The 144,179-nt window shown below is 42.6% G+C and overlaps 1 protein-coding gene across 3 annotated transcripts; it reads left to right on the forward strand.

The window, feature by feature from the left end:
- Positions 1–26,358: 26,358 nt before the first annotated feature.
- Positions 26,359–107,000, forward strand: arhgap5 (Rho GTPase activating protein 5). Of its 3 annotated transcripts, XM_078233692.1 has the most exons (8): positions 26,370–26,799; positions 26,999–27,067; positions 28,166–32,066; positions 32,878–33,013; positions 71,897–71,974; positions 82,944–83,075; positions 93,514–93,619; positions 104,937–107,000. In XM_078233692.1, exons 3-8 carry the CDS (start codon positions 28,341–28,343, stop codon positions 105,253–105,255), a joined length of 4,497 nt encoding a protein of 1,498 aa, XP_078089818.1. In that variant the 5' UTR covers positions 26,370–26,799; positions 26,999–27,067; positions 28,166–28,340; the 3' UTR covers positions 105,256–107,000. The 3 variants fall into 3 exon arrangements, with proteins under 3 accessions (XP_078089817.1, XP_078089820.1, XP_078089818.1); XM_078233691.1 differs by lacking the exon at positions 26,999–27,067 and having other exon boundaries at positions 26,359–26,799; XM_078233694.1 differs by lacking the exon at positions 26,999–27,067 and having other exon boundaries at positions 26,359–26,799; positions 32,884–33,013.
- Positions 107,001–144,179: the final 37,179 nt, after the last annotated feature.

Raw genomic sequence — 144,179 nt, forward strand, 5'->3', positions numbered from 1 at the left:
AATTCAATATTTTGACATATATATTTTAAAATCATATTCATTTGTTTAATACTGTTATTGCATTCACATATGAACAAACCATCCATATTAATTTGTTATAAAGAATCATTTAACCCCTTCTCATTATCCTATCACTAAAAAGATTACATCTGTCTGTGAATCTCACTCGCTGATTTAAGATTCCCTTCTATATCCCGTAACCTCATGTATTTACTCTGCTAGTCCCCCTAACACTATCAACCTAACCTGCACATCTTTGGAGTGTGGGAGGAAACCGAAACTCATGCAGACACGGGGAAATTCCAAATTCCACATAGACAGTGACCCAAGGCTGGAATTGAACCTAGGTCCCTGGCGCTGTGAGGCAGCAGTGCTAACCACTGTGCCATCGAGTTGATGGCACAAATTTAAAAATGGGGGTAATATGTCTCTGAGCCATGGTTGAGGAGCAGGATTGGCAGCTCTATTTTCCAGGATATGGGATCTTCAGGCGAGACAGGGAAGGAGGTTAAAGAGGAGGGGTTGTTGCAATTTTGATCAGGGAGGGATGATATCTTAAACGGCTCTTCCAATAAACCCATATGGGTAGAACTTAGAATAGAACATAAACAACTTAAAAACAAAAAAATCACACTGTTGGGAGTGTTCTTTTGGCCCCGTAACAGTCCGAGGAAAATAGAAGAGCAGAAATGTAGGCAAATTTCAGAGAAGAGTAAAAGTAATAGGATTGTGATAGTGGGGGAATTTCAGCTACCCCAGCGTTAACTGGGGTAGTAATAGTGTGAAAGGTTTAGAGGGGGCAGAATTCTTAAAATGTGTTCAGGAGAAATTTATAAGCCAGTACGCAGAAGGTCCTACAAGAGAGGGGGCAGTCCTGGACTTAATTTTAGATAACGAAGATGGGCAAGTGGTTGAAATATCAGTGGGGGAGCATTTTGCAGACAGTGATCAAAATTCCACTAGCTTCAAGGTTGTTATGGAAAAGGACAAGGATGGGCCAGAAATAAAAGCTCTAATCTGGAGGAAGGCTGATTTTAATAAGAACTGATATAGTTTGGCCAGTGAACAGAGAGCGACATTTATAGGTAAATCTGTGATGGAATATTCAAGATGGCGCATTCAAGAAGGAAATACGGAGAGTACAGGATCAACATGTTCTAATAAAAAAAAGGGATGGAACCAATAAATCCAGTGAACCCAGAATACCAAGGAATATACAGCATTGGATAAAGAGAAAAATGGAGGCTTATGGCAGACATTGGGAGATCAAAATAGCAGAATCCCTAGAGGAGTCTAGAATGTGCATGAGAAAACCTAAAAAGATATTAGGAGAGCAAAAAGGGAACATGAAATGACACTAGCAGGTAGAATAAAGGAAAATGCTGAGTTGTTTTATAAGTACATTAAGGATAAAAGATAACTAGGAAAAGAGTAGGATCCATTAAGGACCTAAGTGGAGCCATGGCACATGGGTGGGGTTCTAAATGAATATTTTGTGTTGGTGTTCACTGGTGAAAGAAACAATGTGGGAATAGAAATCAGGTAGGAGGTCCGTGATACAATTAAAGAAATTAACAGAGATGGAGAGGGGTAGTCTGGTAGGCTTAAAGTAGATAAATCTCCAGGGCCGGACGAAAAGTATTCCAGGCTGTTGAGTGAGGCATGGGAGGAAATAGCAGGGGCACTGGCAATAATTTTCAATTCCTCTCTGGCCATAAGAGAGGTGCCAGAGGACTGGAGGACAATCTATGTGGTCCTAATATTCATGAAAGGAGAAAGGGATAAACCAGGAAACTACATGACAGTCAGTCTAACCTCAGTGGTGGGGAAACTATTGGAAGCAATTCTGAGAAACAGAATTAACGTGCATTTGGAGAGGCAAGGATTAATCAAGAACAGTCAGCATGGTTTTGTGAAAGTGAGGTCATGTCTGACCAACTTGTTTGAATTTTTTGAAGAGGTGACCAGGTGTGTAAGGTGAGGGCAATGCATCTGATGTAGTCGTTTTGGACTTCAGCAAGGCTTTTGACAAAGTTCCACATAGGAGACTGATGGTGAAAGTAAGAGCCCATCAGATCCAAGGAAATTTGAGAAATTTAATCCAGAATTGACGGAGTGGCAGTAAGCAGAGGATGATAGTTGAGGGGTGTTTTTCGGACTGGAAGACTGTGTCCAGTGGGGTCCCACAGGGATCAGTGTTGGGGCCCTTGCTCTTTGTGGTTTACATCAATGATTTAGACTTGAATGTAGGAGGAGTAATCAGTAGATTCCTGGATATGAAAATTGGATGGTAAATAATAGGAGGATATCCTTAGATTATAGGCAGATATAAACAGGCTGGTCAGAAGGTCAGTGACAAATGAAATTCAATCCGGATAAGTGAAGTGATGCACTTGGGCAGGACAAAGCAAGGGAATACACGATGAATGGTATGACCCTGGAAAACACTAAGGATCAGAGGGACCTTGGTGTGCAAGCAATTAGGACTTTGGTTTTTGGTGGTTTTTAACTGAAGTTGAGTCGATACCTCCTCGTTGCTGCCCCTGGAAAAGTACTATAGGTTTCCAGAAGTCAGTGCCATCCCGATTTAATCAGGTTGGTGTAGTTTCCTGGAAACCTGTGGTACGGCAAAATCCGACTGTGGTTAAAATCATTACTGGACAGGTGGTTTATGTAAACCAATTTCTCTCCTCAGGTATCTAGTTAAACAACATCCCCGTTTTAGTTGATTTGTCCCGACTGGCTAATAATGTAAAATACAGTGTATTGTGCCACATTCATGTATTGTGCCACATTTGCAAGGACTGAAGGGCAAAACATGATGGCCCTCAGACTTCTAAAGCAGCCTCTATTCAGACTTTAGAGGGTGACACTTTTAATCCATTGAGGAAAGCTAGAGTGGTTGATGGGATTCTGGATTTGCCCCGATTAAATCAAAATTTAGTTGGTGATGGAGCCGCAGGTACAACTTTTGAGACCGGAACGAAACTGAAAGGGATAACAGGGATTTTTCTATTGGTTCCAATTATTTTAATTTTAACAACAATTTACAGGATTAACAATTTTTAACAGTTGCATTGATTTAGATTCGGCTCCTTTAAATGATTTGTTAGAAATAGAGGGTAACGTGGAAACTGAGATGACGTCCAAACCGTTGAATGTGGGATTCCAATAATAAGAGTAACAATCAAGTAAACTATGATAGGGGAAGCAGGTTATTTCTAAAAATTGTTTATCAAACCAACCTATATAACTGTTACTTTTGTGACACAGTTTATAACTCAATCACGCAGTTTAGGAAACATAATAGATTAATCCATAAACAAGATAGGTTAGTAGCTATTTGTTCTAAATGTAATAAAGAAGGTGAATTCCACTCTATTGCATGCCAATATCCTAAGTGTAATGGCGAGGAAACAACAGGAGTACTGGAAATTGAAAAGCTAAATTTTAAATGTTTAACGTGTGATAAATCCTTCAAAACCATAGAAACCATAGAAAACAGTTAGGAGTTTAAGTCAACACAATTCTAAAATCCATCCAGTGGTAAGAAGTAAGCAGAGTTAATAATAGGAAAAATGTTAGTAAAGTAATCATTAATAAAATTAATTCAGTCTGGACCAGGAGCTAAAATATAAAAATTACAGAAATATTAACAACAGGATTGCAAAAGAATTAAATACCAAAACTAATAAACAGATTTCCGATAAAAGACATACTGCAGGCTATCTTAGGTGGAAACAAGAAAAGGAAAAAGAGAAATCTAATTCCTGTGGGGAAACTACTGCTGAAGACACTGACGCCAGTGATAGAGACGTTAGTTTCGAACATAAGAACATAAGAACTAGGAGCAGGAGTAGGCCATCTGGCCCCTCGAGCCTGCTCCGCCATTTAATAAGATCATGGCTGATCTTTTTGTGGACTCAGCTCTACTTACCCGCCCGCTCACCATAACCCTTAATTCCTTTACTGTTCAAAAATTTATCTATCCTTGCCTTAAAAACATTCAATGAGGTAGCCTCAACTGCTTCACTGGGCAGGGAATTCCACAGATTCACAACCCTTTGTGTGAAGAAGTTCCTCCTCAACTCAGTCCTAAATCTGCTTCCCCTTATTTTGAGGCTATGCCCCTAACTGATGTAATTAGGTGTAACAATTACAATTGATGTAATTGTTTAGATGTAACAATTACTCAGGATGAAGATGTTGTAGCAGATGATGTTGGTGTCTCGAGCAATTATAGAAGTGAGGGAGTTAAAGAAGGTATTAACGACCTAGCTAACCTTAATGATTATTCAGATAGGATTTTAAAATTAATCAAGAATGATAAAAGAGGATTAAGAAAAACAGAGATCAAAGAGTTGTCATCTGGTTGAAAAATTAATACAACAGGAACTTAAGGATAGAGCGAAACAGAATTCAAGGATCGATAAGAGAATAAATAAGTTGTGTATTAAGGGTAGGAAAAATAACAAGGCTTTGATTAGTCGAGCCAAACAAAAAAGACATTATGAAAAAGTTTAACAGATGTATAAATTTAAAAGAAAGCAATTGGTTAGACAACTAATTGGTGGCCCTCAAAGCAATACGTGTCCCATTAAAATTATAAAGTTAGAGAATTACTTCTTGGGAAAATTGGACAAAAATAATATTAGGGTGGACATCAGCAAATTTGAGCGTTCTAAAACAAAAATGGAATTTAAGAATCTTTTAGATCCGATTACAGAAGAAGAAGTTTTGACTACATTGAAAAAGTTCAAAAAAGATGTATCCTGGTCCAGATGAGGTTAGAATAGCTAAAGTAATTAAAAGTATGAGCAAAAGATCGGGGCTCTTTATTAAAATATTTAATGCCTGGTTAGCTTCAGGCATCATTCCCAATAAAATTAAAGCTGCTAGAACGGTACTGATCCCAAAATCTGATGAAGACGAAAAGCAAGCAAATTTTGATAACTGGAGGCCTATCATTCTGAGAATTTTTACTAAAATTATTAGCAGGAGACCTGAAAAATCAATAAAATTAAATACTAGTCAGCGAGGTTTTAAGCAAGAAAGTCTGGTTGCTCTGAAGATGTTGCTATTCTAAACAATTTGTATAAAGGAGTAAAATTAAATAAATCTAATTTAAGTGTTGTATTCATTGATTTGGCCAAAGCTTTTGATTCTGTGGAATATCCACTGATTTTGAAAAGTCTAAAAAGAATAGGGATTCCCAAACAAATGGTGCATCTAATTGAAAATCTCTATACCAAAGCCTTTACTTATATTCAGGTTGGGAAATGTAAAACTAGTCCAATTCCAATTAAAAGAGGGGTTAAACAAGGAGACCCATTATCTCATATTCTTTTTAATATAGTAATGGATATTTAATTAGTATTTTAGATGCAAGTGGGATCGGTTATCCCATTATTAAGGGAGATAATAAAATAATAATGATCTCTTTGGCGTTCGCTGAAGATGTCGCAATAGTAAGCAATTCTTGTAAAGGTATGCTAAAGAATTAAAAAATTCTTGAGCGGTTTTGTGTAGAAACTGGATTGACAATTAATATAAAGAAGACAGAAGGTTTCTAATTAGAAACCAAAAATAAAAGTTTTCTTCGAAACATTATTAAACCTTGAAGGATTAACGACTCCAATCTGAACTTAATAGAGCCGGGTCAAATGGAAAAATGTTTAGGTGCTAGGTTTGAAAGATATGTTACGGGATGACCTATTGAAAACATAGATTGTTAATCTGAAGGGCAGTCTGCTCAAACCAACACAGAAATTTTACATTTTAAAGACAAATTTTATTCCCTGGTTTTAATATAGAGTCAGAGTTTTACAGCATGGAAACAGACCCTTCGGCCCAACTTGTCCATGCCATCTTTTTTTTTAAACCACTAAGCTAGTCCCAACTGTCCGCTTTTGCCCATATCCCTCAATACCCATCTTGCCCATGTAACTGTCTAAATGCTATTTAAAAGACAAAATTGTACCCGCCTCTACTACTATCTCTGGCAGCTCATTCCATACACTCACCACCCTCTGTGTGAAAAAATGCCCCTCTGGACCTTTTAGTAACTCTTCCCCCCCGCCCCCCTCACCTTAAACCTTTGCCCTCTAGTCTTAGACTCCCCTACCTTTGGGAAAAGATGTTGACTATCTAACTGATCTATCTATGCCCCTCATTATTTTATAGACCTCTATAAGATCACCCCCTAAACCTCCTACGCTCCAGGGAAAAAAGTCCAGTCTATCCAACATATCCTTATAACTCAAACCATCAAGTCCCAGTCGCAACCTAGTAAATCTTTTCTGCGCCCTTTCTAGTTTAATAATATCCTTTCTATAATAGGGTGACCAGAACTGCACACAGCATTCCAAGTGTGACCTTACTGTCTTGTACAACTTCAACAAGATGTCCCAACTCCTGTATTCAATGTTCTGACCAATGAAACCAAGCATGCCGAATGCCTTCTTCACCATTCTGTCCACCTGTGACTCCACTTTCAAGGAGCTATGAACTTGTACCCATACATCTCTTTGTTCTATAACTCTCCCCACCGCCCTACCATGAACTGAGTAAGTCCTGCCCTGATTCGATCTACCAAAATGTATCACCTCACATTTATCTAAATTGAACTCCATCTGCCATTCATCAGCCCACTGGCCCAATTGATCAAGATCCCGTTGCAATCCGAGATAACCTTCTTCACTGTCCACTGTGCCACCATTCTTAGTGTCATCTGCAAACTTACTAACCATGCCTCCTAAATTCTCATCCAAATCATTAATATAAATGACAAATAACAGTGGACCCAGCACCGAACCCTGAGGCACACTGCTGGTCACAGGCCTCCAGTTTGAAAAACAATCCTCTCCAACCACCTTCTGTCGTCAAGCCAATTTTGTATCCATTTGGCTACCTCACCCTCGATCCTGTGAGATTTAACCTTATGCAACAACCTACCATGCGGTGCCTTGTCAAAGGCCTTGCTAAAATCCATATAAACAATGTTGACTGCACTGCCCTCATCTATCTTCTTGGTTACCCCTACAAAAAACTCAAATTCGAGAGACATAGAACATAGAACATTACAGCGCAGTACAGGCCCTTCGGCCCTCGATGTTGCACCGACCAGTGGTACCAATCTAAAGCCCCTCTAATCTACACTATTCCAATATCATCCATAAGTGATTTTCCACTCACAAAGCCATGCTGACTGTCCCTAATCAGTCCTTGCCTCTCCAAATGCCTGTAGATCCTGTCCCTCAGAATACCTTCTACAAATTACCCACTACAGACGTTGGCTCACCGGCCTGTAGTTCCCAGGCTTTTCCCTGCAGCCCTTCTTATCATTTCATTTTAAACAAAACTTCACAGAATAGATTCATTGCGTTGGATAATATTATTAGAAAGGTGGCGAAAGAAATTTTACATCTGCCTAATCATATTGCTGATGGCATTTTTTACGAAGATTAGAGATGGTAGCTTAGCCTTACTGAAATTAGAAACGATAATTCAAATTGCAATTGTTAAGAAATTATTTAATTTTAAAACCAGTAAAGATTCATTGATTTTGGCACCATTTCAATTCAATGGCATAGATTTAGACACATGATGCAACCAGTTGAGGAATCTTCGGGTTGTCAAGGGAGTGGAGGATTTGAAACCACAGAACGCTATTTTTCAACATGCAAGCAATGAATAAAGTCCAATTTTGGACTGGTGAAAATTTGAAGCCCATAAATGGTGCAACCTTAATAATCAAGGTATTGGTACTTCCAACTTCCTCGACGATCCTGTTTCTAATCACTGGTTGAATTTTAATTTTTTTAAGGAGTCGAATTTTATTAATGCTCTTTTAATTAGAAGCAATGCATACCCCACGAGAAATTTTTTAGCATTCGGAAAATCTGGAGGTAACAAGTTATGCAGGAGACGCAACTCCATTAATTAAATAATCGGACATATTTCAGGATATTGTCCATTTGTTAAAAATGCTCGAATTTTTTGACATAATAAGATCTTGCATCAACTGGAGGTGTATGCACAAAAACATTATTTTCAGGTTTTTCTAGAACCCAAAACAAGAATGGCAGATAGACAGCTATATAAACCTGACATGGTGATATGCAATGGGAACGACGTTGCCATGGTAGATGTCACAATAAGAATTTAAGACAATAATAATTCTTTGGAAGAAGCATGGGAGGAAAAAGTTAAGAAATATCAACGTCTTACTGAGGAGATCAAACATCTGACAGGTCGATCTATGTGAAATTTTTCAGGTTTATTGTAGGAGCCAGGGATAAATGTTTTGCACAAAATGATCTGTTGATGAAATTCCTCAAAATTCAGAAATTCAAATCGTTTGCAGAACAAGTCACCAAACTGACATTGCTACAGACTATAAAAATTTGACAGATTTTTATGGACAACTGAAGTTGCTTCACTATTAACCACTTTTAATTCACCCTTTTATCTAATGCATGTTTTAATATATTTTTTATATCTTTTTCTTTCGTTTTACTCAATGAAGTCTATTGTTTAATTTTATATTACTTGCAACAACTTTGTCAAATGATGAGGGATTTATACCTTTTGTCAAGAGACAGGTCTCTTCAGCTCTGCGATACCCCGCTTGGTTTTATTCTGTGGCAGCAATGGTCCTAATTTATTTATTTACTCCAATTTTATCCATTTTAATCTTTTGTCATCTTCATTCCTCCCCCCCCCCCCCCCAAGTTCACTAGGTAGTTCTATATTATACGTGGACATGCCACGATTAAAACATGGAATGTGCACCATAGTTTGTGATGCTTTTTATAGCAGGACAGGTGGATAAAGTGGTTAAGGAGGCAGATATACTTGCCTTTATTAGCTGAGGCAGAGTATTAAAGAGTAGGAAGTTTTATGCTGGGATTTTATAAAACGTTGGTGATAGCACTTGGAAAGGATGCAGACGAGATTTACCGGGATGCTTCCTGGGTTGAAGATGTATAAAATTATGAGAGACATAGATAGACAGGAATAAACTTTTCTCTTTGGTGGAGGGATCAAAGACTAGGGGGCATAGATTTAAGGTAAGGGGCAGTGGGTTTAGAAGGGGTGTGAGGACAAAAACCTTTCACTCAAACGATGGTGGGAGTCTGAAATTCACTGCCCAAAACAGTGGAGGCAGAAAGCCTCATAACATTTAAGAAGGATTTAGATGTGCACTTGCGCACCAAGGCATAAAGGCTCTGGGCCAAGTGATGGAAAACGGGATTAGGATAGTTGGATGATGTATCTTTGGCACAGATACAATGGGCTGAAGAGCCTTTTTCTGTGCTGCATACCTCCAAGACAATATCGAGGTTTGGGTTGATAAGTAGCTAATAACATTTGTGTCACATAAGTGCCAGGTAATGACCATCCCCAACAACAGAGAATCTATCCACCAACGCTGAGTCAAAAATCTGGATGTCCCTCCCTAACAGCAGAGTGGGTGTACCTACATTTCAAGAAGGCAGTTCACCACCTCCTTTTGAAGGACAGTTAAGGATGGGCTATGAACGCTGGACTACCAGCGGGCCCCACATCCTATGAGTAAATATTAAAAAATTTACTTCTGGCAACTTCATTGTCCTTTTCTTTTAATCTTATACAATCCTCAACTACTTTTGCTGGCCACTGGTGATTAACTTTTCTTTTTCATTTTTTGTGCCTTGACATTCAATGACATTAACCTCATTAATTCCCCACTGCGAACAATCTGGAGGTTATCACTGACCAGAAACTGAACTAGCCATACAAGTACTGTGGCTACAAGAGCAGGCCAAAGGCTAAGAATCCTGCAGGGAGTAACTCAGCTCCTGATTCCCCAAGTCTGTCCACCATCTAAAAGGCACAAGTCAGGAGTGTGATGGAATACTCTCCACTTGCCTGGATGAGTGCAGCTCCAACAACACTCGAGAAGCTCAACATCATCCGAGATAAAACAGCCCGCTTGATTGGCATTCACAATCATTCACTCTCTCCACCACCAATGCACAGTAGCAGCAGTGTGTACCATTTATAAGATGGACTGCGGAACTCACCAAGGCTCCTTCGACTGCACTTTCCAAATCCATGACCAGTATCATCTAGAAGAACAAGAGCAGCAGACAGATGGGATCACAACCACTTGAAATTATGTTGCTGTTCCTTCACTGTCAATGGGTCAAAATCCTGGAATTCCCTCCCTGCAGCACATGGGTGTACCCACACCAATTGGACTGCAGCATTTCAAGACAGCTTACCACCACCTTCTCAAGGTCAGTCAGGGATGCTTACATCCCATGAATGAATTTTTAAATATATATTTTTGACAACTTTATATGACTTTTCTTTTAATCTTACACAATCCCTAACTTCCTTCCTTCGCCACGGTTGATTGACTTTTCTCTTGAAGGAATGTATAGTTACTGTAATAATTCTTTAAAGACTATCTGTTGCCTATGCACTATCACACCTTTTCATGTATATTCCCAATCCACCTCAGGCAATTTGTCCTCATACCTTCATAATTTCCTTTGTTCAAATTTAACACCCTGGCTTCAGATGAACTATCTCACTTGCAAATGAAATGTAAAATTACATCGTATTATGGTCACTCATTCTGGAAGGTTCTTTTACAACAAGATTATGAATTAGCCTTTTCTCATTGCACAATACTAGATCTAAAATAGCCTGTTATCCAGTCGGTTCCTCAGCATACTGCTCCAGAAAACCATCCCTAAAACACTCCAGAAACACTTCCTCCACAGCATTACTGCCCATTAGGTTTAAGATATCATTACTGTATTACTCATGCTACTTGCTTCTCTGATCTGATTAGTATCATGCCCCCACACTACCACACCTATAAACTCCTACTAAAGCTGTCTCTTGCTGTTCCTTAGCTCTACCAAAATAGATTCCATATTTTGTTCTTCCAATCTGCAATCCTCCCGTACTGATCCCATCCCTTATCGTTACAATATCACCATGTTTTCCTTTTTGTCTAACCTTCTTAATTTTGAATATCCTTGAACATTCATTTACCGGTCTTGGTCACCTTGTAGCCACGTTTCTGTATGGCAATTAAATCATACCCACTTACCTCTATTTATGCCTTTAAATCATCTACCTAGTTAAAGTGTCATGGGATCCGGGGTATGCTGGCTAGACGAATACAGAACTGGCTTGGTCATAGAAGACAGAGAGAAGTGGCGGAAGGATGCTTTTCAGAATGGAGATCAGTAACTAATGGTGTTCCACAGGGATCAGTGCTGGGACGTTTGTTGTTAGTAATATATATATAAATGATCTGGGGGAAAATGTAGCTGGTCTGATTAGTAAGTTTGTTGATGACCAACTTACTTGCAGAAGGATCTTATTGAATGGCGGGGCAGTCTCGAGGGGCTAGATGGCCAACTCCTGCTCCTATTTCTTATGTTCTTATGATGACACAAAAAATGGCGGAGTTGCAGATAATGGCAAGGATTGTCAAAGGATACAGCAGGATATATTGCAGACTTGGTACCAATGTGGATCACGATCTCTGGCTGCTCACCCTCCTCCAGAAGAATGTCCTGCAGTTGTCCCCTGACATTCTTGATCTTGGTACTAGGGAGGCAACACATCACCTTGGAGTCATATTTACTGAGGCAGAAAGACACGTCTGATCCTCTTTCACGATTGATGTATCATTCTTCTTCCTTCCCCCTCTTGTACAGCGGAACCACCTAAATTGGCACAGACTTGTCTCTGGCTGCAGTCCCCTAAGGAATCATTACCCTCACCAGTATCCAAGCAGGATAGACCCAGGGGCTTCTTGCACTACCTGCCTAATTCTCTTAAAGACTGTCTGATGGATTCCCCTTCCCTCTTTACCTGCATGCTCCTAACCTGCGGTGTGGCCACCTACCTAAATATGTTACCCATGTAGCTCTCAGCCTTGCAGATGGACCACAGTGACTCCAGGTGCCACTCGAGTTCCAAAACCCAGAGCTCAAGCTTCTGCAATCATTGACACTCCCGCAGATGTATTCATCGAGGACACATCCATGACTTTCCACATACTTCAGGATGTTCATTCCACTGGGCCAAGATGACCTGCCATACTGTAACTTTGGAAACTATTTACTACGATTAGAATAAGTAGAATAATTTACCCATTACTCACCAATTAGCTTTTTCCCTGTACCATAGTGAGAACCAGTTATTGAACGATGAAAAAGGTAGACAAAGAAAGCAACACCTCCTTCCCTTCTCACAAGACTCCTTCACTCACCAAACCCCCACTTGACACTCTGCACTCAAAGCAGCACTCATTGCAGAGAAAACAGCATGGAGGAAAGCCTTTTTTTCATACTTTCTGAAAAGCAACTGATTCCAGTTTCTGAAAACCAGTTTAAGCTAGCTACTCGGTTCTGGAATTGTCATTTTGTTTTACTTAACTAATAAGATGGCAACCACGAGTCAGGTGATGTAATGTCCTAACTATGTTACAAGTTGTGAGTTTTAATAAAAATAAAAGAATGTGATTTGCATATGTGGATCCAAAGGAACAACAACAGGTTATTCCAGGAGATGTTCTCTGAGTACAAACTGAAAGTAAAACATTAGCCTGTAGGAACACCCGGATGACATCACCATCATATCATGTGATGAGCTCTTAAAAGCAACCTTTTAGATATTTAACATCCTTCCCCCTTTGCAAATTACGATCTTATACATAGGATCAATAATGCTCTAGACAGATTACTATGTATTATTAATCATTATACACAATCAGTAAGAAAATTGATTGAGAAAGCATTTATTCTTCTTTGACTGTATGCTTTTTCTGGAATTTGGCTGTCTTTGATCCTAGAAGTATGGTTTGGAATTTCAATAGACAGTTCTTCTCTTGGAACTAATTCTGTACCATTCTCACTTGGTATAGTAGCAGAGACACAATCATCATGCAACTCAGATTCAACTAAGTCTTAAGTAGTAGTGTCCACAACACTAGGGACTAAAGAAGTTGGTACTTCTGGAGGTGATTCAGGGAAAGAATTTTGAAATTACAACAATTGGTCAGCATGGGGACACCAAACTAGTTCATCTTTGGTTTGAACCATGTAAGAAATTGCACCTGTTTTTTGATAAAACTATGGCTGGTACCCATTTCTCACTCATGGAATAATTATGTGCTACCACTTGATCTCCTTGTAGAAATGAGGGTTGCTTTGCCCTCACTTCTCATCCAGCAACTGGAGATTGTTGTTGATGTTCTAGTATCTCTGAAGTTTCTGGAGGCAATAACAAATCAAACGTAGTTCTCAACTTTTTCTTTAAGAATAGCAATTCAATTTAATATTGGGTATTCATGAGTCATGCTTCTGTAAGATGCCAAAAAGCTTTTTTCATGACGTGAACTTTGCTCTCTTGAAGCTTTTGAAGCATGTTTCAAGGATTGCATGAATCTTTTAGCTAATCCATTAGCTGATGGATGATAATTTTAAATGGTGAATACCATTTACTCTGTGATGATCCTCAAACTCTCATGAATCTTTTTGCTTTGCTAAATCTTGCCAAATTTTCATCAAGTTTTTAAATAGTTTGTTCAGATGTAGTAGATCTCACAATAACAACTTCTGTCCACTTTGAGTGTGTATCAGTTATGACTAAGAACATATAACCTTTAAACGGACCAGCAAAATTTACATGCAATCATTGCCAAGGCAATTGACGCCACTCCCAAGGTTATAAACTATGTGCTAATTCCTTCATCTAGACTATACCAGGATGTCCTTCATGTAATTGTTCAAGAATTCTTCCACACTTCCGACTGGGAGGAATGATCACTCGGTTCCCTACAATGGACATCCACCTTGGACAATCAACTCAAGCTTTCTTGATGCATCCAGTCTCAAATCAGGATACAGATTATGCATTCCAGCTATCATTCCTTTCAATACCATATCCATCACCTTCTCGACAAGGGATCATCTTTGATATGGCTTTGAACTTGAGGAGCTGTCACAGGCAAATGATCCATAAGCAAAAAATAAAGCATATTAGCAAAAATAGTTGGTGGCATCTGCTCAATAGGTAAAGCTAAGCGTGATAATACATCAGCATTTACATAGAACATAGAAAAAATACAGCACAAACAGACCCTTCGGCCCACAAGTTGCGCTGGTCATGTCCCTACCTACCTAGGCTTACATATAAGCTTACCTATAACCCTCAATCCTATTAAGTCCCATGTACTCGTCCAGAAGTCTCTTAAAAGACCCTATTGAGTTTGCCTCCACCACCACTGATGGCAGCCGATTCCACTCACCCACCACCCTCTGAGTGAAAAACTTACCCCTGACATCTCCTCTGTACCTACTCCCCAGCACCTTAAACCTGTGTCCTCTCGTAGCAGCCATTTCAGCCCTGGGAAAAAGCCTCCGAGAATCCACCCGATCTATACCTCTCAACATCTTGTACACCTCTATCAGGTCACCTCTCATCCTTCGTCTCTCCAAGGAGAAAAGACCAAGCTCCCTCAGCCTATCCTCATAAGGCATGCCAACCAATCCAGGCAACATCCTTGTAAATCTTCTCTGCACCCTTTCAATCATTTCCACATCCCTCCTGTAATGAGGTGACCAGAACTGAGCACAAGTACTTCAAGTGGGGTCTAACGAGGGTCTTATAAAGCTGCATCATTATCTCCCGACTCCTAAAATCAATCCCTCGATTGATAAAGGCCAGCACACCATACGCCTTCTTCACCACCTCCTCTACCTGCGAGGCCGATTTAAGAGTCCTATGGACCCAGACCCCAAGGTCCTTCTGATCTTCTACACTGCTAAGAGTCTTACCCTTGATATTATACTCCTTCATCCCATTTGACCTGCCAAAATGGACCACTACACATTTATCTGGGTTACATGGCACTTTGGCTGACAATGCTTTATATCGTATGAGTGTGCAGATAGGATTCGTGACCATATTTGCAATCGGCTAGCAGTTTACGATGGCATGCCTTCATATGGCCCAAAAATGGTAGTTAAGGGTTGACGATTAGTCAATAACTTGAAATAACAACCATATAAATAATGATGAAACTTTTGTTTGCCAAACATTATCTTCAATGCTTCTATTTCTAGCTGAGCATAGTTAGATTCAGCATCAGTCAAAATACATGAAACACATATGTGAAACTACTGCCCTAACTGCACAATGTGGAGTTACCGGTGTTGGACTGTGGTAGGCACAGTAAGTAGTCTCACAACATCAGGTTAAAGTCCAACAGGTTTATTTGGTAGCATGGGTTTTCGGAGCGCTGCTCCTTCATCCGGTAAGTGAAGGAACAGCGCTCACCTGATGAAGGAGCAGTGCTCCGAAAGCTTGTGCTACCAAATAAACCTGTTGGACCTTAACTTGGTGTTGTGAGACTACTTACTGTGCCTAACTGCATAAGGTGAAGCATTGTAAGCAAGCAGTAATGGTGGTTTTGGATTAAAATGAATCAATACTCAGACTTCTGCAAAGCATCATTGACTGCCTGTGTGGAGTTTGCACATTCTCCTCGTGTCTGCGTGGGTTTCCTCCCGGTGCTTCGGTTTCCTCCCACAGTCCAAAGATGTGCAGGTTAGGTTGATTGGCCATGCTAAAATTGCCCCTTAGAGTCCTCAGATGCGTAGCTTAGAGTGATTAGCGGGTAAATATGTAGGGATATGGGGGTAGGGTCTGGGTGGGATTGTGGTCGGTGCAGACTCGATTGGGCAGATGGCCTCTTTCTGTACTGTAGGGTTTCTATGGACATCCCTGTATTCTTTCTCACACTCTGTTGTTCAGTCCCATGACTGTTTACACATTCATAGAATTCATAGAAACCCTACAGTGCAGAAGGAGGCCATTCGGCCCATCGAGTCTGCACCGACCACAATCCCACCCAGGCCCTACCCCCACATATTTACCCGCTAATCCCTCTAACGTACGCATCCCAGGACTCTAAGGGGCAATTTTTAACCTGGCCAATCAACCTAACCCGCACATCTTTGGACTGTGGGAGGAAACCGGAGCACCCGGAGGAAACCCACGCAGACACGAGGAGAATGTGCAAACTCCACACAGACAGTGACCGAGCCGGGAATCGAACCCGGGACCCTGGAGATGTGAAGCAGCAGTGCTAACCACTGTGCTACCGTGCCGCCCATGGTAAATGATGCAATGGCTTCAACAATGTAGCTAAGTTAGGAACAAATTTGCCATAATAATTTACTAACCCTAGAAAGGACCTCAATTATGTCATATTTGTCAGATGTTGCCTCTCCCCAACCTTCTAATATTCCAAATGTGAAGGCCTACAATGTTTTTCTATCTTAGGATTTTTTCTTGATATTATCAATGAAACAAAATCTTGACTTACCACCAATTTCCTTTCTGTGTAACGGCTATGTTAGGGGTTGTGGGTTAGAACAAAAGAAAAAATGCGGTTGGCACACGTGGGTTCAAAGTATCAACAACAGATTTATTCAAAGAGATGTTCTCTGAACAGAAAGTAAAATAGAAGCCTGTGGTAACACCCTAATAACATCACCCTAATGACATTACCGTCAAATCGTGAGATCAGCTTTTAAAGCAACTTACAACCCTTTTAAATATATAATAGATGACCTTTACAACTTTGACATGACTATCTCAAACACCTGGAAAAGTTCCTAATTCAATCACCCTGGATGGGGGTGGGGGGACCCCTGGCTAGAGAGCAACCGTCTCTATAATTCACACCTCCCACTATTCAATGTTTACTCAAGATTAGTGGACCATCAGGCTTTACATCTCAAAATTTGCCATTTAACAAAAGGGAACTGCAGAAAGCAAGTTAACCAGAGGTGGGTATGAAGTGTCATCATCTATCTAGGGCGGCACGGTAGCACAGTGGTTAGCACTGCTGCTTCACAGCTCCAGGGACCTGGGTTCGATTCCTGGCTTGGGTCACTGTCTGTGTGGAATTTGCACATTCTCCTCGTGCCTGCGTGGGTTTCCTCCGGGTGCTCCGGTTTCCTCCCACAGTCCAAAGATGTGCGGGTCAGGTTGATTGGCCATGCTAAAATTGCCCTTAAGTGTCCTGAGATGTGTAGGTTAGAGGGATTCGTGGGTAAATATGTAGGGATATGGGGGTAGGGCCTGGGTGGGATTGTGGTCGGTGCGGACTCGATGGGCCTCTTTCTGTACTGTAGGGTTTCTATCTCCATTGTATAGCAATGGCTCTGAGTATTAAGGCATCCTGGGTGGGTGATAACAGATGATCATGTGACCAATACTGGCTTCTGATGTCAAAATCCTTTATCTTCTAAAGACACAGAGACATGGGAGATCTGCAAAGAACACCAAAGCAGAATATAAGCTGCAAACCAAGGCACTAACACAGATGCTTTTTTAAAAAATAGAGGCTGCTACATTTTTAAAAAGCCTCCCAGCCTGATTCTTAAATCTAAGTCAATTTTTGAAGAACTTTGACCTCCCAATGCAAAAGCCACAAATGTCCAACTTTGTGATCTGCTGGACATTTAAGGGAACACTGCAAAATCCTGGGATCCAACTTCAGCAATCTGAACCTGTTGTGGGAAAAATGCCACTTTGTGAGTCAGGCTTGAAGGTTTCAACAATACAGTTTTATTTTAACGAAGCTTCGTGGAGAAAAGGCACTGGCACTCCGCAGTGCTTCGAGACAGCTACCTTCTCTCAATGAGACAATAGGAGCGGTCCATCTTTATACCGTTTACACAATAGATGGACCGGACATCTAACCATTCGGCCCATCAAGTCTGCACCGACCACAATCCCACCCAGGCCCTATCCTCACATATTTACCCGCTAATCCCTCTAACCTACGGATCCCGGGACACTAAGGGGCAATTTAGCATGGCCAATTAACCTAACCCGCACATCTTTGGATTAACCTGATAACCTGGTTATCATTTAGACATTTAATTCCAGATTTTTTATTGAATTCAGATTTCACCAGGTCAACCCACGACTGGGCTGGATGGGGTACCTGGATGAGCACTCAGATCCTGCGCGGATCAGCTGGTGGGGGTATTCGCAGACATCTTCAACCTCTCTTTACAACAATCTGAGGTCCTCATTTGCTTCAAGAAGATGACTATCATCCCAGTACCAAAGAAAAGCCAAGCAGTGTGCCTTAATGACTATCGACCAGTAGCTCTGACATCCATCATTATGAAGTGCTTCGAAAGGCTAATCATGGAACAAATCAATTCCAGCCTCCTGGACTGCCTGGATCCACCACAGTTTGCCTACTGCCGCAACAAATCCACAGCAGATCTCCCTGGCCCTGCACTCAACACTGAACACCTAGATAACAAAGACACCTATGTCACCTGGCACCTGTATTTATTTACTATAGCTCAGCCTTCAACACCATTATTCCTGTGAAACTCATCTCCAAACTCCGTGGCCTGGGCCTCAGCTCCTCCCTCTGTGACTGGATCCTGAACTTCTTAACCCACAGACCACAATCAGGAAGGACAGGCAACAACACCTCCTCCATGATCATCCTCAACACCGGTGTCCCACAAGGCTATGTTCTCAGCCCCCTACTTTACTCCTTATACACCTATGACTGTGTGGCCAAATTCCCGTCCAACTCAATTTTCAAGTTTGCCACCGTAGTGGGTCGGATCTCAAACAATGACGGGACAGAGTACAGGAATGAGAGAGAGAAAATCTGATGAACTGGTGTGTCAACAAAATGAAGGAGATTGTCATTGACTTCAGGAAATGTAAAAGAGAACATGCCCCTGTCCACATCAACGGGGACGAAGTAGAAAGGGTCAGGAGCTTCAAGGTTTTAGGTGTTCATAGAACATAGAACAGTACAGCACAGAACAGGCCCTTCAGCCCACGATGTTGTGCCGAGCTTTATCAGGCCACCAACAACCTGTTCTGGTCCCCCCATGCCGACACTATAGTTAAGAAAGCCCACCAACGCCTCTACTTTCTTAGAAGACTCAGAAAATTTGGCATGTCAGCTACAACTCTCACCAACTTTTACAGATGCACCATAGAAAGCATTCTTTCTGGTTGTATCACAGCTTGGTATGGCTCCTGCTCTTCCCAAGACTGCAAGAAACTATAAAAGGTCGTGAATGTAGCCCAATCCATCACACAATCCAGCCTCCCATCCATTGACTGTCTACACGTCTCGCTGCCTCAGCAAAGCAGCCAGCATAATTAAGGACCCCACGTACCCCAGACATTCTCTCTTCCACCTTCTTCCGTCAGGAAAAAGATACAAAAGTTTGAGATCACGTACCAACCGACTCAAGAACAGCTTCTTTCTTGCTGCCATCAGACTTTTGAATGGACCTTGCATTAAGTTGATCTTTCTCTACACCATAGCTATGACTGAAACACTACATTCTGCACTCCCTCGTTTCCTTCTCTATGAACGGTATGGTTTGTCTGTATAGCGCGCAGGAAACAATACTTTTCACTGTATGTTAATACATGTGACAATAATAAATCAAATCAAACCATCTGCCATGGCAGGATTTGAACCTGGGTCCCAGATCTTGCTCTGGGTCTCTGGATAACTAGCCCAGTGACAATACCACTGTGCTGTTGCCTCACATATTGTGAAAAGTTGTAGCTCAGAATGAAAAACGATTCAGCCAAGGTTCCTTTCAATCCATGGTCAAATACAAAAAACTGTGGGAACAAATGTATGTTGATTTCTTTGAAGTAGAAAGAAAAGAGTTCCTTGGTTTGGTTGATGGCTATATTGTCACAACAACAGGAATTGTGACTGAGAAAGATCTACCTCCATCATCTAACCAAAAAAAAAATGAACTGCTTAAAGAGAACTTGTTTTTTTCTTAAAAAATATAAAAGACAGTGGTCAAAGATGGCTACCACTAGTCACCTGATGTCTCCCTGTAAGGTGACAACTATATGGATTGCACTGCAGATCTGCCCTGCCACATTGCATGTAATTTCACACTTAGGGGCTGTCAAAGCCCACTTCAAAGAGGAACTCATGAAAACTCTTAAGAATGTAAACCGCTGGATGTTAATCAACTGTAATTCTGTCAAGGTAATAGGAACTGCTAACCAGCCAGATACTCAACAAACATTCAAAGCCCCTATGGAGGACAAAATAGCCCCATCTCCTGTTGGTTTCTACTATCTTGATATATGTCAAAATTTCTGAGATGAAAGATCAAAAATATGTTTACTTGTTTGACAACATTGACTGCAAGGCATGCTAATCAAATTCCTCCTTGGAATATAAAGACAATAGGTTTAAGAACTGGTTTAGTCAAGCCAGAGAGAGAGAAAGCCATCTGGAAGAACTGCTGAAGGGCACAGTCAGGAATCTCTCTCTCTCTGAAGCCAAGATTGATTCTAGCAAGGTGAGTTACCTGAACTTTAATTCAACTTCAGGATTTCAAAGGAAAACAGTTAACTTAAAATAGCTGCAACATACAACAGTCTACAAGGACAAGCAAAAGACTTTTAAATTCTAATTAATAGCCACTTCAGGGCCTCATTGAATCCCCGCCAAGATTTTCCTGTGGCCTGGTTTCTCAAACCATATGCCTATCCACTTGCTGAGCCCAGCCCCTATGATACAATGGACTTACCTGCAAGTCCAGGCTCTTCTTCATTACTGTGGGATAGCAATCAGGATTATGGGTGGTCTCACCACCGCTTTATCTGGGAGACGGGGGGATTTGTTTTCAGAGAATGCAGCACTCCATAACTTCCAGCCCTTAGAATTCAGTGCTGGTCAGAAGATCACAAAAAACTACCAAGGTGATAATGAGAAGTCCGTGACTGGTGTTGTAAAGTGACTAAAGTGTATACATATTTCCAGAAAAGACTGGAAAGAGAATCAGTGTCATATCTTTGTTTCAACAAGGAAATCGGCAAAAGGAGAGCACAGTAACTTCCTATAGTTCAAATTCTTGCGACAGTCTAAAAAAATAGACCAAGTCACAAACAAACTGAAAGTTTGTTGGTATCATCGAATCCACCAGTATAGCTAAGTAAGCCAAAGTGTTTGATTACTTCAAATCAATGTGACAGTCCCAATAATTAAGTGGAGTCAGTAGTTTAAATTTAGATTCGACACAGTCAGAGATATTGAAAGCGCAGACTAAAAGCCAGAAATAGGAGATACCCAGACAGAAAAAGAAGCCAGATCGGTTAACTGGAAATCTGTAAGAAGGAAGAAGTAGGAAATTGCTTTTTTTATTACATCTTGTCAAAGGATAATTTTCTTTCGTTAAACAGGACTGGTATTAAGGAAAACTGCATGTGGCAGTTTTCAGATCAAGCATTAGACATCTCAGTGTATGTAGTTGGGGTGTTATGCCCTTTTAAGAGAGCAAATCAGGGGACTTCAAGGTAGCTTTCGAATTAGCTGCCGCAATGGGGTTGGTCGCCAATGAAGCAACGCAGTTGCGTGCCTGAGTGCATAAAGTAGCTGAACCTCAGCAGAGTGCGGTGCCAACTGCAGAATGCCACTGATGTGGCAAGTCTGGCCACAACGTGTTGGACTCGTGAAGCCCAATGCCCCAGATGTAAGTGGGTGGGTCACACTGCCCAAAATTGCCAGGCACAACCCAAAGAGAAGGGGAGTTGAAAAGAGACAAACCAGCGTACAAAGCACAGGTACATGCTGCCGGCCAGGAAGGAGATAGGGAGTCAGCCGAATCTGTGGAGGAAGCAGAAGAGTCAAAAGCAACTGAACTTCAGTTAAACATCCTAACAGTCCAGGGAGAAGCCAATCGGTTCTGGATCCTTCCCAAGATAGAGGGAAAGACAATTAAGATTGAGGTGGATATGGGTGCAGCGGCGTCATTAATTCGTGTGTCAGTGTATAAGGAATAATTAAGGTCACTGCCATTGAAGCCTGCCATTTCGGTCCTTGTTGCCCCTTCACCCATGGGAATGGCTGTGGATCCACGTCAATTTCACAGGTCCAGTTGAAGGACAGAAGTTATTGGTAATAGTAAATGCCTACTCCAAGTGGCCCAAGGTGGCAGTCATGAAGTCGGTGTCGGTGGAACCGATGATAGGCCGACTAGATGAAACATTTGCCAGAGTCAGGAACCCCGAGCAAGTCATGAGCGACAATTGGCTACAATTTGTGGCGAAGGAGTTCGGTAGATTCCTTGCCCACTATGGAGTCAGACAGGTGAGGTCAGCTCCATACCACCTGCCAACAAGATGGAGAGATTCACCCAAACCTTGAAGCAAGCATTGAAAGCTTCACAAAGGGGAGTGTTTGTTCGGACGATGAGTAAACTGGTTCCTCAGTGTGCACCATAATATGCCACACATGACGACCCAGTGTTCACTGACGTCATTAATGTTTGACTGTCAGCTGAGGGCCACGTTTGACCTGCTGCAACCAGAAGAGACCATAGAGGTGGTGGCAAGAAATCAGGAAGCTTTAAGGTACTGATGGATAAAGAAAAGTGAGTCCTCAAGTTAAGGTGCTAAATTGGGGGAAGGCTAATTACAACAATATTAGGCAGGAATTGAAGAATGCAGATTGGGGGCAGATGTTTGAGGGCAAATCAACATCTGGCATGTGGGAGGCTTTCAAGTGTAAGTTGATAGGGATTCAGGACTGGCACATTCCTGTAAGGATGAAGGATAAGTATGGCAAGTTTTGGGAACCTTGGATAACGAGAGATATTGTGAGTCTAATCAAAGAGAAAAAGGAAGCATTTGTCAAAGCTAGGAGGCTGGGAACACACGAAGCAAGTGTGGAACACAAGGAAAGTAGAAAGAAACTTTAGCAAGGAGTAAGAAGGGCTAAAAGGGGTCATGAAAAAGCATTGGCCAGCAGGATTAAGGAAAATCCCAAGGCTTTTTATACATATCTAAAGAGCAAGAGGGGAGCAAGAGGATAGCCAGGGAGAGGGTTGGCCCACTCAAGGACAAGGGAGGGAATCTGTGCGTGGAGCAGGAGGAAATGGGTGAGGTATTAAATGGGTATTTTGCATCAGTATTCACCAAAGAGAAGGGCTTGGTGGATGATGAGTCTGGGAAAGAATGTGTAGATAGTTTGAGTCATGTTGAGATCAAAAAGGAGATATTGGGGTTCTTGAGAAACATTAAGGGTGACAAGTCCCCAGGGCCTGATGGGATATACCCCAGAATACTGAGAGAGGCAAGGGAGGAAATTGCTGGGGCCTTGAGAGCAATCTTTGTATCCTCATTGGCTACAGGGGAGGTCCCAGACGATTGGAGAATAGCCAATGTTGTTCCTTTGTTTAAGAAGGGTAGCAAGGATAATCCAGGTAATTACAGGCCAGTGAGCCTTACATCAGTGGTAGGGAAATTATTGGAGAGGATTCTTCGTGACAGGCTTTATTCCCACTTGGAAATAAGTGGACGTATTAGTGAGAGGCAACATGGTTTTGTGAAGGGGAGGTCGTGTCTCACGAACTTGATCGAGTTTTTCGAGGAAGTGACGAAGATGATTGATGAGGGTAGGGCAGTGGATGCTGTCTACATGGACTTCAGTAAGGCTTTTGACAAGGTCCCTCATGGCAGACTGGTGCAGAAGGTGAAGTCGCATGGGATCAGAGGTGAGCTAGCAAGGTGGATACAAAGCTGACTCGGTCAAAGAAGCCAGAGGGTAGCAGTGGAAGGGTGTGTTTCTGAATGGAGGGCTGTGACAAGTGGTGTTCCTCAGGGATCAGTGCTGGGACCTTTGCTGTTTGTAATATATATAAATGATTTGGAGGAAAATGTAACTGGATTGATTAGTAAGTTTGCGGACAACACAAAGGTTGGTGGATTTGTGGATAGTGATGAGGACCATCAGAGGATACAGCAGGATATCGAACGGTTGGAGACTTGGGCGGAGAGATGGCAGATGGATTTAACCCAGACAAATGTGAGGTAATGCATTTTGGAAGGTCTAATATAGATAGGAAATATACAGTAACTGGCAGAACCCTTAGGAGTATTGATAGGCAAAGGGATCTGGGTGTACAGGTACACAGGTCACTGAAAGTGGCAACGCAGGTGGAGAAGGCATATGGCATGCTTGCCGTCATTGGCCGGGGCATTGAGTTTAAAAATTGGCAAGTCATGTTGCAGCTTTATAGAACCTTAGTTTGGCCGCACTTGGAATATAGTGTTCAATTCTGGTCGCCACACTATCAGAAGGATGTGGAGGTTTTGGAGAGGATACAGAAAAGATTTACCAGGATGTTGCCTGGTATGGAGGGCATTAGTTATGAGGAGAGATTGGAGAAACGTGGTTTGTTCTCACTGGAACGACGGTGGTTGAGCGGAGGCCTGATAGAAGTCTACAAGATTATGAGAAGCATGGACAGAGTGGATAGTCAGAAACTTTTTCCCAGGGTGGAAAAGTCAATTACGAGGGGGCATAGGTTTAAGGTGCGAGGGGCAAGGTTTAAATGAGATGTACGAGGCAGACCTTTTTACACAGAGAGTAGTGGGTGCCTGGAACTCACTGCCCGGGGAGGTAGTGGAAGTGGATACAGTAGTGACTTTTAAGGGGCATCTTGACAAGTACATGAATAGAATGGGAATAGAGGGATATGGCCCCCGGAAGGGTAGGGGGTTTTAGTTAAGTCAGGCAGCAAAGAACAAAGAACAAAGAACAATACAGCACAGGAACAGGCCCTTCGGCCCTCCAAGCCCGCGCCGCTCCCCGGTCCAGGATTGAATCCTGAATCCAGGATCCCCGCCCAATTTTCCAGCCTATCTACATACCAATATCCTATCCACCGAGCTGTCCCTCACAGCATAGTCGGTGCAGGCTTGGAGGGCTGAAGGGCCTGTTCCTGTGCTGTAATTTTCTTTGTTCTTTGACAGATGGTCAGAAGGCGGGAAATTCCAAGGCAAGAATATTTCATGTGGGAGAGACTATATTGGACAGGAATTACATGCCTGGAGAAAAATGGATCCCAGTGACGGTGGTGGCTCAAACAGGACCATTATATGTTGCAGACCAGGAAAGAGCTGGCCTGGAGGAGGTACACGGACTAGCTGGTTGCCGCACCTTATCAAAGGAGGGAAGTTCTCCAAGATTCCGAATTGTTTCGGATGGTGCCAGGGGAACTGACCAAGCCAAGGCATATTACTGTCCACAAAGCAGGGGTAATCTTACCCAGGGAGGAGACGGTGACAATGCCCATGGAAAAAGGAAACCAACCTGAGGAGGAAGCAACCGTTGTACCGTTCAGGAAATTTGGGAGGTGATACCTGTGAAGGTTTCTGAGACAATGATTGCTTAGTAACTGCCGTCCCCCAGAGAGACTGACCAAGTCAATATAGACACTGATTAGATGTTTTCTATGTTTTCCTGTATATAGTTCTGACTCTGTATATATGTTGGGTTCAATACCCACATAATATTTAAAATATGTATATATGTTATTAATGGGAGTTTTGAAATAAGAGGGGAGGAGTGTTATGTACGTAGTTGGGGTGGTATGCCCTTTTAAGTGGGACCCAGGGGACTAAGCTCCCAGGGTAGAGCTTGGGGAAAGTCAGTTTAAGACTGACTGCACCTGTTAAGGTGTTCACTAAACCATTCCTTATTTGAATTGTACCGACGTATCTTCCAAGTTATTAACTGGACCCATCTGGAACACTCAGAACCCACCAAACCAGAGTAAAATGTCTTTGATTCTGAAGACTGCCTAAGAAGAATGTCTCAGCTGTAAAGCCAATGTTCATATGAACAAAGTAACTTTCAAAAGGCAAGTCGTGCAAGTGAAGTTCCAAGCCACAATAACATTTAGCTGAGAAACATGGAAAACAAATACGTTTTGGCGTTAAATATCGATATAATCAGTGTTCGCAAAAAGCCAACGTTCCGAAATAAAATCAGAGCACGTATGGAAACATGCAGCTGGTCAGGTATTATCGATGGCGAGACTGCAGGGTTAATGTTTGAGGTCTTGTGACCCTCCGTCATCAGCATTCTGCTATGGATTTGTTGAAGCTAACCTTCAATTGCTGCCACGTAGCACTTTGCACTGAAAAGGAGCGCAGCTCCCACCCTATGTCCTCTTTCGCCCTGACGCTAGCTTGGACAATGACAGCATCCTGTTTGTAGCTGGATTTTATTTTTCCTTGTAGTTCCCATGTGGTTTCTTCTTCTCGGAGCTCCTCCTCCTCCTCCTCTCCCCGGAGATTAAACATTCTTGGCATTTTTCGGCACTGGTAAGGCGGTTGGCCGATCTCCCCTCAGGCAGCGAGGTGCGCGGCGGACATTCCAGCTCGCGCTGCCCCACCCCTTCATCCCGGTGACGCCAGCGGGTGCGAGGCGCACGCGGGTATGTGCGTGATGACGCGGCGACGCTGATCCAGCTCGCCGTTGGAAGGGACGCCGCCGCCGGGCCCGGGCTCCAATGTCGTGTCGTTGTTTGCGGGGGTGGCCGAGAGTAGCGGGCGGGAGGGCGAGTTTGCTTTCGGGTTTCCACATAGCAGCAAAAGTTGTGTCTTTGGTTTCCGCCATTTCGGTCCATCGGGAGCTTTGATTCAGCCGCTTAGTGAAGAGGAGGAGGGGGGGGAAGGAGAAGAAAAAACTTGGTTCGCTGAGCTGCCGCAGACTTGTGTGTTTATTTTCACAGAAATTGTTGAAAAATTACAAAAAAAAGAGGAGGATAAGTGGCGGCTCCGGCCGCCAGGATCTGTGTCTGCCAGAGGGAAGCGCTGCCTTGTTAATCCCGGCGGCGTGACGAGGCGGGGGAGTGAACCGGGCCGCCGAGAAGCTGGCAGCGACCATGTTGGGTAAGGGGAAATTCCGGATACAATGGAGGGATCGACACCCCTTGGCGGTGGCGGGGGGAGTGGAGGTTAACATGGAGCACTTGGTAACCGGCCTCCATCACAACTCCGCCAGTGCGATTGATTTAGACCATTCGTTTTGTTTTTCTCACTCCATAGATTTAATTTTCCCCCATTTCTCCTTGTATTTTGGCGGGGACAGGAAAGGTCTGATCCTTCGTTGACCTGTTCGGATTAATATGTTTTGAAACAGTTTAAAGAATCTTTAAAGGTAATATAATAGCAAAATGATCATGTAACTGAATTGGCAGTCGAGCTTATTTGATTCACAAAAATGTATAAAAATTCTGGATTTCTGCTAATTGTGGGGAAGGGTGTTAGGCCTGTAAGAAGATGACATTGGAATGCCCAGTAAATTCAGATTTTTGCTTTGCTTAAAATGGTTGGAACAAGGAAACTGAAAATTATCAATTGTAATTCATACACCATCGTTTTATTTCATCTCATTCTGTGGTACATATCCGTCATCCTAAATCCTGTGAGATGCTGCAGGGATGGTGTTTTATAAACCTGCCGTAATGCACTGTACGAAGTCTGTGGAATTTTACATTTTGTTTGCAGTGAAATTGCCGCAGCTACCTGTGCATTTTATAACCTGAGGTTTGTTTTTGTAGCTTTTTCTGGTAGCTTGTTTCATAATCTGAATCTTTCAAATTAAGAAAAATTAAGCATATTGCATACTCCAGTAAATTTGATCTGTGCAATCTAAACGGAAAATTCTTAATTACAGCCCTGAAAAAAATCACTAAAATCAAGAATAGGTAGGTCAAATACTTGTCGATTATATTTATATGCCCTTAAATCGATAACCATTATAGTATAGGTCAAGCCAGAAGAACTTGTAACATTCAAAAAAAACATACCTGTCACAATGTTTTTAGTGAGTTTTAAAATTTCACCAATGAGTGATCATTGAGAACTGCAGAGGGTGATATTGCTTTTTGTAGAATATAAATTCCTGTGGAAAACTTCATCATACTTCTAATTAAGTGTTTGACTTAGTGTTTTTTGCTTTGACTGCTTTGTTCCTAATAGTGGAATACTTGCATCACTGACACAATCTGATTGCATGAAGCAATGCAAAAATAATTTCAGGCACAGTCATCAACTGGTAGTTTTGTTCAGCTATGAGGCTGTTTGAGAAGCTATCATAGATTACCTCCTCTTCATATCATTGATAAGATGTGTGCTTTTTATTTATCCTGCACAAGTTGAATGGAAATAAGTAATGACTAGTTTGTTGTTTGAGGCAGTTTTTTCTGAAGTGATTGATGCATCTTTCAGCTAACTATCTGTTTGTTTTAAACAGAAATTAAATTTTGAGAAGCTGTGGATAGCAATAAAATTAAGGAGAAAAGTGCATTTTCAGTGAAATGGAACTCCAGTTGACTGATCCTGAACAGATGCACTCTGCGTGGCCTCACTACAGAATAAGAAGCACTTTCCGATGCTGTCTTCAAATGTAATGAGATGAGTGGAGAAATATGATGGCAAAAAACAAAGAACTGCGCCCCCCAACATACAGTATTAGTGTTGTGGGATTATCAGGGACAGAGAAGGAGAAAGGTACAAGTGGTGTTGGAAAATCTTGTTTGTGCAATCGATATGTGCACCCAAAAGCTGATGATTACTATCCAGAGCATACCTCAGTACTCAGCACGATTGACTTTGGAGGCCGTGTTGTCAACAATGACCATTTTCTGTTCTGGGGTGACGTAAACCACACAAGTGAGGAAGGAACGGAATATAAAGTACAAGTCATTGAACAGACTGAGTTTATTGATGACCAAACCTTTCTGCCTCATCGAAGCACAAACTTACAGTTATATATAAAACGTGCAGCTGCATCAAAACTGCAATCAGCTGAGAAGTTGATGTACATTTGTACTGATCAACTAGGTTTAGAGCAAGACTTTGAGCAGAAGCAGATGCCAGATGGAAAACTGACTATTGATGGCTTCCTCTTATGTATTGATGTAAGTAAAGGGTGCAATAGGAAATTTGATGATCAGTTTAAGTTTGTAAATACCCTTGTTGCTCAGTTGGCTAAAACAAAAAAACCTGTTGTTATAGCAGCAACAAAATGTGATGAATGTGTTGATCATTACCTGCGGGAGGTGCAGGCTTTTGCAACAAATAAAAAGAATATGCCTGTGGTGGAAACTTCTGCACGTTTTCATGTGAATGTAGACTTGTGTTTTGCTACTTTAATCCAGTTGTTGGATAAAACACGGAGTAAACCGAAGATTATTCCTTACCTGGATGCTTATAAGCAGCAAAGACAACTTGTTGCTTCATCAACAGACAAGTTTGAAAAGTTGATTGTCCAGGCAGTAAAGGATTATCATTCTGAGTGGAAAACTGTGAGTAATAAATTGAAAAACCACCTTGATTATGAAGAGTACATAACTTTGGAGGGAACAAAGAAAGCAAAAAATACTTTTTCAAAGCACATAGAGCAACTCAAACAGGAACATATTAAAAAGCGACGGGAAGAATATATCGCTTTGTTACCAAAAGCCCTTAATACACTACTTCCTGAACTTGAAGAAATTGAACACTTGAACTGGTCAGAAGCTCAAAGTGTTTTGGAACAAAGGCCTGACTTTCCCCTCTGGTTTGTTGTGCTAGAAAAAACACCCTGGGATGAAACTGACCACATAGATAATATGAATGATAAAAGACTTCCCTTCGATTTGCTTAATACATCAGAAGGCGAAAAGGTTTATCACAATCATGTGCAACATTTAATTTCTGAGAGGAGAAGGCTTGAAATGAAAGACAAGTTTAAGAAACACCTTGAAAAGGTACAATTCATAACACCTGGTAAGCCCTGGGAGGAGGTTTTATGCTTTGTCATGGACAATGAAGCTTGCAAGTTTATAACTGATGCTGATCGTAGAGATGTTTATAGTAAACATCAGCAAGAAATAGTTGAAAAAGCAAAAGAGGAATTTCAAGAAATGCTTTTTGAACACTCTGAACTTTTTTATGATTTGGACCTTAATGCAACACCCAAAATGAGTGAAATCAATACTGTTCTGAGTGAAGAGCCAAGATACAGAGCTTTACAAAAACTTGCACCAGATCGGGAATCTCTTTTGTTAAAACACATAGGATTCGTGTATCATCCAACTAAAGAAACTTGTCTAAGTAGCCATAATTGCATGGATATTAAAGTAGAGCAGTTGCTTTCTACCAACCTTATAGAGTTTGATAACAACCGGCCAAACATGTATCAGGATAGTGCCAATATTGATAAACTTAACTTGGTTCTCTTGGGTCGGGATGGGCTTGCACAAGAACTAGCCAATGAGATTCGAGCTCAGTGTACTGACGATGAGTATACTTTGGACGGTAAGATTTATGAACTGGATCTCCAACCACTCGATCCAAACACTTTTGTAATGTCCGGTTTAACTTCGACCTATCAACCTCACGGATACTTCTGTGTTTATAACTCTACAGAGTCATTTAGTTGTATGGCAGATTGCATAGATCTAATAAGAAATGAAAGTACTCCAAACAGGAAAGGCAGGTTTATAGCTAATCTTCCGTTTACATTAATATTAGCAAACCAGAGAGACATTGGTTGCAAGAACTTGCCTATTTTAAGACTGCAAGGGCAGCAACTTGCCAATAAGTTGCAATGTCCATTTGTTGATGTACCTTCTGGAACCTATACTCGCAAATTTCATGAATTCCAAATAAAACAAGCTCTGAGAGGACTTCTTGAAGCATTGAAACACAATTTGAATGTTGTTAGTCCCTTGCCCAGTATTAAAGATCTATCAGAAGCTGACTTGCGAATTGTAATGTGTGCCATGTGTGGGGATCCATTCAATGTTGACCTAATTCTTTCACCATTTCTGGAATCCCAGTTTTGTAGTGCTGCTCAACCTGGTCACAATAATTCACTCCTGCTTGAAAAGATTATTGGTGAAAAGCGCAAACGAATCCAGATTACAATACTTTCATACCACTCATCCATTTGTGTGAGGAAGGATGAGTTAGTCCATGGGTATATCCTAGTTTATTCGGCAAAACGAAAAGCATCCATGGCAATGCTCCGTGCATTTTTGGCAGAAGTACAAGATGTCATTCCGGTTCAGCTTGTGGCAGTTACTGATAGTCAGGCTGACTTTTTTGAAAATGAAGCGATTAAAGAGCTGATGACTGAGGGTGAGCATATAGCAACTGAAATATCTGCCAAGTTCACTGCTATATATTCTTTATCGCAATATCATCGGCAAACAGAAGTTTTCACACCATTCTTCAGCGAAGTCCTGGAGAAGAAAAGTAGTATTGAAAATTCATACCTGTACGATAACAACAGAGAATCCACAAATGTAAGTGAAGACTTTTCCTTATCTCCACGGGCAAGTTCTCCAACTTACAATTATTACCCAGATTCAGAAGATGACAATGAAGCACCCCCACCATACAGCCCTATTGGGGATGAGGTACAATTGCTTCCATCATCCAGTGATCGTTCCAAACATCGACCAGATTTTGAAGGAACTGAATATCCTGTTCACAGCAGTCCAGTTGTTAATCATGATAACCATAAAGTGCCTCCACCCATTAAACCTAAACCTGCTATTTCGAGGCATGATGTGAGAAAACTTGATCCAAATCTTGTGAAAACTATTGAACAAGTTATTGGTAAAAATCCAAAGAGACACAATCGCGGACCTTTTGGCTATCTGGATGATCTAGATCCATCTGACAATTACTCTGTCCCAAGAGATGCTGTATTAAAGCCCAAAGTGGAAGACGAAATATACTCGACACCGCAGGATTCAAAGACTAAGATCATACGCAAGCCAAATTTAGTTGGAGGAACTAATTCTCAAGGTGAGGAAGAAAATGGCTTAATTGATAGATCATCAAAGCCACCAATAATTCGGAAGCCTTCGAAGTACAAATACAAATCCAAGACTCTTTTTAGAAAGGCCAGATTGTACTATAGAAGGAGAGAACGTTTTGATGTTAGTGATGATGAAACTGTGCCGCCTTCCTCACGCAAGCCAAAGAAGGGAAAGACTCATCGTGGGAGTGAGGAAGACCCTCTGCTATCCCCAGAAAATTGTGGGAAAGCAGGAATTGATAACCCTGCTATTGCATCTGATCCAGAAGTTGATGACATGAGGAGGCAGAGAAAAGATAAGAAGCCAGCAAAACCAAAGTCTCACAAGCCAAACAAAAAGGCAAGTTTTATAAATGAAATTTGTACTGCCTGCATATAGTTGTCTGTTTCAAATAATGGCCTGATATAATTTAAAATTGTTCAGATACTTTAACATTTCTTTTGAATGATTGTCAACACAATGACCCATTATATACTGCTTAGATTGTTTTAAAGAAAAGTTTAATTTTCAAATAAATCTGGACTGTAACTTCCTGAGATTGTGCAATGGATTGCTTTGTCAGTAGACAAGTATTAATTTTTATGATACAGCATGTCCCTTTCCACACCCTACTCCCCACCCAACTGTAAATGTAAGCACAGGAAGTGACGTTATGTTGGGTCAAGTACCAATTTCTAAAATACCTCTTTTTCAATTTGAGTTTGTCATTCTGTATTTAGATAAAATAAACAATTTATCATGTTTCTAATTTGGAATATCAATCCATATTTAAGGGCTGTATTTTAGAAAAATGAATGGGCTGTACGTATATAAGTTTTTGGATCATCAAGATTATTTCTATGAGCAAAGAACACCTGATGTCAGTTCAACCTGACTTCTATTCCAGAATGTACAATATTCTCCAGTTTGGCAAAAGGGAAGGAGAATTAAATTTGTGGAATTTCACTGTCATTTAAGGAATGCCACTTCTACAGAATGTGTCAAGTATGAAAGACTTGTGAAATTATATTTTAGTCATCCAATCAAGTTCTAATCTGCATGAGCACTTTGGCTGGAAAGTTAATTTAATTAACGTTTTAGTCTTTTATATTTATACACCAAACTAATTAGATTGATAACTTTGGCTTTTTATAATTACTACCCGTCAAAGGGACAGAAACCTACATTACCGTCAAGAAGAAATTGGGACAGCAATTACTTTGGGGTGCCCCTTGAAGACGTGGTTACTCCTGATCATCCTGTACCATATTTTATTGAAAGATGTGTCGAATACATTGAATCTACAGGTAGGACCCATGCATTGTACTGGAAATTAATTCTAATAGCACCTGCAAAATATTTAATAAAACCATTGTTGGAGCATAGAAAGAAGCTATTCTGGCCACGGTGCCTGTGTTGAATCATTGAGAACACTCCCCAATTAATCATACTGCACTGCTTTTTCCAGTATAGCCCCTGCAAACTTTGCTTATTTGACTATATATTTTCTTTTTGAAAGTTGCTATTGATTTCCACTAAAGTATTAGTTAATTCCAGATCATAACTTGCTGCATTTAAATAAAAACTCATCTGCCTTCTGGTTATTTTGCCTAATAGTCTTAAATTTATGTCCTCACATTATTGGCTCACTCACGAGTGGAAAGTTCTTCTTCTTTCACTCATTATAACCTCCCCATAATTTTGGGTCCCCTCCCCATAACTTCTGCGCTAAGGATAACAATCCAGTTTCTCTAGCCTCTCCACATAATTTAATCTGGATACCATTGTAACAAGTCTCTATATGCTTCTCTCTAGACTGAAAGAATAACCAAATACCATTATTCTTGGCTTTCTGTCTCAACTTTGTATCTGTGCTACCATTGTGCACTTAATTTCATGGGCTTCAATTTTGCTAAGACATTTACTATGTGGAACTTCATCAAAAACCTTTTCAAAAGTCCATATACGCATCATTTCCAGTAAAAGGTGCTCTTGTGACTTCAGGAAACTTTGGTTTTAATTGTTTATTTTAGGGGTACTCAAGTGTGATGCAATATAAGAAGATGGGTCGGGATTCTCCCAAAAAAATTCTAAGTGTCAAATTCACGTAAAAACTGGAGTAAATCCTGCTGGTTTTTCAGTGGGACTTTCTAAATGAATCTCCCACACTCTGTGCACTGCGGAGTGCACTAGCGGGAATCTCCTTAAAAATCAGTGGGTAGCGCCTATTCCCGCTGGAGAGACTGGCAGCGTAGTGCTGAGCGGGCCACTGTATGTCAAGAGTGGAGATCCGCCCATACGCAGTAACCCCACATTGCCAGCCTTCCGATCATTGGCCAGTTCAATCGCTGGCCAGCCCAATTACTGGAATCCCTCCTGTCACCACTGAGGGCAAAATGGCAGCGGGACCCCTGCCTCCTTGGTGCTATCTGATGCCCAGTGTGCAGTGGCAAGGCGCCCCCTTGGGCATTGCCACTTTGACCCTTGGGCAGTGCCAGGGGGCCAGTCTGGTGCTGGCAATGCCTAGGGAGAATTGCTTTACCCCTGACCGGGGGGGGGGGGGGGGGGGGGGTGGATGGACGGACTCCAGCGGACCACAGAGCTGACGGCGCTGGAAATCTAGTGACCGGAGACTTGCGGAGGCGCCTAGTGGGGAGCCTGGTAAACGGCCTCCGCTTAAGTCTCCCTGCCCATTGTGCTGGTTGAGAGAATCACCCCCATATTGTGGAAACAAATTGCTCCTGGTGTATTTTCCAATTTGGAAAATGTCAGTAAAATAAGTGGTTTTCAGGACATTTTGGCATAGTGAGAATCTGCTTAAGGATGGAAGGAAACTTTTATGTTGTTGAGATGTGATGGTGGAGCTCAATATGAATCTGCTTATTGTCATGGTACCAAGCCTGCAATATCATTTTTCAGTTAATTATGAAAAATTATAATCTCGTTATGCCAATGCAATTCTACTTAAAATCAAGTTAATTTACTGTAGAGCACAGCAGGTTTCAACTGAATTGATCACTGGTTAAATAATTGTGGCCATTCTAATTTGCTTTGTGCAAAAAGAATGCAAATTAGTTAAATCATGTATAAATAAATATTGTCTGTCTTAGAGATTTATTTTGAAGATTCTTGGAAATCACTAGCAAATTGTCTCAGCTCTTAACAGGTTCAATTTTCCTCAGAGTCAATCCCAGTGGCCCAGGAATCTAAAGCCTTCACTTCTGCATCTCCTTTCCAGCCACATGCTGTATCCTCTTATTTCTGTACTTAGTTGCGCATGGTACTGGGAGTAATCCGGAGATTACAACCGTTGAGTTCTGTTGGCTAAATTTCAAACGGCTCCCTCAATTCTGACTACAGGGCCACATCTCCCTTTCTGCCTCTGTTTACCAGTGTGGACCATGACTGTCGGCACACACACGCATTGTTGTGCAACTGTCCAACAACACCCTTGACTCTGGTTTTACAGAGGCATCACACCACACGTTGGTAGGTGTAAAAATGCTAGTTCCTATTCAAATTATTGAAGCTCCAATCATTATTGCTCTTAAAGTCTTCTTTGCTTCTTTATGTCTGTTTAGCTGAGCCGTGATGCGATAAACGTGGCTCCAGCAGTATTCCGAGATGAACCATCACTCAAGATGAATAGAACTGAATATTGGTTGGAGAATCAATGCACTTGGGGGGACTCCTGCACTACCTGCCTGCTTCTCCACCCATTCCCTCATTTGTGTATTCTTAAACTGTGGGATGGCCACATCTATCAACATGCTGTCCATGATGTTCTGAACCTCATGGTTGCACCACAGTGACATCAGTTGCTGCTTAAGCTCGAAACCCAGAGCTCAAGTTGCTACAACTGACGTCCTGCAGAAATAGTTATCCAGGTCAAAGGAAGTGTCCTGGAACTTTCGTGTAGCATAGGATGTGCACTCTTGAGCAGTCCTGCCATGACTATTAGATACTAAACCTTCATAGAAATCATAGAAACCCTACAGTACAGAAAGAGGCCATTCGGCCCATCAAGCCTGCGCCGACCACAATCCCACCCAGGCCCTACCCCCATATCCCTACATATTTTACCCGCCAATCCCTCTAATCTACACATCCCAGGACACTAAGGGGCAATTTTAGCATGGCCAATCAACCTAACCCGCACATCTTTGGACTGTGGGAGGAAACCGGAGTACCCGAGGAAACCCACGCAGACACGAGGAGAATGTGCAAACTCCACACAGACAGTGACCCAAGCCGGGAATCGAACCCAGGTCCCTGTAGTTGTGAAGCAACAGTGCTAACCCCTGTGCTACCGTGCCGCCCCCTCCCTACTATTAAATTTACTACTGCTAATGAACTCGCTGCTGCTCGTAAATCTTACAATTGTGAATCAAGTCACACTATAATAGTAATCCGATTTAAATTCTAAATTTCCCCGCTCCAAATTTGAAACAAAGACCTGAGTTTCAATCGAAAAAATAAGTACTTAAATGAGATAAATACTCACCTAGTTTCCTGTGGTGTCACACTTAGGAGACCTCTGCTGGTCTCGCAGTGACTCTGTTCCTTTCTCTCACTGTTCTGTTTATTCCCGCTGTGGTCTCGCCTCTTGTCTCTCCTGTTATCCTGCTACTCCTGTTACCTTGCTGTCCTCTCCCGCTGGTTTCACTAAAATTTGGGTCCACTCCAGCAAAAATGGAAAGGACTAACTGTTCAAAACTAAGAGGTGGAGGAGTAGCATTGTTCATCAAGGACAGTTTAACGGCTGCTGAAAGGCAGTTCGAGGGGGATCTGCCTACTGAGGTAATATGGGCTGAAGTTAGAAATAGGACAGGAGCGGTTACATTGTTGGGGGTTTTCTATAGGCCCCCAAATAGTAATAGAGATGTGGAGGAAGAAATTGCAAAGCAGATTATGGATAGGTGTGGAGGTCGTGGGGTAGTTGTCATGGGTGACTTTAACTTTCCAAATATTGATTGGAACCTTTATAGGTTGAATAGTTCGGATGGGGTAGTTTTTGTACAGTGTGTGCAGGAGGGTTTCCTGACACTATGTGGATAGGCCGACAAGAGGTGGGGCCACATTGGACTTGATACTGGGTAATGAACCGGGCCAAGTGTTAGATTTGGTTGTGGGAGAGCACTTTGGAGATAGTGACCACAATTCGGTGTCTTTCATTATTGCAATGGAGAGGGATAGGGCCATACAGCAGGGCAAGGTTTATAATTGGGGGAGGGGTAATTATGATGCGATTAGGCAAGAATTAGGGAGCATAAGATGGGAACAGAAACTGTCAGGGAAAGACACAAATGAAAAGTGGAGCTTGTTCAAGGAACAAATACTGCGTGTCCTTGATAGGCATGTCCCCGTCAGGCAGGGAGGAAATGGCCGAGTGAGGGAACCGTGGTTCACAAAAGAGGTTGAATGTCTTGTCGAGGAAAAAGGAAGCGTATGTAAGGATGAAAAAACAAGGTTCAGTTGGGACGCTTGAGGGTTACAACGTAGCAAGGAATGAGCTTAAAAAAAGGGCTTAGGAGAGCGGCATGAGAAGTCCTTGGCGGGCGGATCAAGGAAAACCCCAAGGCTTTTTACTCTTATGTGAGAAATAAAAGAATGACCAGGGTGAGGTTAGGGCTGGTCAAGGGTAGTCGTGGGAACTTGTGCATGGAGTCAGAAGAGATAAGAGAGGCAATGAATGAGTACTTTTCTTCAGTGCTCACCAAGGAGAGGGACCATGTTTTTGAGGATGAGAGTGGGATATAGGCTGGAGGAGGTAGATGTTCGGAGGGAAGGTATATTAGCAATTTTGAAAAACCTGAGGGTTGAGAAGTCCTCTGGGCCAGATGGGATATATCCTAGGATTCTTTGGGAGGTAAGGGATGAGATTGCAGAGCCTTTGGCTTTGATCTCTGGGTCCTCACTGTCCACGGGGATAGTGCCAGAGGACTGGAGAGTGGCGAGTGTTGTTCCTCTGTTCAAGAAAGGAAATAGAATTGACTCTGGTAATTATAGGCCGGTTAGTCTTTCTTCGGTGGTTGGTAAGTTACTGGAAAAGGTCCTGAGGGATAGGATTCATGACCATTTGGAAAGATGCAGCTTAATCCGTGATAGTCAGCACGGATTCGTGAAGGGGTAAGTCTTGCCTCACAAATTTGATTGAATTCTTTGAGGAGGTAACTAAGTGTGTTGATGAAGGTAGAGCAGTTGATGTCGTATGCATGGATTTTAGGAAGGCGTTTGATAAGGTTCCCCATGGTAGGCTCATGAAGAAAGTAAGGAGGTGTGGGATAGAGGGAAATTTGGCCGATTGGATAAATAACTGGCTATTTCATAGAAGACAGAGGGTGGTGGTGGATGGAAAATTTTCAGACTGGAGACAGTTACCAGCGGTGTACCACAGGGATCAGTGCTGGGTCCTCTGTTATTTGTGATTTTTATCAATGACTTGGAGGAGGGGGCTGAAGGGTGGGTCAGTAAATTTGCTGATGACACCAAGATTGGTGGAGTAGTGGATGAGGTGGAGGGCTGTTGTAGGCTGCAAAGAGACATTGATAGGATGCAGAGCTGGGCCGAAAAATGGTACATGGAGTTTAACCCTGATAAGTGCGAGGTGATTCATTTTGGTAGGACAAATTTGAATGCGGATTACAGGGTCAACGGCAGGGTTCTGAGAAATGTGGAGGAACAGAGAGATCTTGGGGTTCATATCCACAGATCTCTAAAGGTTGCCACTCAAGTGGATAGAGCTGTGAAGAAGGCCTATAGTGTGTTAGCGTTTATTAACAGGGGGTTTGAGTTTAAGAGCCGTGGGGTTGTGCTGCAAGTGTACAGGACCTTGGTGAGACCACATTTGGAATATTGTGTGCCGTTCTGGTCACCTCACTATAAGAAGGATGTGGAAGCATTGGAGAGAGTGCAGAGGAGATTCACCGGGATGCTGCCTGGTTTGGAGGGTAGGTCTCATGAGGAAAGGTTGAGGGAGCTAGGGCTGTTCTCTCTGGAGCGGAAGAGGTTGAGGGGGGACTTAATAGAGGTTTATAAAATGATGAAGGGGATAGATAGAGTGAACGTTCAAAGGCTATTTCCTCAGGTGGATGGAGCTATTACAAGGGGGCATAACTATAGGGTTCGTGGTGGGAGATATAGGAAGGATGTCCAAGGTAGGTTCTTTACTCAGAAAGTGGTTGGGGTGTGGAATGGACTGCCTGCTGTGATAGTGGAGTCGGACACTTTAGGAACATTTAAGCAGTTATTGGATAGGCACATGGAGCACACCAGAATGATAGGGAGTGGGATAGCTTGATCTTGGTTTCGGACAAAGCTCGGCACAACATCGAGGGCCGAAGGGCCTGTACTGTGCTGTACTGTTCTATATATGTTCTATCCTATATAAAACTGTAGTGTTAAATATCAAAATAAATATTGTATTTATTTTGATCTAGCGTTACAAATTGCTGTATTTACAAAAGTATGATGGTGTCTGCTCTTATTTGGGGTAGTTATGCCAGGTATTAATTCAGTTCCATCATTTACAGTAATTTGTAACTCTGCACCACAATTATCAATTCAAAGACTTGTATTTGCTGTGAAAATATATTGCTGCCTGAATGCATTTCAATAATGTCAATATAAAATATATCTGAAGGACCAAAAAAAATGAGTATCAGCTGAGAGCTGGGTGGCATACTTTGATGCCGGAGACATCTATAATGTGTAAGGCAGGCAAATGGATTCACCCTGCTATTATTTCTTGCATTATTACATGAAATGTCATGTTGCAACTAAATCCTAAAGCATCGAAGTGAAGACAAAGATTTATGGCTGGCACAATATTTGATTCAAATCATTACACCTCTGAAAATAGAGGAGTATTGTGGGTAAAGGTGATTATCAGACAACTGAGTATGTGAATCCCTTCATATGAACTGTTGCTAAATTGTCAGACTGTTATCCATCACCTTCTATTAGATAAACAGGAGTTTCTCTCAGCTGAACATTGGGGAAACCAAAGTCATTGCCTTAAGTTCCCACTGCAAATTACATTTCTTTGCTGCTGCATCTATCCCTCTGCCTGGCAACTATCTTGAGCCTCTTTGGAGCTTTGGTGTCACACTTGACACTGAGATGAGCATCTGACCACCAGTCATCACTAAGATGGACTATTTCTGCCTCCATAACATTGCCTGATTTCACCCCTGCCTCCGCTCATCTGGAAAAACCCTCATTCATGCCTTTATCATCTCTGGACTAGAATGTTTTAATATATTCCTGGCCAGCCTGTCACGTTCTCATTATCTGCAAACTTAAGTTTATCCAAAATACTTATGGTTGCATTCTTATTCGCATCAAACCCCATTCACTAATCCTATCAAGCAACAATTCAATTTTAAATTCTATTTCTTGTTTTCACGTATCTCCATTGGCTGGACTCTCCCTACAGGCTGAAGGTCGATGGTGTTCTCCAGCTCCATGACTCTGATATCTGCACTCATCTAATTCTGACCCCTTGAACATCCCCAATTTTAATTGTGTCTATGCCTTAAAACTGCTCTGAGTCAGGAGGTGAGTTACTCACTGCAGGGTTCCTAGCCTTTGACTTGCACTTGCAGCCACAGTGTTTATTTGGTTTGTCTCGGTCAATTTCTCATCAATGGTAACACCCAGGATGTTGTTGGTGGGGACTTCAGTGATGATGATGCCATTGGATGTCATGGGGCGATGGTTAGATTCTCTCTTGTTGGAGGCGGTCATTGCTGTCACGTGTGGCGCGAATGTTACTTGCCACTTGTCAGCCCGAGCCTTGGTATTGCCCAAGTCTTGTTGCATTTGGACGTGGATTGTATCATATCTGAAGAATTGTAAATGGTGCTGAGTACTGCAACCATCAGCGAACTTCCCCACTTCTGACTTTATGGTGCAAGTAAGGTAATTGATGAAGCTGCTGACGATGATTGGGCCTAGCCTATTGCCTTGAGGAACTCCTACAGTAGTGCCCTGGAGCTAAGATGATTGACCTCGAACAGCCACAATCATCTTCCTTTATGCCAGGTATGACTCCAACCAGTGGAGAGTTTTCTCCAATTTTGCTCGGGCTCCTTGAAGCCACATTTGTCAAATGTGGCCTTGATGACGAACAATCATTCTCACCTTGCCTCTGGAGTTCAGCTCTTTTGTCCATGTTTGAACCAAGCCTAGATTGAGGTCAGGAACTGAGTGGCACTGGTGGAAAGCAAACTGAGGGTCAATGAGGAGTTTTTGCTAGTAACTGCCGCTTGATAGTGCTGTGGGTTGCACTTTTTCCATCCCTTTGCTGATGATTAAGAATAGATTTGGATTTATCCTGCTTTTTGTGGAGGGGGCATATCTGGGCTGTTTCCATATTGCAAAGTAGATGCCAGTGTTGTTGCTGTACTGGAATGGTTTGGTTAGTGACGCGGCTAGTTCTGGAGCACATGTCCTTCGTACTATTGCTGGAATGTTGTCTTTGTCCATAGCCTTTGCACTGTCTAATGCCTTCAGTCGTTTCCTCTTGTATGGAGTGAATCACATCAAATTAGCTGAATATTGGCACCATTGATGCTTGGGACCTGTGCAGGAGGCCGCGATGGATCATGTACTTCGAACTTCTGTCTTTTGCACTGATGTGCTGGGATCCATATTTGTGGAGCCTCCTCCATCTAGTTTAATTGTCCACCGCCATTCACAAATGGATGTGGCAGGACTGCAGAGCTTAGATCTGATCTATTGGTTGTGGGATCACTTAGCGCTCTCTCGCATATGTTTATTTGCAGACACATCAGTTTCCATATGTGCACTCACGCTTCCCAACCTCTCTAACACTCCTCTTTGGTTCTTCCACTGCATCTTTGATGGACTTTTCAACGACTAATGGTCATGTCTCTAGCCACTTATGACCCAGATTCTGGAGTTCTCCCCTCAACTCCTCTACCTTGACAGCTACTGCACCTTTAAGATTCTTCTTTAAAAATAACACCTCTTTAACCAATCGTTTGATGATGCTTCTTCATATGTCCAGTCATTTTATTTGATCACTGTTCTCTCAAACAATTAAGACTAAATGATTCATCTTGCCCAGAAGTTCAAATTCAGTATATTGAAAAATTAAACAAAATGGAGAAGCTTTTTTAAAAAGTTAACTTGTGCAATATCCTAGCTACCCATCACAAATGTGTGAAACCCATCTCCTCCTCCCACCTTCATCCAATTTCCTCCAAATCACACATCATCCATATCCATCCGTTGCATTTCCACTCTGCCAACATTTGATTTATTATTGTCACTTTTACTGAGATACAGTGAAAAGTATTGTTTCTTGCATGCTTTACAGACAAAACATACTGTTCATAAAATACATAGGGGAGAAGGAAACAATAGGGTGCAGAATATAGTGTTGCAGTTACAGGTAGTGTGAAGAAAAAGATCAACTTAATATATGATGGGACCATTCAAAAGTCTGACACCAGGGAAGGAGCTGTTCTTGAGTCTCTCGGTGCGTGTTTTCAGACTTTTGCATCTTTTTCCTGATGGAAAATGCTGGAAGATGGGAGGCTGGTTTGCGTGATGGACTGGGCTACGAACACAGCCCTTTTTCGTTTCTTGCAGCCTTGGTTAGAGCAGAAATCATAGCAAGCTGTGATACATCTGGACAGGATGTTTTCTCTGGTGCATCTGTAAAAATTGAGAAGAGTTTTAGTGGACATGCTGAATTTCCTTAGCCTTCTGAGAAAGTAGAGGCATTGGTGAACTTCCTTAACTATAGCGTTGGTCTGGAGAGTCGAGGACAGATTATTGGTGAGCTGTGCACCTAGGAACTTGAAGCTTTCGACCATCTCCACTTCATCACCATTCATGAAAAAAGGGCATGTCCTCCACTACATTTCTTGAAGTCAATGACTAGCTCCTTTGTTTTACTGACATTAAGGGAGAGATTATTGTTGCACCATTTCACCAGATTTCTGTCTCTTTCCTGTCCTCCATCTCATCATCATTTGAGATTCAACCCACGACAGTAGTATTAGCAAACTTGAGAATGGAGTTGGAGCGGAATTTGGCCATGCAGTCATAAGTGTATAAAGAGTATAGTAAGCCCCTTGCGAAGCACCTGTGTTGAGGATAATTGTGGAGGAGATGTCGTTGCCTACCCTTACTGATTGCAGTCTATGGGTTAGGAAGTCGAGGATCCAGTCACAAAGGAAGGAGCAGATCCTTAGGCCATGGAGTTTTGTTGCTTGTCAGAAGGTGTGGAAAAGTGCCAGTACCAATTTCCCTTTTTCTTGTAATAGCAAAGCAAATCTGATCTCTGTTCATCATGGTTGAAAGTGGAAACTCAATAGTCAGGGGAGTTATGCCTAGTCGTGCGTATTTACAATTTTTTTTGTTTTTTCTTTATTCTTTGGAGTTACTGTGGAATTCTTCAGTCTCTTCATTTTGAAATTGTTTCATCAAATTACTTGATTGAAAAATGGCTCTTGTATATTTTAAATGATTTGATTTATTCTTGTAATTAAAAATGATGAATTAACAAGGGTTATTTCGACTTGTCCGGTAGCGAATGAATGCTGTTAAATGAACAGCATATGCAAACACAAAAATTTGGAGTTCCCAGGTTCACTTAACACCAGGAGGACCCATTCATTCTTGAACACCTGAAATTTAATCTGAAGTTTTTGGGAATTGCATGCTGATATCATGACATCCTAGTGCACACACATGGGAGACTAGTCTTGAAAGTAAGAGCCCATTGGATCCAGGGCAATTTGGCAAATTGGATCCAAAATTGGCTTAGTGGCACGAGGTTGCGGGTGATAGTCAAAGGTTGTTTTTGTGACTGGAAGTGTGTCTCCAGTGGCTTACTGCAGTGATTGGTGCAGGGCCCCTTACTGTTTACAGTGTACATTAATTGTATAGAGGTGAATATGGGAGGCATGATCAGTAAGTTTGCAGATGACACAAAAATTGTTGATGTGGCAAATAGCAAAGAGGAAAGCTTTAGATTACAGGATGATATAGACAGGCTGGTCAGATAGGCAGAACAGTGGCAAATGGAATTTAACCCTCAAAAGTGACATGATCCATTTTGGGAGGACTAACAATGCAGGGTGATACACAATGCATGATTGGACAAAATACAGATGATGTTGGGGTGCATGCCCAAAGGTTCTTGAAGGTAGATAAAGTGGTTAAGAAAGCATATGGGATACTTGCCTTTATTTTTTTTTCCTTTTAAGGACTGCCCCCACCTGATCTGGTCTACAGTGGGTGACATGGTAGCACAATGGTTAACACTGCTGCTTCACAACGCCAGGGACCCGGGTTCGATTCCTGCCTTGGGTTACTGTCTGTGTGGAGTTTGCATGTTCTCCCCGCGTCTGCGTGGGTTTCTCCAGGTGCTCCGGTTTCCTCCCATGCTCTGAAAGATGTGCTGGTTAGGTGCATTGACCCGAACAGGCGCCGGATTGTGGCGACTAGGAATTTCACAGTAACTTCATTGCAGTGTTAATATAAGCCTTACTTGTGACTAATAAATAAAAAACATTTTTAAAAAAAGTGACTCCAGGCCCACATCAATGTGGTTGACTCTTAACTGCCCTCTGCTATTAAATCAGTCAGTCCAAGGGCAATTAGCAACAAACGTTGACCTTGCCAGTGACGCTCACATCCCATGAAATAAATTTTTCTCAATGAATACAATCTGTTGCGATATTTTACAATTATTGCATATTATAACGACAAGTCTGTCCTACCTTCTGTCGGTATTGATAGACTTTTCTGTTTCACTTACCTAATTTAATAAGATCAAGTTTTTAATTGGAACTGGTTGTATGAGGATTTAAACTTTGAGATATTCCATTAAACAAAGGAAGCACTGTAATGTTTCGGTCATAACCAAAGGAGTGAAAGTTGTACAGTTAGAATCTTGTATGCAAAAGATAAGATATTGCAAAGTAAAGATTTTTTTCTAATCTGTTAAGTGATGATAAAGACATGATGGATTGGCAAAGATCCTGTCATCCTTCCACAGTTTGTTTCTTACCTTGTGAATCTCAGTATTTTCAATCCCCCGTGAACGTATTTACCATGGCTAAACCACTTAACCGACACAATTTGGGAGGAAAACAGAGCACCTGGAGGGCAGTCATGCAGACACTAAGAGAACATACAGACTCCGCACAGACAGTCATCCAAGGCCGGAATTGAACCCGGGTCTCCGATGCTTTGAGGCAGCAGTAATAACCACTATGCTGCCTTGACAAACTGTCAACTCGAACACCGATCTGTTCCTGTCATCTTCTAAACCTCGGTTAGATTGCCCCAAAGTCTACTTCTTTCATATCTAGAATCTTCTGTTTTAATTAATCTCATGACCCTCCTCTGTACCTTTTCCAAAGCCTCAATATCACCCATCATGTGAGGAGTCCAGAAATGGACACAATGATCTACCTCCAGCCTGACCAAGATCTTGCGAAGGGAAAAATACTGTGTTCAGTCTTGTAATCAAGTGTGCAATTTATGGACCCTCAACAATCTATTTGAGCTAACAATTGTTCCATTGCATTGCTCGTGAATCTAAATTTAGAGCTCTATGTACTGTTCCATCTTTTTCTTTACCTGCTTTGATGTTTCCCCTAAAGGTTGTATATGTGTTAAGAATTCACCCTGCTCAGATGCGTAACACTGCACTTTTCCAAGTTGAAAATAATTTTCCAGACACACATCCAACCCCCAATGCATTAAGATCCTCCCTGAAGCAGTCAAACACCAACCTGACACTTGCACAAATCTTTTATCATTTGTAATCTTGGCACTTGCCTTGAGATCATTAACACATGTGGGATACATGTCCCATTGGGAAGACACAGCATGGGTTCATGAAGACAGGTCATGTTTAATTAATTTAATGGAGTTCTTTGAGAACATTACGAGCGCCGTGGACAGTGGGGAACTGGTGGATGTGGTGTGTCTGGATTTCCAGAAGGCATACGACACGATGCTGCGTAAGATAAAGGCGCATGGCGTTATGGGTAATAGCATGGATAGAAGATCAGTAAGTAACAGAAAGCAAAGAGTGGGGGTAAATGGGTGTTTTTCTGGTTGGCGATCAGTGACCACTAGTGTGCCTCAGGGGTCAGTATTGGGACCGCAATTATTTGCAATTTACATAGATGATTTTGAGCTGGGGACCAAGTGTAGTGTGTCAAAGTTTGCAGATGATACCAAGATGGGTGGTAGAACAAAGTGTGTAGAGGACACTGAATGTCTGCAAAGGGATATAGATAGTCTATGTGAGTGGGAAAGGTCTGGCAGATGGAGTACAATATTGGTAAATGTGAGGTTATCCATTTTGGTAGGAATAACAGCAAAATGGTCTATTATTTAAATGGTAAAAAATTGCAGCATGCTGCTGTGCAGAGGGACCTGGGTGTCCTTGTGCATGAATCACAAGGAGTTGGTTTGCAGGTGCAGCAAGTAATTAAGAAGGCAAATGGAATTTTGTCCTTCAATGCAAGAGGGATGGAGTTTAAAAACAGGGATGTTATGTTGCATTAAAGCAAAATACTGCGGGTGCTGGAATTTGAAAGAGAAAAATGCTGCAGAATCTTAGTAGAGCCAACATTTCAAGTCTAGGTGCCCCTGACGAAGGGTCATCTAGACTCAGCGTTGGCTCTGCACTCTGTCCACAGATGCTGTCAGACCTGTTGAGATTTTCCAGCATTTTTCTCTCTTCGTTTGAGGTTATGTTGCAGCTGTATAAGGTGCTGGTGAGGCCATACCTGGAGTACTATGTACAGTTTTGGTGCCCTTATTCGAGAAGGGATGTACTGGCACTGGAAGAGATGCAGAGGAGATTCACTGGGTTGACTCCGGAGTTGAGAGGGTTGGCTTATGAGAAAAGGCTAAGTAGACTGGGACTATACTCATTGGAATTTAGAAGAATGAGGGGGGGGTCTTATAGAAACATATGAGATTATGAAGGGAAGAGATGAGGTAGAAGCAGGGAGGTTGTTTCCACTGGTGGATGAAACCGGAATGAGGGAACATAGCTTCAAAATAAGGGAGAGCAGATTTAGGACTGAGTTGAGGAGGAAATTCTTTACCCAAAGGGTTGTGAATTTGTGGAATTACCTACCCAATGATGCAGCTGAGGCGACCTCATTCAATGTTTTTAAGGCGACGATAGATTTTTGAACAGTAAACAAATTTAAGTGTTATGATCGGCTGGTAAGTGGAGTTGAGTCCACAAACAGATCAGCCATGATCTTATTGAACGAAGGAGCAGGCTCGAGGGGCCTGCTCCTCGTTCTTATGTTCTTTTACCACGGATGGCTCCAAATAGATCCAAGTACAGTTGCAGTAATCTGCCTACAGCCTTGCAGCCTGTTTTTAATATCTTACCATCGAATGTAATGTACTTGTTAATATGATTAAAGTCCATGGAATTAAAGAAACAGTGATAGCATGGTACAACAGGAACAGAGAGTAGTGGTGAATATGTTTCAAACTGGAGGGGTGCATACATTGGTGTTCCCTCGGGCTCAGTATTCGACCCACTGTTTTTGATCTATAATGACTTGGACTTGGGTTGTACTTTTATTCTTTACTGGGATGTGGACATTGCTGGCAAGGCTGTCATTTGTTGTTTATCTCTAATTGTCCTTGAATTGAGTAGGCCACTTCAGTAGGCAGTTAAGAGTCAAGCACATTGCTGTGGGTCTAGAGTTGCATCAAGGCCAGACTAGATAAGGATGGCAGATTTCCTTTCCTAAAGGACATTAGTGAACCAGATTACAATCAGTGTTAATTTTGTGGTCACTATTAGTGAGATTAGTTTTCACTTCCAGATTAATTAACCAAATGCAAATTCCATCAACTGCCATGAACCCAAGTCTCCAGAGCATTAACTTAGGTCTCTGGGTTACTAGTCCAGTTACCACTATGCCACCATCTCCTCTGTAGGATATAATTTAAAAGTTTGTGGATGAGACAGAACTCTGAAATGGAGTAATTAATTAGGTGCTAGTTCTGGGGATAGGGCAGGAAAGAGGTATGGGCTGAATGGCCTCTTCACTGTAAGGATTCTATGATTGTAATAGATTTTAGATAAAATATACAACACAGTAACAAGCCTTTCAGCCCAGTAAGTCTAGACTGCATTTGTGCTATCCTTGAATCTCTTCTCATCCTTCCTCATTTGCTACTCCATAACCCACCATAAACTGCAGAGTACCGATACAGTCTAGATATGGGCTGCATATTGACCTGATGGCCTTTCTTTAAGGGTTTGAGTTGGAATTTCAACAACATGATGCTCACTGAGTAGTTTGAAATGTAAGTGTTTGTCAAACATTTTAATTTTAAGATTCTTGTGTTTTATGTACAACCTTTCGACCTTAAACTGGACATTTTTTGTCATGTTAACAGGGTTATATGCTAAGAAATTGAAGTTGACTGCTGGAATTTAAATAATCAGACTCGAATATTGTGCACTTTGATGCTTTGATTGTTGAAACTCTTAAATCCTTTAACACCGCTCTACAGAAAAATTAAATTGATATTTTTGAAAAGTTGAACCAAACCTGTTTACCTAATGGTGATTATTTCCTTTTGACTTGTCCATATGTTAGCAGTAGGCAATACTAAACATAATCACAAATGCGAGACAGAATCATAGAAGTTGACAGCATGGAAACAGGCCCTTGGCCCAACTTGTCCAAGCTGCTCTTTTTTTAAACCACCATGTTCAGCCCAATTGCCGGTGTTTAGCCCATATCCCTCTATACCCATCTTACCCATGTAACTGTCTAAATGCTTTTTGAAAGACAAAATTTTACCCGCTTCTACTACTACTTCTGGCAGCTTGTTCCAGACACTCACCACCCTCTGTGGAAAAAAATTGCCCCTCTGGACCCTTTTTGTGTCTCCCTCTCTCCTTAAACCTATGCCCTCTAGTTTTAGACTCCCGATACATAGGCAAGACACAAATTTGTGCTGAATTTTATGCAAACTCTCTTCCTGGCTATATTAATAAAGTCCTTTAAGAAAGATGGACACCTACATTTTTAATACTGATGGTAATTTGTGGGTTTGAAAGCCTGCTGGGAATACATCGGGCTCAGGAAAAGCAAGAATGTGCAATGACCAAATTGTTGCGATAAGTCCCTCCAGTATGATAAGTAATTGAGCCAAGAGTTTTGGGGCAAGATGAAGTTATAAGCTGAAGTGGTTAAAAGCCATATTTCCCAGGAATTTGGCACAAATGAGTGTTTTCTTTGCATTCCTCGTAGAATCATAATGTGATACAGCACAGAAGGAGCTCATTTGGCTTGTTAGGGACCAGACTAGAACCTTCAAGGTATATTATGCAGTTAGGTGAGACCCCAACTTTTGCATTTGACTTTTGGTGTTTCGCTCCAGATATGATTTAATTGACCCCCAGGTAGCTTTTATCAAAACAAACTTTATTTAAGAACACAGAATATAACAAAAAGATTTAGCATAACTTTTATCAATTAAAATACTTAAATGTGACAAAGTATAATTCTTAACTAGCAATCTCTATTGTTCCAATTTAAAGTACTGTCCCCACAGGCATGCACTCTTCTTCAGAATTAATTAGCAAAATAAAATGTGCTTGTGTGGTGCTAGATTTCCAACCTTTTAACACTTCTGGACAGAGATCAGACAGCAGTTTCCAGAGAAGGGTATACCCTCAAACACTGGAAGTTCAGAGAAGTAAACCGAGTCTCTGGCAGCTCCCGGTCTCCAGACTTCAGAGAGGGGAACTCCAAGCAGCATCTAAATAACAACTAAGCTGAAATTCTGTGTAAGCTTAGCTCTACCCAGTCATGTGATCTGTTCCCAGTCAATCGTAATCAAGCTGTACTCCGCAGAATCATAGAAACCCTACAGTGCAGAAAGAGGCCATTTGGCCCATCAAGTCTGCACCGACCACAATCCCACCCAGGCCCTACCCCATATCCACCCACTAATCCCTCTAACCTACGCATCTCAGGACACTAAAGGGCAATTTTAGCATGACCAATCAACCTAATCAGCACATCTTTGGACTGTGGGAGGAAACCCATGCAGACACGAGGAGAATGTGCAAACTCCACACAGACAGTGACCCAAGCCAGGAATCGAACCCAGGTCCCTGGAGCTGTGAAACAGCAGTGCTAACCACTGTGCTACAGTGCCGCTTTGTCAAAAACCCCAGGGGAACACCAAGAACAGCGTAGTCCAGATTAAAACAAACATTCTAGCAGTTGGAAGCAATTATGCTACAACAGTAACAATGCAGTGCTGCCGGATCCAGACAAAACAGCTCCAAATGCACAGAACTGCTACAACAGATCCTGCACAAGAACATGATCATATATTTCTTAAAGTTACAGTATCGTCACAGGCTCATGATGCTTTTGTAAGCTCTTTGATAGTGATTCAGTTACCCCACACTGCGACTATTCTTATTGGTCACTGCAGTCCTCCTCATTGCTACTGTATTTGAAGGTATTTTGTCATTTGCAAACTTTGGAAATTATGCCTGCACATCCAAACCTGATTCTTATAATGAATTGAAGAGAGAGTGGTCTGAATGCCAACCCTTGGGAGACATCAGTGTATAATCTCTCTCTCCTAGTTTGAAAAATAACAGTTCACCACAACTATCTGCTTCCTGTCCTAAATAAGTTTGTATCCATGCTGCAACTTTCCTTTAATCCCTGTGCACGTTGTACTTTGTCAAATACCATGCAAATTTCTTATCCTCATCAACCACACTCGCATTGCCGACCCTCACTGTAACTTCATGAAAGAACTCGATGAAGAAAATCAATCATAATTTCTCTTTTGTGTTTGTCAGGTTTTCATTGCAAAGCCCAAACTGGTAGTGAAATTATTTTATTGATCATTTTCTGGTTCAGTTGAACAGTTAAACCTGTTTTCTGGGCTGGGAATTATTCAATTTTGTGGGGTTTTTTGCTTTAGTTAGGATGAGGAATTGCTTGTTAACTCGAGGTACATTTCATTGTGGTTATAGAATTAATAGAGCCATTTACGACACACAAAGAGGCTGTTCAGTTTACCAAGTCTGTGCTGCGTCCGTATAGCAATCCAGTTAGTCGCTTTTGGCGCATTCCACCAGCCCTGCAAATTTATTTCTCTCAACTGTCAATCGAATTTGCCTTTGAAATCATTGATCAACTCTGCTAACCCAGTGTGTTCCAGTCATTATCACTTGCAGCTCAGAAATGTTCTTCCATGTGCCCCTTTGCACATCTTATCTAAACCTTAAATCTGTCTACCCTTAGTCCTTGCACCATCAGCTATTGGGAACAGTTCTTCCTTGCCTATCTTATCATAGAAACATAGAAAATAGGAGCAGGAGTATGCCATTCAGCCCTTCAAGCCTGCTCCACCAATTAATTATGATCATGCCTGATCATCCAACTCAATAACCTGTTCTCACTTTCCCCCTATATTCTTCAATCCCCTTAGCCCCAAGAGCTATATTTAACTCCTCCTTGAAAACATACAATATTTTGGCCTCAATTGCTTTCTGTGGTAGAGAATTCCGCAGTCACACCTTAGACTGTGATCGCTGGTTCTGGACTCTGCCCTCGGGAATATCCTTCCTGCATCCATCCGTTCTGTTAGAATTTTATAGGTTTCCATGAAATTCTCTCTCTCTCCCCCCCCCCATTCTTCAAATTGGTGAATATAATCTTCTTTTCATACATCAGTCTCTCCATCCCAGAAATCAGTCTGGTACATCTTCGCTGCACTCCCTCCATACCAAGAACATCCTTCCTCCAATAAGGAGACCAAAGTACATACAATATTACAAGCATGGTGTCATCAAGGCCCTGTATAACTGCAGCAAGACATCCCTGCTCCTGTACTCTTGCTATGAAGGCCGACATACCATTTGCATTTTTCACTGCCTGCTGCACCTGCGTGCTTATCGTCAGCAATTTGTATACAGGGGCAACCAGGCCTTTTTGCACATCCCCCTTTCTCAATCTCTAGCCATTCAGATAAAAATCTGCCACCTTGTTTTTGCTACCACAGTAAATGACCTATTTATCCACATTATACTACATCTGCCATGCATTTGCCCACTCACTCAACTTGTCCTAATCGCACTGAAGCATCTCTGCATCCTCCTCACAGCTCATCCTGACATCCAGCTTTGTATCATTTACAAACTTGGAGACGTTACATTTCGTTCCCTCATCTAAATCATTAATATATACTGTGAATAGCTGGGGTCCTAGTACTGATCCCAGCTGTACCCCACTATTCACTGCCTGCCACTTGGAAAAAGGCCCGTTATTCCTACTCTTTGTTTCCTGGCTGTGAACCAGTTTTCTGCCATCTCAATGCATGACCCCCAATCCCTCGTGCTTTCATTTTACACACTAATCGCTTATGTGGAAACCTTGTTGAAAGCTTTTTGAAAATCCAAATAAACCACATCAATTGGCTCCCCCTCATCAACTCTGAGTTACATCCTCAAAGAATTCCAGTAGATTTGTTAAGCATGGTTTCCCTTTCGTAAATCCATGCTTACTCTTATCTGATCCTGCCACTGTTTTCCAAGTATTGTGTTATTAAATCTTTTATAATGGATTCTCACATTTTCTTCACTGCCGACATCAGCCTGACTGGTCTATAATCCCCTGTTTTCTCTCGACCTGCGTTTTTAAATAGTGGGATTACGTTGGCTATCTTCCAGTCCATTGGAACTGTTCCAGAGTATATTGAATCTTGCAACATAACCACCAATGCATTCACTATATCTAGGGCCACTTCCTCAAGTACTCTCGCATGTCGATTATCAGGCCCTGAGGATTTATCAGCCTTCAGTCACCCACCCACCCAACTTTCATACTCTTTTTTTCTCCTCCTCAATCAATTACTTTGTCCTCCTTTGCTGAGTCCTAAATTGCTCCCAATCCTCGGGTCTGTTTTTTCCAGCCAATTTGTATGCCTCTTTCTTCCATCTAATATCATCCCTAATTTCCTGTAAGCCATTGTTTCACCACCTTTCCCGATTTATTTTGACACCAGACAGGAATAAACAATTGTTTCAGTTCACTCATGCGCTCTTTGAATGTTTGCCATTGCCTATCCACCATCATTCCTTTAAGTAACATCCCCCAATCCATCATAGCCAACTCACGCCTCTGACTAAAATTTTATCCACCACACTGTCTAATCAATGGTCCCGTGGATACCAGAACTGCTTGTACACACTTTATTGATTAAGACACTCATTTGACACTCCCCTAATTTAGGGAAGATTAGTAGATTATGGCAAATGTTTCCTTCAGTAACCTGGGATGTAAGCCATCCAGACTAGGCAACGTATCCACACTAAAGAGTGCCAGCCTTTCCAATAGCTTCTGCCTCAATTTTCACTCCATCCATTACATCTTCTATATTTGTTGTCATCATCATCATCCTTGGTAAACACCGATCTAAAGTATTGTAGCTGGGTCCTCCACCTCCTCATAAATCACTATCTCTGTCCTTATTTGGATTCACTCCACCTCTTACTATTTCAGTGTCAGTAGAAGATCTTTTGTGTTGCTTTTTTGTGTTCCCTTTTATGTTGACTGTAATTCTATTCCCAGCTCACTGGTATTAATTCCTTTTCACTTCCCCTCTCAACCTGTTGTATTTGACCTGGTTCTTGCTTGAAGAACTCTGAAGAACTCAGAAGGCTGAAATACATTGTATATCCTCTTTTCTTTGCATCATATTCTCTTTCTCCCTCAGCATCTTCGCTTTGGTTCCCCTACCTTTTGCTCTTCTGAGAATGTTCCTGATCTGCAAATGAAGAATCCCCTCCTTAAGGATCGCCCATTGTTCTGTTATTATTATTCTTGTCAGTCTTTGTTTGCTGAGCCTATTTCTGAAATTTCTCCCCCTCCCCCTCTACTTGATTACCCTTTACTCTGTATCTATTGGAGACCCGCACACATTACCTATAAATAAATACATAGTTCTTTCATATCTGTGATTTCCCTGTGGATTTTCTCCTCTATATTTTTCTCACTGTTTTTGGACATCCTTTCTTTTCAACGCTACAATATCTTGCTATCCTACCTTTTTCTCTTTCTCTATCTTTCCTGAACACTTTATATTCTTGAATATTAAGTGCCCGGTCTCTCCATTTTCAAGTCATGGGTCTGTATTCCTATTACATCATTTATGTTTGAGCAAATCCATTTCCGCTTTACAGTTGTAAGTCCAATTTATTCCAATAATCGTAATTCTGTACAGCTACTTGTGTTTCTAGCTCATCAACCTTAGTCACCATGCTTTGAGTTTACATGCATGCATTGTAATCCTGCATGCATTATAAATCTAACTTTTTGTATTTCTTGTAGCCCTCTTGGATCATTCCTATTTAATGTTCTACATTCTCTAGTACTTTCCAAGACTCACTTTGTGCATCTTAATCCTCTTTTTTACTTCTACGTGCTGGTGCCCATCTCCCTGACAATTTAGTTTAAAACCTTCCCTGACCAGGAGATTGGTTCTAGTCTTTGAGATGTAACCTGTCCCTTTCGAATAAGTGCCACTAGCTCCAGAATCTGAAGGCCTCCTTCCTACATAATTCTTCAAGCTATGCATTGACTCTTCCTTTCTCCCTATTTCTGCTTTCATCGGCATGCAGCATGGGAGTTTCGGAGATTATTGCCTTCAAGGTGCTACTTTTGACCCCCTCTAGTTCCTGAAATTCTGAATGAAGGACCTCAATACCTACCCCGTTAATGTCATTGGTACTGATGTATACCACAACTTCAGGCTCACTCACTTTCCCCTGCAGAATATTTTGATGTCCTTTATTCTGGCACTGGGGAGGCAGTATACTCTGCGGGACTCACATTGATGGTTGCAGCAATGTTTGTCTGCCCTCTTGACTATGGAATCACCTATACTGCATTTGTCGCCTTTATTGTTCTGTCCTGTGCAGTCCTTTGCCCATTAGCATCATGGCTTGACCTTCACTCCTTCAATGTACAGTCATTCCCAGCCGTTTCAATGCTGAGTACCTGTTTGAGAGTGGTACATATCCCGAAGACTTTTGTACTTATTGCCTCTTCCTTCTCTCATGGATGGCCACAAATCAACGAAACTAATTCTTACTGCCAGCGGATGGTCACTTCTTGGAACTTATGATTCAGAAAACACACTTCTCCCCAGATGCTCTGCATTAATTTGTACATAAATGCAATGAAACCTTCTGGATTAATTGACTTTGGCATGAAAAGATCTTAAGTCAGGGGGGTTTAAACTAATTTGTCAGGGGAGTGGGAAAGGGAGTTGTAGTCCAGAAGTCAGTGAGGGTGGTGAGGTATTGGGGAAGGTATCAGGGTCAAGGGTGGGTACCGGTAGACAGGAAGGTGGGTTGAAGTGTGTCTACTTCAATGCAAGGAGCATCCGGAACAAGGTAGATGAACTTGGGGCGTGGATTGGTACTTGGGACTACGATGTTGTGGCCATTACGGAGACGTGGGTAGAACAAGGACAGGAATGGTTGTTGGACGTTCCGGGGTATAGATGTTTCACTAAGTGTAGGGAAGCTGGTAAAAGAGGTGGAGGAGTGGCATTGTTAATCGAGGATAGTTTAACGGCTGCGGAAAGGCACTTCGTGGGGGATCTGCACACTGAGGTAATATGGGCTGAAGTTAGAAATAGGAAAGGAGCGGTCACGTTGCTAGGAGTTTACTATAGGCCCCCAAATAGTAATAGAGATGTGGAGGAAGAAATTGCTAAGCAGATTATGGATATGTGTGGGGGTCACAGGGTAGTTGTCATGGGGGACTTTAACTTTCCAAATATTGATTGGAACCTTTGTAGGTCAAATAGTTTGGATGGGGCAGTTTTTGTGCAGTGTGTGCGGGAGGGTTTCCTGACACAATATGTGGATAGGCCGACTAGAGGTGAGGCCACATTGGATTTGGTACTGGGAAATGAACCGGGCCAAGTGTTAGATTTGGTTGTGGGAGAGCAATTTGGAGATAGTGACCACAATTCGGTGTCTTTTGTTATTGCAATGGAGAGGGATAGGGCCGTACGGCAGGGCAAGGTTTACAATTGGGGGAGAGGTAATTATGATGCGATTAGGCAAGAATTAGGGGGCATAAGTTGGGAACAGAAACTGTCAGAGAAAGGCACTAATGAAAAGTGGAACTTTTTCAAGGAACAAATACTGGATGTCCTTGATAGGTATGTTCCTGTCAGGCAGGGAGGAAATGGCCGAGTGAGGGAACCATGGTTCACAAAAGAGGTGGAATGTCTTGTGAAAAGGAAGAGGGAAGCTTATGTAGGGATGAGGAAACAAGGTTCAGATGGCTCGATTGAGGGTTACAAGTTAGCAAGGAATGAGCTGAAAAAGGGGCTTAGAAGAGCTAGGAGGGGACATGAGAAGTCCTTGGCGGGTCGGATCAAGGAAAACCCCAAGGCTTTTTACTCTTATGTGAGGAATAAAAGAATGACCAGGGTGAGGTTAGGGCCGGTCAAGGACAGTAGTGGGAACTTGTGTATGGAGTCAGTAGAGATAGGCGAGGTGATGAATGAATACTTTTCTTCAGTGTTCACCAAGGAGAGGGGCCATGTTTTTGAGGAAGAGAAGGTGTTACAGGCTAATAGGCTGGAGGAAATAGATGTTCGGAGGGAGGATGTCTTGGCAGTTTTGAATAAACTGAAGGTCGATAAGTCCCCTGGGCCTCATGAAATGTATCCTAGGATTCTGTGGGAGGCAAGGGATGAGATTGCAGAGCCTTTGGCGTTGATCTTTGGGTCCTCGCTGTCCACGGGGATGGTGCCAGAGGACTGGAGAATGGCGAATGTTGTTCCTCTGTTTAAGAAAGGGAATAGAAATGACCCTGGTAATTATAGACCGGTTAGTCTTACTTCGGTGGTTGGTAAATTGATGGAAAGGGTCCTTAGGGATGGGATTTACGACCATTTAGAAAGATGCGGATTAATCCGAGATAGTCAGCACGGATTCGTGAAGGGCAAGTCGTGCCTCACAAATTTGATAGAATTTTTTGAGGAGGTAACTAAGTGTGTTGATGAAGGTAGGGCAGTTGATGTCATATACATGGATTTTAGTAAGGCGTTTGATAAGGTCCCCCATGGTCGGCTTATGATGAAAGTGAGGAGGTGTGGGATAGAGGGAAAGTTGGCCGATTGGATAGGTAACTGGCTGTCTGACCGAAGACAGAGGGTGGTGGTCAATGGAAAATTTTTGGATTGGAGGCAGGTTGCTAGCGGTGTGCCGCAGGGATCAGTGCTTGGTCCTCTGCTCTTTGTGATTTTTATTAATGACTTAGAGGAGGGGGCTGAAGGGTGGATCAGTAAATTTGCTGATGACACCAAGATTGGTGGAGTAGTGGATGAGGTGGAGGGCTGTTGTAGGCTGCAAAGAGACATAGATAGGATGCAAAGCTGGGCTGAAAAATGGCAAATGGAGTTTAACCCTGATGAATGTGAGGTGATTCATTTTGGTAGGACAAATTTAAATGTGGATTACAGGGTCAAAGGTAGGGTTCTGAAGACTGTGGAGGAACAGAGAGATCTTGGGGTCCATATCCACAGATCTCTAAAGGTTGCCAGTCAAGTGGATAGAGCTGTGAAGAAGGCCTATAGTGTGTTAGCTTTTATTAACAGGGGGTTGGAGTTTAAGAGCCGTGGGGTTATGCTGCAACTGTACAGGACCTTGGTGAGACCACATTTGGAATATTGTGTGCAGTTCTGGTCACCTCACTATAAGAAGGATGTGGAAGCGCTGGAAAGAGTGCAGAGGAGATTTACCAGGATGCTGCCTGGTTTGGAGGGTAGGTCATATGAGGAAAGGTTGAGGGAGCTAGGGCTGTTCTCTCTGGAGCGGAGGAGGCTGAGGGGAGACTTAATAGAGGTGTATAAAATGATGAAGGGGATAGATAGAGTGAACGTTCAAAGACTATTTCCTCGGGTGGATGGAGCTATTACAAGGGGGCATAACTATAGGGTTCGTGGTGGGAGATACAGGACGGATATCAGAGGTAGGTTCTTTACGCAGAGAGTGGTTGGGGTGTGGAATGGACTGCCTGCAGTGATAGTGGAGTCAGACACTTTAGAAACATTTAAGCGGTTATTGGATAGGCACATGGAGCACACCAGGATGATAGGGAGTGGGATAGCTTGATCTTGGTTTCAGATAAAGCTCGGCACAACATCGTGGGCCGAAGGGCCTGTTCTGTGCTGTACTGTTCTATGTTCCCTATTATATGGTCATTTCAAAAACAGAATCAGTTATTAAATACTTGTTGTTTAAATTTGTTATTCACATTTAACTATTTTGCTCAAGTAACCCCCAGTCATCATGTTCTACCAAATTGGTAGTGTTATAGTTTCTGACACAAAAACCACTTATGGTTATGCATTAAACAGGTGCGCTGCTTGCTGGAATATGAAATATATATTACTTGCTGATTTGGAATGCAGTTTCCACTGCTCAAGCAGTCATTAAGTGCATTGAGGAACACATTTTGTATAATAGGTAACAATCTTTTGATATTGTTTGATATTATCTACGTCATCCATCTATGCTAAATTGAATTATGGCAGCAGGTGTCCTTTCAATGCAGACAATATTGAAATAAATATTGATGTTCGTTCTCTTCTAATCCTTACTGTTGACCATAAGTCCTTCTACAATTTATCCAGTTTCGATATCTTTTCTAGACATATAACCGTACCTGTTTGCTCATTCCACTCTGATAGGTTGGGCATTTCCCCTATCATTGACACAGCCTACAATCATTATGATGCCGTTATTGAACTCTCTTCCCAAACCATCTGGTTTCCCTCTTTCTCGCTACATTGAAAACTATTCTTTGCTCACCTTGTTTATTTTCTCTCTGCTGTCGTCGCTTTGGTGTCATGCTTGGATGATTTTGCCCTGATTCAAGAGGCTATCTAAATGCAATTTGTCTCCACTTCACTTCATTTATGTCTGTCCAAGTCCATTTTCTCTTTAGTGTTGTAAATACTTGGCCTAATTTATTCCAACAAACGTGCTCTTTATCTAGTTTAGCTAGTTGAAAATTGTAGAAAGGAGTTGTTGCTGGAAGAATTGGAGGGGAAAAACAGTCATAGAAAATTTACAACATAGTCATTTAGTCCATCATGATTGTGCCAATGGGGGGGGGGGAAACAAAAACAAATCGATGCATTCACATTTTCCAGCTCTTGATCCGTAGCCTTGTAGGTTACAATACTACCAGTGCATCTTCCAAGTATTCTTTGAATTCAATTAGTATTTCTGCCTCTACACCATTCCAGACAGTGTGTTCCAGACTCCTTCACCCCCTGGCTGAAAAATATTCGCCTTAACTTGCCTCTAATCCTCTTGCCAAAAATACTTTAAACATATTCTAATTTATTCCAACAATTTAACCTCAGTGGTTGGTAAGTTGATGGAGAAGATCCTGAGGGACAGGATTTATGAACATTTAGAGAAGTTTAGTATGCTCAAAAGTAGTCAGCACGGCTTTGTCAAAGGCCAATCGTGCCTTACGAGCCTGGTGGAGTTCTTTGAAAATGTGACTAAACACGTTGACGAAGGAAAAGCGATAGATGTGGTTTACATGGACTTCAGCAAGGCGTTCGATAAGGTCCCCCATGCAAGACTTCTCGGGAAAGTGAGAGGGCATGGGATCCAAGGGGCTGCCGCCTTGTGGATCCAGAACTGGCTTGCCTGCAGAAGGCAGAGAGTGGTTGTAGATGGGTCTTTTTCTGAATGGAGGTCGGTCACCAGTGGAGTGCCCCAGGGATCTGTTCTGGGACCCTTGCTGTTTGTCATTTTCATAAATGACCTGGATGAGCAAGTGGAGGGATGGGTTGGTAAGTTTGCCGATGACACGAAGGTTGGTAGGTGTTGTGGATAGTTTGGAGGGATGTCAGAAGCTGCAGCGTGACATAGATAGGATTTAAGACTGGGCGGAGAAGTGGCAGATGGACTTCAACCCGGATCAATGTGTAGTGGTACATTCTGGCAGGTCAAATGGGATGTAGGCGTATAATATCAAGGGTAAGACTCTTAGTACTGTAGAGGATCAGAAGGACCTAGGGGTCCGGGTCCATAGGACTCTTAAATCGGCCCTGCAGGTGGTTAAGAAGGCGTATGGTGTGCTGGCCTTTATCAATCGAGGGATTGAGTTTAGGAGTCCGGGGATAATGATGCAGCTACATAAGACCCTCGTCAGACCCCACTTGGAGTACTGTGCTCAGTTCTGGTCGCCTCATTTCAGGTGGGATGTAGAAATTATTGAAAGGGTGCAGAGAAGATTTACAAGGATTGGGTGGCATGCCTTATGAGGATAGGTTGAGAGAGCTCGGTCTTTTCTCCTTGGAGAGACGAAGGATGAGAGGTGACCTGATAGAGGTGTACAAGATGTTGAGAGGTATAGATCGGGTGGATTCTCGGAGACTTTTTCCCAGGGCTGAAATGGCTGCTACGAGAGGACACAGGTTTAAGGTGCTGGGGAGTAGGTACAGAGGAGATGTCAGGGGTAAGTTTTCCACTCAGAGGGTGGTGGGTGAGTGGAATCGGATGCCGTCAATGGTGGTGGAGGCAAACTCGATAGGGTCTTTTAAGAGACTTCTGGATGAGTACATGGGACTTAATAGGATTGAGGGTTATAGGTAAGCCTATATATACGCCTAGATAGGTAGGGACATGACCGGTGCAACTTGTGGGCCGAAGGGTCTGTTTGTGCTGTAGTTTTTCTATGTTCTATGTTCTATATTCTCTCTTGTTATTGATCTTTCTGCCGAGGGAAATAGGTTCTTCCTCTCCTTGCTATCTGGGCACCTCATAATGTTGCACATCACGATTAGTTCTCCTCTTAGAAAATAACACCAGCCTACCCAATCTTTCCTCATAGCTGAATTCTCCAATCCAGGTGTTAGGGTACCAGAGCAGAAACTCCAAATAATGTTATGAAGTCTGACCAAATCCCAACAGTTTCTATTTTGGCATTTGTCGAAGGATCAGGAGTTACAATCCAGTGTGTGATTCCATTGACAAGGAATCATAGAATCCCTCCAGTACAGAAGGAGGCCATTCAGCCCATCGAGTCTGTACTGGCCCGATTCCCGTAACCCCACATTTACCCTGCTAATCCCCCTGACACTAGGGTCAATTTAGCATGGCCAATCCACCTAACCCACACATCTTTGGACTGTGGGAGGAAACTGGAGCACCCAGAGGAAACCCACGCAGACACAGGGAGAAAGTGCAAACTGCACACAGACAGTGATCGAGGCCAGAATTGAACCTGGGTCTCCGGCGCTGTGAGGCAGCAGTGCTAATCACTGTGCCGCTTTTATCTAAACAAACTTTATTTAACAATACAGTTTATCTATAACTATTGGCAAAGTGGTCAGTACTGCTGCCTCAGAGCGTCAGGGACTCGGGTTCAATTCTGGCCTCGGATGGCTGTCTGTGTGGCGTTTGCACATTCTCCCCACGTCAGCATAGGTTCCCTCCTACAGTCCAAAGATGTGCGGATAAGGCTGATTGGCCATGCTAAATTGCCCCATAGTGTCAGTGGGAGTAACAGGGTAAATATGTGGGGTTACAGGGATAGGGCCTGGGAAGGATTGTTGTCAGTGCAGGATCGATGAGGTGAATGACCTCCTTCTGCAATGTAGGGATTCTATGATAACGAATGAATTAGCTTAACTTTTACCAATTGAAATACTTAAATATGACCTAACTCTCTCCGTTCCAATTAAAGCAATGTTCTTATAGACTTAAACTCCTCTTCAAAATCAGTTAGCAAACATCATTGGCTTACAAGCTTGTACTTGTTAATCCTAGAGCCTTTGAACATCTCTGGAGAGAGAGAGAGAGAGAGACACCTGTCTTCTGACAGCCCCAAACATCAGCTTCCAGAGGGAGAGAAAGACAAAGACACCTCTTGCTTCTTTTAGGACCCGGCAGAAACTGACTATTTCAAAATAAAAGAGAACTGTGTTTTTTCCCTGCAAGCTTGGCTCCACCCATTCACAGATCCCAACCAAAAGCAATCATTAGTGTGCATTCTCAGCATGAAAGCTGCCTGGTACAGACAAATTGGCACAGAAACAACTGAATTTTGAACATACCCCATGTAAGAAATATAATAAAAATACATTAATATCCACTGTACCATCTCGAGTGTAGTCACATCCTTCCAATAATACAATGACCAACACTGCATGTCGTACTCTTGCTATGGCTTAACTCGTGTTCTTCGCAGTTCTGGCATAAACTCTCTGCTCTTGTATTCTATGACAAGGTTAATAAAGGAAAATATCCTGTTTGCCTTGACCAACCTTTGTCTATCTATCAAGCCATATCCCGAGATCTGTGGTCATGCACTCTCTCTCAATAGCCAACCATCTATCGTGCATCCCTTTGCCTATTTTCTGTCTGCAGTTGTGCTTAGATCTTTTCTGTCCACCTCAGAGAGCAAATAGGGCCTCAATTTAAATTTTATTATCCAAATGCTTATTTTTAGGAAAATCCCAATATTATGACTTCTTTGCAATGTCCAAATTTTGCAAAAATCAAAAGCTGCCTGGGAGTCATGTCAGTGATCATCACATTCCAAATGGAGGTGAAATACATGTCGTAGAAAAATGTATGTTGGATGAGCTTTAGTCGATTCAGTTTTTTCAGCTTGGGTATATTGGCTGTATAATGCATTGTGCAAAGTGTTCGGGTATGAGATCAGAAACCCCAAAGTATATTATGAAGTTAGACTAGATCCCAACTATTTGCTATTTTGGCATTAATTTGAGGATATGATGTTTCACTCTGGGCATGATTCTATTGACACACTAGGAAGCTTTTATCAAAACAAACTTTATTCAACAATACAGTTTAACTATAACAAATGAATCAGTTTCACATTTAACATTTGACTAATACTTACACATGACGAGATACAATTCTTAACTGCTAACCATTGTCTCTTAGTTCTAATTCAAGCAATATTCCTCTTAGACTTAAAACCCCTCTTCAAAGTCAATTATCAAATGACAGGCTTACATGGTTGTATTTGGGCTACCATTCCTAAAGTATCCAGAACACCTATAGAGAAAAAGAGACCTTTTTCTCCTATCGGGTCCCAAACAGAAGCCTCCAGAAAGAGAAATACCTCTTGCTTCTTTCAGAACCTGGCAATAACTGCCTGCTTTTCCCTGTAAGCTTAGCTCCTCCCCTTAAACATGACTGTCTGTCAATTAACCTAATTAAAATCCTAATCTGAACCTTTGGGGAAAAACCAAAGAAACAAAAATGCATTAACTCATTAAAACAAAGATATCCCTAGCTAAAATCAGTTATTAGCCTGCATTCTCAGCATGTGTGCTGCCTGGTGACCAGATAAATCGGCACCATGTAAAACAGCTGAATTTTAAACATACCCCCTCACAAGCATGATAAAAATATATTTCTTAAAGGCACTACATCACCATTACAAATGTGATTTATAATCCAATTGCAAAGAGCACTGGATTTCATGGGGGGAGAGATGGGATTGTAAAACTTGCTCCCCAAAACATTGGAGAAAACTGTGAAATTCCATGTTATGAAATTGGAGTTTCATTAATTTAGTTGCCTTCACATATTGACTTACTGACTGTTGCCATGAAAATTGTGATGGTAAATCTATTTTGAAAAGATACTTTCCTGTGTCAGTTATGCAGGCTATCTTTCACTTGCTAAAGAAATAATTTTTACCGCGCACATTTGCCCAGTGAGTTAAGTAGCTGTATCTTACATGAACAAAATCAAATGTATGTTTGTAAAATGCATATTAGCTATCTATACAGTATTTTAGTCTTTGGTTTGTCTGGTGTCTTGGAAATGAGTATTTCTCTCAATAGTAACCATGAACCATTCACAAGTTTTCTATGCAGTAAGTAGTCTCGCAACACCAGGTTAAAGTCCAACAGGTTTATTTGGTAGTTCGAGCTTTCGGAGTGTTGCCCCATCACAAGTCACCTGATGAAGAGGCAACAGAAAGCTCGTGCTACCAAATATATCTGTTGGACTTTAACCTGGTGTTGAGACTACTTACTGTGCCTACCCCAGTCCAACGCTGGCAACTCCATATCATGTATTCTGTGAAAATAGGTTCTAATAAATATACCTCTGAAAAGTCTGCTGCTTCACAGCTTCCCAACAGTAAACGTATAAGTAAGGGCAATCTCTGCACATTGCCTACCAGCACATTGCAGACTCTGTTGCCAGTGCTACTAGCTGGACATTCAATTACCATCCATCACCTCCCTTCACTTTTTGTACTTTCTACTCTTGTATGGAATTTCCATATTTACCTGCTGCTTACTCTCTGCTATATCCTCCTACAGTTTCACCCATTTCTTTGTCACTTCTTGTCCTTTTTCAACAGTGTAGCTATGCTTATGCCCCAAAGTCCTGCACCTAAATTCACAAGCAATGTTATGATCATTGTTCATCCTCCCTTGCTTTATTGAGATGCTGCTCATTAACAAGCCTCTGAAATTTCAAGAACATTTTTATAAGTCGGCTTTCTTCTCAGAATATTCATGTGTTTGTATTTTCTTGAGTTCTTGTTTATACTGAACACACAACTTCCAATCAGTTGTAGAAGGAAAATGTTTTGCCATTGAATTTTGCTTCTTCCCTCCATAAAAACCTGAATAGACAAACCTCAATTGCTTTCCATTTTGATTGAGAGATTGTGGAGCCACAGACTCAGTGACTCGTAAGAGAAACTGTACCCCCCCCCCCCCACATCTCATAATAAAAGGCATGACACCACGTTTATGTTATTTGACCAATTTGATTGACATCTTATGGAATGGAAGCAAGCTGGTCTGGGCAATAACTAATTTCTAACCCCTTTGTTGTCTTGTTGGTAAACAAATGCCAAATTCTCAATATAATGAAATGGAGGATAGGCGGCGGTGTAGTTGTAACGTCATTGCTCTAGTAATCCTGAAGCTCAGGCTAGTGCTTTTGGGGGCATTGGTTCAAATCCCACCATGGCAGCTGGTGGAATTTAAATTCATTTAATAAATCTGGAATATAAAGGCAGTCTCAGTAATGGCAACCATGTCAACTGTTGTCCATTGTTGTATAAATACCCATCTGATTCACGGGGAAGGGAATCTACCAACTTTGTGTAATCTGATCTACAAGTGGCTCCAGACCCACAGCATTGTGGTTGACTCTTGACAGCCTGCTGAAATGCCTGAGTAAGCTACTCAATTCAAGTGCAGTTAAGGAAGCACAATAAATTATGGCCTTGCCAGTGATGCCAACATCCCATGAAAGAACGAAGAAAAAAATCTGATGCCGGTCACTAAAGTCAGCTCTGACAAAGAGTCATCCAGATTTGAAACGTTAACTTTGCTCTCTATCCACAGATGCTATAAGACCTCCTGAGATTTTTCAGCATTTTCTGTTTTGTTTCCGATTCCAGCATCCAGTAATTTGTTTTGATTTTTAAAAAATTGATTAGAGAAACTAGTGAAATATAACAAAATAACAACAAAATTCAGATGCTCTGAAATACAAAGCAAATAGTACAAAATTCAAACGTCTGTCAGTAAATTTTAATTGACAATAGAATTTTAAGTATTTTAAATCATGTGACATATCACAACTATATGGTTAGTTTGTTGGACTGGTTTGCTGATGACTAAATGAAAAAGGTCACATAATAAAAGATGACATGACAAAGGTTCAGTCCCATTAATATAATATTGAATTGCAGTGTACCATGAAATACTTTTGTTTCAATTTGCCATTCTGTCTATAAGATGCTTATTTTTGAACATTAGCTATCCAGAGAACGCATCCATGTAAAATGTCCAGAATCTAATTTTGGTGACTATTTATTTTATTTACAAGTACTTCGGTTAATATGAATTAAAGTTACGACTGAACTAGAAGCATGGGGAGGCCACTGCCTAGTGGTATTATTGTTAGACTATTAATCCAGAAACTGAACTAATGTACTGGGGACCTGATTTCAAATCCCGCCACGGTAGATGATGGAATTTGAATTCAATAAAAAATTATCTGAAATTAAGAATCTACTGATGACCATGAAACCTTTGTCGATTGTTAGAAAAACCCATCTGGTTCACTGATGTCCTTTAGGGAAAGAAATTTGCCATCCATACCTGGTTGACTCTCAGCTGCCCTCGGGCACTTAAGGATGGGCAATAAATGCTGATGTGGAGATGCCGGCGTTGGACTGGGGTAAACACAGTAAGAAGTTTAACAACACCAGGTTAAAGTCCAACAGGTTTATTTGGTAGCAAAAGCCACAAGCTTTCGGAGCCTTAAGCTCCTTCAGGTAAGAAGGGGCTTAAGGCTCCGAAAGCTTGTGGCTTTTGCTACCAAATAAACCTGTTGGACTTTAACCTGGTGGTGTTAAACTACTAACAATAAATGCTGGCCAGCCAGTGATGCCCTTGTCCCACAAATGAATTTTTTAAAAAAATTCCCCATTGCAACCTTGTGCACTATTCAGTCGCATTATCTTGGTCATTATCCTCAGGGCTGAGTCATTCAAATTTATTGCTTGCTTTGTGACACAGTCTGAGAAGTGAGCTTTATTGTATGCCACTTTACATGAAAAGGCAATATTTGTATCAGCCTATGAACAAGCTAAAGGACATAAATTTGTGTGAAAACATTTAAGTTCTGAACTTCTGACAAGGTCCCACATGGGAGACTTACAAATCTGGCACTGTGGTTAGTGCTGCTGCCTCACAGCACCAAGGACCCAGGTTCAATTCTGGCCTCGGTCACTGTCTGTGTGGAGTTTGCACTTTCTCCCTGTATCTGCGTGGGTTTCCTCCTGGTGCTCCAGTTTCCTCCCACAGTCCAAAGTTATGCGGGTTAGGTTGATAGGCCATGCTAAATTGACCCTAGTGTCAGGAGGATTAGCAGGGTAAACGTGTGGGGTACGGAAATAGGGCCTGAACGGGATTGTGGTCAGTACAGACTCGATGGGCCGAATGGCCTCCTTCTGCACTGTAGGGATTCTATGAAAGAAGGCACATGGAATAGAGGGGAATTTGATAAAATAGATTCAAAGTTGTCTCAGTTGTAGGATAGGTGTAGGTGTTGTAGTTGTAGGTGTGGCTTTTGCTACCAAATAAACCTGTTGGACTTTAACCTGGTGTTGTTAAACTTCTTACTCAGTTGTAGGAGACAGAGGGTGATGACAGAAGGCTGCGTTAGTGACTGGAAGCCAGTGTCCAGGGGCGTACCACAGGGGATCTGCGTTGGGTTCCCCCTTATTCACTAGGATGCTGCCCGGGATGGAATATTTAAGTTATGAAGAGAGGTTGCGTCAGCTTGTTGTTTTTGTTGAGCAGAGAAGACTGAGGGGTGACCTGATTGAGGTGTACAAGATTATAAGGGACATGGACAGAGTGGACAAGGAGCAGCTGTTCCCCTTAGTTGAAGGGTCAATCACAAGGGGACATAGATTCAAGGTGAGGGGCAGGAAGTTTAGAGGTGATGTGAGGGAAAGGGGGTGGCGACAGTCTGGAATGCGCTACCTGGGAGGGTGGTAGTGGTGAGTTGTCTCACATTCTTTAAAAAGTACCTGGATGGATGAGCACTTTGCATGTCATTACATTCAAGGCTATGGGCCAAGTGCTAGTGAATGGGATTAGGTGGGAGGTCAGCTGTTTCTCTTGTGTGAATGCAGACTTGATGGGCCGAAGGGCCTCTTCTGCCATGATTCTACGTTTGTTGTACTGTGTGGAGGTGTTAATGTAGGTGGGGTACAAGTTTGAACTGGAAAAGAGACTTCAAAAAAATTATGGATATTATACTTTAAAGCTTTCTTCATGATGATTTGGTAATTCTGCCGAGAGCAGTTTATATCAAATTAATTTCAACTTTTATATTATATAAAATTACATAATATACAGTTCAGAAGAGACCATTCAGTCAAACTACTCTGCTGATATTTATATTCCACTTTAGTCTCCTCCTGTTCCCATCTCTTTCATCTCAACCTTTCAGCATATTGATCTAATCCATTTTCTCTCATCTGCTCACCCAGTTTTCTTTTGAAAGCATCCTGGCTATTTGCCTCAACCACTTGAGTTGTTGAGAACTTGTTGAGCAAGTTCTACATTCTATGTTCTGACCGCTGAGTAAACTACTTTCTCCTTATTTCTCTATTGGGTTTATTATTAGTTATCTTGTTTTTATAGTCCCTAGTTTTAGATTCTTCCACAAGTGGCAATATTGCCCCCATTTTTACCCATCCAACCCATTTAAAGTTTCAAAGATCTTGACCAGACCACCTCTGTCTTGTCTCCCGTAAATGAAAAATCCAACTCGTTCAATCTTTCTGAAAGCTGTAATAATCTCTCACTTCTGGTACTGTCCCTGTAAATCCTTATTCTTTTTCCAATGCATCTACATTCTATATGTAGTATAGTGACCAGCATTGTGTACAATACTCAAATGTGGCCTGACTAAATTCCTATACAAGTTTAACATCACTTTTGATTTCTATTGCTCCAGAAATAAATCGTTGTGCTTTCACATTTTTAATCACTATCTAGATATTTTTGATGATTTGTTCACCTGTATTCCTAGAAACTTTTGCTCTTCTATCCCATTCAGTTTCTTTCTTTGATGTTTAAGTGACGTTTCTATTTTCCTGTCAGAAATTGTTTAAGTTCATTTACCACTTCACTGCCCAATCTGCGAGTTTTCCAATGTTGTTTATATTATGTTACTTTCTTCCTCACTGTTGTCTATAGCTGCAAAGTCTGATACTGAGTTATTGTTCCCAAGGGCAGCACGGTGGCACAGTGGTTAGCACTGATGTCTCACAGCACCAGGGACCTGGGTTCGATTCCAGCCTTGGGTGACTATGGAGTTTGCACGTTCTCCCCTTGTCTGCATGGGTTTCCTCTGGGTGTACCGGTTTCCTCCACAATCCAAAGATGTGCGGGCTAGTTGATTAGCCATGCTCAATTGCCCTTTAGTGTCAGAGAGATGAGCAGGATAAATGCATGGGGTTATGGGAAAAGAACCTGGGTGTGATTGTTGTTGGTGCAGGCTCAATGAATCAAACAGCCTCTTTCTGCACTGTAGGGATTCTATGATTCTAAGTGTGCTTCATTAATATTAGGACAGGTGACCAAAAGTTTGATCAAATAAGTCCATCTTAAGACAAAATATAAAAGCCTAAATTAAAGCAAAATACTGCAAATGCTGGAATCTGAAACAAAAACAGAAAATACTGGAAAATCTCAGCAGGTCTGACAGCAACTGTGGAGAGAGAATAAAGCCAATCTTTTGAGTGAATGACCCTTCATCATGGCTGAAGACAAAGTAAATAGAACGAGATTTATACTGTAAGGCGTTGGTGAGAGAGAGGAGTTGTGTAATTGACCCAGATGTCAGAGACAAAAAGACCAAGGGAATATTAACAACTTCGAGTTCCCTGACCCAAACCACCGCCTCCTTACCATGGATGTCCAATTCCTCTAGATCTCCATTCCCCACCTGGATGGCCTGAGAGCTCTTCGCTTCCTCGAACAAAGGCCTGAACAATCTCCATCCACCACCATTCTCCTCCATCTGGCTGAACTTATTCTCTCGCTCAATTTCTCCTTTACCTTGTCTCGTTTCTTCTGAATAAAAGGTGTGGCTTGGGTATCCACATGGGTCCTAGCTATGTCTGTCTCTTTATAGGGCATGTGGAACATTCTTTGTTCCAGTCCTACTCTGGCCCCCTCCCACAAATCTTTCATCAGTACATTGATGACTCTTTCAGTGCAGCTTCATGCTCTCGTCTGGACCTGGAAAATTGGTCAGCTTCGCTTCCAATTTCCACCCCTTTATCACCTTCACATGGTCCAACTCTGACACTCCTCTTCGCTTTCCTGACTTCTCTGTCTCCATTTCTGGTGATAAACTGTCCAACAGTATCCATTATAAGCCCACCGATTCCCACAGCTACCTTGACTGCAGCGCTTCACACCCCACTTCCTGTAAGGACTCCATCCTATTCTCTCTGTTCCTTTGCATTTGTTCCAATGATGCTACATAATGGCTCAATGAACCAATTTTTACCTGTCTCCTCCTTGAACAGGACCTACAACAAAAACAGAAAATGCTCACAAAATCTCAGCAGGTCTGGCAGCATCTGTGGAGAGAGAACAGAGCCAACATTTCAAGTCTGGATGATCCTTCGTCAGAGCTGAAGACAAAGAAAATAGGACGATTTATACTGTAAGGGTGGGTGGTGGGAGTTGTGTAATTGACTGAAATGTCATAGACAAAATGATACAAGGGAATGTAGATGGTGGGGATAAAGGCGGAGAATGGTTTTAGTAACATCCATTAAGAGAATGGAATGTGCAAATGGCAGAACAAGGGTGCAGAGTGTTGAAGGGCAACCTGATGAATGCGGCAGATGGCCCTAGTGAGGGCTTCTCAACCTTGTCAGACTCATCTCCCACGCCACTGGTCTCAGCCCCTCCCCTCACTTCCAGAACCCTTTTCACCCCACCAGCCTCCACATTCATAAGATCATCCGCCGCCATTTCTGCCAACTTCAGCATGATGCCACCACTAAAACTCATCTTCCCCTCACTCCCGTCAGCATTCCGCAGGGGCCATTCCTTCCAGGATACCCTGGTCCATTCCTCCATCACACCCAACACCTCACCCCCTCCCCACAGCACCTTCCCATGCAATAGTAGAAGGTGCAACACCTACCCCTTTACCTCCTCCCTGCGCACTGTCCCAAGGCCCCAGCACACTTTTCAGCAGCGCTTCACATACACCTCCTTTAATCTGATCTATTGCATTCGCTCCTCCCAATGCAGTCTACTTTACATTGGAGAGACCAAATGCAGACTGGGTCTGCTTTGCTGAACACTTTGGCCTGTCCACAAACAGGACCCAGACCTTCCTGTCACTTGCCATTTCAACACGCCATCCTGCTCTCTTGTTCACATCTTTGTCCTTGGCCTGTTAATGTTCCAGTGAAGCTCAACTCAAACTGGAACACTAACAAACTGAATTGTCTTTTGATTAGGCACTTTACAGCCAACCTGGCTGAATATTGAGTTCAACAACTTCAGGTCATGAACTCTCCTCCAGCTCCACTCCATTTCCATTTATTTTATTTTGTTTATCATATTAATCCATTTTTATTACTTTACAATCTTACTATATATATTAATTTCTTCTATTGTTTCATTTGTCCACCACATCTCACTAGGGCCATCTGCCGCATTCATCAGGTTGCCCTTCAACACTCTGCACCCTTGTTCTGCCATTTGCACATTCCATTCTCTTAATGGATGTTACTAAAACCATTCTCCGCCTTTATCCCCACCATCTACATTCCCTTGTGTCATTTTGTCTATGACATTTCAGTCAATTACACAACTCCCACCACCCACCCTTACAGTATAAATCGTCCTATTTTTTGTCTTCAGCTCTGATGAAGGATCATCCAGACGTGAAATGTTGGCTCTGTTCTCTCTCCACAGATGCTGCCAGACCTGCTGAGATTTTGTGAGCATTTTCTGTTTTTATTGTAGGTCCTGTTCAAGGAGGAGACAGGTAAAAATTTAGTGAGAAAGTTCTAGAGAGCTTGCAGTCCAGGCATTCTTAACATATGAGTTTTAATTGCAAAAAATACCCTTCCCCTTTCCCTGGTTGTCGAGAGCTAAATCAGGACGCACTGTGGAGTGATCACAGGACCTTCCTAGTTACTGTGGTTCTGCTACTTAATGGTTAAAATTGTTTATCTAGTAGGAAGCAGGGCAGGTGAACATTCATTATCCAAAACACGTCTTACTCTAAGTCTTCAGCTGATTACATGCTTACAACTATCAGTCAATATCAACTTCTTGACTGCCCTTTGCAGCAATCTTTGTTTTACATTACTAAGGTTGCCAACGCTGGACATACTCCTGGAGGTTTCATAACATGCCATGCTATCCTGCCATTGCTTCATCCAATTGAAAAGGTTTCCAGCTCCCTCTTCAACATATTTTTCGTTCAGTGCAAAATAATATTTTTTTCAACCCTATTGTTTGGTAACAAGCTCTTATTTTTTTCTTAGGTTTGAGCACTGAAGGACTGTATCGTGTAAGTGGAAACAGAACTGATCAAGATAACATTCAAAGACAGTTTGATCAAGGTAATACCATTGTTTCCAAATGTAAAAATGAAGCTTTTTTCCCTCAATTATATATTTACATTGTTTTGTAACTACCAGGGTTCAAACTACACTGGGGTGCTGGGCAAACCCACTCCCAAAGGCCTGGAAAGTTCAATCAGAGGATGACCTGTGAGCAAACTCAACCCCCAGTGGAAATGACGAGATTCTGTGAGGAGTTGCTCCTCCAATGACGAGCTGCTTCTCTCTCTCGTGCTTGCTGCTGCTGGTCAGCTAACTTGCGACTCATCAGCCTGAGTACTGAAGTGCTGTGAGGGTGAGAGTATAGTTTTAAACCCATCAACATTGCACTTCTGAGAGCCAGTAAAACTTGAAGTTGCAAAATAATGAGTCTAACTCAAGGTGCATAACTTCAAGAGCCACTATGAGGAAATGTGTAGCAGATGCTATTATAATCAACACTCTGTTAGTTGGATAATTTAATACAGAACATGGAAATAGACACTTGAGCCTGCTCTGCCATTCAACTAGATAATGGCTGATCTTCTGCGGATGACACAAAGATTGGCCAAGTGGCTAACAGTGAGACTGAGTGTCTTGGGCTACAAGAAGATATAGGTGGGGTGGTCAAATAGGCAGATAAGGGACAGATGGAATTTAATCCTGAAAAGTGTGAGGTGATGCATTTTGCAAGTAGTAATTTGACAAGTAAGTATTCAATGAACGGCATGGCATGAGCAAGGACTGAGGAGCAAAGGGACCTTGGCGTGTTTGTTCATCAAATTCTGAAGGCAGAAGGGCATGTTGGGCTGGTGAAAAGGCATATGGGACATTTGTCTTTATCAATCAAGGCATAGATAGCCGTGGGACGGCACAGTGGCACAATGGTTAGCATTGCTGCCTCATAGTGCCAGGGACTCGGGTTAAATTCTGGCCTCGGATGACTGTCTGCGTGGAGTTTGCACGTTTCCTCATGTCTGCATGGGTTTCCTCTGGGTGCTCCGGTTTCCTCCCACAGGCTAAAGATGTGCAGGTTAGGTTTATTGTCCCTTAGTGTCGGGGAGATTAACAGAATTAAAACGGTGGGTTACGGGGATGGGGCCTGGGTGGGATTGTGGTTGGTGCAAACTTGATGGGCCAAATGGCGGCCTCCTGCACTGGAGGGATTCTATGAAAAGCAAGGAGGTCATGCTGGAGTTGTATAGAATTTAGTTGAGGCTACAGCTAGAGTACCGTGTGTAGTTCTGGTTGCCATGTTATAGGAAGGATGTGTAAACACGTTGGAGGGGGAGCTGAGGAAATTCACCGGGATGTTGCCTGGGATGGAACATTTAAGTTATGAAGAGAGGTTGGATAGGTTTGAGTTGTTTTTATTGGAGCAGAGAAGACCAAGGGGCGACCTGATTGAGTTGTACAAAATTGAGGGGCATGGACAAAATGGAAAGAGAACAGCTGTTCCCCTTAGTTGAAGGGTCAGTCACAAGAGGACACAAGTTCAAGATGAGGGGCAGGAAGTTTAGGGGGGAAATGTGAGGAAATACCTTTTTACCCAGAGGGTAGTGACGGTCTGGGATGCACTGCCTGGGAGGGTGGTAGTGGTGAGTTGCCTCACATCAAAGAACAAAGAACAGTACAGCACAGGAAACAGGCCCTTCGGCCCTCCAAGCCTGTGCCGCTCCTTGGTCCAACTGGACCAATCGTTTGTATCCCTCCATTCCCAGGCTGCTCGTGACTATCCAGGTAAGTCTTAAACGATGTCAGCGTACCTGCCTCCACCACCCTACTTGGCAGCGCATTCCAGACCGTCACTACCCTCTGGGTGATCCTTTAAAAAGTACCTGGATGAGCACTTGTGTTATGGGTCAGATTAGAAACTCAAGTGTTTTATGAAGCCAGCCTGGATCACAAGTTTTGCATCTTGAATTTGGCATGAGCATGAGATGTTTCACTTCAGGTATGTTGTTAAAGACCCACTGGCAAGCTTTTAATAAACAAAGTTTATTTAAGAATACAGTTAACATGTGTAGTAAGAAAATTAGCAAGATTTTTTATCAATTACAAACAAGAAACAAAACAACCATTATAATATATAACTCTTAATGAATATCTCTAATGTGTTCCAATTAAAACCAAAATCCAATGAACAAAACCCTTTAAACAGGTTTATCAATGCACAGACTAAAGCTCACTTAATACTGGAATCCAGTTCCCTGGGTTGAATGCTGCTTTCAAATGATCGTGAAAACTCAGCAGCTTGTAGTCTTCAAAACACCAAAACAGATTCTTTACTGCAGGATGGCAAACAAGATGTGCTTTCAGCTAACTGGTAAAACTTTAAAAACAAAACAGAGAGAGAGACTTCTTTCACCTACGCTTCTAACACTGCAAAACAAAACTAGAAACAACCCTTGTCACATGACCGGCACAGTTTTTTTCTCCTCCCACCAATGACATCACCTAAGGCTGTGAGTTGCAGAGATCATGATTTTTTAAAAAAATCTCTTAAAGGGACACTAACGTCACACTTGGCATGTCATAACATTCAAAACTATGGGCCAAGTGTTGGTAAATGGGATCAGGTAGATAGGTCAGGTGTTTTCGCATGTCAGTATAGACCCAATGGGTCGAAAAGCCTCTTCTACACTGTGACTCTGATTCAATCCTATTTTTATTTTCTGTGTGTCCAGTTATCACATCATAATAGTCTGACAAATTAGGGAAGATGCTAAAATCTAATGGATCTGTAGTTGCCCATTTTCTCTTTCCCACCTTTAAGTAGTGAGGTTATATTTGCTACCTTCCAATCATATTTTGCAAGATGCCCATCAGTGTATCCATGTTTACGACCACCTTTCAACATTCTTCAATGGAGATCTTCAGATCCAGTGAATTTATCAGCTTTCAGTCCCACTAATTTCTCCAGTGCTACTTTTTTAATATAACTAATTTCTTTCAATTCCCCATTCTCTTTATTTCCTTTATTCCTGGGAGGTCTCTGCATTTTCCTCCATGAAGACAAAGTATTTGTTTAGTTTCTCTGCCACTTCCTTATTCCCCATTCTAAATTCTTTTGTCTCTGCCTTTAATAGCCCACATTTGTTTTTACCAATCTTTTCCTTTTTGCATACATATAGAAGCTTTTGCAGTCCTCTTTTATGTTTCTCACTAGTTCACTTTCATATTCTTTATCAATTTCTTGGTCCTCTTTTGCTCATTTTTAAAATGCTTACTACTACTTTGGCACACTCTTAAGCCTCTTTCTTTGATCTAATGCAATCTTTAACTTCTCTTAGCCACGGTTGGATCACCTTTCATTTTTGTGCCTCAAAGGAATGTAAATTTGTTGTAAACAATGTATTAATTCTTTAAATGTGAGTCACTATTTGTCTACTGTCATACCTTTTAATGTAGTTCTCAGGGTGGCACAGTGGTTAGTACTGCTGCATCACAGCGCAAGGGATCCCGAGTTCAATTCAGGCCTCAATTTACTGTGTGAGGTTTGCATGTTTTCCCCGTGACTGCGTGGGTTTCCTCCGGGTGTTCCAGTTTTCTCCCGCAGTCCAAAGATGTGTAGGTTAGATGGATTGGTCATGCTAAATTGCCTCATGGTGTCCCAAGCTGTGTTGGTTAGGGGGGATTTGCAGGGTAAATATGTGGGGTTATGAAGATGGGGCCCAGGTAAAATGCTCTGTTGGAGAGTCGCTGCAGACTCGAAGGGCCGAAAGGCCTCCTGCACTGTAGGGATTCTATGATATTCTATGATACTAATCTACAATCAATTTGCCCTTCATACCTTTGCAATTTCCTTAGTTTAAATTTAAGACCCAAGTTCCAGATTCAACAACATCACTTTCAAACTGGATATGAAATTCTGTCATATTATGGATACCCCTTGAGGTGCCTTTATAACAAGATTATTAATTAGCCCTTTCTTATTGCACAATACCCGATCTAAAGTAACCTGTTATCCAGTTGATTCCTCCACATACTGTTCTAGAAAACCAATTGGAATTCCAGGCAACTGTCCTCCACATCATTATTGCTCATTAAGTTTACCCATTCTATATGTAGATTGAAGGCGCTCATGATTACTTTATTGATCTTGTTCCATGTACCTCTAATTGCTTTATTTATACCATGCTCTGTGACTACTACTGTTTGGCCTATACACAACTTTTACCAATGTTTGCTGCCCCTTGTTGTTTCTGAGCTTCACCCAAACTGCTGCTACATCTTGAGTTTCTGAAGAAGAGAAATTTGCGTTTGTGCATCATATCTCAAAGTATTTCACAAACTGTGAATTATTTGAGTGCAATGACTGTGTTAAGACAAACATGCAACCACACATTTTTATAATTCTTTTTATGACCTTAGGACATCCTAAAAGGATTAACAATCAGTGAAATACTTTGGAATTGTAGTCACTGCTGGAAATGTAATGGGATAAAATGAACAAATAATTTAAGGAAGTTTGACTGGGGAGCATAATTTTAAAATTTGGACTAGATCTTTCAGGAGTGAAATTAGGATACAGTTCTGCACTCAAAGATGGTAGAAGTTTGGAATTCTCTTCCACAAACAGTAAGTGATGCTAGATCAGTATCAGTGCTAGATCAATTGCTAAATCTAAATCTGAGATTGATATGAGACACAGTAAAAAGGGTCTTAAATGCCTGGATTAAAATCTTGCAACCTTGTGCACGTGATGGAAATGCATTAGCTATTATATCACCAGTCTGTGGAAGGGTTGAGGCTATCAAGTGAACTTATAAAGCATAGGACAGGATATTTTCTAAATGGTAAAGAGCTAGAAACAATGGAGGTCTATAGAAATTTGGGTCCAGGTACATGGATCATTAAAATGTCAAACAGATACAAAAAATAATCAGAAAGGCTAATGGAATGCTGGCCTTCACATCTAGAGAACTGGAATATGAAGAATAAAAGTCATGCTACAACTGTACGTAGCACTGGCGAGGTCACACCAGGTCACATGCGAAGTTCTGGGCACCACACCTTAGAAATGATATATTGGCCTTGGAATAAGTGTAATGGTGTAATGTTGCTTTAGCAGAATGACACCTGGACTCCCAAGGGTTAAATTATACAAGGTTGTATTCCCTTGAATTTGGAAGGTTATGGGGTGATTTGATTCAAGTTTGCAAGATAATGGGAACAAATAAGTTAGAGAGAAACGATTGCTGCTGTTTCGGGAATCTCGGACTCAGGGATGTAGTCAAAACATTAGAGCTGGACTTTGCAGGAGTGAAATTAAGAAATACTTTTCACACACAGGTTAGAATAAGCTTGGAAATCTCTCCCGTAAATGGCAATTGATGCTAGATCAATTCTCAATTTTAAATCTGAGATTGACTTTTATTAACCAAAAGCGTCAACGGGTAAGGGACAAAGATGCTATATGGAGTTAGACTGCAGATCAGCATGATCTTATTTAATGGCAAAGCTGGCTGGAGGGGCTAAATGACCTCCCTTTGTTGCTATGTTTCTAACCATAGTTACTTAATAACCTTGAATTCCACTTAACTTTTACAAGATAGAATCAATTTGTCTGTTTTCAACTTGGGCATTAGAAAAATACAACCCCCCCCCCCCCCCCCCCCCCCCAAATCCCCCAGCGCACTCGAAGAATGCATTTTTGTTTTTACAGTGGTTCTGCGAGTAGGGAGCTTTCCTGAATAGTGCTGGCGGCCATGAGCTTCATTTCCACTTTAGCACAGTTCCTGCATATGCATCAAGAATCGCTGTAGTATTGCTGGGCATGTCAAGAAGAGCACTAACACTATTCAATGAAAATACTAGTTGTAACTATTGTTCTATGGAAGATTATGTAGTTTATTTTACACTATTTGCAGATGACACTAAGATTGGTGACATAGTGGACAGCGAAGAAAGTTATCTCCAATTGCAACGGGATCTTGATCAATTGGGCCAGTGGGTTGATGAATGGCAGATGGAATTTAATTTAGACAAACGCGAGGTGATGCATTTTGGTAGATTGAACTAGGGCAGGACTTACTCAGTTACTGGTAGGGCGTTGGGGAGAGTTACAGAACAAAGAGATCTAGGGGTACATGTTCATAGCTCCTTGAAAGTGGAGTCACAGGTGGACAGAGTGGTGAAGAAGGCATTCGACATGCTTGGTTTCAGCGGTCAGAACATTGAATACAGGAGTTGGAATGTCTTGTTGAAGTTGTACAAGACATTGGTAAGGCCACACTTGGAATGCTGTGTGCAATTCTGGTCACCCTATTATAGAAAGGATATTATTAAACTAGAAAGAGTGCAGAAAAGATTTACTAGGATGCTACCGGGACTTGATGGATTGAGTTATAAGGAGAGGCTGAATAGACTGGGACTTTTTTCTCTGGAGCGTAGGAGGCTGAGGGGTGACCTTATAGAGGTCTATAAAATAATGAGGGGCATAGATCAGCTAGACAGTCAATATCTTTTCCCAAAGGTCGGGGAGTCTAAAACTAGAGGGCATAGGCTTGAGGGGAGAGATACAAAAGTGTCCAGAGGGGCAATTTTTTCAGAGGGTGGTGAGTGTCTGGAACAAACTGCCAGAGGTGGCAGTCGAGGTGGGTACAATTTTGTCTTTTAAAAAGCATCTAGATGGTTATGATGGGCATAGGGGGATATGGGCCAAATGCGGGCAATTGGGATTAGTTTAGGGGTTTTTTTTAAAAAAAGGGCGGCATGGACAAGTTGGACCGAAGGGCCTGTTTCCATGCTGTAAACCTCTATGACTCTATTTAGCATTGCAATATTGTGCATCTAGCTGTGCTGTGGTGTAAATGCTCTGAATAAAATTAACACTAATGATATCTAAGTGACAGTCGGCTTTAATTTGGCTGCGAAGTGGAAGACCATTAATTTAGATATTAAGTTCAATGTAATTGAGGAAGGTGATGATGTGATTGATATTGCTAATTTCATGAACTGAATCTATTGTACATACGATTTGGAAAAATCAAGATAAGATAAAGATCAGTGGCCGAAGTGTAACCCCTTCAACTGCCTCTCTGCAGATGGGGAGACTGGAACACATACTGGGTATTTAAATTGAAGATCAGGTCCAATGATGAATTCCTTTGAGCACAGTTGCAATTCGGGGGAAAGTAAGGAGCCCTTCTTTGAGAAGTTGAAACTAAATTAGGGTGAGGCAGCCTCAAATTAATCTTTAAAAGCAAGTTCAGGCTGGTTTGAGGGTTTGAAGAGGAAGGAAAATTTAGATAGCTTTAAGTTTACTGGTGAGGGAGCAAGTGGTAACCCAAGTACCAGAGATACATATCTGCAACTTTAAAAGCTATTATTGAGGAGATGTTATTTACCCTGTCAAGTCTTCAATGTTGACTAGACAGTTCTCTCAAAAGAATTCCCCAATAGAACTTACATTTCTATATGCTCCTGTGAAAAATCGGTTAACGGTTCTTCTCAGGTGCAAAGCTGAGGGAGATATTAACTTGAAACCTGAGCTTCTGTAGCACAGTGAAAATCCAATGGCTCCAAAGGAATATCTAAGGTTTTGGTTACTGTTCTGTGGCATTCTAACAAAGCATAGATAAGCAGGAAGATAATTGAGAATTTGTTTGCTGCTTGCTTCAGCCCTTTTATTGAAAATTATTGTAAAGTTAAGAACATTGCCCCTAAAGCATTGTTGAGTCCAGACAATGCCCTGGTCATCCCTTAAACTTAATTGATTTGTCTGATAACATTAGCATTGTATATCTCCCAAAGAATACTATGGCTTTAATCCAGCCTATGGATAAAGATGCCATCGCTACATTGCGGCTTGTTATGTAAGGGAGACATTAAACCAACTAATTTGTGAAACTGATCGAGAGGGAATCCAACGGTTTGAGAACTTTGGCAAATTTCCAACATCATACATGCCATTAAGTTAATTGGGGTGAATCCAGCCATCAACAATTAAATGCTGTTTGGCACAGGATTTGGCCAGAATGTGTGCATGATGTTACTCGTGGTGTACCGCAAGGATCTTCAGTTACTAGTGGTGTACCGCAAGGATCTGTTTTGGGGCCACTGCTGTTTGTCATTTTTATTAATGACCTGGATGAGGGCGTGAAAGGATGGATTAGTAAATTTGCGGATGACACTAAAGTCGGTGGAGTTGTAGACAGTGTGGAGGGAAGTGGCAGGTTACAGAGGGACATAGATAAGCTGCAGAGCTGGGCTGAGAGGTGGCAAATGGAGTTTAATGCGGAACAGTGTGAGGTGATTCACTTTGGAAGGAGTAACAGGAATACAGAGTACTGGGCTAATGGTAAGATACTTGGTAGTGTGGATGAACAGAGGGATCTGGGTGTCCATGTGCATAGATCCCTGAAAGTTGGCACCCAGGTTGATAGGGTTGTTAAGAAGGCGTTAGCTTTTATTGGTAGAGGGATTGAGTTTCGGAGCCAGGAGGTCATGCTGCAACTGTACAAAACTCTGGTGCGGCCGCATTTAGAGTATTGCATACAGTTCTGGTCCTAGTATTATAGGAAAGATGTGGAAGTGTTGGAAAGGGTGCAGAGGAGATTTACCAGGATGTTGCCTGGTATGGTGAGAAAATCGTATGAGGAAAGGCTGAGGGGCTTGAGGTTGTTTTCGTTAGAGAGAAGAAGGTTAAGAGGTGACTTAATAGAGGCATACAAGATGATCAGAGGATTAGATAGGGTGGATAGTGAGAGCCTTTTTCCTCGGATGGTGTTGGCTCGCACGAGGGGACATAGCTTTAAATTGAGGGGTGAGAGATATAGGACAGATGTTAGAGGTAGGTTCTTTACTCAGAGTAGTAAGGGCGTGGAATGCCCTGCCTGCAGCAGTGGTGGACTCGTCAACGTTGAGAGCATTCAAGTGGTTATTGTATAAACATATGGATGATATTGGAATATTGTAGATTAGAGGGGCTTTAGATTGGTACCACTGGTCGGCGCAACATCGAGGGCCGAAGGGCCTGTACTGCGCTGTTATGTTCTATGATTTTCATGGATTCATCCCTCATTAAAATGCTGTTGATATAAATGCGATTGTTGACCTTTCGCGTAATGTGGGTTTTGATTGAGTTGGTGCAGGTGTTTTGAAGGAGGAGTTGGAATGTCACAATTATGATCTGATGAAGTTGGAGAAGTGGTCGGTGTAGACTCGATGGGCTGAATAGCCTCCTGCACTGTAGGGATTCTGTGCTCAGACAAATGCATGTTTGGGGGAGGATATGATTAAGATAATGAAGAAACAGAAGTAACTCATCAAATTACAAAAGAAATTAAGAACATTGGTGAGTTAGCTTACTAAATGCAGCCCATCATTCAAGATATGGATCCAGTTCCAGTGACTTGGATAAATCCATTCAATGTTAGAGAAATCTACATTAAAAGGCAGAAGTTTGTTACGGGGACCAGGCTGGATTCGTTTTTCAACTAAGTCAATCAACAACAAATAACATAGGTTCTCCATCAGCATCTCCAGTTACCGCTGCTGAGTTGGACTCACTTAACTGATCTTCAGTCTCCACCCAGACTGGCTTCGTCTTCATTAGTATTTAATGTTTATAAGATTTTATTATTGATGTGTTTGTGTTTGACTAATATATAAATTACATTAAATACATAGATTAAAGCTCTATTTTTCTGTATTAATTCAAAAATTACAGACCTGGAATCTAACCCATTCTTAATGCTACATGCTTTCTTACATGAAAGTGATTGTCGTTGAGCATGCCCCTTTTTGGGGACACATTAGAAGTGCTAAATGAGGCTGAACTGTATAATAGTGATTAGGGACGACAGCTAAATGTTTCACCATGTGTAGGTTAACATCAAATATTAATTGTAACTGTTACACCTGATTGTAAACTTAGTACATTAAAACAAAGCAAGGACTTCAACCTGATGACAGGACTCTGGGGTAAACAAAGAATCAGTTTGACCATTGGACATTTGTGTTGCTGCAACTGACAGTGGATCATTAAACGTCGGAGAATTTCTGGCCAAGATCTATTCCTCAACTGACAGCTCCAATATACATGATCATGTTGCTCTTTGTGGTCCCTTTCTCTGTGCAAATGGCTGTTCTGACCCTTGACCAGACCCCCTGATCTTTGGTGGGAATGGGCTAGGGACCAAGAATGGGGTACCTTTTCCCCACTGGCCCACAACACGTAACCACCAACCTTCAGCTCCATTCTTCATTTAAAGTCTGCACGCTACATTCCATCTTCTGTTTGGAGCCTGTTTCTCTACTCTCCCTTAATTGGAACCTGTAACTGTTCCCTGTCTCTGTCCTCACGCGGGACTTCCTTTTGGGACATCCCTATTTCTTCTCTCTCTTTGAGGCCTCTTCCTGTTCCTTGTCTGGGACACTATTCTTCAATTGGGGCATCTAGTCCCCAAGGTGGATTTTTGTACTGTTTTCCCTTTTATTCACTAATGCACACGTGTTCGTGCCCTGTCTTGGACCCAGAGAACCTGGAGATGCAGAAATGTGCATGTGCAGCCTGCCCCCAACCTCCCATGTGCACAGTCTATAAAGCCAAGTAAATAATAAAAGCTTTCATATTTTTTCTTTAACTTGAATACGTACATTTGTTGAAAAAATACAGGGTTGGATGTGAGAACCTTGGAGCATTGTCATTTGTCTTTTTGCCTTCATTAGAGTTCCTTAAAATTTTCTGCATATTTTGTTCAAAATTGCTTACAAACCATGTTCCTTGCATATTCTTCAAATGGTGGTTTCTCAAGAAAACAAATGGACAACAGAAACCTTTTGTTTAGCAAAGGACCAATTCATTTAAGGATTTTTCATTGTATTTTAGATTTTGTAGAAGAATTCTGTTGATACAATACTTATGACACTAAAGAGAAACTTTGCACATGAAAACTGTTTGCATTTATGTCCCCCATGTAAATCACCTCTGTATAATGAAAGTCACTTCTATCTATTTATATTACTTTGTTCTATCTTTTAGATCACAATATTGATCTGGTGGCAATGGATGTGACTGTCAATGCAGTGGCAGGAGCTCTTAAGGCTTTCTTTTCTGATCTACCTGATCCACTTATTCCCTACAATCTTCATTCCGAGCTATTGGAAGCAGCTAGTAAGTGACATGAGTTTTGATTATTCTTTCAAGTATATGCTGCTGAGTTATTAAGGAAATTCAGTTGTTGGGTACTGAAGTTCCACATTCAGTATCAATTGCATTTATGATTCATAAGATTTCAAACAATGATTTTGAAGATAAATTTTATATTTAATAAACTAATAAAAGTTTCTTTTGAGCATTGACCATGGTATTATTGAATGCTGTTGCCGAGTATCTGTTCTAACTCTTCTCTTAGGTTCATTTCCAATTTTAAAATGACAGTACCTGATATTGGCCTTAATATCAGCTTCAACATTAATTTAACCTTTGAAGATACTTTGGTCTTTTCTGTTTGCATTTTTTAAAGTTGTTATATTGGATCCCTCTTGTTGTGGAAATGGTCGGGAACAAGGAATTAGAAACTTGCTTCAATTTTCTCAAAGAAATCTTAAAGAATTAAATCAACAGTTTTGGTTCTCTGCTTTATTAGTATGCAATAACAGGTCTGTTTTTCAACATATTTGTAATATTCTGCAGTTAAAAATCTAAAGAAGTTGAGTTCCACTGGTGTCAACTGGTTTGCCATAGGGATTAGAGTTGGGCCCTCAACTGTTTACAATTTATATAAATGACTTGGATGGAATGGCCAAAGGTATGGTTGCTAAATTTGTTGTTGATGCTTAGATAGGTAGGAAAGTAAGTTGTGAAGAGAACAAGGGGACATGGATTAAGTGAGTGGGCAAAGATCTGGCAAATGGAGTCTAATGTGGGAAAGTGCAAAATTATCCATTTTGGCAGGAAGAATAAAAGAAGAAGCATATTATCTAAATGGTGAGAAATTGCATTGCTCTAAGATTGTCATATCAATCTCCATTGACTTTGGTTTTGCTGGAGCTCCTTGATGCGATACTTGGTCAAATGCCGCCTTGATGTCAAGGGCAATCACCCTCCTCTCACCTTTTGGAATTCAGCTCTTTGACCATGTAATAAGGTCACGAGTTGAGTAACCTGGTGGAACCTAAACTGGGCATCAGTGAGCAGGATGCTGCTGAGTAGCCTTCCATCATTTTGCTGATGATCAAGAGTAAATGGGGCAGTGATTGGCCAGGTTGGATTTGTCCTGTTTTGTGTGGACAGGACATATCTGATAAGTTTTCCATCTTGTTGGGCAGATGTCAGTGTTACAGCTGTGCTGGAACAGCTTGGCGAGGGGCACGGCAGGTTTGGAGCACAAGTACTATTGTCAGGGCCCATAATCTGGAGATTACTATTTTTGAGGTCCTATTTGCTCATTTCCTACTTCAATCTGACTGCAGGGACATATCCCTCTTTTTCTCTATGCCCTTTGTACCAATGTGGTTCATGACTGCTGGTGTTCGCCCTCCTCCCTTGATGCTCTGCAGCTGTTCAGTGACGTTCCTGACTGCGGCATCAGGAACGCAACACAACATCCTGGATCGTGGTCTGCAGCTGCAGAAAAGTTTGTCTGTTCCCTTAACTATTAAATCTTCTGTTACTATTGTTCTTTTAGTCGCCTTTTGTTGCCACCCATGGTACCATGGACTTGTCTCTGGCTGCACTTCCCAGATGAACCATCACTGTCATTATTCAATATTCAAAACTAAAATACTGGTTAGAGAGTGAGATGCACTCGGGGACGATTTGTCCTACCTGCCTGTTGTTTCTTGACTGATGATCATCCATTGCTTCTCCCTGCATATCCTTAAGCTGCAGGGTGACCACATCTATTAACGTACCATTCACAAATCTCTGAACTTCTTGATGTACCACAGCCACATCAGCTCAAGCTCCCAAACTTGGAGTTATAAGCTGCTGCAATTGAGGACACTTCCTGCACAAATGGTTATCCAGGACATAGGAAGTGCCCTGGAGTTCCCACATAGCACAGGATGGGCACTTTGAGGTCAGAGTAGCTCTGTAATTACTATTAGCTACTGCTAATAAAAGTTACAACTGGGCAGCACGGTAGCACAGTGGTTAGCATTGCTGCTTCACAGCTCCAGGGACCCGGTTCGATTCTCGGCTTGGGTCACTGTCTGTGTGGAGTTTGTACATTCTCCTCGTGTCTGCATGGGTTTCCTCCCACAGTCCAAAGATGTGCGGGTTAGGTTGATTAGCCATGCTAAAATTTGCCCCTGAGATGCATAGGTTAGAGGGATTAGCGGGTAAAATATGTAGGTATATGGGGGTGGGGCCTGGGTGGGATTGTGGTCAGTGCAGACTCGATGGGCCAAATGGCCTCTTTCTGCATTAAGGTTTCTATGATACTTTCTATGATAAATTTTCCTGCTAATCTAACACTAATAATTAATTCATTCACTCACTACTGTAGTAACCCATTTCAAATTCTTAATTTTAAGCTTCTAATTTGAAATAAATACGGAAGAGAGAAAAATACTCAACAACCAATCACTTAGCCAGTTTCCTGTGATGTTGCACATATATATTTTTTGAATTTGTGCTGCTGGCCTCAAAGTGACCCGCTTCCCCCCTCAATTACTCCCTGAAACACTTGCTCTTCCTCTTTGGCAATCCCTCAGGGTCAAGGGTGGCTTACACTCTGGGGAGGTGGGTTCTGCGGTGGTTGAATAGTCCAATTCTGGAGAGACAGATTCTGCCACAGGTTTGGCAGGTGTTGTTTGATGAGGTGGGTCGCTCTGAATTCTGAGCTCTCTTTCCACTGTTTACGCTTGGCCTCCGTCTGCTCTACCCAGTGATGCTGGAGGTGATTTGTGCCTTCACAGATGCTTCTTCTCCTATGGATGCTCTTCTCCAATTTGTGTATTCTAACACAAGCAATTACCTTGTGTCGATGACGATGTTGTATTCATTTCGGGAGGCTTTTGGAGTGTCCTTGTAGCGGTTCCTCTGCTCTCCAAGTGATCGCTTGCCGTGGTGGAGCTCAGAATAGAGCACTTGTTTCAGGAGTCTTGTGTGGGGGCATGTGTACAATGTGGCCTGCCCATCACGGCTGGTTGAGCATGACCAGTGCTTCAATATTGGGATATTGGCCTGGGAGGAGCAGGCTGGTAGAGAACCTTTGTGTTCCAGATGTCCAGTTTGAGGCCCATTCTTTCTTGTGCCTTGTAGCTCGGTCTCTAAGTGTGCATGCACACAGGCATTGTCTGTGTACTGCAGCTCAATGACAGAAGTTGGGGTGGTCCTGGTTCTGTCTCGGAGGTGTCAGAGGTTGAACAATTTCCTACTTGTCCGATAGGTTACCTTCCCTCCAGCTGAGTCATGTTGAGGTCAAAAAGGTGGTGGTATTGGGGTTCTTGAGAAACATTAAAGTAGACAAGGCCCGTTTCCTGTACTGAGTAGAATAGAATCATAGAATCCCTGTAGTGCAGAAGGAGGCCATTCGGCCCATTGAGCCTGAACCAACAACAATCCCACCCAGCCCCTATCCCCATAACCCTACATATTTACCCTGTTAATCCCACTAATCTACACATCTTGGGACACTAAGTGGCAATTTAGCATAGCCAGTCAACCTAACCTGCATATCTTGGACTGTGGGAGGAAACCGGAGCATCTGGAGGAAACCCACACAGGCACGGGGAGAATGTGCAAACTCCACAGTCACCCAAGGCCGGAATTGAACCAGGGTCCCTGATGCTGTGAGGCAGCAGTGCGAACCACTGCGTGCTGACCCTCGAGTCTGCACCGATCACAATCCCCCAGGCCCTATTCCTGTAACCCCACATGTTTACCCTGTTAATCCCCCTGACACGAAGATCAATTTAGCATAGCCAATCAACCTAACCCGCACATCTTTGGACTGTGGGAGGAAACCGGAGCACCTAGAAACATGTGCAGACATGGGGAGAACATGTAAACTCCACACAGTCACCCAAGGCTGGAATTAAACCCAGGTCCCTGGCGGTGTGAATTTGAAAGCCATTTCAGTTTTGAGGAAATGATCTTGACAATATGCACATTGTCTAAGAATGTGGTCATTCTGTACAAATATTGTTGATTGATGAGGAGGTTTACATGGCAGTAAACACAGAACAAGTGAAGGGACACAGATTTAAGGTTTGGGGCAAGCGATACAAAAGCAAATGTGAGGAAAATTTTTTTGAACAGTGAGTTGGATCACATCAGTTGTTGAGCTTGGCACGAAGTACACAAAATGTTGTGTCCTTTCCAAAAAATAGTATCTGGTTTTAATCCTGTGGTACATGGAGAATCTTTCAAAAAGAAATCAAGTTTTATCCATCCTGTGTTTTCTATATGGCCTGAGTTTGTCTTTCTTGCTCGCTGCCTCCCTCCCTCCTGCTTCTTTTTCAATTAATGTGACCATTGCCTGAACTCATTGTGCACCTTGTGAAAAGATTTCAGGAGGTTCTATGATATGATTTCCTGATGGAAGCCCAGAGGGAAACTTGTCAATACTTGGTACTTGATACGCTGCTGATCTCCAGTGTCCTAAGGTTATAATGTCTCTGTGATTTTTCTCCTGTTCACACTCAGTGTGAAAATTCTTTTAAAGTATAAGATGTAGGAGCCAGAGTAGGCCATTTGACCCATTAAGTCTGCTCTGCCGTCATTCAATGAGATCAGATCTGATCTGATGATCCTCAGTTCCACTTTGCTGCCTTATCCCCATAACCCTTGATTCCCTCGCTGATTAAAAATCTGTCTATCTCAGCCTTGAACATACTTAACAACCCAACCTCCTAGAGTCCTCTGCAGTAAAGAATTCCACAAATTCCACCCTCCAAGAGAAGAAACTCCTTCTCATCTCTGTCTTAAATGGATGACCTCTTATTCTGAACTGATGCCTTCTGGTCCAAAAATCACCCACAAGGGGAAACAACATCTCAGCATCTACCCTGTCAAGCCCCCTGAGAATCCCATGTGTCTAAATAAGGTCACCTCTCAATCTTCTAAACTCCAATGAAGCCCAACCTACTTAATCTCCCTTCATGAGAAAATCCCTCCATACCCAGGATCAACCTTGTGAACCTTCTTTGGGCTACCTCAATGCCAGTATAAATTTCCTTGGATTAGGGGACCAAAACTGTTCACAGTATTCCAGGTGTGGTCTAACTAGTGCCTGATATAGTTTGAGCAAGACTTCCCTATTTTTTTATACTCCATTTCCTTTGAACAAAGGCCTAAATTCCATTTTTCTTCCCTATTATCGACTGAACTTGCTAGCTTTTTGTGATTTATGCACGAGGACCCCCAAATCCTTCTGTGCTGTCTCCATTGAAATAACATTCAGCTCCTTCCTTCCTTCCTTCCAAAGTGTATAACCTCACATAACTTCACTTTAGTACGTGAAGAATGAGTTGTTAGAAAAACATAGACACCTTACAAAGTGCACAACTTTGAAGATGATAAAGTCATAGAGTTATACAGCACAGAAACGGGCCCTTTGGCCCAAATCATCCATGCTGGCCAGGTTTCCTAAACTGGACTAGTCCCATTTGTCTGCATTTGGCCCATATCCCTCTAAACCTTTCCTATCCATGTACCTGCCCAAATGTCTCTTAAATGTTGCCGTTGTACCCGCCCTTACGACCACCTCTGGCAACTCATTCCATATACACACCAACTTCTGTGTAAAGATTTTGCCCCGCATGCCTTTTAAGTCTTCCCCTCTCACCTTAAACTTATGCCCTCAGGTTTTTCTCCTATACCCTTGGGAAAAGACCTTGGCTTTTCACCATACCTATGCGTCATGATTTTATAAACCTCTGAGGTCACCCCCTCCCCTCCTAGGCTCCAAGGAAAAGAAATCCCAGCCTATCCAGCCTCCTTATAATTCAAACCTTCCAGCCCTGGTAATGTCTTGTAAATCTTTTTTGCACCCTTTCCAGTTTAATAACTTTCTTCCTGTAACAGGGTGACCAGAATTGTACACAGTCCTCCAAATGCGGTTGTACCAATATCTTGTAAAGTTGCAGCATAATGTCCCAACTCCTGTATTCAATGCTCTGACCGATGAAGGCAAGTGTGCCAAGTGCTGCCTTCACCACCCTGTCTACCTATGATGCCACTTTCAAAGAACTATGTATCTGCACCCCTATGTGTCTCTGTTTTAACAACTCTCCAGGGTCCTACCATTAACTGTGTAAGTTCTACCCTGGTTTGTCTTGCCATAATGCAACACCTCGATTTTTTTGAATTAAACTTCTTATGCCGTTCCTCAGCCCTCTGACCCAGTTGATCAAGATCCTGTTGTAGTTTTAGATATGATAGAACATAGAACAGTACAGCACAGAACAGGCCCTTCGGCCCACGATGTTGTGCCGAGCTTTATCTGAAACCAAGATCAAGCTATCCCACTCCCTATCAACCTGGTGTGCTCCATGTGCCTATCCAATAACCGCTTAAATGTTCCTAAAGTGTCTGACTCCACTATCACTGCAGGCAGTCCATTCCACACCCCAACCACTCTCTGCGTAAAGAACCTACCTCTGATATCCTTCCTATATCTCCCACCACGAACCCTATAGTTATGCCCCCTTGTTATAGCCCCATCCACCCGAGGAAATAGTCTTTGAACGTTCACTCTATCTATCCCCTTCATCATTTTATAAACCTCTATTAAGTCTCCCGTCAGCTTCCTCTGCTCCAGAGAGAACAGCCCTAGCTCCCTCAACCTTTCCTCATAAGACCTACCCTCCAAACCAGGCAGCATCCTGGTAAATCTCCTCTGCACTCTTTCCAGCGCTTCCACATCCTCCTTATAGTGAGGTGACCAGAACTGCACACAATATTCCAAATGTGGTCTCATCAAGGTCCTGTACAGTTGCAGCATAACCCCACGGCTCTTAAACTCCAACCCCCTGTTAATAAAAGCTAACACACAAGAGGCCTTCTTCACAGCTCTATCCACTTGAGTGGCAACCTTTAGAGATCTGTGGATATGGACCCCAAGATTTCTCTGTTCCTCCACAGTCTTCAGAACCCTACCTTTGACCCTGTAATCCACATTTAAATTAGTCCTACCAAAATGAATCACCTCACATTTATCAGGGTTAAACTCCATTTGCCATTTTTCAGCCCAGCTTTGCATCCTATCTATGTCTCTTTGCAAACCAACAACAGCCCTCCACCTCATCCACTACTCCACCAATCTTGGTGTCATCAGCAAATTTACTGATCCACCCTTCAGCCCCCTCCTCTAAGTCATTAATAAAAATCACAAAGAGCCACTGATCACTGTGGCACTCCGCTAGCAACCTGCCTCCAATCCGAAAATTTTCCATCCAATGATGTGGAGATGCTGGCGTTGGACTGGGGTAAACACAGTAAGAAGTGTCTCAACACCAGGTTAAAGTCCAACAGGTTTATTTGGTAGCAAAAGCCACTAGCTTTCGGAGCACTGCCCCTTCGTCAGGTGAGTGGGAGTTCTATTCACAAACAGGGCACATAAAGACACAAACTCAATTTACAAAATAATGATTGGAATGCGAGTCTTTACAGTTAATCAAGTCTTAAAGGTACCGACAGTGTGAGTGGAGAGAGCGTTAAGCACAGGTTAAAGAGATGTGTATTGTCTCCAGACAGGACAGTTAGTGAGATTTTTGCAAGTCCAGGCAAGTCGTGGGGGTTACAGATAGTGTGACATGAACCCAAGATCCCGGTTGAGGCCGTCCTCATGTGTGCAGAACTTGGCTATCAGTCTCTGCTCAGCGACTCTGCGCTGTCGTGTGTCGTGAAGGCTGCCTTGGAGAACGCTTACCCGAAGATCAGAGGCCGAATGCCCGTGACCACTGAAGTGTTCCCCAACAGGAAGAGAACACCCTTGCCTGGTGATTGTCGAACGGTGTTCATTCATCCGTTGTCGTAGTGTCTGCATGGTCTCCCCAATGTACCATGCCTTGGGACATCCTTTCCTGCAGCGTATCAGGTTGGCCGAGTTGCAAGAGTATGTACCGTGTACCTGGTGGATGGTGTTCTCACGTGAGATGATGGTATCCGTGTCGACGATCCGGCACGTCTTGCAGAGGTTGCTGTGGCAGGGTTGTGTGGTGTCGTGGTCACTGTTCTCCTGAAGGCTGGGTAGTTTGCTACGGACAATGGTCTATTTGAGGTTGTGCGGTTGTTTGAAGGCAAGAAGTGAAGGTGTGGGGATGGCCTTGGCGAGATGTTCGTCTTCATCGATGACATGTTGAAAGCTCCGGAGAAGATGTCGTAGCTTCTCCGCTCCGGGGAAGTACTGGACGACGAAGGGTACTCTGTCCACCGTGTCCCGTGTTTGTCTTCTGAGGAGGTCGGTGCGGTTTTTTGCTGTGGCACGTCGGAACTGTCGATCGATGAGTCGAGCGCCATATCCAGTTCTTTATGAGGGCATCTTTCAGTATCTGGAGGTGTCTGTTGCGATCCGCCTCATCTGAGCAGATCCTGTCTATACAGAGGGCTTGTCCATAGGGGATGGCTTCTTTAACGTGTTTGGGGTGGAAGCTGGAGAAGTGGAGCATCGTGAGGTTATCCGTGGGCTTGCAGTACAGTGAAGTGCTGAGGTGACTGTCCTTAATGGAGATGCGTGTGTCCAAGAATGCAACCGATTCCGCAGGGTAGTCCATGGTGAGTCTGATGGCGGGATGGAACTTGTTGATGTCATCATATAGTTGTTTCAGTGATTGTTTACCATGAGTCCAAAGGAAGAAAAGGTCATGAACATGAACATGGGGATCAAATTCGCACCTCAATATGCCAACATCTTCTTGCACAGGTTCCAACAAGACCTCTTCACCGCACAGGACCTTCAACCGATGCTGTACACTAGATACATCGATGACAAGTTCCATCCCACCATCAGACTCACCATGGACTACTCTCCGAAATCGGTTGCATTCTTGGACACACGCATCTCCATTAAGGGCGGTCACCTCAGCACCTCACTGTACTGCAAGCCCACGGATAACCTCACGATGCTCCACTTCTCCAGCTTCCACCCCAAACACGTTAAAGAAGCCATCCCCTACGGACAAGTCCTCTGTATAGATGGGATCTGCTCAGATGAGGAGGATCGCAACAGACACCTCCAGATGCTGAAAGATGCCCTCATAAGAACAGGATATGGCGCTCGACTCATTGATCGACAGTTCCGACGTGCCACAGCAAAAAACCGCACCGACCTCCTCAGAAGACAAACATGGGACACGGTGGACAGAGTACCCTTCGTCGTCCAGTACTTCCCCGGAGCGGAGAAGCTACGACATCTTCTCTGGAACCTTCAACATGTCATTGATGAAGACGAACATCTCGCCAAGGCCATCCCCGCACCCCCACTTCTTGCCTTCAAACAACCGCACAACCTCAAACAGACCATTGTCTGCAGCAAACTACCCAGCCTTCAGGAGAACAGTGACCACGACACCACACAACCCTGCCACAGCAACCGCTGCAAGACATGCCGGATCATCGACACTGATACCATCATCTCACGTGAGAACATCATCCATCAGGTACACGGTACATACTCTTGCAACTCGGCCAACCTGATACGCTGCAGGAAAGGATGTCCCAAGGCATGGTACATTGGGGAGACCATGCAGACGCTACGACAGCGGATGAATGAACACCGCTCGACAATCACCAGGCAAGGGTGTTCTCTTCCTGTTGTGGAACACTTCAGCAGTCACGGGCATTTGGCCTCTGATCTTCGGGTAAGCGTTCTCCAAGGTGGCCTTCACGACACACGACAGCGCAGAGTCGCTGAGCAAAGACTGATGGCCAAGTTCCCCACACAAGGACGGCCTCAACCGGGATCTTGGGTTCATGTCACACTATCTGTAACCCCCACGATTTGCCTGGACTTGCAAAATCTCACTAACTGTCCTGTCGGGAAACAATACACATCTCTTTAACCTGTATTTAACCCTCTCTCCACTCACATTGTCTGTACCTTTAAGACTTGATTAGCTGTAAAGACTTGCATTTCAATCATTTTGTAAATTGAGTTTGTGTCTTTATATGCCCTGTTTGTGAACAGAACTCCCACTCGCCTGACGAAGGGGCAGCGCTCCGAAAGCTAGTAGTTTTAGATAACCACCTTCACTGTCCACTACACCACCAATTTTGGTGTCATCTGCAAACTTACCAACGATGCCTCCTATATTCTCATCCAAATCATTTATATAAATGACAAACAACGATGGATCCAGCACCAATCGCTGCGGCATACCACTGGTCACAGGCCTCCAGTCTGAAAAGCAACCTTATACCATCACCCTCCGTCTCCTACTGGCAAGCCAATTTTGTATCCAATTGACTACTTCTCCCTGCATCCAATGTGATCTAACCTTACTGTGGTTATGCTCATTTCACTAGTACAGCCATAAGTTTATTCAGTGACTGTACTGGTAAGATTTCTTTATCTTGGAATCAGTTATTTAATCGAAGTGTTTGCCAGACGAAATTGGCATTAAAGAGTAAAGTAGTAAAATAGTTTATTTTTGTCTTGCAGGACTAACGGATAGGACAGAAAAGCTGAATGCTCTTAAGGAATTGTTGAAGAAATTTCCTGCAGCAAACTATGAAGTTTTCAAATACATTATTACGCATTTAAACAGGTAGGTTAAAAACTTAATCTGGCCACTGAAAGAATGAGATCATAAGGACAATGTCTCTTTAAGATGTCGGATATAAACCGTGGACACTTGGCTTTGGTAAATATGACTGGACTAGTTGAGTATTCCAAGAAAGATTCAAATCAGGAGGAATTTGTCCCCTCAAGGGTTGCACTGAGTACCCATTTTTTCAGAGTGGGTCGAACATTTGGGTGCCTTTTTCTCAGTTAGCAAGGGTTTGTTAGCAATTTGATCTGAGTAGGTGTCTAGTATACCGAAAGCAACATTTTGGGTTGGATTTTGGCATCAGGAATAAGTGATGATGCTTGCTGCTGTTCACAAAGATCTGGTCTCTGTGGTGTGTATTTAATCTTTAATTCAGGTGCCAATACTCAGATGTCCAGAAACCGTGATGTCAAGTAGACTAAGCAGCCAATCACACTGAAGCATTCTCACAGGAAGTAAAATACACAGGTTCTCCTTGAGTTTTTAATTATTTACAGAGAGCAAAATAAAGATGTAGATTTGGGGAGCAAAGCAGAAGTTGAAAGATCATGAACTGTAAAAATAGTGGTAATTTTCATATTTAAAAGCTAGTGCAACTTTTATCATTATGGAGCAATTTCACATTCCACAGACATAAAAGCGGTTTCCAATGCCAGAAAGATGTCAACCATAAGTACACCATTAAAAATTTGATTGCAGCTCATTCAACAATGCTTTTTTGTTCCAGTGAAATTGTAAGTATAAAAAGTGGAAGTTCACACTAATTCATGTAATTTCTAAAGATTTCCATTTGCAAGGACATCGGCATCGCACCCTGTGAAGGAGTGTGGAATCACCTGCATTTTCCGTATTTAACTGTGTAATTGTGCTGTTAGCTTCACGATTGTTAAACAACTAAAATCTGGCCATTGTAGTAAGTATCAGAAATTCATTCAGTTGCAGTCTGAGAAGACATTAAAATGTTCTGACATCAGTTTTGGCCCTGGAAGATCTGATTTGCTTAGCAACAGTTGCCTAATGTGGTTGAATTGTGAAAGAGAGTAGGGAGCAGAAAATTTGCAACCCACCTGATATTTAATAGTAGAGAATGGGCAGTTTCACCAATGTAAAAGAAAGAACTTGCATTTTTACAGCACCTTTTACTACCTCTGAATATCCCAAAGCACTTTACAGTGAAATGTCTTTTCTTTCAAATATAGCCACTGTTGCAGCGTAAGGAACCTGACAGCCAATGTGCACACAACTAGGTCCCACAGTGTGGAAATGCCCAAATATGTTTGTTAGCTGAGGGATAAATGTGGACCTGGGTACAGGGAAGACTCCCCTGCTTTTGAAATAGTTACATGGGATCTTTTGCATCCAATTGAGAGGGTAGATGGGCCTTGATTTTATATTTCATCTGAAATATAGGACATCTGACAGATGTTGTACTCCCTCAGTACTGCACTGAAGTATCAGCCTAGATTCCAGACTCGAGTCTCTGAAGTGGGACAATTTAGATGTAAAGATGCTATTATTGAGCCATGTCTGACACACTAATCTGACAATGCAGATGATTGAACATTACATAACCTGTGCCACTTCATGCATCTATGAATTCTTTCCAAATCCGCAAAAATACAGTAACTCTTTTAAATTGAAAGGACAGGTGGTTAGTCTGGATAGTCCAGATAGGCAAATTGAGAATCGAATCCCGATATTGTTCTCTGCACAGGTATTTACTGGCAGTTTTGAGCTCTGGAGACAGTTGTATTGCTTCTTATTGCTTTTCCTTGGTAGCTGATTGGTAACTTCCCCTGCCTAACACAAACTAGACTGGTGGTGGGAGGAGGTGTAATTAAAAAGGAGTGGATACTCCATCCCCATCCCAAGGTGGCTGATTTGAGTTGGATACCTGCTTAAAGCTTTAAATACAAATTTGGGGCCTTGATGGGATAATTGAGCTGTACTGTTGATTTTAACTGAGCTCTGAGTGAGGCAGATTTGCCGTGCCAAATCTGTTGCAAAACAATAAAGAGCAGGACAGCACATGAACAGGCCTTTCAGCCCACCAACCCCGCACTGATCACGTTGTCCTATCTAGACTAACCACCTGTATCCCTCTATTCCGTGGGGCGTGGATTGGTACTTGGGACTATGATGTTGTGGCCATTACGGAGACATGGGTAGAACAAGGACAGGAATGGTTGTTGGACGTTCCGGGCTATAGATGTTTCAGTAAGTGTAGGGAAGCTGGTAAAAGAGGTGGAGGCAGTAGCATTGTTAATCAAGGATAGTTTAACGGCTACGGAAAGGCACTTCGAGGGGGATCTGCATACTGAGGTAATATGGGCTGAAGTTAGAAATGGGAAAGGAGCGGTCACGTTGTTAGGAGTTTACTATTGGCCCCCAAATAGCAAGAGAGATGTGGAGGAAGAAATTGCAAAGCAGATTATGGATAGGTGTAGGGGTCACAGTGTAGTTGTCATGGGGGACTTTAACTTTCCAAATATTGATTAGAACCTTTGTAGGTCGAATAGTTCGGATGGGGCAGTTTTTGTGCAGTGTGCGCAGGAGGGTTTCCTGACACAATATGTGGATAGGCCGACAAGAGGTGGGGCCACATTGGATTTGGTACTGGGAAATGAACCGGGCCAAGTGTTAGATTTGGTTGTGGGAGAGCTCTTTGGAGATAGTGACCACAATTCGGTGTCTTTTGTTATTGCAATGGAGAGGGATAGGGCCGCACGGCAGGGCAAGGTTTATAATTGGGGGAGAGGTAATTATGATGTGATTAGGCAAGAATTAGGGGGCATAAGATGGGAACAGAAACTGTCAGGGAAAGACACAAATGAAAAGTGGAACTTTTTCGAGCAACAAATATTGTGTGTCCTTGATAGGTATGTCCATGTCAGGCAGGGAGGAAATGGCCGAGTGAGGGAACCATGGTTCACGAAAGAGCGTTATTTTTGTTCACGAAACAACGTTGTTTTGTTTCTTAAAGACTTGATTAGTTGTAAGTATTCGCATTCCAACCATTATTCATGTAAATTGAGTTTGTGTCTTTATATGCTCTGTTTGTGAACAGAATTCCCACTCACCTGAAGAAGGGGCTTGGAGCTCCGAAAGCTTGTGTGGCTTTTGCTACCAAATAAACCTGTTGGACTTTAACCTGGTGGTGTTAAACTTCTTACTGTGTTTACCCCAGTCCAACGCCGGCATCTCCACATCATATCTGATCGAAGACAGAGGGTGGTGGTGGATGGAAAATTTTCGGACTGGAGGCAGGTTGCTAGCGGAGTGCCACAGGGATCAGTGCTTGGTCCTCTGCTCTTTGTGATTTTTATTAATGACTTGGAGGAGGGGGCTGAAGGGTGGATCAGTAAATTTGCTGATGGCACCAAGATTGGTGGAGTAGTGGATGAGGTGGAGGGCTGTTGTAGACTGCAAAGAGACATAGATAGGATGCAAAGCTGGACTGAAAAATGGCAGATGGAGTTTAACCCTGATAAATGTGAGGTGATTCATTTTGGTAGGACTAATTTACATGTGGATTACAGGGTCAAAGGTAGGGTTCTGAAGACTGTGGAGGAACAGAGAGATCTTGGGGTCCATATCCACAGATCTCTAAAGGTTGCCATGCAAGTGGATAGAGCTGTGAAGAAGTCCTATAGTGTGTTAGCTTTTATTAACAGGGGGTTGGAGTTTAAGAGCCGTGGGGTTATGCTGCAACTGTACAGGACCTTGGTGAGATCACATTTGGAATATTGTGTGCAGTTCTGGTCACCTCACTATAAGAAGGATGTGGAAGCGCTGGAAAGAGTGCAGAGGAGATTTACCAGGATGCTGCCTGGTTTGGAGGGTAGGTCTTATGAACAAAGGTTGAGGGTGCTAGGGCTGTTATCTCTGGAGCGGAGGAGGTTGAGGGGTGATTAATAGGTTTATAAAATGATGAAGGGGGTAGATAGAGTGAACGTTCAAAGACTATTTCCTCGGGTGGATGGAGCTATTACAAGGGGGCATAACTATAGGGTTCATGGTGGGAGATATAGGAAGGGTGTCTGAGGTAGGTAGGTAGACACAGTAAGAAGTTTAACAACACCAGGTTAAAGTCCAACAGGTTTATTTGGTAGCAAAAGCCACACAAGCTTTCGGAGCTCCAAGCCCTCTTGAAGGGACTTTAACCTGGTGTTGTTAAACTACTTACTGTGTTTACCCCAGTCCAACGCCGGCATCTCCACATCGTAGGTAGGTGGGTCAGAGAGTGGTTGGGGTGTGGAATGGACTGCCTGCAGTGATAGTGGAGTCAGATACTTTAGGAACATTTAAGCGGTTATTGGATAGGCACATGGAGCACACCAGGATGACAGGGAGTGGGATAGCTTGATCTTGGTTTCAGATAAAGCTCGGCACAACATCGTGGGCTGTAGGGCCTGTTCTGTGCTGTACTGTTCTATGTTCTATTCCCTGCCTGTTCATGTGTCTATCCAGATAAGTCTTGTATGTCACTAATGTGTCTGCCTCAACCACCTCACTTGGCAATGCATTCCAGGCCCCCACCACCCTCTGTGTTTAAAAAAAACACTTCCCCGCACATCTCCACTGAACTTTTCCCCCCTTCCTTTGAACTTGTGCCCCCCTGTAATTGTAATTTCTGCCCTGGGAAAAAGCTTCCAACCGTTCACCTTATCTATGCCCCTCATAATTTTAAATCTTCTATCAGGTCACCCCTCGGCCTTCGTCTTTCCAGGGAGAACATATGTTCAATTTCTCCTCGTAGCTAATACCCTCCATACCAGGCAACGTCCTGGTAAACCTTTTCTGTATTCCCTCCAAAGCCTCCGCGTCTTTCTGGCAATGTGGTGACCAGAATTGGGCACAGTATTCCAAATGTAGCCTAATCAACGTTTTATATAACTAACATAATTTGCCAACTTTTATACTCGATGCCCCAGCTGATGAAGGCAATGCTTTCTTCAGCACCTTTTCCACCCGTGCTGCCACTTTTAAGGATCTGTTGATCTGCACGGCCAGATCTGTGTGCCTATGCTTCTGATGGTTCTGCCATTTATTTTATAGCTCCCACCTGAATTGGATCTACCAAAATGCATCACCTCGCATTTGTCTGGATTAAATTCCATCTGCCATTTCTCTGCCCAATTTTTGAGCCTATCAGTTTCCTGCTGTATTCTCTGACAATCTTCTTCATTATTCGCAACTCCAGCAATCTTAGTATCAAACTTGCTAATCAGACCAGCTATGTTTTCTTCCAAGTCATGTGTATATATATTGCAAACAGAGGTCCCAGCACTGATCCTGTGGAACACCGCTAGTTACAGACCTCCATTCAGAAAAACACCCTTCCTCTGCTACCCTCTGTCTTCTATGGCCAAGCCAGTTCTGAATCCATTTAGCTAGGTCACCCTTGATTCTGTGAGATTTAATCTTTTGCACCAACCTGCCATGAAGGACCTTGTCAAATGCTTTACTAATGTCCATGTCGACAACATCCACGACCCTTCCCTCGTGAATCATGTTTGTCACCTCCCAAAAGTCAATCAAATTAGTGAGACATGACTTCCTTTGTACAAAATCATGCCTTCTGTCGCTAGTAAGACTATTCAGTTCCAAATGTGTGTTGATCCTATCCCTAAGAATCTTCTCCAACAATTTCACTATCACTGATGTCAAGCTTACTGGCCTATAATTACCTGGGTTATCCTTGCTACCCTTAAGTAACGGGACAACATTGGCTATCCTCCAATCCTCTGGGACCTCAACTGTGGTCAACGAGAAAACAAAGATTTCTGTTAGAGGTACAGTAATTTCCTCTCTTGTCTCCCTCAGTAATCTGGGATAGATGTCACCTGGCCCTTGGGATTTCTCTACCGTAATACTTTTTAATATTCCTAACACTTCCCTCATAATAATGACTTGCTCTAGAGGGTTTACATACCCCTCCAAGATGCCATCAATCAATGTGTCCCTCCTTTGTGAATATCAATGCAAAGTACTAATTAAGGATCTCACCCACTTCCTTTGGTTCTACCCATAATTTCCCTCCTTTGTCCTTGAGTGGACCAGTTATTTCTCTTGCTACCCTCTTGTTAATATATGTACAAAATGCCTTGGGATTCTCCTTAATCCTGTCTGCCAGGGACATTTTGTGAGGGTGGGAAGAAGGTTAGATAAACGTATCTTCTATTTATTAATGATTGTAAGTTTCTTTCTGGGCCATACGAAGAGGGTTGGTGCTCCAGGCCCCACAAAGAAACCTTGGACCTCTTGAACCACAAGCTTCACCATCTCTTCTAACTGCAATTCTTTTCCCATGCTGAAACGATACACTTGGCTTGTGGCAGGGATCATTTCTCCAGGACAAGGGGAGCAACCTCCAAGCCACCCAACTGTAATTCACATTATTGTTGACAAGCAGCATGCTAATGAGGTCTGAACATGAAGGCAGACCACGCATCCTTGCTGCTGCTCCCACATGAGCCAGCCATTTAGCAGGTTGTATTCCCACCGGTCGATCTGAGTGCAAGGTCAGCACCATGGGGCTGGGGAATGAGCTGAAGTTGACTGGAGGAACTGAGGATGAAGAAGAGGAAGATGAACTGGTGCATCCCATAACACACATCAGAGAGCAATCCGTGCAGAATGAAACTTGCATGAAACGGCAAAAAATACTGGACGCCTGTACAGAGCGAGTGAATTCTTGATCGCAAACCGAAGAAGCCTGTACTGAGGCACTATTTGACTTCTTGCATGCCCAGGATCATCATGGCTGAAAATATCTTCAGTAAGTTAAAGTAGCTGAGGAACTCTGAACTGTACCAGAATTCATAACAGCTGTGGAGAACTCAGTTATTCACTGATTTCTAATAGTTTGAGAGAAATGAATCTTTATGGTCCATTGCATGACAGTTCATGCATTGCCTTTGTTAAAGGTTTACTGTGTTTGTGATTGAGTTTGGAGCCAGTAATTGTTTAGTTATACTTGCCATTGTGAATAAATTTATTCAACTCCAAAAAAAACACAGGAAATCAGAGGCAAGAAAAATCAAATAATTAAAGCTGATTGTGACTTCGAATAAAATAGGGACTTTAATTTCCTATCTGTTAAATTGGAAGCACCATGATTCCTGATCTGTCAAAAAAAGTAATACTTCCAGATGTCAATGTGCAAATTGTCGTCATCAAACTGAAAGTGGCTTTTCGGGCATAATACGATCAAAGCTTTTCCTCATCAAATAACTGGTCAAGGAACTTGTAAGCACTCCCGCTGCCCATAGGAAATCTCTGTGCTAAACCCCATATACATTTTCTCATTGTTATTTTGCATTCATAAATATAGACTTTTCATAGCAAAAATATTTTCAAAACCACAAATCTAATTGTGAAACAAGTTGATATTCAATTGAATAGATAATGATCAAAGATTTGTGCAGTAGAAATTAGTTAACCCCTACGTACTGTGGTGTCTAACAATACACCCATAGTAAATGTGATATTTGGTTGATCGTTGTAATGAGTTAGCTAAGATCTCATTCTTCCAAATGTTCAGCAATAGCTCACAAACCATTTGAGACACAATGCTTTTATGTATTAAATCAGGGAATGTTGGCATCACTTGGCAAGGCCCATATTTATTGTCCATGCCCAATTGCCTTTGGGAAGATGATGATGAAGCAGTTTTGTGACATGAACACTACTTGTCATTATGAAGACTGAATGTTGTCAGGGTCTTCTAGATATGGGCATGAATTGCTTCAGTATCTGAGGAATTGTGAATGGAAGTGAAAAACAGCACAGATTGCACAATCATCAGTGAGCATTCCCACTTCCCACCTTATGATAGAGGGAAGGTTATTGATGGTTGGGCCTAATGAATTCCTTGGGGCTGAGGCGATTGGTCTCCAACAACTATATCCATCTTCCTTTGTGAGGCATAGCTACAGCCAGTGAAATATTTCCCCCCTCATTGTTTCAATATTACTCAAGTTCTTTGACATCACACCCAATCAAGGTTGCCTTGATGCCAACGTCAGTAACTCACCTCACCTCTGGAGCTCGTCTTTTTTGTCCATTTTTGGAACAAGGCTGTAATGACATCTGGAGCCAAGTGATTCTACGGAACGTAACCTGAGTATTGGTGAGCAGGCAAAGTGCTGCTTGGTTAGCATTGTCAGCGACTTCTTCCATCACTTTGCTGATGTTTGAAAGTGGGTTGATGTGGCAGTAATTGGCTGGTTTGGATTTGTCCTGCTTTTTGTGGATAGGATATACCTGGACAATTTTCCATTTTGGTTGATAAGATTTTGTGAAACAGGTTGGCTATGGGCATGGAAATTTCTGCATAAGTCTTCAATACAACAGTAAGCATATTGTCAGGGCTCATAGCCTTTGCTTGTCCAGTGTGCTCAGCCATTTCTTGATGTCACAGAGGGAATTCTATTGGCTTAAGACTGGCTTTGGTGATAATGGGGATCTTCTTTATTGGCAGAAGATGGTTGCAATCTCATCAACTTTGTCCTTTAATAGCTAGACTCTGCCGTAATTGGAAAAATTGCTTAATTGTCCACCACCATTTGTCTTTGGAAAGAGAAACAAGGTTCAAGATGGAAAAGGATGAATAACATACCTGATGGATTGACTCCCTATCTGTGCATGGTTCGGATGCAATAAGGCAAAGCATTCCTTTCTTATTTGGAGACTGGGAATGGAGAAAGGAGCAGATATTCAAGAGTGATTCACAGATATTTCCGTTTCATGGAAGTAGCAAACTTGATAGGATAAGGAGTCATATGGACTCTATGTTAATTCTGTTTCTCTCTCCATTGATACTGCTAATCCTACTGAGTTTATCCAGCATTTTCTGTTTTTATTTCTGATAGATCAGTTATTTGTTTTCCCCAACTCTTTGAAATTCATGTTAATGTTCCATCTCGAGGAAAGCTGGTCTTTAACCCCAAATGCAAATGGCAGACACTGAGCTGTAGCCATTTCCTGTGCAATGCAAAGAAAAACAAAACTTTGGGGTAGTCTTTCAGATGCATTTTGCGTTGGCCAGAGCTGATTTTGATGCCCATTTTGCCTGACACTGCAATGCTTCTGTGATTCACTGTACAGTTCTACTTAAGTTTGGGCTTTTCATAGAATCATAAAATGGTTATAGCCCAGAAGGAGACCATTTGGTCCATTGTTTGTGCTGGCTCTCTGCAAGATCAGTTCCACTAATCCCACTCCTCTGCCCCTTCCCTGTGGTCCTGCAAATATTTTGTCTTCAGGTACTTACCCGATTCCCCTTTGAAAACCATGATTGAATCTGCCTGCAACACATTCTCAGTAGTGCATTCCAGATCCTAATCTAACTAAACAAAAGAAAATATCATGTTGGAGAAGATTAAGCAAATCAAAGGGAAAAGACAAGGCAATAGATCAAGGTAGTTATAGAAGTAGTGGTGATCAGAGTATGGCAGATAGGGACAGTGATTGCAAACTTCTGTGTCAACGAAATGGCTACAGCTCAGTATCTGCCATTATTTTACGGCATCTCCACATCAACGAATAGGGCCAGAGTTAACAAAAACAGTAGAAGAACTGAATCTGTATTTGAATGTTTGCAGCATTCACATCAAAACAGATGAATTGTCAGCTCAAATAGAAATTCATATGCATGACCTGATTGCCATTACAGTGACATGGCTACAAGAAACCAAAACTGGGACCTGAATATCCAAGGATATAAAGCATTTAGGAAGGAAGGGAAGCTGGGCAAAGGTGATGGGGTGACTTTGTTAATTAACTGGATATTAAAACATTAGTTTTCTCGAGCAGCATGTGAAGAACCAACTAAGGAATGGGTTATTTTAGAGTTAGTATTGTATAATGAGAGAGGGCTGATCAATACTCTTGTTGTAAAGGTGTCTTTAGGAAAGAGTAACCATAATATGATAGAATTTTGCATTGAATTTGAAAGTGATGTAGTTCAATCAGAGACTCGGGTCACAATTCTGAACAAAGGAAACAGATGCAAATTTGCTATGGTCGATTTGGAAACTACATTAAAAGATATGATGATCGACGAACAATGACTGACATTTGAAGAATTAATACACGGTGAACAACAAATTCCTTTAATGCACTAAAGTCCAGCAAGGAAAGTGTTCCAACTGTGGCTAACAAAAGTAATCCAGGATTGTATTAGAGATTCTGGTCACCGCACTACCAGAAGGACGTGGAGGCGTTAGAGAGAGTGCAGAGAAGGTTTACCAGGATGTTGCCTGGTATGGAGGGTCTTAGCTATGAGGAGAGATTGGGTAAACTGGGGTTGTTCTCCCTGGAAAGACGGAGAATGAGGGGAGATCTAATAGAGATGTACAAGATTATGAAGGGGATAGATAGGGTGAACAGTGGGAAGCTTTTTCCCAGGTCGGAGGTGACGATCACGAGGGGTCACGGGCTCAAGGTGAGAGGGGCGAAGTATAACTCGTATCAGAGGGATGTTTTTTACACAGAGGGTGGTGGGGGCCTGGAATGCGCTGCCAAGTAGGGTGGTGGAGGCAGGCACGCTGACATCGTTTAAGACTTACCTGGATAGTCACATGAGCAGCCTGGAAATGGAGGGATACAAACGATTGGTTTCGTTGGACCAAGGAGCGGCACAGGCTTGGAGGGCCGAAGGGCCTGTTTCCTGTGCTGTACTGTTCTTTGTCCTTTGTTCTTTGAGTTTCAATTTTGCTGGCATGGTTATTATGCGGCATTTTATCAAATGTTTGCCTAAAAATAAATAGCAGAAAAGATTGAAAGGAACAAATAATAGACATTATATTTGCAAACATAAAATCTGAACATTACTGAATGATATTTTATCTTCGGTTGAGTTATACTTTTGATTAGGTAGTTTCTTCCAACATGTTAAGATGAACAGTATTAACTGACTGTCTTTAATTTATGGTTAACAGTTTGTGAGAATGTGAAGTGATTTATTTTCTGTGTGTGATCTTCCTGTCCTGCATGAAGTTGACCATTTGCGGCAGAGTGGGTGAGCCATGCACAAGTCAGACTTCGGCTGGACTAGAAGATCATAATGGCTGGCCATATTTGTCCTTGACATTTCTTTGCTGGTAAATTGTAAACCTTCAATTCCATGATTGCTGTGTTTTACAAAATGATGGCTGTTAAAACGTATTTAGTCATCTGAACTAGAAGCAAGCCAAGACAGGAGATCTGAGGCTGTACTTCCATGATTAATGTTTAATGTTAATAATGGTGATGAAATTTGTAATTTAAAACAGACCTGATATTTTTCTTGTGTTTTTTTTAATTGCAGGGTTAGTCAACAGAGCAAAACAAATCGTATGATAGCAGATAATCTTGCCATTTGTTTTTGGCCTACTTTCTTGAGACCTGATGGCCTTACGAATGCTGCATTGAATCAGTCTGCAATTGAGACGTTTATCCAGCAATACCAGTTCCTCTTTTGCAATGGGGAAATTGTAGAAACGTTCATCCCTCCTGAGGAGCCTTGTACAGGTCAGTTGGTAGAACCATTATTACCACTGCCATCATTGCCGCCGCCACCGCCACCACCAACATCATCTCAACAGTTCCAAACACAGATGCAGACAGATCAACTTGATATCATGTGAGCAAAATAGGAACAGATATCATTACTAGGAGCCCTAAACTGAGTATCTGACAACCCAAATGTTGAAGTTCGGAAGACCTAAAAAGGTTGTGCATTTGCAAACTATAATAGCAGCATTGCTTTAAGATCAATCTAGTATTCCTTTCCTCACTTTCCAAAGGAGACTGTTGTAAGTGCGGATATTAATGGAATTTCTAAAATTGCTGTGTACAAAACAAACTGGCTGCAATAAATACATTCCACTTGCTGCATGAAAGAAAAGCAATTTTAACAGTCTCTGTGGATATTTTGTGGTTGTTTTCTTCACAAACTTTTCAACAGTTGTGAATAACAGAGTTTATGTATACACTAAATTGTACAAAATGAAGTCAAATATATTTCTCATCCAACAATATATAAAAAAAAATTCCAACTGTTTGACTGGATTTGGCCTTTTATTTGTGCTGTTTTGGGAGTCAATGTGTTTGTGTCCTTACATGTGTGTGTGGGTGGGTAGATGGACATGCTGTCATCAACAGCCTCCCAACATTTGCACTGCTTCTGATAATGTAGTTTTAAGAAAAATTGGCAGGAGTACTGTAAAAGACGATGTCTACTGCACCTTTTGTTTACTGGTAATAGAACTGTGGTGATTCTTTTTGTTATGGGAAGAATCCACTTATTTTAATGACCAACAGCACAATAAGGATCAGTTCAGGAGAAAAGACTGAGCTTAAAATTACCGTCATTTTATCCTATATGTCTTACTGCATTTGTTTCATTTAAAGGATGAAATGTAGACTTTTATAGTACCCTTAATCGTTGGAAAATAATGCATGTGTTTAATTCCTGGTTGGTCTTGTACCTTATCCTAATGCATTTTTAGAAATAATTTTCCTCTTTGGGAAGAAAGAGGAAATATTGGGTGTATAGAAAAGTCATTTTTCATAAAGATTGTAAATCTTTCATTAATCTTCAATTATATGGCTTTCACGTGTTTGCAATAAAGATGGTGTATTAAATAGCTATAAGTACTCCTTGTTTCTGTTAACTCATTTTAATGTGACCCGAATAAATAACCTGTTATGAATTAAATATTGCTAACATAATAGCAATAAAAATTTTGGGTATTGGCAATTACACACAACAATTTATGTATAATTTTGTAAAGCTTGTATTCCTGTTACTTCCTGTGGTATTTTGTACTAAAATTTATTTAGATTATTTTATCTCGCATTGTTCAGATTACATGTATGTAACATCTTGTTTTTAAAAAACTTTCTTTTCAAATCGGTACCCAATTTGCTGTAAAATGATTCTGCTTTAAGTAGAAATTTTGTTAATTTGAGTAAGTGCTGTAAGTTTTACTGAAAGTTGATGTAAAAAAAATTGGTGAGCTGAATGGGATGTAGTCAGTACTTGGTGGGGAAGCTTGCTTTATGAATAGCATCAATTCTACTTTAGTTCTTGAACAGTTAAAAATTTGCATCTATTTGAAGATATTGTCAGAACACTACTTTTCAGAGAATTGTTAATCATTTGGTACACATTCTGCAACTAGTATATGTTTTGTGTAGGTTTGGGTGCTAGTTAATTATGAAAACAACTCATTTTGCTCAGTGTTGTTATTTGCCTCAGTGGGACTGATATGAAAACTCTTAAGATTTTGACATATCTACAATGTATTATAGTAAATAAATCATTTGAGAAGCAAATCTTAAGAGTTTGTACTCCACTTTCCTTAATAAAATTTTTCTATGAACTGCAGCACTGCTGAAAAGAACATTTTTTGCACACTACAGGATTCTTTACAAGACATTGAAATAATATTAGGATTTGTTTTGTTTAGGTGATTGTTTCAATTGCTTTCTCAAAGAAAATTCCTTGTTTCTATATTGATAGGCCTATTACTAGGAAAAATATCTTTACTTTGAAACCTGAGGTTTCACCATTCCAATTGAGAAAAGTTTGAATCCTGTTTTGCGCATCTGTGCTAACTGACCATTATTTTTATGAGCTACATGCAGTGTTTAGAACACAGACTATTGATTATTACAAAGATAACATTTAAAAATATTTAATATAAAATTTCATAAATACTAATTTTAATCTTCTAAAGGATGCAAAATCAAATAGTACAAGGATCTCTTTTTTTTTTAAATTCTGAGTGGGACTACAGGATAGGTTAACTGTAAAATCCATGCCATTGTTACTTATAGACTTCACTATTCCAATGCACTCCTGGCTGGCCTCCAACATTCTACCCTGTACAAACTTCAGGGTCATCTAAAATTGGTAGGGACATTTGTGCAAGAAAGTGATAAATTTCTGATCGCTCATTAAGTGGCAAAGATTTTATTTGTTGAAGAATCTTCTGGAAGTTATTTTCTGAACTAAGTATAACTTCATGTTCCAAAATAGCTTCTTGGGGCACACAGTAAAGTCCCATTCGTTCACCAACCTGGTGTTTGCTGACCATATGCTGGTTAAGCAGTACCTCAATTTTGAAGTTCTCATCTTTGTTCTCAAATCCCACCATGGCCTCACCCTTCCCCAACTCCAAACTCCTCCAGCCCCAATAACCTTGAGAAAACACAAACAAAATACCATGGGTGCTGAAAATACTCCTTGTTTCAAGTCTGTGAGCTTTCGTGTAAAGAAGCACAGGAGGTTTTAAATGAGTATCAAGGCTAGAGAGATTTAGTGGCTGGTAGAATTGCTGTTTTACCTGGAATTAAGATTTGAAGCCATGAACAGAGCATCTGTGTTTGCAGTGAGAAGGTGCTGTGGAAAGGAGAGGTGATTGGGGAGTTGACCCTGTCCAAATGCTGCTGTCAGGTGGCAAAGTCCTGTGAGATACTTATATTCTTCAGTTCTGGTCTCTTGAGCATTCCTGATTTTAATAGCTCCATCATCCAGTTGAAACAAGTTACAGTAGTAATGGGAGGTGTTGCAGATTAACAATGTAACATTTAACCCCAACTCCCCATACAATAAATTTGTAGTGCCATTCATGCAAGGTTTCTGCTAACACATTATTTGGCAAACATTCCATGTGGTGAAGAATCTTTCACTTAGATGATATTTATTCAGTGGAATTGAAATATTTGCGATGGTGCTAGACTTTTGAATGGACCGACCATATATTAAACTGAACTTTCTGCCCACCCTAACTGTGACTGTAACAAACATTCTGCACTCGCTCCTTTCCTTCTCCCCATGTACTCCAGGAATGGTATGTTTTGTCTGTATAGCACACAAGAAACAATACTTTTCACTGTACCCCAATACATGTGACAGTAATAAATCAAAATATTACAACAATGAGTACACTGCAAAAGTTTAAAAAGACAAGATTGAGGCTCTTGTCTAATTAACTTGCTGATACTTCCTCTTTCAACGACTTATTTCTATGACTGTCACTGACTGCGGCTCCTCTGGACATCTTCCTTCTACGGCATCCAACTTCATAGCCCCAACCCGGCACGGTGGCACAATGGTTAGCACTGCTCTCTCAAGCGCCAGGGACCTGGGTTCAATTCTGGCCTCGAATCACTGTCTGTGTGGAGTTTGCACATTCTCCCCCTGTCTGCGTGGGTTTCCTCCGGGTGCTCAGTTTCCTCCCACAGCCCAAAGATGTGTGGGTTAGGTTGATTGGCCATGGTAAATTGACCCTAGTGTCAGGGGATTAGCAGGGTAAATATGTGGAGTTGCGGGAATAGGTTCTGGGTGGATTGTAGTCGGTGTAGACCCGATGGGCCGAATGGCATCCTGTAGGGATTGTATGATGATTGCATTGCTAAACCTGTCATTTTAGCCTGTTGCTACCCCACTGAACTGATTTCCACCAGGCATGCTATGTTAATCTTGTATTTTCACTTATTTCTGATTTACCTAGACTATTTTTCTCCCCATGTCCAGCTTTTTCCTACCTTCATTCATGACTCTTCCAATGTTATCTTTCACTTTAATGGTTTCCAATTTGCTAGCTCTGTCTCCTGTTCACAATGGATGTCCAATATCTCCTCCATCCCCCATCAAGACAATGTGAGGGCTCTTAAGATTTTTTCTTCAGTGGAGACCCCAGCAGTTCCCATCCACTATGATCATCCTTTGTCTGGCTGAACATGTTCTCAGTTCGTCTTAGACTCTACTCACTTCCTCCAGATAAAAATGTTCTTACATGTGTCCTAGCTTTGCCTGCCTTTTTGCAGGGTATGTGAAACATTCCTTATTCCTATCCTCATTTTTTTTTTCCACCAAACCTCTTTCTGATACTTTGACCAAGGTTTGCCAGCCTTCGTGGTTAGAGGAATAGAGCTAATTTCAGATCTGATGTAAACTCATGGACTTCAAATGTTAACTGTTTCCCCCTCAGAGGTATTGCCTGACCTTTTGAGCATTTCTCTAACTCCATTTCTGGGGCTAGGCTATCAACCAATATTCCCCATAAGTGTGTTTCAGGGTTTGAACGAAGCATTCTGCTAGTCTATTAGTAGCAGGATTATACTGCATGGAAGTAATGTGTTGAATACCATTTTCTTGTAAGAAATTATCAAGTCCCTACAAGACAAATTGAGGCTTACCAGCTGTTCAGGAAATCCAAAGTGATTAAATATTTCTAGCTTCTCAACAGTTTTCTCAAATGAGGTAGATGTCATCACAGTTACCATTGGCCATTTAGTATGAGCATCAACCATTACTCAGAACTTGTGTCCTTTGAAAAATCCTGCAAAATCCACACATGCATGTGTTGCCAAGCCTCTTCAGGCCATTGCCATGTATGCAGTGGTGCTAAAGGCACCAGGTTTCTTACCTTTGCACCAGAAGATCATCTAGTTTTTTCCTCAACATCTGCATCCAGTTCAGGCCACCTGAAATAGCTTCTCGCAATTTCCTTTGGGCATATGACTCCACAATGGTCTTAATGTACCTTCTCTAACACACGTTTTCTCAGTGGTGGTGGAATGATCACTCTGAGCCCCCATAGAAGACATCCTGACTGTACTGACAGCTCCATTCTCCTGGAGTGGTGTGGTTTCAGGTTTTGTATTATTTCCGAAGTCTTTCCTCGTAAAACCAAATCTATCTCTTTTGAAAGCACAGGATTGTTCTGTGTGTGTTTTCTCACTTGCCTACAAGTGACAGGTGTGTTGTCCTCTTGTTCAAAATTACTGCCCATTTTTGCATTCTACTTGCTGCAAGTGACAATTCCCGTGTTTGATCCAAAATGGCAGTGAGTAGATGAGGCATCCAATCCGGCATGGTGGCACAATGGTGGCGCTGTTGCCTCTAGCGCCAAGGACCTGGATTCCATTCCGGCCTCGGGTCACTGTCTGTGTGGAGTTTGCACATTCTCCCTGTGTCTGCATAGGTTTCCTCCAGGTGCTCCAGTTTCCTTCCACAGTCCAATGATGTGTGGGTTAGGTTGATTAGCTGTGCTAAATTGACCCTGGTGTCAGGGATTAGCAGGGTAAATACGTGGGGTTATGGGAATAGGGCCTGGGTGGGATTGTGGTCAATGGGCCAAAGGGCCTCCTTCTGCACTGTAGGGATTCTATGAATCTACATTTGAGTGCCAGGTTTGTCTGGTTGCACTTTCCCGACAGAGGAGATTAAACGTTTTTCTCCACCATGTTCAGGAAACTGGGCACCATAATATCTTCAGCTATTTTGTTTGCCTGAGTCAAAACACTCCAGTATAAGAGCTCCACTGTTCCCCCTTTTTGCCAAAATGTCCTACAATGTTGAAAACTCCTGAAGCAGTTTCACTGTATGCACAATTTGCAACCGTGTTTCCTGCAGCTACCTTGATTCTATTGCACGCAAGGTGCATAATCAAGTTTCAGCCTCTTATTTACCACAGCCAGCTCTAAAATCTGCTTGCAGAATATCGTTTATTCACGCCTAGCTCCACAGTTTCCGTAGCATTTGTGAAAGTTTTCTTTTTTTTATTCCGACTTTCCTCAGTTAATCTTTTCTCTCCAGGTGGGTAACAAGCGCATGGCCGTAGTCCTTGTCGGCAGTTTTGTTGTGTATTGGAGACATGATATGCAGACAGACTTTGGTTAAAAAAATAATTTGGAGCTTTATTAATGGTGTGTGATCTCTTCCATGCCTGCTGCTTCTTTCTCTGTTTCCCACGCTAGGTATATTGCATAATTTCTGGTGTATCTATTAATACAGCATAACTCCAGTGAGCCAACAGGAGTAAATGGAGTTATTGGATCCTTTTCAAATTGGCAGGCAGTAACTAGTGGGGTACCACAGGGAATGGTGCTGGGACCCCAGCTATTTGCAATATATATTAATGGTTTGGATGAGAGAACAAAGTTTGCAGATGATACCAAATTGGGTGGGAAGGTGAACAAGACGAGGACACAGAGGTCCTGAAGCCTGATCTGGACAGGTTGGGTGAGTGGGCAAATCAATGGCAGATGCAGTACAATTTGGATGTGTGTGAGGTTATTCACTTTGGAAGCAAAACCAAGAAGGCAGATTGCTACCTGAATGGCTGTAAATTGGGAGAGGAGTGTGTACAGTGGGACCAGCGACTTGTGCACCAGTCGCTGAAGATAAGCATGCAGGTGCAGCAGGCGGTAAAGAAGGTAAATGGTATATTGGCCTTCATTGCGAGAGGTTTCGAGTACAGGAGCAGGGATGTGTTGTTGCAATTACACAGGGCCTTGGTGAGGCCAGACCTAGAATATTGTGTGCAGTTTTGGTCTCCTTTTCTGAAGAAAGATGTTCTTGCTCTTGAGGGAGTGCAGCGAAGGTTTACCAGGCTGATTCTGAGAATAACAGGACTGATGTGTGAGGAGAGATTAACTAGGATTGTTTTCACTGGAGTTCAGACAAATGACGGGGGATCTCACAGAGACTTATAAAATTCTAACAGGACTAGTCAGCGTAGATGCAGCGAGGATGTTCCCGATGGTGGATGTGTCCAGAACCAGGGGTCACAGCCTGAGAATTCAGGATAGACTAATTAGGATGGAGATGAAGAAACATTTCACCCAAAGAATGGTGAGCCTGTGGAGTTCATTAGCGCAGGAAGTACTTGAGGCCAAAACATTGAATGTATTCAAGAGGTATAGATATAGCACTTGGGGTGAATGGGATCAAAGGTTATGGGGAGAAAGGATTAAGCTTTTGAGTTGGACAATCAGCCATGATCATGATGAATGGCGGAGCAGGTTTGAAGGGCCAAATGGCCTCGTCCTGCTCCCATCTTCTATGTTTCGAAATGCAAATACATAGCATGCAGGTTATGTGAGTGTACAAAAAATTGGCAGATTGAGTGTAATGTGGGAAAATGTTAAGGACCAGATCAGAAACCCCAAGGTATATTATGAAGTTAGACTCGACTCCAACTATTTCTTGATTTTTGGCATTCGTGTGAGAATAAGGTGCTTCACTCCAGGTGTGATTCTGTTGACACACTCCTCTTTGAGGAGCCCTTGGAGCATAAGCACTAAATTGTGCCAGCTTATCCTGTGGCTGAAAACAACCTCCAGTCAGGCATACTACTCCAGCATAAGAGGTTGAAAAAGACCCACTATCAAAAAAAACAGATTGTGTGCCTGATTTTTCTAGGAAGGTATTCGGATCAAAGAGAAAGCTTGTTCAAAAAAAAAACTGGTTAGAAACTGCTGCAGCTCAAAAGAGGAATTACTTTCAGCTTAATGGAGCGTGAAATGATTGTATCAATGATGATTTGCTGTGGAGCTTTCAATTAAAGTAGTTCAAAGAGGTTAGATAGCACCTAGGCTCATTCAGGCTAAAAAGGGATTTCTTTCTTGTAAAACTGACATCTCTGTCCATCAAAGTACTTCAAAACTCATTGTATCGAAGGCTTTTATGAGAGAAAGCAAGAGGTTGTCCCCTAGTGAAACTGACATCTCTTGTTCATCAAAGTACTTCAAAAAGGTAAGGTAACAGCTGGGGCTTCTGAAATCAGGCAAGGGCAATCCTGACTAGAATGGAGTGCTGCAGTGACTTTGAAGGCTTCCAGGTGATCGGGCCTAGATTTAAAAGTGACCATGCCACTTCAAAGGTTTCACCGAACACAGCCACGAATAAAGACATTAACCAGAATGTTACCTGAAATCGCCATCCAAAAAGTGATTTCCACATTTCCCAAGGCAAGAGGGAGAAGTGCGATTAGCAAAGCATCATCCCTAAGGTCGACTCTTACACTCAGGAGGCACCCTACCCTATACCCCCACCCTATACCCCCAAGTCCCATGTGGGACACCCCACCCGCTCCACAGCCTGGCAGCAGCAGAGAGGCACATGTGCACTGTACTTACCGACTTGTCCACGGCGCCAGGTCCACACTTGTCAGGGGCTGGAGAGATTCGTGCCTGTCTGGGTAGGGGGTGTAGTGGGAGCACAACTTCAACCTCAAACCCAGTAATTACATGTAAATGAATTTAAATTAGAAGTGATCATCTTTCTGCCTGCTCTGGGCAAGGACCTGAATAGGGCAGGTGCAGCAGCCGAGGAGGCTCGCAATGGGTTTGACCCCTGGTGAGAATCCTGATTTAGCTTTCACACCTGATTCAATGGGCCATCAGGAATCCCAGCTCCAGCTAGCGGCCCCAAGATGCAGTTAGATGCAGTCCAGAGAAGATTCACATGACTCATTCCTTGGATGAAGGCTTTTCTTATGAAGAAAGGTTGAGTGGGTTGGGCATATACCAGTTGGAGTTTAGAAGAATGAGAGGTGATCTTATTGAAAGAAAGAAGATCCTGGGGGGATTTGATAGGGTAGATGCTGGGGGATTTTCCACTTGTGGGAGAAATTAGAACCAAGGGACACAGGTTAGGATATGAATCTTTGAAGGTGCAGATGAGAATTGTTTTCTCTCGAAGAGTTGTTAGTTATGTGAATGCACTTCCCCAGAAAGCAGTGAGGCTGGGTCATCGAATTTACTCAAGATTGAGTTAAGTAGACCACTAGCAGATCAGCCATGATTTTATTGAGTGGCAGAACAGGCTTGAAAAGCTCTACACATACAAACATATGGAGGGGGTGGTTCTCCCATCCTGCTGTGCTCATTTTTTAGCATAGTGGGGCAGGAGAATTCTGCAGCAGGAGATTCGAGGGGCTTGCACCTTGCTAACATCTTCCAGCGCTGGATTTCTGGCGGCATCTGCATCACGCTGGAAATCAGCATTTAAATGGTAATTTGAATACAATGGAGTGATTCACTCCAGCGGGGATTACAGTAGTTCCCACTAATGGGGGACTGGTGGCTCGACTCGCTGGAGTGAAGGAGAGGCAATCTGGGCTCTTCTGAAGGTCGGGTGGTGGGGGAGTGCCTCCTGAGTGTTGGCACTCTGGCAGTGCCAGTCTGTGCCCCTTTGCAATGCCCAAGGGGCAAAGCCCAGGAGGCACCTTGGCACTGCCTATTGGGCATGGGGCAATGCCAAGGGGTGGGGCATATGGGGGCAGGGCCTAGGGAGCGATCGGTGGGGGTTGGGGGGTCCCACTCCCACTGCCACTCTGCAGTCAGGGTCAATGGGGGAAGGAGGGAGGCCAGCAATCAGAGCAGGCTGGGGGTGGGGTTCGGCCAGGGGGTGATCAGCCTGCTGGGGGGTGGGGAGGTTGGGACTGCAGGGGGAGGTTACTGTTGGTGGGGGGGGGGGGGGTTTGGGTTGAGGGGGTTGCTGGAGATCGCAGCGAGCCAGGAGGGGGGCAGTCGGGGCTCGGCCAGGAATAGTCAGGGGGCCAGTGATCAGGTCATGGGGGGGGGGGGGGGGGGGGGGCGCAGAGAGCGTTGTGGGGGTCGCTGGGGTCACAGGGCTGGCCAGTGATTGAGCTGGCCAGCGATCGGGAGGCCGGCAGTGTGGGGCCATTGCGCATGCATCGATCTCGGCACTGACAGATCGGCGCAAGTGCAGTAGCCCGCTCAGCTCACTGATTTCAGTCTCTCCAGCAGGAATAGGCCCTGCTCTCTGAAATTTAATGATATTCTTACTCGTGGCCTCTGCAGTGCAGAGTATGGGAGATTCCTCTCTCAACTCCCACTGAAAAAACCAGCATGAATTACTTCAGTTTTCACGCGAATTCGACACTTAGAATTTGTTTGGGAGGATTTCGCCCATGATGTATGAATTAGAGCAGGAGTAGGCCATTCATTCTGGGTTATCGCGTAGATTTTCTTCATTCACAACCAGTTGCTCGCTCAGCACTACAATCTGCTGTTGAAGTTTGGGTAATGTGTCTGCATTTTCAAAAAACTCTATTTTTAAGTCTTTTGGCTGCTTCTCAGCCTCTTCTGCTCATGGACTTCATCATGCTGACATGGTCTGTCACCATCTTGTGATTTTCTTGAGTATTGTCTCCGGGACCTTCCGTCTCCTCACTCTGGGGCCTTCTGTCTCTCCACTCTGGGGTCTTCCGTCTCCCCGCTCTGGGGTCTTCCGTCTCCCCGCTCTGGGGTCTTCCGTCTCCCCGCTCTGGGGTCTTCCGTCTCCCCGCTCTGGGGTCTTCCGTCTCCCCGCTCTGGGGTCTTCTGTCTCCCCGCTCTGGGGTCTTCCATCTACCCACTTTGGGGTGATCTGTCTCCCTTTTCTGGGGCCTTCTGTCTCTCCATTCTGAGGTCTTCTGTCTCCCCACTCTGAGTCCTTTCACTCAGCTCTGGTTTATCATCTGAACAATGGATTATTCTTTCAGCTTTTTTTTCCTTTTTTGAATTTTGCTCAGCCTTTTATGATCCAGCTAGGTTTCTTGACTCTGCATTTGATCAGGTCTGGGCCATGGGGCAGTCCTTCAGCATCCATACCTGCAATGAAGCTTTTTATGTTGACACTTTCCAACTTTGTCAATTTGGGTATGCTTCTCTCAGGTCAGGTTTCAGTTTCTTTGAGAGGTTCCTAGTTCTTTCTTCAGCTTCTCTGAGATTTCGGGGTACATCCTTCACTCCCATCATATAATAAAGGTTGTTTGGTGTTTCTCAAAGAAATCTAGAGGACTATATGATGAACATAAACCACTTAATGGTAATCAAAGCTATGTACATATCCATATATCTATGTACATATCCATGGTGAGCACTGCTGCCTCACAGGGCCAAAGACCCAGGTTCAATTCCAGCCTTAGAAGACTGTCTATGTGGAGTTTGCACGTTCTTCCCGTGTCTGCGTAGGCTTCCTCTGGGTGCCCTGGTTTCCTCCCACATTCCAAAGATGTGCAGGTTAGCTGGATTGGCCTTGCGAAATTGCCCCTAGTGTCCAAGATATGTAGGCTAGGGGGATTAGCTATGGTGAATGTGTGGGATTTCAGAGATAGGGCAGGGGGTGGGGCTGAAGAAGATGCTTTTGCGGAGGGTAAGTGAAGCCTCGATGCGCCAAATGGTCTCCTACACTGTAGGGATTCTATGATAAAAGTAAAGATGTTTTGCTAGGCTATTGGTGAGATTACATCTGGAGAACTGCATACAGTTTTAGAGTCCTTATAGAGTGTGGTAAGCATTTTCCTATCTGACTGTATATACTAATGTCTTTAGCGGGTCTGAGCATGCATGAGTCGGGGCTGGCCTGGACATGTCTGGGAGGCCAGCGTTCAGGCCACGTAGGATTCGGACGGGTAGCAATGCAGGCGTTGTGGGGCTGGCCTGCAATCGAGTTGGCCAACGATTGGGAAGCTGGCAGTGTGGGGCTATTACATATGTGCCAATTTCGGCACTGACGGATTGGCACATGCGCAGTGGCTCACTCAGCGCTGTGCTGCCGGCCTCTCCAGCGAGATTAGACCCCACCCCCTGAATTCCGCCAGATTTGCGAGTGCATAGAGTGTGAGAGATTCATTTTGAAAGTCCCGCTGAGGAAACCAGCAGGGTTTACTCCAGCTTTTACGTAAATTTAACACGTAGAATTTTTTTGGGAGGATCACCCCTGTTATGTTTGGTTCCCTCATTCAAGTCATTTATATCAGTATTTACTATTGAGAAAAGCATGAATGTTAGGGAACTTGGGGAAATAAAGAGTGATGTCTTGAGTACATATATTACAGAGAAGGAGATGCTGGAAGTCTTAAAGCGCATCAAGGTAGATAAATCCCCGGGACCTGATGAAGTGTATCCCAGGACATTGTGGGAGGCTAGAGAGGAAATTACAAATCCCCGAGCAGAGATATTTGAATCATCGATAGTCATCGATAGGTGAGGTGCCTGAAGATTGGAGAGTGGCAAATGTCGTGCCTTTGTTTAAAAAAGGCTGCAGGGAAAAGCCCGGGAACTACAGGCCAGTGAGCCCCCCATCTGTGGTGGGTAAGTTGTTGGAAGGTATTTTGAGAGACAGGGTCTACAGGCATTTAGAGACGCAAGGACTGATTAGGGACAGTCAACATGGCTTTGTGAGTGGAAAATCATGTCTCACAAATTTGATTTGAGTTTTTTACAGTATGTTGTCTACATAGACCTTAGCAAGGCCTTTGACAAGGTACCGCATGGTAGGTTATTGCATAAAATTAAATCTCATGGAATCCAGGGTGAGGGAGCTAAATGGATACAAAATTGGCTTGATGACAGAAGCCAGAGGGTGGTTGCAGAGGCTTGATTTTCAAACTGGAGACCTGCGACCAGTGGTGTGCCTCAGGGATCGGTGCTGGGTAAACTGTTATTTGTCATTTATATAAATGATTTGGATGAGAATATAGGGGGCATGGTTAGTAAGTTTGCAGATGACACCAAGATTGGTGGCATAGTGGACAGTGAAGAAGGTTATCTCGGATTGCAACAGGATCTTGATCAATTGGGCCAGTGGGCTGACGAATGGCAGATGGAATTTAATTTAGATAAATGTGAGATGATGCATTTTGGTCGATTGAACCAGGGCAGGACTTAGTCCTGTTAATGGTAGGGTGTTGGGAGAGTTACAGAACAAAGAGATCTAGGGGTATAGGTTCATAGCTCCTAGAAAGTGGAGTCACAGGTGGACAGAGTGGTGAAGAAGGCATGCTTGGTTTCATTGGTCTGAACATTGAATGCAGGAGTTGGGATATCTTGTTGAAGTTGTACAAGACATTGGTAAGGTCACACTTGGAATACTGTGTACAGTATTGGTCACCCTAATATAGAAAGGATATTATTAAACTAGAAAGAGTGCAGAAGAGATTTAGTAGGATGCTACTGGGACTTGATGGTTTGAGTTATAAGGAGAGACTGGATAGACTGGGACTTTTTTCTCTGGAGCATAGAAGGCTGAGGGGTGATCTTATAGAGGTCTATAAAATAATGAGGGGCATAGATCAGCTAGATAGTCAATATATCTTTTCCCAAAGATAGGGGAGTCTAAAACTAGAGGGCATAGGTTTAAGGTGAGAGGGGAGAGATACAAAAGGATCCAGAGGAGCAATTTTTTCACACAGAGAGTGGTGAGTGTTTGGAACAAGCTGCCAGAGGTAGTAGTAGAGGCGGATACAATCTTGTCTTTTAAAAAGCGTTTAGACAGTTACATGGGTAAGATGGGTATAGAGAGATATGGGCCAAATGCGGACAATTGGGACTAGCTTAGGGGTTAAAAAAAAAGGGCGGCATGGAAGTTGGGCCAAAGGGCCTGTTTCCATGCTGTAAACCTCTATGACTCTATGTCTCTATATATATCACGAACCGCTGGGGCCCAAGCACTGATTCCTGCAGTTCCTCATTAGTCACTGCCTGCCACTCGGATAAAGATCCATTTATTCCCATTCTCTTTCCTGTTTGTCAACCAATTCTCAATCCATGCCAACACCAATACCCCTGTCCCATGTGCTTTAATTTTGCACACTAACCTCTTATGAAAAGTCTAAGTACACCACATCCACCAGTTCTCCGTTATCTATTCTACTAGTTACATCCCAAAAAACTCCAATAGATTTGCTAAGTATGATTTGCCCTTCATAAACCCATGCAGTCTTTGTCCTATCCTATTAATGACCACCAAATGTTCTGTTATCATGTCTTTTATAATAGACTCTAGCATCTTTTCCACCACTGATGTCAGGTTAACCGGTCTGTAATTCTTCATTTTTTTTCTCTCCCTTCCTTATTAAATAGTGGGGTTACATTTGCCACTCTCCAATCTGTAGGAACTCCCCCAGAGTCTGTAGAATTTTGGAAGATGACCACCAATGCATCCAATATTTCCATGGCCACTTTTTATAATACTCTGGGATGTAGATTATCAAACCTGGTGATTTGTTAGCCTTTAACCCCATGAATTTCCCCTGCAACATTTTCTTACCAATAGTGTTTTCTTTTAAATCCACCCTCTCACTAGACCCTTGGTTCTCTCACATTTTTGGGAGGTTATTGTGTGACTTCTTTTGTGAAGCAGAACCAAAGTATGTGTTCAATCCTTCTGCCATTTCTTTGTTTCCCACTACAATTTTGCAGTTTCTGACTGTAAAGGACTTACATTTGTCCTTACAAATCTTTTTCTCTTCACAAACTTATATTTTATGTCACAGAAGGACTCCATGAAAATTGCCTCGGAAATTTGAACTTTTGGTGGGCAGTTTGCCTGCGCCCTGAGAACTTCTGAAAATGTCTTCAACTCAGTTAGAATCAGGGACATCAGATTGTTCCGACTTACTTACCTGGATAGTTATCCGGGAAATGTTAGACAGAAAAAATCCTAGTATCACACCTGGGTATCCATATAATTGTACCTCCAATCTCTCACACTGACTCCCCTGACTAACTACCCCGACTTTTCTAATTTTCTTTGTTGTTTGGGGTTTTAGTTAAGTCGGGCAGCATGGCCGGTGCAGGCTTGGAGGGCCGAAGGGCCTGTTCCTGTGCTGTAATTTTCTTTGTTCTTCTTTGACTCCCCACCGACCCAACCTGACTAGCCTCCAACCTGACCCAACTCCTCAACTCTCCCATTGCATGTACCCACCTCACCAACTAGCCACCTACTACCCTACCACACTACCCACCTGCCATCCTGCCTCCCACACAACTAACACCCTAACCACCTGCCACCCTACCTTTTTATCCTCCCTATCCCCTTACCTACTTCTTTTACCCACTCTACCCCATCACCAACCTGCCTTACAAACTTACTTTCTCTTCCTAACTGTTTTCAAAGCAGCCTTTGGACTGTTCAACTCTTTACTTACATAAAGGGAATTGTGGCTTCTGTGCAGATTCTCTGCACTGCTCCATATGAGGTTTGCTGCACTGGGTCAGATGTGAAGGATCCTCCATCAGAAGATTGCTCAGAAAAATCAGAAGAAGGTAAATGTGCATTTATTTGTCTAATCAGGTAGGAAATACAGTTTCTGATCCTGTTCAGAAGATCTGAGCCATTATCTTTATCGCTGATGTTCAAAATGTTGCAGTTGACAGTGTCAGCTACGGCTCTCACCAACTTTTACTGATGCACCATAGAAAGCATTCTTTTTGGTTGTATCACAGCTTGGTATGGCTCCTGCTCTACCCAAGACTGCAAGGAACTATAAAAGGTCGTGAGGAAAGGTCTGCAGGCTGCAGAGGAAAGGTCCCTCAGGGATCCTGGGAGTTAGGTGGGGTCGGGCTGGGGGCAAGGGGTTGAACTCACCACTCTTCCTGGCAGACCTGAAGATCACCCTGTCAGTTCAGGCAGCCTTATGATCAATATCTGCATTCCTAATTGACAGCCTGTGGTTTCACTTCCTTAAGAAAGCCCACCAATGCCTCTACTTTCTCAGAAGACTAAGGAAATTTGGCATGTCAGCTATGACTCTCACCAACTTTTACAGATGCACCTTAGAAAGCATTCTTTCTGGTTGTATCACAGCTTGTTATGGCTCCTGCTCTGCCCAAGACTGCAAGGAACTACAAAATGTCATGAATGTAGCCCAATCCATCATGCAAACCAGCCTCCCATCCATTGAATCTGTCTACACTTCCCGCTGCCTCGGCAAAGCAGCCAGCGTAATTAAGGACCCCACGCACCCCGGACATTCTCTCTTTCACCTTCTTCCATCAGGAAAAAGACAAAAAAGTCTGAGGTCACGTACCAACCGACTCAAGAACAGCTTCTTCCCTGCTGCTGTCAGACTTTTGAATGGATTTACCTTGCATTAATTTGATCTTTCTCTACACCCTAGCTATGACTGTAACACTACATTCTGCACTCTCTCCTTTCCTTCTCCATGAACGGTTTGCTTTGCCTGTATAGCACGCAAGAAACAATATTTTTCACTGTATGTTAATACATGTGACAATAATAAATCAAATCAAATCAATAATGTCCACGTCCAGTTTTTGGAAATATCTTTAAAATCAAATGTTGATTGTATTTTATAGGAAGTCAAGTGACTCAGTTGTAGCACCCCTGGCTTTGAACCAGAAGCCTGTGTTCAAGTTCCACTCCAGGGCCTGTTGGCCATGGATGAAGCATTCATAGTGTGGTTCAAACATGTTGATGATCCTTCAAACAGGTTGATAATCCAGCTAATTCTTCCAACATTTTCCACTCTTCCCCAAAGAGAAAAAAAGATTGTGTGAAGATATGAAACAACATTGTGCTGCTGTTTATGGAAGGTCCAGGAAATATATGCACTTTCCTACCATTTTGAAATCTCATTTTCTCTACACGGGTTTCACAAATTCCTGAAGCATTGACTGCCTTCTGTCAGATATTTCTATGATGTCCCTCCAGTCAGTTCCAGGTCAAACTAGTATTCCAAAGTTCCAAATAATTATTTCTGCCAGCTGGCTTCATATCAATGTTTATTCTCTTAAGTTCTGTCAGTCTCAGTTTAACAGTACTGAAAGAGGAGAACGGACCTACGCAAATACAATTTGATTTAGATTAGTCAACATAAAATAAAGATGAAATTAAAATTTAAAAATTGAAAGATGATTTGAAATGAAAGCAGAAAGCGCTGGATAAACCTAACAGATCTGGCAGCATCTCCAGGTGCTCCGGTTTCCCCCACAGTCCAAAGATGTGGGGGTTAGGTGGATTGGCCATGTTAAATTGCCCCTTAATGTCAGCTTTTTGCCCCAAAATCTTGGTTTCTACAGCTAAAAGGGAATAAAACACAGGAGATTTTATTAATGGAGGTGTTAGGATTCAGAAAGAAGGTATAAAAACGAGCATAAGGGCACTTTACCTAAATGTTTGTAGCATTCGAAACAAGGTAAATGAGTTGACGGCATAAATAATCGCTAATGAGTATGATTTAGTGACCATTATAGAAACATGGCTGCAGTGTGGTCACGACTGGGAGTTAAATATCCAGGAGTATCAGACTATTCGGAAGGACAGACAGGAAGGTAAGGGAGGTGGTGTAGCCCTGAGGGAGGTGGTGTAGCCCTGATATTTAAGAATGATATCAGGGCTATGGTGAGGGATGATATAGCTTCTCTGGAGAAGAGGGTTCAATCCATTTGGGTGGAAATTAGAAATAGTAAGGAGAAAAAGTCATTGATAGGCATAGTCTATAGGCCACCAAATAATAACAATCATGCAAAGCTCAAACAACATCATTCATGAGAATCAGCATAATTTAAGTGCATAGAAAGCATTCAAATGACATTGAAATGAAAAAGGAACTTGCTCTTGAAGAAAAACTCAAGTCCCAGCTTATGCATTTTATGCATGCAGTGTGTAGATTGTTTAATTGTGTAGATCGGTGGACAAATCACTGGATGATTGAGTTTTACATTCTGTTTGAGGGAGAGAAGAGTGGGTCCAAGACTATTATTTTAACCTTTAACAAGGGCAATTTTGAGGGCATGGGAGCAGTGCCAGTGCAGTGCCAGTTAAAGTGAACTGGCAAATGAGGTTAAGGGATAGGACAATAGAGATTTTAAAGGGATATTTCAGAATACACAGAATAGATACATTCCAATGAGAAAGAAAAATTCCAACAGCAGGACCCACCATCTGTGGTTAACTAAAAAAATTAAAGATAGCATCAAACTTAAATAAGAAGCATAAGAAGAACAAAGACAGGTGGCAGGTCAATAAATTGGACAGAATATAAAAACAAGCAAAGAAAGACAAAAAAATTAATAAGGAGGAAAGTATTTGAGAACGGGGGAAAGCTAGCTAGAAATACAAAATGGATGGTAGGAGTTTCTATAGATATTTAAATAAGACAAGAATTAAGAAAGTGACTGTTGGTCCTACAGAAAATGTGTCAGGGGAATTAATGATGGAAAATAAGGAGATGGTAGATAAATCAAACAGGTTTTTCACACCAGTCTTCACTCTAGAGAATACTAGTAACATCCCAGAAATAGCTGTAAATCAGGAAATTGAAGGCGGGTAGGAACTCAGAAAAATTACTATCACCAGGGAAGTAGTACTGAGAAAATTATTGGAGCTGCGAGCTGACAAATCTCCAGATCCTGATGGACTTCATTCTAGAATCTAAAAAGAATTAGAAAGTGAAATAGTTGATGCATTGGTTTTAATTTTCTAAAATTCCCTGGATTCGGGAATCCATTAGATTGGAGAATAACAAATGTAACTCCTTTATTCAAAAACGGAGGGAAACAGAGAATGGGAAACTACAGGCCAGTTATCCGAACATCTGTCACAGGGAAAATGTCAGTTCTTTGAAGGAGTTACATGTGTTGTTGACACAAGGGAGCTGATAGATGTACTGTACTTAGATTTTCAGAAGGCAGTTGATAAGGTGTCACATTGAAGTTTATTGCGGAAAATAAAAACTCACAGTTTAGAAAGTAACATATTGGCATGGATTGAAGAGTGGCTAGCTAACAGGAATCTTCTGGTCCCACCCCTGTCAATGAGATTTCCCATTGAATCCAGTCCTCCACACTGAGAAACCCACGGCAGGGATTCACTGCTGGCAGGACCGGAAGATCCCACCGGCAAGAATGGACAGAAATGGATAGTGATGTAGTTGATTCTGAGACCAGGGTCCTGAATCTCAATAAAGGTAACTATGATGGTATGAGGCATGAATTGGCCATGACGGACTGGGAAACATTACTGAAAGGAAAGACAGTGGACAGGCAACGGCAGGCATTTAAGGAACGAATAGGTGAACTCCAGAAGTTGTTTATTTCTGTTTGGCACAAGAAGGGTAAGGGAATTGTGGCCAAACCATGGCTTACAAAGGAAATTAGAGATAGTGGCCAGAACTCTACCACCTCACCCACCACAGAACTGGCTCGGGTGAGGGTCCGACAACAGAAATTTCCATTGACCTTGGGCGGGAATTTCTGGTCTTGCCAGAGCGAGGCCATAAAATCCTGCCAGTATCAGATTCAAGGAAGAAGCATACAAATTGGCAAGAAAAAGCAATAGGCCCGAGGATTGGGGGCAGTTTAAAATTCAGCAAAGTAAGAAGGGTAAAATAGAGTATGAAAATAAGCGGGGAGTGTAAAAACTACTGTAAAAGTTTCTATAGGCATATAAAGAAAGACAAAAGGATTGACAACAATGAATGTGGACCCCTTATAGTCAGAAACGGGAGAATTCATAACGAGGAATAAAGAAATGGCTGAGGAATTAAATTCGTACTTTGCTTCAGTCTTCACAAAGGAAGACGTGAATATTGTACCAGAAGTTCAGAGAGAAACAAGTTTTATTGAGGAGCTGAAGGAAATCAGCATTAGTAGAGAAATGGTTTTGGGGAAATTGATGGGATTGAAGATGGATAAATCTCCAAATCTTGATAATCTTCGTCACAGAGTATTTAAGAAAGTGGCCCTGGAAATAGTAGATCCATTGGTGGTTATTTTCCAAAATTCTTTGGACTCTGGACTGGTTCCTACAGATTGGAGGGTAGCTAATGTAAGCCCGCTATTCAAAAAGGGAGAAAACAGGAAATTATAGACCAGTGAGCCTAATGTCAGTACTGGGGAAGTTGCTGGAATCCATTATCAAGGATTTTATAACTCAACATTTGGAAGGCAGTGATATAATCAGACAAAGTCAGCATGGGTTTACAAAAATCATGCTTGATGAATTTATTGGAATTCTTTGAGGATGTAACTAGAATCATAGAAACCCTACAGTGCAGAAGGAGGCCATTCGGCCCATCGAGTCTGCACCAACCACAATCCCACCCAGGCCCTACCCCCACATATTCACCCGCTAATCCCTTTAACCTACGCATCTCAGGACTCTAAGGGACAATTTTTAACCTGGCCAATCAACCTAACCCGCACATCTTTGGACGGTGGGAGGAAACCGGAGCACCCGGAGGAAACCCACGCAGACACGAGGAGAATGTGCAAACTCCACACAGACAGTGAACCGAGCCGGGAATCGAACCCGGGACCCTGGAGCTGTGAAGCAGCAGTGCTAACCACTGTGCTACCGTGCCGCTACCGTGCCACTAGTAGAGTTGATCGACGAGAACCAGTGGATGTGATTTATTTAGACTTTCAGAAGGCTTGGGCCACCAACCGAGGGTTGGGGCTGCTGGTTGGGGGTCAGAGCCAGTGATCAAGAGACCGGCAATTGGGCGCAATGGGGTCTGTTGAGGGGGGTTGGCGATTGGGAAGGGTCTGTGTGGATGGTCATAGAGGCATAGAGTCATGGAAACAGGCCCTTCGGCCCAATTTGTCCATGCCGCCCAGTTTTCACCACTAAGCTAGTCCCAATTGCCCACATTTAGCCCATATCCCTCTATACCCATCTTACCCATGTAACTGTCTAAATGCTTTTTGAAAGACAAAATTGTATCCGCCTCTACTACTACCTCTGGCAGCTTTTCCAGACACTCATCACCTCTGTGTGAAACATATCGCCCCTCTGGACCCTTTTGTATCTCTCTCTCTCTCACCTTAAATCTATGTCCTCTAGTTTTAGACTCTCCTACCTTTGGGAAAATATGCTGACCATCTACCTTTTCTATGCTGCTCATTATTTTATAGACCTCTATAAAAGCACTCCTAAGCCTCCTATGCTCCAGGGAAAAAAAGTCCCAGTCTCTCCAGCCTCTCCTTATAATTCAAACCATCAAGTCCCAGCAACACCCTAGTAAAACTTTTCTGCACTCATTTTAGTTTAATAATATTCTTGCTGTAATAGGGTGACCAGAACTATACACAGTATTTCAAAAGTTGCCTTGTACAACATCAACAAGACATCCCAACTCCTGTATTCAGTGTTCTGATAATGTGGAGATGCCGGCGTTGGACTGGGGTAAACACAGTAAGAAATCTAACAACACCAGGTTAAAGTCCAACAGGTTTATTTGGTAGCAAAAGCCACTAGCTTTCGAAGCGCTGCTCCTTCATCGGGTGAATGGGATTTCAGTTCACAAACAGGGCATATAAAGACATAAACTCAATTTACAAAATAATGGTTGGAATGCGAGTCTTTACAGGTAATCAAGTCTTAAAGCTACAGGCAATGTGAGTGGAGAGAGGGTTAAGCACAGTTTAAAGAGATGTGTATTGTCTCCAGCCAGGATAGTTAGTGAGATTTTGCAAGCCCAGGCAAGTCGTGGGGGTTACAGATAGTGTGACATGAACTCAAGATCCCGGTTGAGGCCGTCCTCATGTGTGCAGAACTTGGCTATCAGTCTCTGCTCAGCGACTCTCTGTTGTCGTGTGTCGTGAAGGCCGCCTTGGAGAATGCTTACCCAAAGATCAGAGGCCGAATGCCTGTGACCACTGAAGTGTTCCCCAACAGGAAGAGAACACTCTTGCCTGGTGATTGTCGAGTGGTGTTCAATCATCTGTTGTTGTAGCGTCTGCATGGTCTCCCCAATGTACCATGCCTCGGGAATCCTTTCCTGCAGCGTATCAGGTAGACAATGTTGTACGTACTGTGTACCTGGTGGATGGTGTACTCACGTGAGATGATGGCATCTGTGTCGATGATCCGGCATGTCTTGCAGAGGTTGCTGTGGCAGGGTTGTGTGGTCACTGTTCTCCTGAAGGCTGGGTAGTTTGCTGCGGACAATGGTTTGTTTGAGGTTGTGCGGTTGTTTGAAGGCAAGACGTGGGGGTGTGGGGATGGCCTTGGCGAGATGTTCGTCTTCATCAATGACATGTTGAAGGCTCCGGAGAAGATGTCGTAGCTTCTCCGCTCCAGGGAAGTACTGGATGACGAAGGGTATTCTGTCCGCCATGTCCCGTGTTTGTCTTCTGAGGAGGTCGGTGCGGTTTTTCGCTGTGGCACGTCAGAACTGTTGATTGATGAGTTGAGCGCCATATTCTGTTCTTATGAGGACATCTTTCAGCGTCTGGAGGTGTCTGTTGCGATCCTCCTCATCCGAGCAGATCCTGTGTATACGGAGGGCTTGTCCGTAGGGGATGGCTTCTTTAACGTGTTTAGGGTGGAAGCTGGAGAAGTGGAGCATCGTGAGGTTACCTGTGGGCTTGCAGTACAGTGAGGTGCTGAGGTGACCGTCCTTGTTGGAGATGCGTGTGTCCAAGAATGCAACCGATTCCGGAGAGTATTCCATGGAGAGCCTGATGGTGGGATGGAACTTGTTGATGTCATCATATAGTTGTTTCAGTGATCGTTCACCATGAGTCCAAAGGAAGAAAATGTCATCGATGTATCTAGTGTATAGCATCGGTTGAAGGTCCTGTGCAGTGAACAGGTCTTGTTCGAACCTGTGCATGAAGATGTTGGCATATAGAGGTGCGAATTTGGTCCCCATGGCTGTTCCGTGTGTCTGGATGAAGAACTGGTTGTTGAAGGTGAAGACATTGTGGTCCAGGATGAAGCAGCTGAGTTGTAAAATTGCATCTGGAGATTGGCAGTTGTCGGTGTTGAGTACAGAGGCAGTTGCAGCAATGCCATCATCGTGGGGGATGCTGGTGTAGAGTGCCGAGACATCCATTGTGACGAGGAGTGCTCCTGGTTCAACTGCTCCATATGTGCTGAGTTTCTGTAGAAAGTCCGTAGTGTCGCGACAAAAGCTGGGGGTTCTTTGTACAATGGGTTTCAGGATGCCCTCGACATAGCCGGAGAGGTTCTTGCGCAGGGTCCCATTGCCCGATACGATGGGACAGCCGGGTGTGTTTGCCTTGTGTATCTTCGGGAGGCAGTAGAGATCTCCAACACGGGGAGTACGTGGGATGAGAGCACGGAGGGTGCTCTGAAGGTCTGGATCAAAGGTCTTGATCAGCCTGTTGGGGTGACGGGTGTGTTCTTTGGTCGGATCTGTGGGTAACTGTCTGTAGTGTTCCTCGTTGTTCAGTTGTCGGTACACTTCTTTGCAGTAATCCATTCTGTTCAGTATGACGATAGCCCCTCCTTTGTCTGCTGGTTTGATGACAATGTTGCGGTTGGTCTTGAGAGCGCGGATGGTGTTGCGTTGTGCTTGGGTGATGTTCGGGGCTGATTTGTGAGTGTGGCTGATGAATTTGGTGTTGACGCACCTCCTGATGGCTTGGGCATACATGTCAAGTCGAGGGCAGCGGCCTTCCGGAGGAGTCCAATTCAACTCTTTCCTCTTCGGTTGCACTGCGGATCTCTCTGTTGGCTGTTCTGGTTCATTGGCTGTCTCATTGTGTTCGCTGTTGGCCTCTTGGGGTTTGTGGAAGAACTCCCGCAGCTTCATTCGCCTGATGAATTCCTCTGTGTCTGCTGCAAGACTGATGGGGTCTATTTTGGTGGTGGGGCAGAAATTGAGCCCTCGGCTGAGGACTTCGATTTCATCTGGTTGAAGTATGTAGTCCGACAAGTTGACAATGGACTTCCCTGCAGTGGTACTGTTTTCTACTCACATTGTCTGTACCTTAAGGACTTGATTGCCTGTAAAGATTTGCATTCCAACCATTATTTTGTAAATTGAGTTTGTATCTTTGTATGCCCTGTTTGTGAACTGAAATCCACTCACCTGATGAAGGAGCCGCGCTTCGAAAGCTAGTGACTTTTGCTACCAAATAAACCTGTTGGACTTTAACCTGGTGTTGTGAGACTTCTTTCAATGTTCTGACCAATGAAACCAAGCATGCCGAATGCCTTCTTCACCACCCTGTCCACCTGTGACTCCACTTTCTAGGAGCTATGAACCTGTATCCCTAGATCTCTTTGTTCTATAATTTGATCCGTAGGGAGGGATCTGTGGGGCGTGGCAATTGGGAGGGTTCTGTGGGGAGAGGAGTGCCTGTGAGGGGCAATCAGAGGGGTGTCCGTGGAGGGGTCTGTGGGAGGGGCATGGCTACCAGGGAGGTCTGTGAGGGATGACGATCAGGGGGTGGTCTGTGGGGGAGGGGGGGCGTGGTGATGTCTATCAAGGTTGGGGGATGACAGAAATCCCATATACTGTATGGGAGATCAGGGCACATGCTGAGCAGTCTGCTGCCGGTTTCCCGGCGAGCTCTGCCCCGCTACTGGTCTGAAACTCCCAACTGCCAAAATAATTGCCATGAGGTGGAGATGCCAGACTGGGGTGGACACAGTAAGAAGTCTCGCAACACCAGGTTAAAGTCCAATAGGTTTATTTGGAATTATGAGCTGTCGGACTGCTGCTCCTTCATCAGGTGAGTGAATGTAGGTTCACAAACACAGTCTGTGTAGGCAAAGACACAATTGCAAGATAATTACAGATTGGCTACTTTCTTGCATCTTTTTAGTAACTTGATGTCCGTGTCAATATGTGCGATCTTCTTGGAGATCTTCTCCACTTTGAGCCAACGGTTTATGGTGTCGATGGTAGCCATGAGATGGAGATACCGGTGTTGCATTGGGGTAGGCACAGTAAGAAGTCTCACAACACCAGGTTTAAGCCCATCAGGTTTATTTGGAATCACGAGATCTGTAATTATCTTGCAATTGTGTCTTTGCCTATATCTGCCGTATTTGTGAACCTATCTCCACTCATCTGATGAAGGGACAGCGCTCTCAAAGCTCATGATTCCAAATAAACCTGTTGGACTTTAACCTGGTGCTGTGAGACTTCTTACTGTGCCAAAATAATTAACAGAGAGTGGGAAAATTGCATGGGGTAGCAGAGTGAATTTGTGACACTTAGAATTTTGGGGAGAAAAGTGTTTGAAAAGGTCCACTGATGTACTGTCATATTTCAGTCCAGGAAATTGTGACAATGAATTATAATGGCACAAACATAGTGAACAAAATGAAATCTTGTGACATTGACGCAATATTTTAATCAGTGTGCACACCGTTGGCCCATAACACTGTGGTGAACCATCGTTGGTTCCCACTGTGGGATTGTTCTAATGTTGTTGTTGGGCTAGGGTGGGATTGATACACCTGTGGTTGTTACTGTTGTGGCACATCCCAGTCGGGCTCCGCCTCCTGGGAGAGGTATAAGACCCCCTGCTCGGGCGGGACCTCTTCAGTCTGGGATAGTGTGTTAAAGTTCTGTTAGTTCCATTGTTAGTTAATAAAAGCCTTCTTTTACCGAAGCTTCGTGCCTCGTGTCCAATTGATGCGCATCAAACACCCAGTGGAGTAGCAATTGAGTCAGATTTCCACTCTGCTCGTACTTAGCTGTAATTACTTACCTTAAAATGCAGTCACTCCAAACTTACCTGACCATCCGGCTGACGCAGGGGCTGAGCAAGGTCAGTCCTGTGCAGTGTGTTCCCAAGGCCTTCAATTGAGGGCAGCTAATGAGTGGGAGGAGAAGGTTGTTGAGGGGGGTTGGGATGGGTCTGGGGGGCTGGGAGTCAGGTTGAGTCTGTGGCGGGAGTGGGGGAGGGGGGGCGTGGCTATGGATGGATCATGTCAGAACGGGTTGGGCCGAGCCTGGGGAGGAATGTTAGGCCTGAGGGCTAGGCATGTGCCTTGTGGGTGTCAGGACTGGAAGGGCAATAGGGATGTGGGGGATGGGGATGCTGCGAGCAGTGGGGGTGGGGAGGGGGGGGGGGGTGGCTGTTGTGGAAGTAGAGATGGTGGTTGATTTGGATCAGGCCTTGTGGGGGTTTTGGTCATGATGAGTCGAGTTGGGTTGTGTATAGGAGGGGTTGGTGTCAGGCAGGATTGCTCAAGGTTGGGGGCGAGTTGGGGTATGTAGTGTAGGTAGGGGTAGGGGGAGTAGTCAGGAGGCTGGTATTGGGGGTGTGAGCTCTGGGGAAGCAGGATAAGTATGTGGGAGTGGTCTCATCAGGTGTCAGGGGTGTAGTGGGGTGTTGAGGGGCGAGTCCTGTGTGTGGTTGGAGGAGATCAGTACAATAGTTGCCCATAAACTAAATGTGGTTCCAATTCTTCTAGTCTTTTCTGGCTAACTATTGCTGTATAACTGTCGGAACCATCCGAATTTAAATCACATTTTCTGATGATTCCCAGTGCAGGTCATTGGAAGTTTGAACTGCCTGGGCAATTGCTGTGCATTCCTTACCTGGGAACCTCTAGGGTAGGGGGCAGTTGGGGGTGTTCCCCAGTGCATCTTTGGGGTATGCCCCAAATAGACTATCAGTTGTTATAGAGAGCCTTATAGAAATAGCCTTTTATTTTCAGCATCAGAAGAGCCTACAGCAGCTTTATTTGCATAGCTGCTCAAAATGCAAATATATTGCTATTTCCACACATTACCTTCTGCAATGATGAACCAATAGTATGGCAGCTTGCTCAAGGTTTTACATTTCATTAAATGCTCTCATTTACATTGCAAACACATCGCAAACAATCAGACTGAAGAAAAAACTGCTAAATGATCTATGATTCACTATGTACTGATCATAGTAACCATTTAACCGTCGCTGGAACCATTGAGAAAATCCTATTAATTCAGAAAATCTGTGAATATATAAAGTCGGAACTATTAGGGAAAATTGAGCAGGTTGAGTTCTAATTAGAAAAATCTAGAACAAGAGGTCATAGTTTTAGGATAAGGGGTGGTAGATTTAAAATAGAGATAAGGAGGAATTACGGGTGGAAATTTACCATCCCGCCCTCCATGGGAATCGCAGTGAGCGGGACAGAAAACTTGGCACACCATTTAAAGGTCCATTGACCTCAGGTGGGAATTTCCAGCCTTTGGGCAAGTGTGGTCAGAAAATCCCACCCTACTTCTCTCAAAGGGTTGTGAGTCTGTGGAATTCATTTCCCCAGAGTCTGGCGGATGCCGGGACTTTGAGTAAATTTAAGGAAGAGGTGGACAGATTTGTAATTATTAAGGTTTGAAGGGCTATAGTGAACAGGCTGGCAAAGTTTAAAGTTAAAGTTTATTTATTAGTGTCACAAGTAGGCTGACATTAACACTGCAATGAAGTTACTATGAGAATCCACTAGTCGCCACACACCGGTGCCTGTTCAGGTACACTGAGGGAGAATTTAGCATGGCCAATCCAACTAACCAGCACATCTTTCAGACTGTGGGAGGAAACCGGAGCACCCGGAGGAAACCCATGCAGACACGGGGAGAATATGCACACTCCGCACAGACATGGGTGGCACGGTGGCACAGTGGTTAGCATTGCTGCCTCACAGTGCTAGAGACCCAAGTTCAATTCTGGCCTTGGGTGACTGTGTGGAGTTTGCACGTTCTCCCCGGGTCGGCGTGGGTTTCATCAGGTGCTCCAGTTTCCTCCCACACTCCAAAGATGTGTGGGTTAGGTGGTTTGGCCATGCTAAATTGACCCTAGTGTCAGGGGATTAGCAGGGTAACTGTGGGGGGTTACGAGAATATGGGCCTGGGTGGGATTGTGGTCAGTGCAGTCTTGATGGACCAAATGGCCTCCTTCTGCACTGTAGGGATTCTATGATTCTATGATGACAGTGACCCAAGCTGGGAATCGAACCCGGGTCCCTGGTGCTGTGAGGCAGCAGTGTTAACCACTGTGCCACCCTGCCACCCTACCGTGATTCAGACCAAGATAAGCTCAGCAATGATCATATTAAGTGGTGGAGCAGGCTCGAGAGGCTAAATTGCCTATTGAGTTCTTATGAGTTTTGTCTGGAAAAGAGGAGACCTGATAGAAGTTTTTAGGATACAACAGAGTCATTTCTATTTTTTGGAGGAAGTTTTTCAAATTCTGGGTGAGTCCTAGAAAAAAATGAGACATAAATATATTTAATTAACAGGCCAACTAGAAAATTTAGGAATAATTTATTTGCAAAGTGTTGAGACTGTCAAAGTTGTTTCCATAGGAAATTGCTGAAGTAAATGCCATTGGTGCATTTTGAAAAATTAATTCTTGGAATGTGGACATTGCTAACAAGGCCATCACTTATACCCACTCCCTAATTGAACTTGAGAATGCAGTGGTGAGTTGCAACCTTGAACTACTGAAATCCCTGTGGTGATATTGTTGGGTAGGCATTTTCAGAATTTTCACCCAGTGCTAATGAAGATATATATCGAAGTCTTGCATTGTCTGCTACATGGAAGTTGATGCTTTTCAGCAATAACAACTTGAATTTATATACCAACTTTTAATATAATAAATGCCCCGAGGTCTTTTACAAGTCTTATTGAACCAAAAGATTGACACTGAGCTACAGAAGGAGATATTAAGTTAGATGATCAAAAGCTCAGTTGATGACTTGGGCTTTAAGGATCACATTAAAGGAGGAAAGAAAAGTGGACAGGAGGTGAGCTTTAGGGAGGGAATTCCAGAGTTCAGGGCTTGGCAGCTGAAGACACTTGCTCTGGAGGGGATGCAGAGAATATTTACCAGGCTGATTCCTGGGATGGCAGGACTGACATATGAAGAGAGATTGAGTTGGTTACGATTGTACTCGCTAGAATTCAGAAGAATGCAGGGGGATCTCATAGAAACGTTTAAACTCTAACAGGATTAGACATGGTAGATGCAAGAAAGATGTTCCTGATGGTGGGCATGTCCAGAATTATCTGAATGGCCATAAATTAGGATAGGGGAATGTGCAACCAGACCTGGGTGTTCTTGTATACCAGTCATTGAAGGTAAGCAGCAGGCAGGAAAAAAGTCAAATGGTATGTTGGCCTTCACAGCTTCTTGAAAACATACAATGTTTTGACCTCAGTTATTTTCTGTGGCAGTGAATTCCACAGCTGACCACTCTCTGGGTGAACGCATTTCATTTCTGTCCTAAACAGTCAACCCTCTATCCTCAGACTGTGATCCTTGGCTCTGGACACCCCCACCATCAGGAAGATTCGTGAACTAACAGAAAGCAAAGAGTGGGGATAAATGGGTATTTTTCTGGTTGACGATCAGTGACAACTGGTGTGCCTCAGGGATCAGTGTTGGGATCGCAGTTGTTTACAATTTACATAAGTGATTTGGAGCTGGGAACCAAGTGTTGTAGAATCATAGAGTCATAGAAGCTTACAGCATGGAAACAGGCCCTGCGGCCCAACTTGTCCATGCCGCCCCTTTTTTTAACCCTTAAGCTAGTCCCAATTGCTCGCATTTGGCCCATATTCCTCTGTACTCATCTTACCCATGTAACTGTCTAAACGCTTTTAAAAGACAAAATTGTACCCGCCTCTACTAATACCTCTGGTAGCTTGGCCCAGACACTCACCACATTGTGTGAAAACATTTCCCCCCTGCATTAAATCCCAGATGGGATTTATCCTAGGATTCTCTGGGAAGCTAGGGAGGAGATTGCAAAGCCTTTGGCTTTGATCTTTATGTCGTCATTGTCTATAGGAATAGTAAGAAGTTTAACAACACCAGGTTAAAGTCCAACAGGTTTATTTGGTAGCAAAAGCCACACAAGCTTTCGAGGCTCTAAGCCCCTTCTTCAGGTGAGTGGGAATTCTGTTCAGGTGAGTGGGAATTCTGGGTGAACAGAATTCCCACTCACCTGAAGAAGGGGCTTAGAGCCTCGAAAGCTTGTGTGGCTTTTGCTACCAAATAAACCTGTTGGACTTTAACCTGGTGTTGTTAAACTTCTTACTGTGTTTACCCCAGTCCAACGCCGGCATCTCCACATATAGGAATAGTGCCAGAAGACTGGAGGATAGCAAATGTTGTCCCCTTGTTCAAGAAGGGGAGTAGAGACAACCCTAGTAATTATAGACCAGTGAGCCTTACTTCTGTTGTGGGCAAAGTTTTGGAAAGGATTATAAGAGATAGGATTTATAATAATCTAGAAAGAACAATTTGATTAGGGATAGTCAATACGGTTTTGTGAAAGGTAGGTCGTGCCTCACAAACCTTATTGAGTTCTTTGAGAAGGTGACCAAAGAGGTGGATGAGGGTAAAGCAGTTGATGTGGTGTATATGGATTTCAGTAAAGCGTTTGATAAGGTTCCCCATGGTAGGCTATTGCAGAAAATACGGAGGCATGGGATTGAGGGTGATTTTGCAGTTTGGATCAGAAATTGGCTAGCTGTAAGAAGACAGAGGGTGGTGGTTGATGGGAAATGTTCATCCTGGAGTTCAGTTACTAGTGGTGTACCGCAAGGATCTGTTTTGGGGCCACTGCTGTTTGTCATTTTTATAAATGACTTGGATGAGGGCGTAGAAGGATGGGTTAGTAAATTTGCGGATGACGCTAAAGTCAGTGGAGTTGTGGACAGTGCGGAAGGGTGTTGCAGGTTACAGAGGGACATAGATAAGCTGCAGAGCTGGGCTGAGAAGTGGCAAATGGAGTTTAATGCGGAAAAGTGTGAGGTGATTCACTTTGGAAGGAGTAACAGGAATACAGAGTACTGGGCTAATGCTAAGATACTTGGTAGTGTGGATGAGCAGAGAGATCTCGGTGTCCATGTGCATAGATCCCTGAAAGTTGGCACCCAGGTTGATAGGGTTATTAAAAAGGCGTACAGTGTGTTAGCTTTTATTGGTAGAGGGATTGAGTTTCGGAGCCATGATGTCATGTTGCAGCTGTACAAAACTCTGGTGTGGCCGCACTTGGAGTATTGCGTACAGTTCTGGTCGCCGCATTATAGGAAGGATGTGGAAGCATTGGAAAAGGTGCAGAGGAGATTTACCAGGATGTTGCCTGGTATGGTGGGAAGGTCTTATGAGGAAAGGCTGAGTGACTTGAGGCTGTTTTCGATAGAGAGAAGAAGGTTAAGAGGTGACTTAATAGAGGCATACAAGATGATCAGAGGATTAGATAGGGTGGACAGTGTGAGCCTTTTTCCTCGGATGGTGATGGCTAGCACGAGGGGACATAGCTTTAAATTGAGGGGTGATAGATATAGGATAGATGTCAGAGGTAGGTTCTTTACTCAGAGAGTAGTAAGGCGTGGAATGCCCTGCCTGCAACAGTAGTGGACTCGTCAACATTAAGGGCATTTAAAGGGTCATTGGATAAACATATGGATGATATTGGAATAGTGTAGGTTAGATGGGCTTTAGATTGGTTTCACAGGTCGGCGCAACATTGAGGGCCGAAGGGCCTGCACTGCGCTGTAATGTTCTATGTTCTATTATGTGCCTCATTCTCTTGCAGAGGAAAAAGGACATTCTACTGAATTTTCCGAGAAAAAATGCTTTCAGTTATGTGCCCAACATATCCGTTGTCATAGAGTCATAGACGTTTACAGCATGGAAGCAGGCCCTTCGGCCCAACTTGTCTATGCCGCCCTTTTTTAGACCGCGAAGCTAATCCCAATTGCCCGCATTTGGTCCATATCCCTCTATACCCATCGTACCCATGTAACTATCTAAATGCTTTTTAAAAGACAAAATTGTACCTGCCTCTACTACTACCTCTGGCAGCTTGTTCCAGACACTCATCACCCTCTGTGTGAAAAAATTGCCCCTCTGGACCCTTTTCAATCTTTCCCCTCTCACCTTAAATCTATGCCCTCTAGTTTTAGACTCCCCTACCTTTGGGAAAAGATATTGACTATCTAGCTGATCTTTGCCCCTCATTGTTTTATAGACCTCAATAAGATCACCCCTCAGCCTCCTATGCTCCAGGTAAAAAAAAAGTCCCAGTCTATCCAGCTTCTCCGTATAACTCAAACCACTAAGTCCTGGTAGCATCCTAGTAAATTTTTTCTACACTCTTTCTAGTTTAATAATAATCTCTTTTCTATAATAGGATGACCAGAACTGTACACAGTATTCCAAGTGTGGCCTGACCAATGTCTTGTACAACTTCAAGACATCCCAACTCCTGTATTCTTGAACATATCTAATGAACTGGCCCCAATTACTTTCTGTGGTAGAGAATTCCACAGGTTCACAACTCTGAATGAAGAAGTTCTTCCTCATTTCAGTCCTGAATGGCTTACCCTGTATTCTCAGACTGTGACCCCTAGTTTTGGACTTCCCCAACATTGGGAACATTCTTCCTGCATCTAGCCTGTCCAGTCCCATAAAGATTTTATATGTTTCTATGAGATCCCCTCTCATTCTTCTAAATTCCAGTGAGTACAAGCCCAGTTGATCCAATCTCTCTTCATATGTCAGTCCTGCCATTCCAGCAACCAGTTTGGTGAACCTTCGCTGGACTTCCTCAATAGCAAGAATGTCCTTCCTCAGACTAGGAAATCAAAACTGCACATGATACTCAAGGTGTGGTCTCACCAAGACCCTGTATTTCTGCAGCAAGACATGTTTACTCCTATACTCAAATCCTCTTGCTTATGAAGGCCAGCATGCCATTAGCTTTCCTCACTGCCTGCTGTAACTGCATGCCAGCCTTCAGTGACTGTTCCACCATGACACCCAGGTCACATCGCACTTCTCCTTTTCCTAAATTGCCACCATTCATAGAAATCATAGAAATAATTAATTAATTAAATAATTAATAATAATAAATACATTAATTCAGATAATCTTCCTTCCTGTTTTTGCCACCAAAGTGGATAACCTCACATTTATCCACATTATATTATATTTGCCCACTCAGCCAGCCTGTCCAAGACAAGGCTGCCCAAGGGGTCCACAGCACACACTGCCACCCATCTTAGTATTGTCTGCAAATCTGAGATATTGCATTCAATTCCTTCATACATCATTAATGTATGTTGTGAATAGCTGGGATTCCAGAACTGAACCCTGTGGTACCCCACTAGTCACTGCCTGCTACTCTGAAAAGGACCTATTTATTCCCATTCTCTGTTTCCTGTCTGCCAACCAGTTCTCTATCCACGTCAATACATTACCTCCAATACCATGAGCTTTAATTTTGCTCACTAATCTCCTGTGTAGGCCTTGTCAAAAGCTGTTTGAAAGTCCAGATACACAACATCCACTGGCCTTGTCCACTTGTCACATCCTCAAAAAAATCCAGAAGATTTGTTAAGCACAATTTCCCTTCAGTGAATCCGTGCCGACTTGGATCGATCCTGTCACCGCTTTCCAAATGATCAGCTATTGCATCCTTAATAATTGACTCCAGCATATTCCCCACAACCGATGTCGGCTACACCTGGAGTACTGTGTACGCTTTTTGTTTCACTTGAGAAAGGATGTACTCGCACTGGAGATTCACTTGGTTGATTCTGAGTTGAGAGGGTTGGCATGTGAGGAGGACTGAGTAGACTAGGACTATAATCATTGGAATTTAGAAGAATGAGGGAGAATCTTATAAAATTATGAAGGGAATAGCTAAGATAGAAGCAGAGAGGTTGTTTCGACTGGCAGGTGAAACTAGAACTAGGGGAAGCAGATTTAGGACTGAGTTGAGGAGGAACTTCTTCATCCAAAGGGTGGTGAATCTGTGGAATTCCGTGTGCTGTGAACCAGTTGAAGCTACCTTGTTGAATGTTTTAAAGGCAAAGATAGATAGATTTTTGAACAGTGAAGGAATTAAGAGTTATGGTGAGCAAGTGGGTAAGTGGAGTGGAGTCCACAAAAAGATCACCCATGTTGGGAAAAGAATTAGACAGGAAATCAGAGATGCATGTGTTAAAGGAACATCTGTGATCATGGGCAACTTCAATCTGCATATAAATTGGAAGTGTCAAATTAGTCATTGTACAATAGAGGAGGAATTTCTGGCACGGTAGCACAGTGGTTAGCACTGCTGCTTCACAGCTCCAGGGTCCCAGGTTCGATTCCCGGCTCGGGTCACTGTCTGTGTGGAGTTTGCACATTCTCCTCGTGTCTGCGTGGGTTTCCTCCGGGTGCTCCGGTTTCCTCCCACAGTCCAAAGATGTGCGGGTTAGGTTGATTGGCCAGGTTAAAGAAATTGCCCCTTAGAGTCCTGGGATGCGTAGGTTAGAGGGATTAGCGGGTAAAATATGTGGGGGTAGTGCCTGGGTGGGATTGTGGTCGGTGCAGACTCGATGGGCCGAATGGCCTCCTTCGGCACTGTAGGGTTTCTATGATTCTATGAGTGCATACGGGGTGGTTTTCTGGGGCAATACATTGACGAACTAACAAGGGGTCAGTCCATCTTGGACTGGGACTTGTGCAATGCGAAATAATTAGTTGGCAATCTAGTTGTGAGAGAATCCTTGGAGACAAGTGACCATAATATGGTGGAATTCTTTGTCAATGTGGATAATGATGTAGTTGATTCTGAGACCAGGGCCCTGAATCTCAATAAAGGTAACTGTGATGGTATGAGGCATGAATTGGCAATGATGGACTGGGAGACATTACTGAAAGGAAGGACAGTGGACAGGCAATGGCAGGCATTTAAAGAACGAATAGGTGAACTCCAGAAGTTGTTTATTCCAGTTTGGCGCAAGGGTGGTTAGGGAATTTTGGCCAAACCATGGCTTACAAGAGAAATTAGAAGAAGTATCAGATTCAAGGAAGAAGCATACAAATTGGCAAGAAAAAAACAATGGGCCTAAGGATTGAAAACATTTTAAAATTCAGCAAAGAAGAACCAAGGGATTAATTAAGAAAGAAAAAATAGAGTATGAAAGTAAGCTAGCGGAAAACATAAAAAAACTTGACTAAAAGTTTCTATAGATACGTAAAGAGAAAAAGATTGACAAAAATGAATGTAGGCCCCTTATAGTCAGAAATGGGAGAATTCATAACAGGGAATAAAGAAATGGTTGAGGAATTAAATTTGTACTTTGCTTCAGTCTTCACAAAGGAAGACATGAATAATGTACCAGAAGTTCTGAGAGAAACAAGTTTTAGCTAGGAGCTGAAGGAAATCAGCATTTGTAGAGAAATGGTTTTGGGGAAATTGATGTGATAACAGGTGGATAAATCCCCAGGTCCTGATAATATTCATCCCAGAGGACTTAAGGAAGTGGCCCAGGAAATAGTAGATTCATTGGTGGTTATTTTCCAAAATTATTTGGACTCTGGAATACAAATTGGAGGGTAGGTAATGTAAGCCCGCTATTCAAAAAGGGAAATAGAGAGAAAACAGGGAACTATAGATCATGAGTCCAAGGTCAGTACTGTGGAAGTTGCTAGAGTCCATTATCAACGATTTCATAACTCAGCATTTGGAAGGCAGTGGTATAATCAGACAAAGTGAGCCTGGATTTACAAAAGGGAAATCATGCTTGATGAATCTATTGGAATTTTTTGAGGATGTAACTAGTAGTTGATTGAGGAGAACCAGTGGATGTGGTTTATTTAGACTTTCAGAAGGCTTTCAACAAGGTCTCACATCACAGACTACTATGCAAAATTAAAGCACATGGGATTGCAGGTAATGTCTTGAGATGGATCGAAAGCTGGTTAGCAGATAGGAAGCAAAGAGTTGGAATAAATGGGTCTTTTTCTGATTGGCAGTCAGTAACTAGTGAGGTTCTGCAGGAATCTGTGCGAGGATCCAGCTGTTCACATTATATATTAATGATTTGGAAGAGGGAACTGAATGTATTATCTCCAAATTTGCAGATGATACAAAGTTGGGTGGGAAGGTGAGCTGTGAGGAGGATGCAGAAATGCTTCAATGTCATTTGGATCGGCTGAACGTGTGGGCATCTGCATGGCAGGTGCAGTATAATGTGGATAAATGTGAGGTTATGCACTTTGGTGCCAATAATAGGAAGACAGATTATTACTTGAATGAGTGTAAATTGAGAGAGGTGGATACTCAATGAGACTTTGAAATACTTGTGCATTAATTGCTGAAAGTAAGCACACAGGTACAGCAGGTAGTAAAGAAGGCAAATGGTATGTTGGCCTTCATAGCGAGAGGATTTAAGTACAGGGATGGGGATGTTTTGCTGTGTAGGATCTTTTCATAGACCTATGTATTATGTTGGCTTTCATGTGAAAGATTTCTCTTTATTAATTACAGCTCAGCAAATACAAAGAACTCACGGAGACAGTAATTCTGGTTGAAGATGTACATTATTTGCCAAGGCCTGGTCCACACATGTAGAAGAATGATTTGGGGCAGCCCAAATTCTTCTAAATTGCATTATTAGTATCACAATTAGACATTTTCAAAAAGCATTTGCCCACCTACTCTGCTCATCCTACCCAGAGTGAGCCAATCAGTTTGGTATGAATAATTTACCTTGGCCAATAACATTTTGCTCTCTGACAGCATGAATGCGTAAGTTCATAGAAATCATAGAAACCCTACAGTACAGAAAGAGGCCATTCGGCCCATCGAGTCTGCACCGACTGCAATCCCACCCAGGCCCTACCCCCATATCCCTACATATTTTACCCGCTAATCCCTCTAATCTACGCATCCCAGGACACTAAGGGGCAATTTTAACATGGCCAATCAACCTATCCCGCACATCTTTGAACTGTGGGAGGAAACCGGAGCACCCGGAAGAAACCCACGCAGACACGAGGAGAATGTGCAAACTCCACACAGACAGTGACCCAAACCGGGAATCGAACCCAGGTCCCTGGAGCTGTGAAGCAGCAGTGCTAACCACTGTGCTACCGTGCCGCCCAAGTTCATAGTGTTCGAAGGTTCTTTTCCCACTGTCTCTTCGCAAACTCAATTACGTAGGTCCATAGAGTTCTAAAGTTTCTTTCTCGCTGTCTCCTAGCAATCCCTTATCGGAAAAAATTGTATTATTCTAATAATTTGACTGTCTGGGAAACTTGTACTTTCTAAAGCCCACATTGATAAGAGAGTTCTCAGCATCTGTATTGTTTTCAAGGAATGTGGTTCTTCTCACTCAGGCATATCCCATCATGCTTCGAGCAGTGTGTAATTGACCAAGATGGGTGCTTTAATACAAAATATAATATGTTTTCAAAAATACATGTATTATTCTCGAACAGTGGTTATGTGTTTCTATGCAAACAGTACCTTTGTAACTCCAGGTACTTTTACTATACTATATTCGCTCTAAATTAACCTTCTCTGATCCATTAGTCTTTTTCGTCCCAGATTATCCCAAACCCCTCTAACATGCTGCAATTTTACAGGGCTTTGGTGAAGCCAGACCTGGAGTATTGTGTGAAGTTTTGGTGTCCTTATCTGAGAAAGGATATCCTTGCTGTAGAGCGAAGGTTTGCCAGGCTGATTCCTGGGATGGCAGTTCTGTCATGTGAGGAGAGATTAAGTCGGTTAGGATTATATTCAGTGGAGTTTAGAAGAGTGAGAAGGGATTTCTTGGAAAATTATAAAATTCTAACAGGGATAGCCAGGGTGGATTCTGAAGAATGTTCCCAATGGTGGGGGGAGTCCAGAACTAGGGGTCATAGTTTGAAGATAAGGGATAAACCTTTTAGAACTGAGGTGAGGAGAAATTTCTTCACGCAGAGGGTGGTGAATGTGTGGAATTCACTACCGCAGAATATAGTTAGGCCAAAACATTGTGCGATTTCAAGAAGAAATTAGATATATCTCTTGGTGCTAAAGGGATCAAGGGAAATGGGAAGAAGGGGGAATCAGGATATTGAATTCAATGATCAGCCATGATCAAAATGAATGGTGGAGCAGGCTTGAAGGGCTGAATGGCCGACTCCTGCCTCTGGTTTCTGTGTTTCTATGTCTTTCCAAATATTGATTAATCTATCCCTCAGAATTTTTTTGTGTAATGCGCTGAGAAAATATTAACATGTGAACTCATGGCCGGTAGCCATTACTGAACAAATTTATTTATGCCTCTGCAACAGAGAAGGGCGCAGCGGAGACAATGCTGAGATTTTGCACCATACGACACTCCACCACTACACCATGAGCTAACATCAAAGAACAAAGAACAAAGAAAATTACAGCACAGGAACAGGCCCTTCAGCCCTCCAAGCCTGCACCGACCATGCTGCCCGACTGAACTAAACCCCCTACCCTTCCGGGGACCATATCCCTGTATTCCCATCCTATTCATGTATTTGTCAAGACTTCCCTTAAAAGTCACTTCCGTATCCGCTTCCACTACCTCCCCCGGCAACGAGTTCCGGGAGGCACCCACTACTCTGTGTAAAAAAATCTGCCTCGTACATCTCCTTTAAACCTTGCCCCTCGTGCCTTAAACCTGTGCCCCCTAGTAATTGACTCTTCCACTCTGGGGAAAAAGTTTGTGACTATCCACTCTGTCCATGCCTCTCATAATCATGTAGACTTCAATCAGGATCCTGTCAGATCCATTATTTCCATTCCTAGCTGACCCCATTTCATCAATATGCATGTCTATTTAGAGTGTGAGAGTCCTCCTTTAAAATCCAAGGTATCACCTGTGAACCTCTCTAAGGAAGAAGGTTTTCCACTAGACCATGGAGAATTCATGGGAGAGGGTAGAAACATAAGTAGGGGTAGTCCATTCACTCCTTGGAGCCTGCTCCACCATTCAGTAAGATAATCTCAATAAGATCATGGTTGATCTAATTGTGGTCTGAACTCCACTTTCCTTTCTGTCCCCTTGACCCCCTTGTCTATTAAAAATCTATCTAATCCAGCCTTGAATAAATTTAATGACACCGCCTCCACTGCTTTCTGGGGAAGAGTGTTCCACCTACACTTCTCACCAAACTTCCACACTTTGTTTGAAGTCACACTCAGTACTGATGCACAGAGAATGTCTGAATTTATATGTTCTGAGCTCATGTGCAGTGGAGGTGGTTTCTTTTTCTATGGTGAAGTCAGACAGAAAATACTTGTTCAACACTTCCACCGTTTCTTTGTTTTCCATTATTAATTCCCCAGATTCTCTCTCTAGAAGACCAACACTCATTTTAGTCACTCTTTTTCTTTTAAGTAGTTGTAAAAAAGTTTACTATCTGTTTTATGTTACTAGCTAACATTCTCTCATACTCAAATTTTTCCATTTTTTTAACTTATGCTTTGTTGGTTCTTAAAATTTGC

This window comes from Mustelus asterias, chromosome 18 (genome assembly GCF_964213995.1).
Source record: "Mustelus asterias chromosome 18, sMusAst1.hap1.1, whole genome shotgun sequence".
Lineage (NCBI taxonomy): Eukaryota > Metazoa > Chordata > Chondrichthyes > Carcharhiniformes > Triakidae > Mustelus > Mustelus asterias.

Excerpts from the sequence above, each read along its gene's own strand:
- arhgap5 (XM_078233691.1), top strand. The coding sequence starts at position 28,341 with ATGATGGCAAAAAACAAAGAACTGCGCCCCCCAACATACAGTATTAGT. Across the intron at positions 71,975-82,943 it reads TCAAAGACAGTTTGATCAAG|ATCACAATATTGATCTGGTG; the intron begins GTAATACCATTG and ends TCTATCTTTTAG. Across the intron at positions 93,620-104,936 it reads ATTATTACGCATTTAAACAG|GGTTAGTCAACAGAGCAAAA; the intron begins GTAGGTTAAAAA and ends TTTTAATTGCAG.